This window comes from Hylobates moloch, unplaced genomic scaffold (assembly GCF_009828535.3).
Source record: "Hylobates moloch isolate HMO894 unplaced genomic scaffold, HMol_V3 SCAFFOLD_5, whole genome shotgun sequence".
Lineage (NCBI taxonomy): Eukaryota > Metazoa > Chordata > Mammalia > Primates > Hylobatidae > Hylobates > Hylobates moloch.
Genome location: NW_026652280.1, coordinates 114,667,702 through 114,793,762, shown reverse-complemented (window position 1 = coordinate 114,793,762; position 126,061 = coordinate 114,667,702). Strand labels below are relative to the sequence as shown.

The following is a 126,061-nucleotide window of genomic DNA, read 5'->3' as shown; positions in this document are numbered from 1 at the left end:
CTGGGCAACAGAGCGAGACTCCGTCTCAAAAAAAAAAAAAAAGAAAGAAAATTCTGAATATGGAAAAAACATAGGAAACAGTCACCTAATTTTACCACACTAACAAAATTATGATTGGTATATATGTGCATTTTCTTTTTCCCTGTGCTTGTGTGTGTATGTATTAGGCATATATATCTACACATATCATACTAGTTTTTTTTTTTTTTTTTTTTCCGAGACAGAGTTTCACTCTTGTTGCCCAGGCTGGAGTGCAACGGCACGATCTCGGATCACCACAACCTCCACCTCCCGGGTTCAAGCGATTCTCCTGCCCCAGCCCTCTGAGTAGCTGGGATTACAGGCATGCGCCACCATGCCTAATTTTGTATTTTTATAGAGACAGGGTTTCTCCATGTTGGTCAGGCTGGTCTCGAACTCCCGACCTCCGGTGATCTGCCTGCCTTGGCCTTCCAAAGAGCTGGAATTATAGGCATGAGCCACCACATCAGGCCTAGTTTGTGTTTTTTCACTTATTATTATGCCGTTTTTGTATCAAAGGGACTTCATAACCATATCCATCTAACTACTTATTGAGGCCAGGTGCAGTGGTTCATGTCTGCAATCCCAACACTTTGGGAGGCCCAGGCAGGAGGATTGCTTGAACTCATGAGTTGGAGACCAGCCTAAGCAACACAGTAAGATCCAGTCTCTATAAAAGTTATAGTTATGAGGTTAGGAGTTCGAGATCAGCCTGGCCAACATGGTGAAATCCTTTCTCTACTAAAAAAGTACAAAAATTAGCCGGGCGTGGTGGCATGTGCCTGTAATCCCAGGTACTCAGGAGGCTGAGAAAGGACAATTGCTTGAACCCGGGAGGCAGAGAGCCGAGACTGCGCCACTGTACTCCAGCCTGGGTGACAGAGCAAGACACCATCTCACACACACAAAAAAGTTATAGTTAGTCCCAGCTACTTGGGAGGCTGAAGTGGGTGGATTGCTTGACCCTGAGAGGTTGAGGCTGCAGTGAGCAGTGACTGATAGTGCCACCTCATTCCAGCCTGGGCAACAGAGTGAGACCCTGTCTCAAAAAAAACAAAACAAAACCAAAAAACAAACAAAAAAACCCACTGATACCCAACGTAAGAATTTTTCAAAGAAATTGATAATTTCAAGGACAGGCAAAAACTTTCTTAGACAAATTTCAAAGTCTGAAATTTTTAGGAAAAACGGGTTCCTCGTGCTTGATACATCTTACAATATTGCCTTCCCAAAATGTTATACCAATTTACTCAGTCACCAATCGGTAAAAATTTATCATTTAAACTGTCATGATGCAGTAGGGAAAATAGATATTTCATCAACCTTTCATTTGCATTTAAATACATTGCTAGGGATAAAGAACTTTAGACAAGATTATTTAGTAGTTTTATTTCTTCTGTTATAGAATCGTTAGTTATTGAGGGGAAAAGTTTATCTGCTACTAGTACGGCATCTTTTCCCTATGGAGGGAGTGTGGTATCAGAGCAGAAAGACTAAGGACTTTGATATTCAAATCCATCTTACGTGAAAAGCCGATATATATGAACCATTTGGTGAAGTGTTAGTTTAATCCCTTCATTTACCAAAAAAGACCAATACATTGGAAAGACTAAAAGGAGAAGCTGATCAAAAAGGAGGATTTAATTGTTTAGCTAATATTCTTAAGAGTCACTCCAAAACCATCCTCTGCAAGTAAGAGTCCACTTCAGGAATTCTCATAGCCTTTTTACCCCAAGCATGAATTTTTTAAATAGTCAAGTGCATACACTTATTAACCTTCTTGACAACCCTAGGGGTGGGTACTAATTATTATTAACACCTTTTATTAGAAAAAAATCGTGATGCTTAGGGAGGCTAAGTAATTTGTCTGATCCTCAATTTGAACCCAGGCAGCCTCCCTTGTTAACCAACCAGTAGGGTGTGATTCCTTTTGCTATACATCTCCTCTGGGCAAGTCAGAGTAAAAGCAAAAAGTAAATATACTGATGCTCTTCAGCTGAGGAGAAAGATACTCTACGCTCTACAGCTTCCAACTGCTTACATTTGAATGACTTTGCCACAGTGACCCAGACTGAATGGAGGAAAAAAGAGTGACTGAATCTAAAACCCTAAAGCTGGAACACATTTCAGGTAACGATGTATGTAAACTGCCACCCCTCCCCGCCCAGATTCTTTTAAAGTCTGAAGCAACTTGGCTCAATTGCTCACATTTAGGCAAGCCAGGCAAACTTGAGTTGTCATCTCCCATTATGTACTGAAAGAATGGTCACAGTTACACAAGTCTATCATTAACCTCTTTCTTCATGTCTTCTAAGCAGTGCCTGACTTGATTATTAAAACAAACCATGATAGCAGGGCACGGTGGCTCATGCCTGTAATCCCAGCACTTTGGGAGGCTTTACTGTTAGCCTTTCCTCATCTTTCTAAGCAAAAGTGTGTGAGGGGATGGTGGTGAGGGGCATACCTGTACTGATGATTAGACTTATTATACTGTGAACCATTTCCTAGGAGGGTAAAACCCAGACATTTAGCTTTTTCATACAAACCTGCAACCAATATCCAGTTTATCAATCTGAGATTTAACACAATAAGCCATTTGTTCATACAGAAATATTAAATGGTTTTTAACCATTTTCTCTTTTTATTTTACCATCATCCTTTCCTTAATACAATACATAGTTTTGTACAAACTATGCATTCATGTTGGCTAGTTAAGACAGTTTATAGATTTGGGTATAACATGGTAATATGATATGATTTATGTTACCATGATCTTCTGCAATTGTTCAACCTATCAGTTTCTTGAATACTTTTCCTGCTTTGACTTAGGAGCCTGTTTCAGAGTGTGTACTCTTGAACAGTCCCATGCCTTTTCAGGCACTGCAACTACCTAAGAACTGTCTATATTCTCTCTGTGTTAAAGAGAAAAAGAAAAGATAAGCAGGTGCTTTATTCATCCATCTATTTTCCCAAAGCAGCCACTGAAACCATGTTAACTGAAATAAAACTTCAAATGAAGTCAATCTTCAAATGGAGTAAAGGACAACAGACTAGATCAGAAAGCCCAGTTGCTTCCAGTGTTGACCTGCATCACAGAGATGATAAGCTGATTGTTAATAAGGAGAGACTCAGAGTAGGCCTATGTTGAGCTTTAGTGTTGGCTCTGTTCCCAAAATTGATTCTGAATAAATCCCTTAAGCCTGTATCTTCAGCGGGAAAATGTCAGGGTTGTACGGGTAATAAAACATTTAGTTCCAGCCTTGAGCCAGTTATAGGCATACCTTAAAGATACTACAGGTACAGTTCAAGACCATGGCAATAAAGCAAGTCACACATCTTTTTTTAGTTTCTCATTGTATATGAGTTATGTTTACACTGTATCCAGTAGTCTTTTTTTTTTTTTTTTTGAGACAGAGTCTTGCTCTGTTGCCAAGCTGGAGTGCAGTGGCGTGATCTCAGCTCACTGAAACCTCCACCTCCCGGGTTCAAGCAATTCTCCTGCCTCAGCCTCCCGAGTAGCTGGGACTACAGGCGTCCACCACCACGCCCGGCTAATTTTTGTATTTTTAGTAGAGCTGAGGTTTCACCATGTTGGTCGGGCTGGTCTCGAACTCCAGACCTCAAGTGATCTGCCCACCTCAGCCTCCCAAAGTGTTGGGATTACAGGCCTGAGCCACTGTGCCCAGCATGTGGTACTAACTTTTGCTTCTGAATACAGCAACTTCAGAACCCTTCGGATAAGTGGTGGTTAATCTGCATCACAAAACCCTCACTCCACTAACAAGATTCAACTATTGAACAGGGATTAAACAGAGAGTGCTGTGTGGATATGACTTCAACAATAAAGATGAGGAAAAAGTTATTCATACTTGCTTTACTTTTATTTTTCATATTTCCTTTACTTACATTCCTTATTCCCTTACCAACAGTAATCCTCATTTTTATAGAAGGTAAGAGAGAAGAGGTACACAGAGGTTACAGACTTGGGTCCAAGGAAAATTAGAGTCCAAACTGAGGCCAAGCCTGCCAATCCTCTCAGCAGCAGTTTTCTCCTCTAACAGTCTTCCTCTATCTGCCATGATGCCCAGGCATACAAACGGAGTTTTTCATTGTTTCCTTCAGGTTAACTGCTCTGGATGCTCTCAGTTCAAATAAGATGGTTTTAAAATTCCCCTCCTCCTTGCCTTACAGCAAAGAAGAGGAAAGGAGAAATTCAAATGAAAATAAATCATATACACAAATATCAAGATTCATAAGCTGGAGAATTTAATCCAATCAATTTAGCAAGGCCCAAAATGAAACCCGGTAATGAAAATGAAGACACAGCAATATTTTCAAGAAAATAGACATTTGGAAGAAGAAATATTTTCTTAAAAAATGTTTATTTGGAAAAGTCAGCCTCTTACACAAGGTTTTGTATCTATACTTTTACTCTGTCAATTACAGTGGTATTTTAAATGCATTGAATATAATTCATTGAATGTCTATCTTTCTGCCTCCATTTAAGTGATATTAGGTTAAAAAAATATTTACAATTTTTCATTCTGGTCCACCTTCCCTCCTTATCCTTATACTGAATCCATTTCTCTACTTTTCAGGTAAGTGAAAGAGGTCACAAAATTTTTAGGTTTGTGTGGAGAGTAAAAATGCATCCAACAATTCTAAGCACAACAATTTTCTGTAAGGCCTTCTCTGAAAAAAGAGAAGGAATTACTTATTAAAACTAAGCACACTTAGCAACTTCTTTCCCAACCCTATCTTTATTCGTTTGCCTGGTGCCAAATTTTTCTGGCCCTTTTTAACTTGAAAACATTAAAAAAAAAAAAAAACGAAACACCAAACACACACATATCTCACACATAGCACTAAGCTAGAAGCAGATATAAATGGGACCACTGTGAATCAAAGGGGAAAAATTCCAGGAAAAAAAAATTCCAATAGCTTCACAGTTTAACTGAGGTTTTGGAAAAACTTAAGTGAATTCAGCTGATGTTTGAAATATCTGTCTACATTTAATTAGATGTGTTGTATTTGCCAAGGAGGCACAAATATGTAGTTTTGTAGATTTTAATACTAACTTTTCCAGTGAGAAAAATAATACCAGGTGATTTCAAAAAGGGCAGTGATCTATAAACACTCAAATGCATCTTTGAACAGGGGAGCAAAAATAGCTAATTTAATGAAAACAAACCTTAAGCACTATACTTGGCTTCTAATAAGCATCCCAAGAAAAGGTACCTGAGAGGGGTTGACAAGTACACTGTGTCTAGAACAGCCAAGATGTTGCCAAAGTTTTATGCTTTGAATTTCCTAAATATATAGCTAGCAGAAACATATGCCAGAAATCTACTGATGCTAGGAAAATATTTTTGTCAGCATTTTGTAAAATCTCTAACTTTCAACCAATATTTCTGTTCATAAATCTTCCAGTGAAAATGTCTGAAATATATTACATGTAACAATGAAGCAAGATTAATTTTAAATTTTAGATTTGCCTCAAACAAGTTAGTTGTTATTTTTCCTTTTTACACAACACTCGAAATAGATGAATTCAGCAAAAATGTTTTAAGAACTTAAGGCTCTCTAGAGTTCTAAAGACTAAAACTTAAGGCACATATTATAATCTTTATGACATTATTAAAAGCTAAGATTAAAACAAAACAAAACAAAACCTACTTCTTTCCCCCATCCTTTGCTACCAACCATTCCCTCCTCAAATTCAGGCTATTGGTAAGGAGTCAAACAAAAATCCCATCAATGAACAACTGGTATGATTTCCACACAAATGTCTACTATTTGCATTGAGCACCACTAGTAGATTACAGGCCAGTAGAATATTTTCAGATATCCTGGGTCATGAACTGCTCAATTTACCCTTCAGCCCCATGGATTCAGACTGGACTTTCCTCCTCCTTGGGCCCTCCTTCTGTGTCTTTCTGGTCCGGAGATTCTGCTGCTTTGGTAACTTCCTTTGGCTTCTCAGCAACATCTATACTGGTCTCTTCCTCTTTACTTTCCTTTTTCTGCTCACTTGCTTTCTGTTCTTTTGCCAAAAGTCGATAATTGATGCCCATGCCAATGAAGAGATAGATACCTGAAATAATTAGGACGATGCCACATGCCCAGTATGTGTATTTGTAGTCTCCATACATGTCATTGAGCCGACCTAAATATGTAAAACAACACAAACAGTTGTGTTTCTAAGAGTAAACAGTTTTTTTTTCCCCAAGCAAAGCTTAAGGATCCATTCAGAAAGACGTCAATCCAATCTTTAAAGAGTCCCAAAATGATGAATTAGTATAAGGAATTGCTGAAAATTAGCTGATCCTCTGTTTATAATGCCTCATGGATTTTAAGTGGCCTTTGCATATTCTGTTATTTTTAGTAACTTGAAAATAGTTAACTCATGGCAAACTGGAAATGGAAGAGATGTAGTGATCACCTAGAGTCAATTCTCTTAATACACTATAGAAATAAGTGTTGCTAAAAGAGGCTTGGGAGTCTTGTCCAAGGCCATAGTGCTGTCCCATTTACCCAGGCCAATGCTCTTTCTCTCTCAGCATTTCCCAAAGAGTATTCCTGTGAACACCTGTCCAGTGCTAAAAATTTAAAAGCAATATCTTACACCCATTCTAAATGCTTAATCTTTATAACAGGCAGATTCTATTATCATCCTCACTGGACAGATTTAAAAACTAAATTACAGAGATGTTAGCTAATTTGTCCATGGTCACAAAACTAATAAGTGAAATGACTTGGCTTTAAACCTAGAAAGTCTGATTTGGAAGTCTGCACCCTTAAGCATGTGCTACAAGGATACTGCTTTAATGTTTCAAAAGTCAAATGAATTGGTAAATGGCATATTATTTTCTCATAAAGGCTTTGTGAGGTCTGGTAGTAAAGAACCCTATTTAACTTGATGTTTCCAAATTTTATTTTGGTCATGTAACTTTCATTACTATAAAATTTATTAGCATCTCATTGAACTGGTATCTCTGGGAAAATTCTACTCTATGCTTAAACAGGACTTAATACAACCAATTTAAATATGATTCCATACGGCTTTCTAACTCAGGGCATCATTCATTCAACAATATTTATTGAGCCTTTATCATATACCAGGCACTGGCTCAGCTAAGCCCTGAGGATAAGGGTGAACAGAGGATTTAACATCCACAGTTCAGTGGACAAGAGATGTTAATCAAGTAACTACACAAACTGTGACAAGTACTACCAGGAGAGTTTGAAAGAAGTGGGGTCAAGAAAGCTTTCCTTAAAGTGTCAACTAAGCTGGGATTTGCAGGATAGGAATTATCTAGGAGAATGGAGATGGGAATTAGATGCAGGCAGAGAACTGTAGTGCAAAGGCACAATGGTAGGAGAGAGCATGGTGTGTGAGGGGAAAGAAGGGCCAGGTTTCTGGGGCACAGAGAGCAGGAGGACAGTGGTAGAAATGAGGCTGGAGGGACAGGTGGGGCCAGCCCATGCAGTGCCTTGCAAGCCACATTAGGGAATTTGCTTTTCACCCTGAAAGTAATGGGAAGCAACTGGAGAGTTTTAGGAAATCTTGAAGAGTTCTGAACTGGAGACTTCAAGGAGACTGAAGAAAAGCCAGAACTGATACAGGTAGACCAGTTGGGAGGTTACAGTCAGGAGCAGCCCAAACAGGAGACAGGAGCTTTGGATAAGGGTAGTATTTGTGATGAAGAAAAATGGGCAGATGAGAAAAAGATTTAGAGCATAAAAACTCATAGAACTTGGTAACTCACTGGGTATGAGATGGAAGAAGACAGTGATCTCAAAAGGCAGCTATGGATCTTCTGTTATATACTCACTCACTCTCCAAATCAAAATTCCTAAAGTATGAGTCACATCCAGAAGGAGGGTCAAATTATTTTTTCACTACGTGTTATCTATTGAGCTATTAATTTGAAAGATAAAGTATTCAATAACCTTCACAAATAGTTCCCAAGTTATAATTAATTTACTAGCTGTATGATCTTAGCCAAGTTATTTCACCTTTTGAAGCCTCTGTTCACTTACAAAATGGGGACTAAAACGGTCCTACCTCATATGGACTTGTGAGATACAACAGTAGATACAAAATGATAAGGACAGTCTCTGGTACACTGTGAGCTTACATGGTAGCTATTATTATACTACTGCTACTGAAATAAACCTTTTTTTTTTTTGCTTTTTGTGTGTTTTTAAAAAATTTATGGGCCAGGCGCGGTGGCTCATGCCTGCAATCCCAGCACTTTGGGAGGCCTAACCTGAGGTTAGGAGTTGGAGACCAGCCTGGCCAACATGGTGAAACTGTCTCTACTGAAAATACAAAAATTAGCTGGGCATGGTGGTGGGCGCCTGTAATCCCAGCTACTCGGGAGGCTGAGGCAGGAGAATCGCTTGAACCCAGGAGGCAGAGGTTGCAGTGAGCCGAGACTGTGCCATTGCACTCCAGCCTGGGCAACAAGACCAAGACTCTGTCTTAAAAAAAAAAAAAAAAAAGTCTGTGAAATATACTTCATTTTTAAAATGAAATAATCACTAGCGCTTTAAAGATTGGGTTGTTTTTCTACATGCTTTTCTACACTAAGCACATCAGTTTTGCGATCAGAAAAAAGCATATTTTAGGCCAGGCGCAGTGGCTCACACCTGTTACCCAGCACTTTGGGAGGCCGCGACAAGTGGATCATTTGAGGTCAGGAGTTAGAGACCAGCCTGGCCAACATGGCGAAACCCCGTCTCTATTAAAAACATAAAAATTGGCTGGGCATGGTGGCATGCACCTGTAATCCCAGCTACCGGGAGGCTGAGGCAGGGGAATCGCTTGAACCTGGGAGGCGGAGGTTGCAGTGAGCTGAGATGGTGCCAGTGCAGTCCAGCCTGGGTAACAGAGCAAGACTCCGCCTCAAAAAAAAGAAAAAGCACTGACATTTGTATCAATATTTGATCCCCCTTTTGCCTTGATGGTTCCATTTAATTAGATTCTATATTTGAGCAATTATGCTGTGCCAAGTATTGTCCCAGCATCAAGGGTACATAAGTGAGAAAGATTTGTTCTTACCCAAATAGCTCACTAACGTTTGCTTTCTATCAGCATTCCCATCTTATATGCTTATTTTGTAACAGACCCACATTAGTAGGGAGATATACTATACCTAAAAGTGGTGGCCCCAGGAGGACAGGACAGCATTCCACAATGGTCACCAATCCCACAGCGCTGGAGAACCTCTGGGGTCCAACAAGGTCCATCAATGTTTCAAACAATACGGAGCTGAGCCACCCAAAGGCAAATCCAAAGAATCCCGCATAGACACAGAATCCAACATAGGTAGTGGATAAAGGTGCTAGCATATGACACACTCCATTTGCAACAACAGAAGCCGCAAAGAAATACTGAATTCGAGGTCTTATTGGCTTTGTGTTGGCTACAAGTCCCATAGATGGTCTGGCTACCATGTCAACAAAAGCCAGAATGGAAAGAAGGAAGGCAGACTTCTCACTAGAATAATGCTGACTCTTCCCATAACTACTAAGAAACACCAAAGGTGCAAAGAGTCCAAAAAACATGATCACATTTCCAGAGAGGTATAGCAAAAAGCCTCTGTGGGTGAATAGGGTTAAGTCCAGGAACTGATTAATTGTTTGGAAGACTGATCGTTTCTCCTGTTTAGGGTGTCTTCCAATAAGATCTGTATTTGCATCATGCAGACCTTTTTTTACACCAGATTTTCCAGGTTTCTGAAGGGATGCTTTAGACTTATCTTTCCCTGCCTCGGTTGGCTTGGGCCCGATTGGTCGCATGAGGGCTCCAGCGACACAGCAGTTTAGTAGCAAGCCCCCAAGAATTAGAAAGCTTCCTCTCCATCCAAAGATACCGAAGAAAACCTGATTGAGGGGGGCCAGAGTACAGAGGAACACAGGGCTGCCTGCCATGGCCAGTCCGTTGGCCAATGGTCGCCTCTTGTAGAAATACTTGCCAATCATGGTCAGAGCTGGATTCAAGTTGAAGGCAAGCCCAAGACCTGTGAAGAGGAAAAATAAATAAATAAATAAATAAATAAATAAATAAATAAATAAATAAATAAATAATAGGTATAAATAATGGAAAGAATAGGATATAAATCCTCATTATTAGAGGACACGTTATGTAGTGGTTTAAAGTATGAGTTCTAAAACAGACATGGGTTCAAATCTCAGTATCAGTGCTTACTGGTTGCATAATCTCACACATGTATACCCTCCTATGACTGCTTACTAATATGAAAAACGGGCACAGGGCACTGTTGTGAGGAAGAAAAGATTTGTTAAGCACTTAGTACCCAGTGCCCAGCATGTAGTAAGCACTTAATACATGTCATTTTTATTATTGTTGTTTTTATTATTTGAAGGTGAATAACTGTCTATTTTGTCTAATCTAACAAAATCACCAGATTATTATAACCATATAAGATCGTCAAGTCGACAGTGGAGATAAAACAAATTTACACTAGAAAATGCATAAGGCCAGGTGCAGTGGCTCATGTCTATAATCCCAGTGCTTTGGGAAGCCAAGGCAGCAGGACTGATTAAGGCCAGGAGTTCAAGACCACCCTGGGAAACATAGCAAGAACTGTCTCTACAAAAAGTAATTCGAAAATTAGTTGGGTATGGTGGTGTGTGCCTGTAGTCCGAGCTACTTGGGCGGCTAAAGCTGGAGTATCACTTGAGCCTAGAAGTTTGAGGCTACAGTGAGCTATGATCACATAACTGCACTCCAGCCTGGGCTACAGAGAAAGAACCTGTCTCAAAAACAAAAACGAAAGAAATAACATATAGTACAAAATGATCCCTTCCACTATAGCACCAAAACTTAAAAACAGGCAATTCCTAAGGCTCCAATTGTGAAACTTTCCTGAGAGATCAGAGAATTTAAAATACATACAAAGTTTTGAGAAAGGCCGGGCGCGGTGGCTCACGCCTGTAATCCCAGCACTTTGGGAGGCTGAGGCGGGTGGATCACCGGGTCAGGAGATCGAGACCACGGTGAAACTCCGTCTCTACTAAAAACACAAAAAATTAGCCGGGCGAGGTGGCAGGCACCTGTAGTCCCAGCTACTCGGGAGGCTGAGGCAGGAGAATGGCGTGAACCTGGGAGGCGGAGCTTGCAGTGAGCCGAGATCGCACCACTGCACTCCAGCCTGGGCGACAGCGAGACTGTCTCAAAAAAAAAAAAAAGTTTTGGGAAAATAAAACAACATTGTTAAGATGTCAAGGCTCCTGAAATTAATGTACTAATTTTTTTTTTTTTTTTTTGAGACAGAGTCTTGATCTGTCGCCCAGGCTGGAGTGCAGTGGCGCGATCTTGGCTCACTGCAAGCTCCGCCTCCCAGGTTCACGCCATTCTCCTGCCTCAGCCTCTCCCAGTAGCTGGGACTACAGGCGTCCGCCACCACGCCCGGCTAATTTTTTGTATTTTTTAGTAGAGACGGGGTTTCACCGTGGTCTCGATCTCCTGACCTCGTGATCCGCCCGCCTCGGCCTCCCAAAGTGCTGGGATTACAAGTGTGAGCCACTGCGCCCAGCCTGAATGTACTAATTTAATGCAATCCAGTGAAAATGTCAGTGAATTTTGGCCGGGTGCGGTGGCTCACGCCTGTAATCCCAGCACTTTGGGAGGCTGAGGCGGGCGGATCACCTGAGGTTGGGAGTTCGAGACCAGCCTGACCAACATGGAGAAACCCTGTCTCTACTAAAAATACAAAATTAGCCGGGCATAGTGGCGCATGCCTGTAATCCCAGCTACTTGGGAGGCTGAGGCAGAAGAATTGCTTGAACCCAGGAGGTGGAGGTTGCGGTGAGCAGAACACGTGCCATTGCACTCTAGCCTGGGCAACAAGAGCAAAACTCCATCTCAAAAAAAAAAAAAAAAAAAAAAAGAAAGAAAGTAAATGTCAGTGAATTTTACTTTCAGATTAAGGTAAATGATTCTAAAGGATACTTAGAGAACAAATACAGAGCTACTAGGAAATTTTTGATGGTGCAGAGGAAAAAGTGGGACCAACCAGAACAAATTATTTAAATGGCTTTACAAAAGCTACAATCATTAGAGCAGTGTGGACCTGTTTCAGGAATCGGTGAAAATTCATCAGTGAAAGTGCAGAAACACTACAGAAAGTCCAGGAACAGAGTTGAAATGTGCTAGCAAAAGTAAATATTCAAAGAACTTCCTCCCTGACCTCATAGCAAACCATTCTTACATTTGTTAATAAGCTCTACGGTCTATGATCCCTTACATTTTCACAAATCTAGTTCCCTGTTGTTATGCAGGTCTCTACTTAAAGTTGATTCTTCAGTGAGCCCTTACCTTCATTGCTTGCCCAGTTCTTCCCTGTCACAACACTCAAAGGCTTTATATAGCATTTATCACTACCTGATATTTTTCTTATTAATATATTTATGAGTTGTACTGTTTGTCTCCGCCTATTAAAGAGCGTAACTGCCTGACTTGTTGCTCTATCTCTACAGCACCTAAAATGGTTCCTAACACACATACAGTTGTTGCTCAATAAATATTTCATAAATAAATTAATAAAAGAGCAAATGAACCAACTGATTAACCATGTGGGAACAAATAGTTATATTTCTTTTTTCTCATCTTATGTCAGATGTTTTCATCCATTCGGAATTTTTAAGTGTAGCTGGGCGTGGTGGCTCATGCCTGTAATTCCAGCATGTTGGGAGGCCGAGGCAGGTGGATCACCTGAGGTCAGGAGTTTGAGACCAGCCTGGCCAACATGGTGAAACCCCGTCTCTATTAAAAACACAAAAATTGGCCAGGTGCAGTGGCTCACGCCCATAATCCCCTGGCCAACACAGTGAAACCCCGTCTCTACTAAAAACACAAAAATTAGCTGGGTGTGGTAGCAGGCACCTGTAATCCCGGCTATTTGGGAGGCTGAGGCAGGAGAATCGCTTGAACCCAGGAGGTGCAGACTGCAGTGAGCCAAGATCACGCCATAGCAGTCTAGCCTGGCAGTGACAGTGAAACTGTGTCTCAAAAAAAAAAAAAAAAAAACAAAAAACAACAACAACAAAAACCAGATTTTTAAAATATAAAAACTAAAGTGCACTAAACAAAAGGGGACAAATATTTTCATAATCTTGCAGCAGAAAACAACTTTCTCAGGATGATATACAAGACGGAAACCATAAAATACTTTTTGAATACATAAAAAATTTATATGTTTAATAAGGGGAAAACATTGGAAAAGATTGAATTTTAAAAATACTTTTTAACAAAATTCAACATCAGAAGGCCGGGTGCGGTGACTCACGCCTGTAATCCCAGCACTTTGGGAGGCTGAGGCAGGCGGATCACAAGGTCAGGAGATCAAGACTATACTGGCTAACACAATGAAACCCCGTCTCTACTAAAAAAAAATACAAAAAATTAGCCAGGCGTGGTGGCGGGCACCTGCAGTTCCAGCTATTCAGGAGGCTGAGGCAGGAGAATATGTGAATCCAGGAGGCAGAGCTTGCAGTGAGCTGAGATTGTGCCACTGCACTCCAGCCTGGGAGACAGAGCGAGACTCTGTCTCAAAAAAAAAAAAAAAAAAAAAAAAAAAGAAAGGATTAAAACCAAGAGATACTGTTCTCACCTGTTAAATTGGCAATTATTTTTTTAAAAAAGACAATATCCCATTGTTGACAAAAGGGATAATCTTGGAATCTCTGATATATTGTGGTGGGACAATAAGTGAGTATAACTTTTTTGGAGGACAATTTAGCATACATATATTAAAACAAACACACAGCAGTTCCCTTTCTACAAATGTATACAAAGAATATATTCATGTTCACAAAAGACTTTCAACTTAATACTGACAAAAAAAACTGGTTACAAAATTATACATAATTTGATACTTTTTTGCTCTAAAAAAAGGTGTATCTGTGCATAGAAAAATACACGGAAGGATATACAGAGAAATGTTAATGATATTCTTTGGATTGTGAGGTTATGGGTAACTTTTATTCATTATGCTCATCAACAGTTCATTATCTTAATTTAGTGATTTTTAAAATGGAGGAATTATCAAGCACATCCTCTACCCCTCAGAAATGTTATGTGGACATTCTGTCAAATAGCCACTCTCGCACCAAGTTGCCGCACACATTGTATCTACCACTACTGTCTATTCTTAGGACAAGGAATGCAATCATTCTTTCAACTCATTTACTCATTCAACAAACAATAAATATCCATTATATAATGGCAATTTCTTTAAAAGTTTGCTTTTCTAGTACTTTTATCTGTAGTTCTTCAAAATGATAATCAAGTCATTTCTATAAGAAAAGAATTTCACTCCAGAGATCTGAAAGATGAATGCAGGTAAATACAAAATAGCCAGCAATAAACTAATGCTTCCAAATGAATCAGTAGTAACTCACCTCCAATGACTCCAATACAGAAGTATAGTTGCTGTACGGTGTTACAGAAAGAAGCTGCAATCAAGCCACAGCCTGACAAGCAGCCACCAATAATCATGACTATACGACTTCCATATTTATTCACCAGGATACTGCTGATAGGACCTAAAAGATAACCAAAAATGTAGTAATATAAAGGAAACTGCTCCCTCACAAGCATGAATGACAATGAATGACAAATCCTCCAAAATAAACAAGCAGCAATGATAAGAATATTGTTTTCTATAATTACTTCTGAGTCATATGTGTACTAAAATAAAGATGTTAGAAAACATAATTAATTGTGCACGTTCTAAATCTAAAAATACTGGATGAAATTTTACTAAAATACAAAAGACCCGAAGTTATCCTTAATCTTTCTCTTTTATGGCAGGGCAGGCTGAAAACACCTTGGTAATGGATGTTCACAAGGTTCTTGATGTATCTAGGATATGATTAACATATATGCAGAAAGTGGCTGGGCACAGTAGCTCACGCCTGTAATCCCAGCACTTTGGGAGGCTGGGGCAGGTGGATCACCCAAGGTCAGGAGTTCAAGACCAGCCTGGCCAACAAGGTGAAACCCTGTCTCGACTAAAAATAACAAAAATTAGCCAGGCATGGTGGCGCGTGCCTGTAATCCCAGCTACTCCGGAGGTTGAGGCAGGAGAATGGCTTGAACCTGGGAGGTGGAGGTTGCAGTGAGCCAAGATTGCGCCACTGCACTCCAGCCTGGGCAATAGAGTGAAACTCTGTCTCAAAAAACAAACAAAACAAAAACATGTTAGTAGAAAGTATGTTCTGTTTTAAATTTCAGACATGCACAGTGATAGGAGACATATAAATGCATCTAGATTTTAGAGTACTTGTATATTATCATAAATGTGGTTTGTGGTGGTGTTTTTTTTTTTTTGAGACAGAGTCTCACCCTGTCGCCCAGGCTGGAGTGCAGTGGCCCGATCTCACTTACTGCAATCTCCGCCTCCCGGGTTCATGCCATTATCTTGCCTCAGCCTCCTGAAAGACAGGGCAGGCACGGTGGCTCATGCCTGTAATTCCAGCACTTTGGGAGGCCAAGGTGGGTGGATCACCTGAGGTCAGGAGTTCGAGACCAGCCTGACCAACATGGAGAAACCTCATCAGTACTAAAAATACAAAATTAGCTGGGTGTGGTGGCGCATGCCTGTAATTCCAGCTACTCAGGAGGCTGAGGCAGGAGAATCGTTTGAATCCAGGAGGCGGAGGTTGCAGTGAGCCGAGATTGAGCCATTGCACTCCAGCCTGGGCAACAAGAGTGAAACTCCGTCTCAAAAACAAACAAACAGCAGTCCCTAAAGCCACACGGCCGCCGACTCCAGGAAGCTGGTGCTTCCAACCGCTGTGCGCCGCTCCCGGGCTGTCGCAGTCTCCCGTTGCCGCCGTCATGTCCCAGCCCTCCACGGTGTTGGGTGCCATGGAGATGGGGCACCACATGGACGCGCCCACCAGCGCCGCAGTCACCCACGCCTTCCTGGAGCGCGGCCACACAGAGATAGACACGGCCTTCGTGTACAGCGACGTCCAGTCCGAGACCATCCTGGGTGGCCTGGGGCTCGGGCTGGGCGGCAGCGACTCCAGAGTGAAAATTGATACCAAGGCCAATCCATTGTTTGGGAACTCCCTGAAACCTGACAGTCTCCGGTTCCAGCTGGAGATGTCACTGAAGTGGCTGCAGTGTCCCCGAGTGGACCTCTTCCACCTGCTCATGCCAGACCACAGCACCCCGGTGGAAGAGACACTGCGTGCCTGCCATCAGCTGCACCAGGAGGGAAAGTTCGTGGATCTTGGCCTCTCCAACTATGCCGCCTGGGAAGTGGCCAAGATCTGTACCCTCTGCAAGAGCAACGGCTGGATCCTGCCCACTGTGTACCAGGGCATGTACAACGCCACCACCCAGCAGGTGGAAACGGAGCTCTTCCTCTGCCTCAGGGACTTTGGACTGAGGTTCTATGCCTTCAACCCTCTGGCTAGTGGCCTGCTGACTGGCAAGTACAAGTATGAGGACAAGGATGGGAAACAGCCCATGGGCCGCTTCTTTGGGACTCAGTAGGCAGAGATCTACAGGAATCGCTTCTGTAAGAAGCACCACTGCGATGGCATTGCCCTGGTGGAGAAGACCCTGCAGGCCGTGTATAGCACCAGCGCCCCCAGGATAAGCCAGATGTTGTGGACGCCTTTAATCAAGCCTGGCATTTGGTTGCTCACGAATGTCCCAACTACTATGATAGGACCATCGTTTCTCAGGCTGCCCAAGGCTCTTCTGTAACCTCTTTTGTTTCTCACACTTTCTTTAATTTAGAACTGCCTCAGTAAATTCTTAGGGATGGAAGTATTTGGACAAAAACCTAACAGTAGAGTCATCACCAAATGAAGAATGAAACCTCCTAGGGTGTTGTGTGTTAGTCTGTTTGCATTGCTATAAAAGAACACCTGAGACTGGGTCATTTATAAAGAAAACAAACAAACAAAAACAACAACAACAAAAAAAGGGAAAAGACAAAAATGCATGATCATTTTTTCCAAGTTTAGGTGTTGCAATTAGGTAATCTTGATTAAAAAAGAAAAGTTCCAGTTACATCCAAATTCAGGTACTAAACCAAAAATATCTTTCAGGGGCCAAGTGTGGTGGTGCATGCCTGTAGTCCCAGCTACTCGGGAGGCTGAGGGGAAGAATTACTTGAACCTGGGAGGCAGCAGTTGCAGTGAGATGAGATTGTGCCTGGGCAACAGAGTGAGGTTCTGTCTCAAAAAACAAAAAACAAAAAAAACCCACCCAAATGTATCCTTCAGAATTACTTGGTTCCATGCCTATATTATTAAGTTTCATGGTAGTACAATTGTGAAAAAAATGCTTGCAGGATAAGATTAAATCAGATAACAGTCAACACAACTTGGGTGTAACAACTCAAGAGAATAGGAAATAGAGTATTATCCAAGAAAACCAGACTACATTTCCTCAGCTAACTACATGCATATAAAAATCAGCATTTCTTGTATGTGAGAAAAGGAACCAAATGAAAAGCATTATAAGGAACAAGAAAATATTTCATGCATTTCATGTATCAGTTTTTTGCGACCAGTCTCCCTCTGTCGCTGGAGTGCAGTGGTGCAATCACAGATCACTGCAGACCCAACCTCCTTGGCTCAAGTGATACTGCCGCCACTGCCTCCAAAAGTGCTGGGATTATAGGTGTAAGCCACCATGCCTGACCTATGTATCAGTTTTTGAAAAGAGGAATCAAATGTCAAGTGGCCTTTTTTTTTTTAAATTTGAGACAAGGTGTTGTTCTGTCACCCAGGCTGGAACGCAGTGGTACCATCAGGGTTCACTGCAGCCTTGACCTCCTGGGCTCATTCAATCTACCTGCCCAGCCTCCCGAGTAGCTGGGACTTCAGTGATCATGATACTGGTGCTTATTTATGATACATGCTTATTTATGCTTTCACATGACACAGACAGAAGGTGCTCTCTTTCCATCTCCATCCATATAGATATAGATGTTATGTATGTATATATATATAAGATAAGCATGTTAAGAAGGAATTAAAGCTTTTGATTATTCACGTGTTTCACAGGACCAAGTCTCTCTAAGGTGCTACATCAAGAACTGGCTGCCGTTGCCGGGCGCAGTGGCTCACGCCTGTAATCCCAACACTTTGAAAGGCTGAGGTGGGTGGATTACCTGAGGTCAGGTGAGTTCAAGATCAGCCTGGCCAACACTATCTCTACTAAAAATACAAAAACTAGCTGGGCGTAGTGGTACATGCCTGCAGTCCCAGCTACTCAGGAGGCTGAGGCAGGAGAATTGCTTGAACCCAGGAGGCAGAAGTTGCAGTGAGCAGAGATCACGCCACTGTAGTCATAAGACTTTGTACAGTCAGAATTACAAAGATAAATACCAGGCTAGGCATGGTGGCTCATGCCTGTAATCCCAGCACTTTGGGAGGCCAAGGTGGGCAGACTGTTTGAGCCCAGGAGTTCAAGACCAGCCTGGGCAACACTGCGACAACCCATCTCTACAAAAAATACAAAAATTAGCCAAGCGTGGTGGTGCAAGCCTGTAGTCCTAGCTACTTGGCAGGGTGAAGGGGGAGGATCAATCACCTGAGCCCAGGGAAGCTGAGGCTACAGTTAGTGGTGATTGTGCCACTGCACTCCAGCCTGAGTGACAGAGTGAGAAACCCTATCTCAAAACAAATAAAGAAATAAATAATAAAAAACTTAAAAAAAGAAAAAAGGATCACCTTGGGCCATAGAGTGAGACCTCATCTCTACTTAACAAAAATAAAAAATTAGCTGAGCATAGTGGTAGGGCCACCTGCTACTGTGGAAGCTGAGGCAGGAGGATAGTTTGAGCCTAGGTGGCTGAGGCTGCAGGGAGACATGATCATGCCACTGCACTCCTGGTCAATACAGTGAGACCCTGTGTCAAAAAAAAAAGAAAAAAAATCCCACAAAACAAAGATCAATATCACCACAATGTTGACTCTGAGGTAGAAGTTAATGCTGTAGAAGTTAAAGTTTTTGAAATATTTAAAATTCCAAACCACAAGTGTTAAGGTGACCCTTGTGGAACTGATAATATGTAAATTTATACTTTCATGTTTTAAAAAAAAGGAAAAACAAATAAACAAACCAAAAGTAGGCAGGTAAGATCTCCTCCCCGCAAAATATACTTTAACAACCATCACTGTATATCTCTGACCCAAAGCACTAAAAAAGAAAACAAAACCAACCATATCTCAAAACATATTAGTGTTCAGACTGTGGTCCAAGTGAACAAGTTAAAGGATTATCACAGTTGTAAAAGTGATGAAAACTATTAGGGGATATACTATTTAGAAACCAAACAAAACAACCCATTTAGTAAAAATTCTGCAACAAGGTTCATGATAGGCATTTTGTCTTTTAGTGCTATTTCAGGAAGGATGGGCCTAATTAGCTATCATTAAAAATAGAAAGGGGTACAGTTTATAGGCCTATTATAATACAAACTCAAAAAAATGTGCTAGTTATCTCACTAATTGAGTAGGGACAAAGAAGGAACTGTTTCCCCAAAGGAAAGTGTCATGTGAAATTAATAAAACTGACATCACTTACTTTTGATGCAAAACACAAGTGGCTCTCTAGCTCTTTGGTAGCACAGAATAGCAACATGTAAACTTCTGGTTTGTAGTCAACTTAAGAACACACTGAACACCTGGAGTACCTCTGGGTAATATTTATACCAATTTCTTCAAGCCATCATAGTCAAAACCTGATTAAAATCCTGGCAGAATGGAGTTCAAAGCCCACAAAATTATTGGCTCCCAGAAGCTAAAGCCCAAAGTCCATTTTGACTTCTCTGAACTTATTTTAAAAAAAACACTACAATTCAGCACTTAGGTTCTTTAATTTGATAGACAAAATAGGCCTATGTTCAAAATGTAAAAGGCACAAAAAGATAAACAGTGGAAACATAAGTCTTCCTACTCCTGTTCCCAGTCACCCAGTTTCTCTCTTTCCATGGCAGCCAGTTACCGGTTTCTTCCGTACGATTTAATTACAGGCTTAATGAAATTATGATTTCAACTGCTTATTCCTGTTTCATGATCATATATTATTGTCTCAAAAGGATTATAAACTTCTCAAAGGAAGGGATCAGTGTTTTCTGTCACTCACAACACCTAGCCCAGTGCTGAATATATTCATAGAACTTGACAGATATTGGTTGAATCTGGCACCACCTTAGCAGCTGAAGGCTAAGTTATTTATAGTTGAAACCTAGAATCATTACATTGGCTAGAAACAGTATTTTAGATGATGTTAAGTGAGCAACTTACTTCCTACATTTCCTTTACAATATGCCAAAAAAAAAAAAGAGAAATAAATGGTAAAATTTAAGTTTAGGGTGCAGCTGAAATGCTTTTAGGACTCATAACATCGCAAGTAATATGGAGGAGGTTTTTTCAGTTAATTCTAACATCATATAAAAATTTTACCTGAGACTTTGAACCATGCCATTCAGGCTAGTCTGATTTATTTTAATCCTCCCAACATCAATTTTTAAAAATCTAAACTTATGTTTACATTTCAAGAGTCTAGCAGGGATCAACAAAAAAAACCAGTTGTGCATACACCATTTTTATAACAGTCTTTTAAGCTCAATGATACATCAGTTGGAGCAAATCAAAGTCCCTCACAATTTTCTCATTTCTGTTTTGAAATACTATAGTATACTATAGCAAGAGTTGCTATTGTTATCAGGAATGAAAAATGTGACTCTAAACACCAAACTTTAAGAAATAACATTTCAAAACATCTCACTGAATAAGACTTTTTTTTTTTTTTTAAAGTTACCTAATACAGACACTCTGGCTGCTTCATGAAAATTAAAAGAGCAGGCCTTAATGGGTACTTACCTCCACCATACATGACAGCCAACATTATGGAGGATATCCACGACACTTCGCTGGTGGTAGCATGGAATATATCTTCAATCTCTTTGAAGAAGACAGTAATTGATTTGGGAAATGCATAAGAGAAGCCGATGGAAATGAAAGCTCCAATTACCACTGCCCAGCCCCAGCCTCCATCTGGGGGGGTGTATCCAACTGGACCTCCAACTGCTGGTGGCATTTTAAGTGTAGATAAATTCCAAAATGCAGGTCAAATCCAAATATCTGAAAGATATAAAATTAAAATAGCATGTCAATATAAGGCACACCTATAAAACTCTTTTGTGAAATAAGAAATATAGCCAGGCGTGGTGGATCATGTCTATTAGTAATCCCAGCTACTTGGGAGGTTGAGGCAGGAGGATCATTTGAGGCCAGGAGTTCAAGACAGACTGGGCAACACAGATCCTGTGTCTAAGAAAATTTTTAAAAAATTAGCTGGGTATGGTGGAGCATGCCTATAGTCCCAGCTACTTAGGAGGCTGAGGCAGGAGGATCACTTGTACCCAGGAGTTTGAGACCACCGTGGGCAACATAAGTAGACCCCAACTTTACAAAAAAATTAAAAAATTAGCTAGACATGGTGGTGAGTGTCTGTGGTCCCAGTTACTCAGGAGGCTGAGGTGGGAGGATCACTTGAACCTGGGAGGTAGTGGCTGCAGTGAGCTGTGATTGCGCCACTGCACTGCAACCTGGGTGAAAGAGCAAGACCCTGTCTCAATAAATACATAAATAAATTGGTAAACAAGAGACCTGATGAGATTCCAGGTTGGTCATTGCATCCATGTGCAGGGAGGATAGCATACCCTAATTCCACGGGAGAAGAGGCTCCTGTACTTGGGGACCCTTCCAGATTTCGCCCTATGTACTTCTTCATCTGGCTTTCATATGTATCCTTTAAAGTATCCTTTATAATAAACCGGCAAACATAAGTAAGTGTTTCCTTGAGTTCTGTGAGCCTTCCTAGCAAATTAATCAAACCCAAGGAGAGGGTAGTGGTAACCCGATTTATAGCTGGTGAGTCACAAGTACAGGTGACAACCTACTACTTACGTATGATTGGCGTGTGAAGTAAGGGCCCCAGTCTTGTGCAACTGAGCCCTTAACCTGCGATCTAACTCCAGGTAGTTGAAGTCAAAATTGAATTGAATTACGGGATACCCAGTTGGTGTCTCCTACAATTGCTTGGTGTATGTGGGGGAAAAAAACCCCCACACATCTGGTTACAGTAGTGTTTTGTGATGTGCTGAGTGTTGATTGTGTAAGAAGAAAAAAAAGTGTTTTTCTCCTTCAGAACTTTACACCTATCTCGAGTACATGAATTTTTTTTAATGTTACTTATCCAATAGACATTATCTTCTTTTAAAGACATTATCAGAAAAAGTTTTAGAGTCATAGTATTACCCATAATTTTTTGTAGCTTAAAGGAAAATACCTTCTCACCACTTAAGAAATCATAATTGAAATAAACCCTTTTCAATAAATCAGTTAACATCATAATTCCTTAAATTACTATAGATAACCAAAAGCCCCATTTGACTTATCTGCTTAACCTAAGATAACAGATAATACATAACCTACAAACACTTTAGTTGTTTTTTTTTTTTTTTTTTTGAGACAGAGTCTCACTCTGCCGCCTGGGCTGGAGTGCAATGGCGAGATCTTGGCTCACTAAAACCTCTGCCTCCCAGGCGGTTCTCCTGCCTCAGCCTCCTGAGTAGCTGGGACTACAGGCACACGCCATCACCTCTAACTGATTTTTGTATTTTTAGTAGAGACGGGGTTTGGCCATGTTGGCCAGGCTGGTCTCGAACTCCTGACCTCAGGTGATCCACCCAAAGTGCTGGGATTACAGGCGTGAGCCACCACGCCCAGCCCCAACACTATAGGTTTTAATATAGTCTTTATAAGTTTTTTACCTTTTCCAAAACATATTCTTCCATACTTTCTTTTCACATTCTCTTATTTATGGCTGACTTAACGTACTAGGAAGTGGGTGCCTGACTCACTAGATATGTAGCAATTTACAAAAAAATAAGACAATTCTGAACACTGAAAATTTTCACTTAACAGGCTGGGGAACTATCTCAGAAAAGTTTCCTTTATCTAATAGCTTTGATTCAAGGTATTTTTCCCCATTATATGACAAGAAACTCCTAAACAACAGCTAGCCAATACAGTTAAAATCAGAAATATATATATGATGTCAAAATATGGTAGTTTTAGGCCAGGCGCAGTGGCTCACGCCTGTAATCCCAGCACTTTGGGAGGCAGAGGTGGGTGGATCACCTGCGATCAGTTCTAGACCAACCTTACCAATATGGTGAAACCCCATTTCTACTAAAAATACAAAAATTAGCCAGGCATGGTGGCATGCGACTGTAATGCCAAGTACTAGTGAGGCTCAGACAGGAGAATCCTTGAACCCGGGAGGCGGAGGTTGCAGTGAGCCGAGATCACGCCATTGCACTCCAGTCTGGGCGACAGAGTAATACTCTGTCTCAAAAAAAAAAAAAAAAAAAAAGTACTTTTAAATCAAAGATAACCCCTTTGTCTTGAATTCACTTAGTACTAATGAATAATGAATAGCATGGTTAGAAAATGTAACCTTCTGTTACATTTTCTAATAAGATTTTAATCAGGGGCAGGTGGGAGTGAGAGTTTGGTGGTAGGTTACCTGTTTTCTCATGAAGGTCTCCTTTACTTTAAGCCAACTTCCACCCTATATTACAACTTATCCTGTATGTTAGCAGGTACATTTCAAAGTATGTCCACTCAGACAATATTACAGCAATGAATACAGGTCAGAGATGACAAGTTCACTCTTGACTACCATGTTCTTTAGTCTATGACACAAACGCTTCTTCATAATATTAGTACTCAACTCCAAAACACTGTTCCTTCCAACCCCTATGAACACTTCAAATACAATTCAAGACACTGGATGTTGCGGGAGTATGATGAAAATAGCTCCATACAGGAAGTTTCCTGAAAAGCAAGGATATACTCACCACTTATACACAACATTCTACTATAGGTTCTAGCCAGTGCATGCAGGCAAGAAAAAGAAACAAAAGGCATAAAGAATGGAAAAGAAGAAATAAAATAGGCCAGGTGCAGTGGCTCACACTTATAATCCCAACGCTTTGGAAGACCAATGTAGGAGAATCGTTTGAGGACAAAAATTCAAGGACAGCCTGGACAACATAGCGAGACCCTACCTCTACATACGTTGTTTAAAAATTGGGTGTGGTGGTGCACATCTGTAGTCCTAGCTACTTGGGAAGCTGAGGTGGGAGGATCACTTGAGCCCAGTTTGAGGTTACAGTGACCTATGATCATGCTGCTGCACTCCAGAGCAAGACCTTGTCTCGGCCGGGCATGGTGGCTCACACTTGTAATCCCAGCACTTTGGGAGGCTGAGGTGGGCGGATCACGAGGTAAGGAATCCAAAACCAGCCTGGTCAACATGGTGAAACCCCGTCTCTACTAAAGATACAAAAAATTAGCCAGGCATGGTGGTATGTGCCAGCTACTTGGGAGGCTGAGGCAGGAGAATCACTTGAACCCAGGAGGCAGAGGTTGCAGTGAGCTGAGATCGCACCACTGCACTCCAGCCTGGGTGACAGGGGGAGACTCCGTCTCAAAAAAAAAAAAAAAAGCCTGTCTCTAAAAAATAAATAATAAATAAATAAAGTTGTCTTTATTCAGATGACAGATATGTATAAAGAAAACCCTAAGGAACATCAAATAAGTGAATTTGACTAGGTCTTAGGATACAACATCAATACACAGAAATCAATTGTATTTCTAAATACTAACAATGAACAATGCAAATATGAAAACATTTTTAAATGCTATTGTACATGGTAAACTATATAGAAATAAATCTCACAAAAGATGCATGAGATATGTACACTGAAAACTATAATACTGAGAAGTTAAAATAGATAACCTATCCTCTCGGACTGAAAGACTCAATATTTAAATCAAGCAAAGATTTCTGAAGGAACATGAAGAAACAACTATAAAAAAAGTTGGCCAGGCGCAGTGGCTCATGCCTGTAATCCCAGCACTTTGGGAGACTGAGGCGGGCGGATCACGAGGTCAGGAGTTTGAGATCAACCTGGCCGTCTCTACTAAAAATACAAAAATTAGCTGGGTGTGCTGGCACATGCCTGTAGTCCCAGCTACTCGGGAGGCTGAGGCAAGGGAATCGCTCGCTTGAACCTGGGAGGCGGAGGTTGCAGTGAGCTGAGATCACACCACTGCACTCCAGCATGGCCAACAGAGGGAGACTGCGTCTCAAAAAAAAAAAAAAATGCAAATTAAAATCACAATCTAATACATACCTACTAAAAATAAGACAGATAATTCCACGACTTTGTGGGGTTATGAAGCCAATGGAACTCTCATATTGCTGATGTTACAGTCCCTTGGAACACATTTTGGCAGTTCCTTATAAAGTTATAGATACATTTAACATATGAGCTAGCCTCAGGTATCACCCAGGATTTATATAAAAATTCTCTAGCAGCTTGATGCATAATAGCCAAAACCTGAAAACAACCCAATGCCCATCAACAAATGAATGGATAACCAATGGTACAGACATATAATAGAATACTACTCAGCAATAAAAAGGAACTACTGACGCATGCAATAACATGGATGAATTGTAAAAGCATTCTGTTAAGTAGGAAAAAAAGCTAGACAGAAGATCGTATTCTATATGGTCACATTTATATTAAATTCTAGAAAAGGCAAAATTCTAGCACAGGTTGAGCATTTCTCTAATCTGAAAATATGAAACCCAAAATCTGAAACTTTCTGAACACCAGCATGATGCTCAAAGAAAATGCTCATTGGAACATTTTGAATTTTGGATTTTTGGATTAGGGATGTTCAACTGCTTAAGTAACTGCAAATATTCCAAAATCTGAAAAAGTCTGAAATCCAAAACACATTTCATCCCAAGCATTTTAGATAAGGGATAGAAAAGAGATCAGTGGCCACCAGGGGTTGGGGAGAGGAGACTGACTGCAAAGCGGTATGAGATAACTTTTAGGGTAATGGAAATACTTTATTATCATGATGGTGACAGTTACTCATCAAAGTATACATTCAAGTTAGTAAATTTTATTATGTCAATTATACCTCAATAAAGCTGATCAAAACTCCAAAAAAGTCCAAGGACAGTGACAAGGGGAATAAAATTTGTTCTGTGGCACAGGGAGACAATACAGAGGCAAAAGGAGAGGGCAGGCAAACTTCGTCTTGGTTATCTAGATGGTTAAAAGAAAGAGGAAGAAGACAAAGATGAGGATAAAGAAAAGGAGACAAGAGGAGGATAGAAGATTCTTCTGAGAATTCACAACTCAGGCCAGTGTGAGCTCATGCTTGGCAGGGGATTATCTGTAGAAAATCTTTGTTGTTCTTCCAGAGATACATTATATTTGATTTTGCTAGCAAAGATTTCCCACAAACAAAAGCCTGCCAAACATAATCTCACAATAGTGAACACATCAAGAACCAATTAACCGTGAGTAAATGCAATGCCAATCCAACACAGTCGGATTAGATGCTCAGGAACTATAGGCATAGGAATATGAATATTTAAATGACTAAAGACATAAAACAAGGCATTTAAAACATTAGAGAAAATTGTGTCTTTCTCTAAAATTATGTCTTTCTCTAAAAAAGGTCCATAGAAGAAGATTAATTGATTTGAAATAGAACTAGAAATGGAAAGTAAAGTGGCCGGGCATGGTGGCTCGTGCCTGTAATCCCAGCACTTTGGGAGGCCGAGGAGGGTGGATCACCTGAGGTCAGGAGTTCGAGACCAGCCTGGCCAACATGGTGAAACCCCATCTCTACTAAAAATACAAAAATTAGCCAGGCGTGGTGGCACATGCCTGTAATTCCAGTTACTTGGGAGGCTGAGGCAGGAGAATCACTTGAACCTGGGAGGCAGAGGTTGCAGTGAGCTGAGATTGCACCACTGCACTCCAGCCTGGTGACAGAGCAAGACTCCGTTTCAAAAAAAAAAAAAAAGTAAAGTCAATGAAATTAATAACAGGTTAACTAGAAGATTGGACGTAGCTACATACAGAGTCAGTAAACCTTAAGAATATGTTTGAAGAGATTAGTCAGAATTCAGGGGAGAGTGTCATTCTGAAGCTATGAACGAAAGGTTTTAGAATGGGAGGATCTGACATTTATCTAATGGGACTTTGGAAAAAGAGAATAGAGAATGGAGAAGAGGCAACTGTCTGGGTAAATGACTAAGGGTTAATGACTAAGGATATTATAGACTTGATGAACAATATAAATCCTCAGTTTGAGAAAACAAGATAAAGAGAAAAATCTTAGAAGACAACTATTTAGAAAATACAGATGACTCAGCTAACAAATATTCATACTGACAAAACAGTCTTCCTGACAATTTTGAAAAATTCTCACCTATTATGTCTTCAAATATTGCTTCTCCCCCATTCTCTCTTTTCACTTTTCTGAGACTCCAACTGGATATGGTTTGGACCTTCCCATGCTATCTACTCTCTTACTCTCCTTTCCATGCTGTCATATTATCACTCATTCCTTTGTTTCTCTGAACTTCATTCTGGATAGTTTCTTCTGTACTTTAGCTGTGTTTGGCACTAAAGATTAAGGTGATGTAACTTATGGGAAATAGCTGGCCAGTCTTCATTTTCAAACCAATCAAGTAAAAGAGATTTCCATTAAACAAAAGCACACTTCTTCATTTTAATTGAAATAAATCTGTTGATATACATCTCTGTGATACATATCTCATTTTTATAATTCTAACTTAGAAAATAGAGAAGGCAGCTGGGGGCAGTGGCTCATGCCTGTAATCCCAACACTTTGGGAGGCTGAGGCGGGTGGATCACTTGAGGTCAGGAGTTCGAGATCTGCCTGGTCAAAATGGTGAAACCCCATTTCTACTAAAAATACAAAAATTAGCTGGGCATGGCGGCAGGCGCCTGTAATCCCAGCTACTTGGGAGGCTGAGGCAGGAGAATTGCTTGACTCTGGGAGACAGAGGTTGCTCAGTCTGGGCAACACAGCAAGACTCTGACTCAAAAAAAAAAAGGAGAAGGCAGGAGTTGGTTGTCCAGACGAAATAATTTTTCAATATTCTCCAATATTTCTGACCTAACCCCTTTTTGGATTTCTATCATGGGACTCTCTCTAGGACTATGCATTCTGGAATTTTCCCTTCCTTTGAGATTTTTATTGCTTAGGACAGTGAACCACCACAAGAAATGGGATGAATAAGAGATGAACCTCTCTTTTATAGTGGGAGTAAAAGTCTTTCAGATAATTCAAGTTGGAAAAGAAAAAGTAGAGATCAGGCATCATTCTCAAGAGGTAATTTTTAGCTAAGGTTATCTCTCAACCTGAGGATGTGCAGAATAATTCCCTCAAAAATATAACCCAGTTTAAAAATTGAAGGTCTTTGTCCTAGGACATTTCATCTACCTAGGATTTGGGTGAGATAAAAATATTTACAAGTTAAGGTTTCCTAAAATTTCTACTGGAATGAATATGATTAAAAGCTATTTAACAGGTCAGCTCTGCTAACAGAAACAGCCTGAATTCTAAAATCATGTTAAATAAAACTGCTGCAGGCATTGATTTTATGAGTTTTTTCTTCTTCTAAGTATGAAAAAAGAGAACACTTAAAAAATTTCAAAGAACCACTAAAAAGATTAATTCATCTCAGAATATTTACACACATAGAACACCCACACACAGACAGTAGGGCTGTTTAACACATCAAGCTCTGACTAGAACAGCTAATACGTGCTGGACGTGATTAAACTTTCAGTTTAGCTGCCAGCTATGATTTGTCCCAATTAAGGCAGTTACAATTTTTAGTCACTAAAGCTTGCCTCATCAAGTTAATACCTTATTCCATAGTGCCAAAATTAGATTTAAAGCCTCAAGAAACTTTAGAAAAATTTAAAAGGAAATAAGAAGTATAAGAAATAAGAGAATGCAAAATCATTATGAAAAACAGAACACTTCAAAAAACCACACACAGATTCAACACAATTCTGCCACCGCCTGACAAATGGCTATCCCTGTTAACTTAAAAATACTGATGGTACATAACTGAAAAAAAAAAGTCAGTTAATATTATCTAAGCATATTATTTCCTTTTAAACTGGCAAATCTTAGCTATAAACAGAAGGGCTCATTCAAAAAGTAAATTATGAGAGCAGTCCCCCTTGCAGAGTACTCAGAGTTCCCTTGAGAAAACAGAGCACATGCATTCTTTGTATGCTAAAGCCCAGAGGCTAAAAGGGACTAAAGTTTAAGATTTTAATCCTTACAATGTGCACAGTAGCTTTCCTATCAGCTTAGCTATTGCTGCCCAAGAGTGATGGGGAGACTAAAAAACAAAGTGATAGGGTAATAAGAAAAATTCTTCATCAATTCATCTTGTAAAGGATGATAGAAAACAATAACCCTAACTTTTCTTGGCAATGACGGTGATAAGAATCACCTTCTAGATTTTCTGATTTTTTTTTTCTCGTAACTCTCATGAATTGTGGTAGTAAACTAATCTGGAAAGCTGAAGCTGTGCTCCATACCTGCCATGTCCTTGCCCCACTCCCAAAGAGAAGAGCTACAAAAGCCTTGAAAATAGTATTCATGATGTTCTGTACACTTTCCTCATCAACATTTAAAACAAAGCCACTGTCTTTTCCTAAAATGACAACGACCAGTTTGTGAATTTAAAAGAAGCAGAAAGTATATAAAACCAGTAACCTTAAAAATAATCCGTTAATAAGTGTAAACTAGTTTTAGGTTTCAAACACATGGAAACATTCAAATCCAGAAAGGCTGATTTCCTGAAGCTATTGCTGCTAAAGTAGATAACGGGTTGCTCGCTGTAACTAGCCCTAATCCAGCTTCATGGTTTACAGAACCACCTGTCCCAAGTTAACTCCCAAGATTCAAAGTCTAGGAAACCTCACTTTCGTTTCTTTTCCACTTTGAAACCGAATACATTGAGGAAACCAAAACAATGAAAAAATCAAGCAGAAAGCGCCAGTCAAAGAAGGAATATACCTACTGGATCTGGCTAGCCAAACACTCAGCAATTATGAAATGCACAATTTTGATCAAACTGCATATAAAGAATCTTAAAAAATATAAACCTGTCTCTGCAAACTTCCAACTCTCTTTACCTACCCTGCCATTCTGGGAAAATCTTATCCACATTACAAGAAGTTAAATATATTATGCTTATAAGAGAAATTAACAACTTGCTAACTAGAATGCTTAAAGAAGGATTTTAGGCCTATCTTTCAGAATTCTGTTTATGATAATTGATTTTAGACCTTGCTTTTAATTCATATTTATAATCCCTAAAAAAATCAATATTTTAGTTAATAATTTCCAGTTTAAAATTATTTACATAGACCACTCTACCAATAAATAGAAAGCATTTCTTTTTTTCTTTCTTTTTTTTTTTTTTGAGATGGAGTCTCGCCCTGTTGCCCAGGCTGGAGTGCAATGGCGCGATCTCGGCTCACTGCAACCTCCGCCATCTGGGTTCAAACGATTCTCCTGCCTCAGCCTCCTCAGTAGCTGGGATTACAGGCACACGCCACCATGCCCAGTTTTTTTTTTAACTTTTAGTAGAGACAGCGTTTTACCATGTTGGCCAGGCTGGTCTCAAACTCCTGACCTCGTGATCCACTCGCCTCAGCCTCCCAAAGTGCTGGGATTACAGGTATGAGCTACCGTGCCCGGCCAACATATTTCTTTTTTAAGATAGCAGATCTCCAAAGAACAAGAGTTGGCAAGGATGTGGAGAAAAGGAAACCCATGTACACTGTTGGAGGGAATATAAACTGGTGTAGCTGTTATGGAAAACAATATGAAGATTCTTCAAAAAATTAAAAATACAATTACCATTTGATATAGCAGTCATACTTCTGGGTATGTATCCAAAGGAACTGAAATCTGGATCTCAAAGAGATTACCTGCACACTCCCATGTTCTTTGCAGCATTTTTCACAACAGCCAAGACATGGAAGCAACCTAAATGTCCATCTACGGAGGAACAGATTAAGAAAATGTGGAAAATACATATAATTGCTCTTGTCGCCCAGGCTGGAGTGCGATGGTACGATCTCGGCTCACCGCAACCTCCACCTCCTGGGTTCAAGCGATTCTCCTGCCTCAGCCTCCCAAGTAGCTGGGATTACAAGCATGCACCACCACACCTGGCTAATTTTTGTATTTTTAGTAGAGACAGGGTTTCTCCATGTTGGTCAGGCTGGTCTCAAACTCCGGACCTCAGGTGATCCGCCTGCCTTGGCCTCCCAAAGTGCTGGGATTACAGGCGTGAGCCACTGTGCCTGGCCCACATCTTCTTGTAGTCCTAAATACCATGCGTATTCTTGGAGAGCATTCTCCAAACCAGAAATTTGTCCAAAGTTTTTCCTAACAAGAAAGCTCACAATGCACACTTGTCAGGAGTCTACAGGACCATAAAACATTTGAAAGCTAACATTTGTAACTGTTCTCATCTCTACTGTGATCTACAAAAGCCCTGTTTTGTTTCAAGTAAACATAGCATGTGCTAAATTTGTGATATGTGATGAAATGGAGAGTGTTTGTAAGATCTCAGGGCCCTTTCACCATCTAAAGTAAGACAGAAGTAGGTTGAGAGGAGGGTTTCTCCAGCATAAACAATATCCCTTAATTTCCAGCCTTTCTGACACCTCTCTCTGTCCACTGCAGTTCCAGTATGACGCACCCCCCGCTTTTTTTTTTGAGATGGAGTTTTGCTCTGGTTGCCCAGGCTAGAGTACAATGGCGCGATCTTGGCTCACTGCAACCTCCACCTTCTGGGTTCAAGCAATTTTCCTGCCTCAGCCTCCCAAGTAGCTGGGATTACAGGCGCGTGCCACCATGCCCGGCTAATTTTTGTATTTTTAGTACAGATAGGGTTTTACCACAATGGCCAGGCTGGTCTCAAACTCCTGACCTCAGGTGATCCGCCTACCTCAGCCTCCCAAAATGCTGGGATTACCGGCGTGAGCCACTGTGCCAAGCCAGTATGACACTTTTCTACCTTGTAAATGACTTTTGGTGAAGAGTCTTTGCTAAATATTAGTCCAACTGAGTCAGCTGAGCAAAGCTTCAATGCTGAAATTTTTTGAAAAGGCATAAACAAAGTTCAAGTAACATGAAGGCATGTGGACATAAAGAACCAGCCTAGGCCGGGAGCGGTGGCTCACACCTGTAATCCCAGCACTTTGGGAGGCCGAGGTGGGCGGATCACGAGGTCAGGAGATTGAGACCATCCTGGCTTAACACAGTGAAAGCCTGTCTCTACTAAAAATACAAAAAATTAGCCGGGCGTGGTGGTGGGCGCCGGTAGTCCCAGCTACTCGGGAGGCTGAGGCAGGAGAATGGCTTGAACCTAGGAGGTGGAGCTTTCAGTGAGCCGAGATTGCGCCACTGCACTCCAGCCTGGGCGACAGAGCGAGACTCCGTCTCAAAAAAAAAAGAAAAAAAAAAAGAACCAGCCTTAAGAAATTTCCAGAGAATGGGATTTAACTACCAAATAACATGTATTATAAATATTTCTGGCTTGTTAGGTGAAATGGGTTTAAGTTTTCCTAGACAGCTTCCTGGCAATCAATGTTTCTGCTAACCAGCATTAAGAGCTACTTTTGCTATATCATGAACAAAGCCAGTCAAGCTATTTCAATGAAAAATAAATAAATGGAAAATGTTGGCTTTCTATTTGCAACTTCAACTAAATTTCATTAAGATACAATATGCCCGAGTAAGAATCAATCTTCATTTGTATTTCCATTTTACTGGGCATATGTTGATATATAATTCCAATATATAATTCCAATTAATTTGACTTGACTTTAATACTCTACAATACCCTATGATGCTACTATTGTGACCCCAATCCTAATCCTCTTGTACAGTAGTTGTTTTAGATGAGGAGGATTAAAGTAGTATAGAGAACTGATGAGCTGAACATATTTGTAAATGGGCAAACTAACATGCAAACTTAAAGGTAATGAACATATATATACATATATGCACACACTTGTGTGTGTATATTTACTTATTTAATCCTCTTTTCACAATCTCAGTCAATGTTATGTTAAATAATCTGAATCTAGTAGCAAACACTCTTAATTCTCTTTGTAAGAAAATCACTTACATCATTTGTTCAACCAAATAAGTATGATTTTATTTAGGGAGAATGAGGCTATTATATAAGAAAGGTGTGGGGGGTATAAAATGGATCACTTACTTTTGGGATAACTACCCACATCAGTACAACTTTTTTCAAAAGATAGTGACCCATTCATTTTAAATTGAAAACAGGAATTTTCCAGTGTCTACTAAAAACACCACAGATTAGCCGGGCATGGTGGTGTGCGCCCAGAGTCCCAGCTACTCAGGAGAATCTCTTGAACCTGGAAGGCGGAGGCTGCAGTGAGCGGAAAGGAAGAATGGGGTATACTTTGTTAGGTAACAAAGAAAGATTTGTAGAAGGGCAACATTTTAGGATAATAGCCAAAGAAGATCGAATATCAATGTCCTAAATTATCAAACTTCATCGTATTGTTTTTGCAATTAAAATTGCAAACCAGCTGGGGGCAGTGGCTCACGCCTGTAATCCCAGCACTTTGGGAGGTCGAGGTGGATGGATCACCTGAGGTCAGGAGTTTGAGACCAGCCTGGCCAACACGGTGAAACCTCGTCTCTACTAAAAATACAAAAATTAGCCGGGCATGGTGGCGGGTGCCTGTAATCCCAGCTTCTCAGGAGGCTGAGGCAGGAGAATCACTTGCACCCAGGAGGCGGAGGTTGTGGTGAGCCGAGATCACACCACTGCACTCTAGCCTGGGCGACAGTGTGAGACTCCATCTCAAAAAAAAAAAAAAAAAAAAAAGGATTGCAAACTAAGACTTTAAAAATTACACATCATACAACTGTATCATCATTTTTAAAAAGTATATCAGGATATACACCAAACTTTTTGGCCATTCATTCAACAAATCTGAGTGCCTGGAGTAAAGGCAGTAGAAGAGAAAAAGAGACAGACATAATCCCTGCCCTCATGGAGCTTAGATTCTGGGAAAGAAAGAAAGTAAATAGGTAAACAAATTAATTAAATAAATATGTTCTAATAAGCATACTTAAAATGTCATATTGCTGGAGGTTGAGAAGGGGAGATAATATGCTCTTTCCATATAACTATGTTGACTGACTTGTTCCAATGAACATGTATTACCTGATAGCAAAGAAAATATGGCCAGGTATGGTGGCTCACACCTGTAATCCCAGCACTTTGGGAGGCAGAGGCGGGAGGATTACCTGAGAACAGGAGTTCAAGACCAGCCTTGGCCATATGGCGAAACCCTCTCTCTACAAAAAATACAAAAAATTAGACAGCAGTGGTGGCACACACTTGTGGTCCCAGCTACATGGGAAGCTAAGGTGAGGATCACCTGAGCCCAGGAGGTAGAAACTGCATGAGCCAAGATCACACCACTGGACCCCAGCCTGGGCAACAGAGTGAAACCCTGTCTCAAAAAACGAAAAACAAAGCCCCACAAAGTAGCAGTTTTAAAAGATGACAAGTTATACATGTGTGTCATAGAAAAATTAAAAGATATGTGTGAATAGAAAATAAAATTGACAGGCCGGGCGCGGTGGCTCACGCTTGTAATCCCAGCACTTTGGGAGGCTGAGGCGGGCGGATCACGAGGTCAGGAGATTGAGATCACGGTGAAACCCGGTCTCTACTAAAAAATACAAAAAATTAGCCGGGCATGGTGGCGGGCGCCTGTAGTCCCAGCTACTCGGAGAGGCTGAGGCAGGAGAATGGCGTGAACACAGGAGGCGGAGCTTGCAGTGAGCCGAGATTGCGCCACTGCACTCCAGTGGCGACAGAGCGAGACTCCGTCTCAAAAAAAAAAAAAGAAAAGAAAAGAAAAGAAAAATTTACCTGCCATTATACCATCCTCATTTAAAGTTATTTATATTTTGATGTAAATCCTGACTTCCTTTTATGATATTCGTGCATATGAATAAACATAAATATGGAATATGTATATATGTATGTATACGCTGCTTAATAGACATTTTCCATTAATATCGGAAACTTCCTCTTTTTTGATGGAGTCTCACTCTATCGCTGAGGTTGGAGTGCAGTGGTGCAGTCTTGGCTCACTGCAACCCCTGCATCCCAGGTTCAAGCCATTCTCATACCTAAGCCCCGCGAGTAGCTGGGATTACAGGTGTGCGCCACCACACCTGGCTACTTTTTGTATTTTTAGTAGACATGGGGCTTCACCGTGTTGGCTAGGCTGGTCTCAAACTCCTGACCTCAAATGATCTGCCCGTCTCGGCCTCCCAATGTGCTGGGATTACAGGCCTGAGCCACTGCACCCAGCCTCTTTTTTTTTTTTTTTTTGAGACGGAGTCTTGCTCTGTCACCCAGGCTGGAGTGCAGTGGCGCGATCTCGGCTCATTGAAACCTCTGCCTCCCAAGTTCAAGCGAATCTCCTGCCTTAGCCTCCTAAATAGCTCAGATTACAGGTGCCTGCCACCATGCCTGCCTAATTTTTGTATTTTTAGTAAGGATAGGGTTTCGCTCTGTTGGTCACGGTGGTCTCAAACTCCTGACCTCAGGCCACCCGCCTCAGCATCACAAAGTGCTGGGTTTATAGGCATGAGCCACTGTGCCTGGCCGGAAACATTTTTTGATGTGTCTAGTTCCACAATGCTGTTTTTGAAGAGTGGCATTCTGATCTATGGATGTATTATACTTTAAAACATTACCTACTGTTGGCCAGGCATGGTGGCTCACGCCTGTAATCCCAGCAATTTGGGAGGCCGAGGCAGGTGGATCACCTGAGGTCAGGTGCTTGAGACCAGCCTGGCCAATGTGGTGAAACCCAGTCTCTACTAAAAATACGAAAATTAGCTGGGCATGGTGGCAGGTGCCTGTAATCCCAGCTACTTGGGAGGCTGAGGCAGGAGAATCACTTGAACCCGGGAATCGGAGGTTGCAGTGAGCTGAGATCGCGCCATTGCACTCCAGCCTGGGTGACAGAGTGAGACTCTGCCTCAAAAAAAAAAAAGAAAAAAAAAACATTACCTACTGTTGTCCAGGTGTGGTGGCTCACACCTGTAATCCCAGCACTTTGAGAGGCCGAGGCAGACAGATCACCTGAGGTTGGGAGTTCAGGACCAGCCTGACCAACATGGAGAAACCCTGTCTCTACTAAAAATACAAAATTAGCCAGGCATGGTGGCGTACGCCTGTAATCTCAGCCACTAGGGAGGCTGAGGCAGGAGAATCGCTTGAACCCAGAGGCGGAGACTGAGGTGAGCCAAGATTGTGCCATTGGACTCCAGCCTGGGCAACAAGAGCACAACTCTGTCTCAAAAACAAAACAAAACAAAAAAACCTTTTGTTGCACATTTAGGTTGCTACATTCGTTTTTCCTTTTATAGTATTTTCCACACTAGAAATTTAGGATATAATTTTAGACAAAGAATTTCTGGCCGGCCTTCCTTCCTTCCTTCCCTCCTTCCCTCCTTGCTTCCTTCCTTCTTTCTTTCTTTCCTTCTTTCATTTTCTTTTCTTCCCTCTGTGGCCCAGGCTGGAGTACACTCGGCTCGCTGCAGACTCCCTGCGTCCGGCTCCCGTGATTCTCCTGCCCCGGCCTGCGGGCTGCCTGCGATTGCTGGCGGGCGCCACCACCCCTCCCTGGTTTTTCTCCTTTGGCTGGAGGCGCCCTTTCGCCATGTCCGCCAGGCTGGTCTCCAGCTCCTGACCTCCGGTGGTCTGCCCGCCTCAGCCTCCAGAGGTGCTGGGACTGCAGACGGAGGCTCGCTCACTCGGTGCTCGGTGTTGCCCGGGCTGCAATGCGGTGGTGTGGTCTTGGCTCGCTGCAGCCTCCGCCTCCCAGCCGCCTGCCTTGGCCTCCCAGGGTGCTGGGATTGCAGCCTCTGCCCGGCCGCCGCCCCGTCTGGGAGGTGGGGAGCATCTCTGCCTGGCCGCCCATCGTCTGGGTTATGAGGAGCGCCTCTGCCTGGCCGCCCCGTCTGGGAGGTGAGGAGCGCCTCTGCCCAGCCGCCACCCCGTCTAGGAAGTGAGGAGCGCCTCTGCCTGGCCGCCCATCGTCTGGGATGTGAGGAAAGCCTCTGCCGGGCCGCCCATCGTCTGGGATGTGAGGAGCGCCTCTGCCCGGCCGCCCATCGCCTGGGAAGTGAGGAGCGCCTCTGCCCGGCCGCCCCGTCTGGGAAGTGAGGAGCGCCTCTGCCCGGCCGCCCCGTCTGGGAAGTGAGGAGCGCCTCTGCCCGGCCGCCCCGTCTGGGAAGTGAGGCGCACCTCTGCGCGGCCGCCCCGTCTGGGAAGTGAGGCGTCTGGATGTGAGGGCCTTGCCGGCCCCCCGAGTGAGATCTGCCGGCGCCGCCTCTGCCCGGCCACCCATGGTCTGGGAAGTGAGGAGCGCCTCTGCCCGGCCGCCCCGTCTGGGAAGCGAGGAGCGCCTCTGCCCGGCCGCCCCGTCTGGGAAGCGAGAAGCGCCTCTGCCCGGCCGCTCCGTCTGGGAAGTGAGGAGTGCCTCTGCCTGGCCGCCACGTCTGGGATGTGGAGAGCGCCTCTGCCCAGCCGCCCCGTCTGGGAGGTCTACCACAGAGGCCAGAAGCAATGTGGGGGCTGGACGTGGTGGCTCACGCCTGTAGTCCCAGTACTCTGGGAGGCCGAGGCGGGTTGATCACTTGAGGCTAGGAGTTCAAGACCAGCCTGGCCAACATAGTGAAACATATGAAAAATACAACTGACAAACCAACCAACCAACCCAGGGACAACAAAATAGGTCTACCCTGGAGTCATACTCTAATTTTTTCTATTTTCCTCCCTTTCTGATCCTTTATCCCACTTTCTTTTTCTTCCTCTTCCTTCTCCTTCTTTGTCAAATAGTGGATTGAGTTATTATCAGTGATCCATACAAAGTCCCTCTCTCATTTATTTTCTTTAATTCCTACCCCTCATTTCTATTCCCCGTCTTCCCATGTGCAACCTTCCTAATATGTTTGATATGCATCTTTTTGTTTGTATGTACTTTTAGAAAATGTTTATTGTTTTGTGTGCAAAAAATAAAAATAAAAAAATAGAAAAAGCAAAAAAAAAAAGAATTTCTGCAAATTCTATTTTTTATTCATATTGCCAACTTGCTGTTAGGATTCTACCAATTTCTTCTCCCTACCACAGTGTAACAAAGGGTTATTTTTTCACTCTTTCACTGCATTTTGTGGCAAAAGTATTTTCAACTAACAACCATGGCCACAGCAATATTAAAAAACTAAGAGTAGGTTGGGCACAGTGGCTCACACCTGTAATCCCAGCACTTTGGGAGGCCAAGGCAGGCAGATCCACTTGAGTTCAAAAAAAAAAAAAAATCCCTATATCTCAACCAAATATTAGCATTAGATGAAATTCAAGTAATCTAATTTTCCAGTTCTTGAGAAGTAGAGAAAAATATGAAACCAGAAAAAAAACCTCTCAGTGATGTAATGCTTTCTGGACCTAGTGCTCTCTACAGTCAAAGAAGCAGAAAAGTTTTTGTTTTGTTTTGTTTTGTTTGTTTTTCTTGAGAGAGAGTCTCGCTGTGTCGCCCAGGCTGTAGTGCAGTGGCATCATCTCGGCTCACTGCAACCTCCGCCCCCTGGGCTCAAGCAATTCTCCTGCCTCAGCCTCCCAAGTAGCTGCGATTAGATCACAGGCATACACCACCACACCCAGCTATTTTTGTATTTTTAGTAGAAAGGGGTTTCGCCATGTTGGTCAGACTGATCTTGAACTCCTGACCTCAGGTGATCCACCCAACTCAGCCTCCCAAAGTGCTGGGATTATAGGCGTGAGCCACCGCGCCCGGCTGTTTTGTTTTTTAAAGAAAAAAAAAATCAGAGTACAACTTTTGGCACAAAGAACTTACCAATCTTGTTTTCTGAGCTATTATTACACCAGCAAATTTCGCCTTTTTTAATGCTTCATTTTTGCCTTCTTCTCACAGAGTGAAAAACTGGCTACTACCTAAGTTGAGAGTCCTATGTCCCTTTCACATATTAATTTATTTCTTGGTTGGCGAGGAGTTTCCAAATATAGACCCATTTCACATTTTATAAAACGACATGAGATGTCATGGAGAAAAGAAAGTTGGGGGCTATGTCCATCAATAGTAGGTTTTGCTTGGCAGAATTCTAAATTATATTCGGGAATAAATAATGGTATGTGTTCTATTTTCTACAGCAACCCAAAATATATTCAACAAATCGATATCTAAGTGGGCCATTTAAAATTATTAACACATAACCCACCCTGTTCCAGAATTTGAAGAAGAAACGAACTGGCTAGATTAAAGTTACAAATCCTGAGTTGTCAGGATTATATCATTTACATTACTTTGAATGTAAATGAGTATTTGAATATATTAATAATAGATAGTATTTCTATTATAATCTACTTCACTTCCAGTATCAGATGCCAAATAGGGAGACTAAGTGGATTATAATTCATTAAGAAAAAGATAAACAGCAGAGAAAGCTTTTCCTTTTCTTGCAAAGAGCTAAATTGAACTATTTACTCACAGAAATAATTAACATTTTACTGTTTTACATTAACAAAATCTTTGAGGACTAGAGACAACAGAGTAATATAACATTTCATTTTAAAGGTTTAGTCTCATTCTAAACGTTTTTAAACCATATTTTAAATATGTATTTACAACTCTAATCTCTTCTAATAACTTTCTAATAACTTCTTGTATATAACAGTAACTGTTTAAAAATTCCTTGAGTAAGTCTGAACTTCATTATGATGCTATCTTTGACTTCCCCCATTATCTCCAATAAAGATCTGAGTTTTGTTTTCTGGTTTGCCTCACCAGTAACAGACAAATCTCACAAAAGAGTGTTAAAATTGAGTACTGTTTGGCACTAAAACATTATTCACCATTCTCTCCATGGAAATCTTTAGTAAAAGGAGAAAAATCTGCTGGGCGCGGTGGCTCACGCTTGTAATCCCAGCACTTTGGGAGGCCGAGGTGGGCGGATCACCTGAGGTTAGGAGTTCGAGACCAGCTTGGCCAACATGGTGAAACCCCATCTCTACTAAAAATACAAAAAATTAGCCAGGCATGGTGGCATGCGCCTATAATCCCAGCTACTTGGGAGGCTACGGCAAGAGAATTGCTTGAACCCAGGAGGCGGAGGTTGCAAGTGAGCCAACATCACGCCACTGTATTCCAGCTTGGGCAATGAGAGTGAAACTCCGTCTCAGGGAAAAAAAAACAAAGAGAGAGAGAGAAAAATTCATGTGATCTGAAGAGAAACCAGAGTATACTATTCTCAAAAGTTTACTTGCAAAGCTTTTTGGGAAGATATTTGCAGACATTAAAGATGTATCAAAGTCAGCATTATTACCTCAAAACAGCACCATTAAATAGCCTTTTTAATTGCTAACAATAAAAATCTTAGACTATGCTGCCATTAAGATAATTGTCAGTTATTTTATTAGAAAGATACAATATTTTTTTTTTTTTGAGACGGAGTCTAGCCTAAAATATACAATTTTTTTTTTTTTTTTGAGACAGTCTTGCTCAGTTGCCCAGGCTGGAGTGCAGTGGCACGATCTGGGCTCACAGCAACCTCCGTCTCCCAGGTTCAAGCAGTTATCCTGCCTCAGCCTCCGAAGTAGCTAGGATTACAGGCACCCGCCATCATGCCCGGTTAATTTTTTGTATTTTTAGTAGTAAAATATTTGTATTTTTAGTAGTAGAGACGGGGTTTCACCGTGTTAGCCAGGATGGTCTCGATCTCCTGACCTTGTGATCTGCCTGCCTCGGACTCCGAAAGTGCTGGGATTACAGGCGTGAGCCACCACTTCCGGCCCATGAGTGTTTTATTTTCCTGGAAACTACAGTAATTTTTAAACCACTGTCCTTCCTTCTACTCCATCAAGTTTTCTAGGTAAAAGGGTAAATACTAACAACAACATCATACAACACAATAGACTGAAGTAAGGATGTGCATTTCTAATTTCCAGGGCAGGTATTTCAAACATTAGGTTCAACCTCTTTAAAGATTATTCCAATTGAGCAAAATAAAGGCCTGCACTAATAGTGAGCTGTTGAAGACAAGGTATGAAGCAATTTTAAGTACATTTGAGGATGTGAACACACCCAAAACAGAAGAAGAAAATTCCCCAAGTCTGTGAAGACACCCAATGTTCCATTTAACTTATGGCACTTAAGATAGAACTCCTTTGGAAACAAACATATACTTCTTGAATACAAAGGAAAATTATTTTTATTTTTATTTTTTGAGATGGAGTTTCGCTCTTGTTGCCAAGGCTGGAGTGCAATGGCGCAATCTCAGCTCACTGCAACCTCCGCCTCTCAGGTTCAAGCGATTCTCCTGCCTCAGCCTCCCGAGTAGCTGGGATTACAGGCATGCATCACCATGCCCGGCTAATTTCGTATTTTTAGTAGAGATAGTTTCTCCATGTTGGTCAAGCTGGTCTCAAACTCCTGACCTCAAGTGATCCACTCGCCTCAGTCTCCCAAAGTGCTGGGATTACAGGCGTGAGCCACCACGCCTGGCCTCAAAGGAAAATTATTATGCCTTCATTTGTGAAAGTCATTTTATTCTCTCTTAGCATATATACATTTGTTCCCGTTCATTTGTGAGGTCAGAATTTATGATGATTAGTAAATAAAACCAAGTCAATAACCAAGGAATGGCATCATGATTCTGTAGAATCCTGTGATATCAGCATCTGTGTGCTGTGTTGTTTCATAGGTTCTGGCTAACTTCATTCTAACCTTGGAACAGAAGTAAAGAAGTTAGGAGCAGGGGTCCTTAGACTCTTTTGGTGCCAGGGATTCCTCGGCCATTTGGTAAAACTTATGGAACCCTTGTCAGAATGTTTTCTTTTTTAAATATAATTTTATTTTATTTTTTTTCTTAAACAAATAGAGACAGGGTTTCGCCATGCTGCCCAGTCTGCTCTTGAACTCCTGGGCTCAAGTGATCCACCCACCTCAGCCTCCCAAAGTGCTGGGATTACAGGCGTGAGCCACGTGCCCAGACAGAATAATGTTTTTAAATGCATAAAATAAAATGCAAAGATAGAACTCTCAAAATACTTTACTTGGAATTAACAATGTGCTTTTAAAAAATAAAATAAGATCCAGCAGTGGGTCTAATAATCACAGTAATTTTGAGGTAGTGATAAGCTTAAACAATTTCAAGATAGCTATAACAGCTGCATTATGGTATGAAGTACATGATTTCTACTGGTGACAAAGTCACAGGTACTGCTAATACAACCATGGTTTGTTGCCTACATTCATATTTGAATGAAATTCCAAGTTTTAGTTATAGGTTAATGAAAAGATGTAATATTTTTCCCCCAAACAAGTTCACAGACCCCTCAAATTCAATAGACCTTAGGGGATCAATATGCAGACCCCAGGATAAAAACCTCTCATACGGGAACAGAAGAGCAGGTCAATAAAGTAAAAACATTAAGTTTTGGTTCCCAAAACTCAATAAGACAAATTACAAAGGCCCTGTTACTCTCCAAAATAGTCTAACACACCACAACAGTGTACAGACTTGAATTCATTCAATAATCTTCAAAAGGTTTGTGTAGGAAGAGCAAAATCAGAGGGAAGACATATTTTTCAACTAATAATCAAATATATAACTTATAATATCAGTAGATTTTGAGGAAATTCTCCTATACAAAGGCTAAGTCATTGTAATTAAGTCAGATTCAACAATATCATGAGTTGTGATCAGCAACATGATAGTGTAGATAACCAACAGAGTTGGATCTTACTCTGCAGGTCAAATGGTCAGTGACACCCTTCAATGGCTCAGCCCATGCAGCTGCCTCACTGGTGTGGTGGATGTGAACCCTTCTTATCATTATGTGTACTGTGATCCCAGAAGATTGTTATTGCTGGACAGGTGGGGTAGCTTACACCTGTAATCCCAGCACTTTGGGATGCCAAGGCAGGAGGATGGCTTGGGGCCAGGAGTTTGAGGCCAGCCTGGGCAACATAGTGAGACCCTATCACTAAAAAAATGTTTAAATAAATTAGCTGAGCATTATGGCCCATGCCTGTAGTCCTAGCTACTCAAGAGGCTGAGGTGGCTCTGCTTGAGTCCAGGAGTTAGAGGCTGCAGTGAACCATGATGGTTTCACTGTACTCCAGCCTGGGCGACAGAGTGAATTTATAAATTTATAAATGTATAATTTATAGATTTATAAAATTATAATTTATAAATTTAGAATTTATAAATTCTATACATTCTATCTTTAAAAAAAAGATTGTCATTGCATTTTAATCTCTTCTCAGGACACTAGGAACCAAACATGCCACCTAAACTAGTCCTTCCATTCATTGTAAAAATCTCCTATAACACTCCCTTCCTGCAAAGAGAAAAATATATAAACTAGGTTGCAGTATTACAAATGAAAAGTGGGGGGTTGGACAAGAAATAACAAAAGGAATAAGGGATTGGCACCAACTGCATGTGGTAGGGCAGGGGGGCCTACTAGGAGAAATATTAAGATGATTCAGAGGTTTTAAGCTTGGCTACCTTCAATAATGGTAGAATCGGAAGAAAAAAACTAGGTTTGGAGATAATGAGCTTTAAGTGACATATTAAGTTCAAAATGCCCAAGAAGCAACTGGAAAAGCAGATCATCAATAAGAGTGTTCAACCCCTATCCTTGAGGAACTTACAATCTGGAATCCTTTTATAGCTAAAGATTTAGATTTAGTAGTGATTCTACTAGGTATTCCCTAAAAGCTGTGGGAACAGCAAAGTCCTCCAAGAAAGAGCACGAAAGACCAAAAGAAACGCCATAAATTTAAGGACAAAAATTTTAAATATTCTAAATACTAAAAGCTATTTGAAATGTTAACATCAAGTGCTAAAAACACTTTTACGGCCGGGCGCGGTGGCTCACGCCTATAATCCCAGCACTTTGGGAAGCTGAGGCGGGCGGATCACAAGGTCAGGAGTTTGAGACCAGCCTGGCCAATACGGTGAAACCCTGTCTCTACTAAAAATACAAAAATTAGCCGGGAGTGGTGGCGGATGCCTGTAGTCCCAGCTACTTGGGGGGCTGAGGCAGGAGAATCGCTTGAACCCGGGAGCGGAGGTTGTAGTGAGCCAAGATCGAGATCGGGCCACTGTACTCCAGCCTGGGAGACAGAGCGATATTCTGTCTCAAAAAAAAAAAAAAAAAAAAAAAACCACTTTTACAACTTAAAATGGTGGCCTTTTAAGAGGATATACCTCGATACATTTAAATTCATTTCCAGAAAAAGATAGTGTCTCAATAACACACCATATTGTATTAAAACATAAATTTTAATTTAACTTGTCCTTCCTATTCAAATTGTACCTCTCTTTATAGAGGTATTCTAGTTAAATTAAAAATAAATGGTAGAATTAAAGGCATAATTATTTCCACTTGCAAACCACTAGTGAAATAATGAAAACAGGCTATTAATGTAGTACAAAGAGGGATAACCAAATATATGCCTCCTGAAGGAAGTACACACCAATATCTAGGAATTATACTGGTCCTCTCCCCCCAAACTCCCACTCGGAAATCAAACCTGAACTAAATTTGTTCAGTCTTCAATCTAGCTCCCAATTTACAAGAAATACAAAGGATAGAGGGACATATTAAACTAGGACATGTTAAATCTATACCTGAGGGACATATTCATCAACATCCAGGATGAGAGAAACTGGAGGAAAAATGGCCTGGTTCCTTCAACAAATATTAGGTTGGTGCAAACATAATTGTGGTTTTTAAGTTACCATTAAAAGTAATGGCAAAAACCACAATGACACTTGCACCAACCTTACAAGGAAAATACATTACGAGGAAAATAATTAAGATGAGGGAACCTATAGATTAAAAAGTTTAAGAGATATCCCAAACAAATGTAATATGTTACCTTGTTTGGACCCCAAATCAAACCAACCAATTATTGAAAAACAACTGAGGAATATTTGAATACTGACTGGATATTTGGTGATGTTAATTTTTAAAGGTAGGGTAATGGCATTGTGGTTATGACTTTCTCGAGAGTTATCTTTCAGATATCTATATTGAAATAAAACAAATGAAATCATTTGTAGAATTTGCTTCACAGTAATCCAGTAGGGTCTGGGGAAAGTAGATAGGGGAAGAGATAAATCGTGTCGCTCAACTCCTTGTGTTTTGAAATTTTCCATACTTAACTGTTCAAAAGGGAAAAAAGAAAAACACCATTCTCAGGGGTTGCCAACAAAAACTGAAAACAACAGTTTGAATTTTGTCTCCAAGCCCTACAAGCTGAGCAGCCCTGGTCTAGTCACGCAACTTCTTAGTGTCCCTATCGGTTAAACGGAGACAAACAAATACCACCTAATAAACTCGTATTTGTTCAAGCCAGAAACCTGGTCTCCCACATCTGGTCTCCACCAAATCCTGTCTGTTTCTCTACCAAATCCTGTCTTGTCCATCACCGTGGTCTCACACCACTCCAACAGCCTCCTTTCAGCCTGTTCTCCATATTGCATCCAAAGTGATGTTCCTAAAACGCAAAATCCAATCAGGTTATCCCCAGCCCCACTGAAAATCCCTTTTTTTTTTTTTTGAAACAGAGTCTTGCTCTGTGGCTTGAGCTGAGCTGAAGTGCAGTCGTGTGATCTCAGTTTTCATTGCAGCCTCCACCTCCTGGGTTCAAGTGGTTATCCTGTATCAGCCTCCGAAGTAGCTGGGATTACAGAAGCACACCACCACGCCTGGCTAATTTTTTGTATTTTTAATAGAGACAGGGTTTCACCATGTTGGCCAGGCTGGTCTTGAACTCCTGACCTCAAGTGATCCACCAGCCTCGGCCTCCCAAAGTGTTGGGATTACAGGCGTGAGCCACCGTGCCCAGCTTGAAAATCCTTAAAGTGCTTTCAATCAGCTTCAAGACAAGAGGACACCTTTAAAATTTTTTTACCCTCCTTTATTCCTTAAAAATCCCTTTAATTTTTTTACCCTCCTTGATTCCTTAAAATGGCTTACAAGGCCCTCCATTTTCTCATACTGTCTATCTCTTCAACTTCTATCTCTTCCCATTCTCTTTGACTTTTTTATGCTTTAGCTTTGGTAAAATTCTTTCAGCTCTTGCATTACACCCTGTACTCTTGAGTGTAGCTTCAGTGTTCATGTCTGGAATGTTCTTTCCACCCATCATCACTGCCTTGCCTGGCTAGCTCTTTCATCCTTCAAGTCTCAGGTTAAACAGTATTTCCTCAGAGAGGTCTACCCAAATTGCTTCTATACTAAGTTGGGTGTCTTCTCACACCTACGCAATACAGTATTTGTTCCTACAGGAACCTGTACTTACCCTATTATAACAGTACCTACTTGTTTGTAAAGAGTATTTGCTGTGGCAATTATATATTTATCTGTTTTCCAGCTAGACTATAACTCTAGGAGGGCAAGTGGTAAAATTTGTTCACTGCTGAATCCTAAGTCTCTCATGGTGCCTGGTAGCCAATAACAAATTGCTGAACATATAAAATTCACAACAATCTGGACTGTTTTCCTCATACCCAAGTTCCATCTTCCTAGTCCTCAACTGCAACAAAAACAAGACAGCTATGTAGGCATTTACACAGAGATCTTAATCTTGCATAGGAGTGAGCATTATAAAGTGAATTGAAAACACGATGGGAATGCAGAACATAAGGAGTTGAGAAATCTATTTTCAGGCTGAGATAATTTGTATCCAAATTTACAATCTAAAGAAAACTCAGGAGGGCCAATCTAACAAAAATGAGTCCAATGACACACATAGTTCCCACCAAACCATAATAAGTTTTCAGACCTAAGATGTTAGATCACTTAATCCCTTCAGCCTCAGTTTCCTTATGTGTAAAACAAGGGATCCTGATCAGCTGGTCATTAGGATCCTTTCCAGGGCTAATATATGCCCTAATATTTAAAGACTAAAAGATGTAAACTAGTGAAACACTAATCATTTGCTTTCATCCTATAGTGATATGATTTTTTTCCTTTTTAATCTGTTTAAGGACATTACAGTCTATCCCGTTAAGCTTACAACTAAACCTTCAAATCTATTCAGCTATAAAAATCTTACAAAATGCTCCTCAGATCATTAACTTGCATATTTAACAAGGGTAACTGCAATCTGATGAAACAACAGCATCTACCTAAACCCAAAATGAATTACTGAAATATATTTAACTTCTGTGTAAATAATAAATCTTACTACGTGTTTTAAGTGCTAAATATCTTGAATTGTTGGTCATTTCTATGGCAATCGGAAGGCAAAGTCGTGCCCCAGGGTGTAAGACTTGAATTTATGGGTACTGTTTAACACCTAACTAAAAAACTGAAAGATACATAGTCTTTGCATCACCTCACTGGGCTGGTGGTTGAGATAAAAAAATTGTTGAAACCACAGTAATTTTTGAAAAAAAAATTCAAAACAAGTTATAGTAAGTTACAGTAAATAAAGTAGCGTGTAAACATTTTACTGTTATCAGTAGCAGCCCAGTTTCTAATCAGCCACTGGAAACCCAAGGAAAGACTAAAGTAGTAACAAGTTTGTCTCCTGGTTTAGATTAATTACAAACTAGTTTTGGCAACTGCTTGTTCTATCAAATATGTCATGACAAAGTAATAAAATGTTAAAAAGCATGCTGGAAAAAAAAAAAAAAAAGACGTACTTGGAACAAAAAACTTGCATCGGATCAAGTGTAACGCTATCCTCCAGATTTCTCTCAACAGGGCCGCCTTAAGTCCAGGAGTAGAAGAGCGCTGCGGCGGACGCTGGCAGCCACAGGTTGAATGACAAAGAGCCCCCGTCAGCACCACTCCCAGGAGTCTGCGGGCTGCCCCGTCCCCTCCGCAAAGTCTACTCGAACCCTGCAGTCACGCCTTGGCTGTAGAGAATGCAGCTCTCCGCATCACTCTCGCAAGTCACCAGGTGGGGCAAGGATCGGCGGGCCAAGAAGGTTGGGGCGGACAATGTCACGAATCATAAATAACTCCTGCCCGGAGTCCCTTCCCTTGGGGCAGAAGCGGCCAGGAGAGTCTGGAGGTACCACATGCAGCAGCCTCATGTTATCCCTTTTCCAGATCAAAGCATCTCTCGAGAAGCCCACTGAAGACTTGCTTAGAGGGGAAGGGACTTCCCCAACGTCACCGCGCACCACGACCCAACTCCTCGGTCAGGCCAGGGACCGGCATCTGACCACGGGGCCCGCGGCTCGGCTGAGAGAGGCGCTGTCCCCAGCGCCTCAAGGTCTCCTTCACCAGCACTGCGGTCCGAGGCCACGCGGCTGCCTGTGACCACGATGCCCTCTGCTGGGCCGCCTCCCTCTGCCGGAGACAAAGTCTCCCAACCCCAGAGGTCCCCTCCGACCCCACCAAGGCAGCGAGGGCAACGTGGGGTCCGCGCCGCGTGCCGCCGGCTGTTACCCAACTAACCGTTATATGCGCGGATCGCAGCGCCGAGCGTGTGCGTGACGTGGTGGCGCGAGCTGGAGTTCCACGGGGCCCAGTGTCCGGCTCCCGTCCTTCGCTCGCTGCCTCGTTTGGTTGTTCCAGCACCCACGCAGCCAGCCAGTCACGTCGCAGCTCACCACTTTGTCTGGCCGGGCCGGCAAGGCTGCTTTATAACCCGCCGGGGCCGGAGCATGCGCACAGGGGGCGGAGTCGTCTCTCCCGGCCGCCGCCCCCTCGCCGCCACACACACATCCGAACTGCAGCCCGCGCCTCCACACGGTTTCAGCCGCGCGCGCCCCCTAGCTCGCCCGCGCGCGCCGGCGCCCCCTCCCCGCCACGTGACCGGCGTCCCAGTCCGACCCGCGCGCTGCGCGCCTGCTGAGCGGCGCAGAGCTACCGCGCCCTGCCAGACTCGCCCCTTGGTCCATGTCTGACGAGCTCTAGGCAACCTGCCCTCGTTCGGGACACAAACATCGGTCTCACCCCTCAGTTTCTGCCAGAGAAAAAGGAAAAGTCACCAAGAGGCCTGACCCTGACGGGTGGGGGGGAGATGCGCGTACGGAGTAGCGGGAAGCGACTGAGGAACTGGGACTGGGCAGCATTTGAATGGATGCGGGTGCCGCTGGCACCCGGGAAGACGCCCGGGGGCCGGCGCTGGGGAGCCGGGCATGGGCTGGGATGTGTTTGAATTCCAATCCGGGCCTGACACCAGTTCAGTGACCTCGGAAAGTTCCCCAACCTTCCGGGCCTGTTTCCTCCCTCAAGTGGCGACAGTAATAGAACCGACCTCGTAGGCTCATCCGGAGGTCCTGATGGGAGAACCCATGCAACTTGCCACCACAGAGCCAGGCCCGCGGCGGCTGGCGCCTGGTGTGTATTAAAGACGAGTCGGGAAAGAAGAGCAGGTAAGAGGGTGGGGAGACTGGCCCAGTGGGTTGGGGTGTGCACCTCGGCCACGTGGAAAAGCGAGAATGCAGGGGCCGGACGCTTATGGACGATGCGTATGTGGGGCCGGATAGAAGTGTGGCAGGCGGCGCTGGGGCTGATGCGCCTCACCCGGATTATCCTCTGTAATCCTCACAGCCCTGTGAAGTGGGCACTGCCATGAACATTTTGTAAATAAGGGACCCGAGGCTCAGAGAGGTGAAGTAACTTTCCAGACGGCCCAGCTCGTCAGCGGCCGGCATTTGAAGTCACACTCCAGAGCCTGTTTTTAACATAATAGCCGCTGTGACCGCATAACCAACGTGTGTGTGTGTTGAAGTGATCAAATAACCATGGAGTGTCTTTGATGTCCAGGACTTTTGAGAAATACCGAAAAAGTATGAGGCAAGGCCCCTGCCTTCAAAGAGCTTGCAAGTTTTTGGGGGAGACTTAGGCACAAATTAACCAACATCTGTTGAGCACTTGCTGCTTGCCAGGACCCTGCCCTTCCCCTCGTGTCTTCCTCCCTTCGAGGACTCACCCCCTCACTTACCCTCCCCCTCAATTCTCACAGCAACCCTGGGAGGTAGGCCTTATGGTTTCTGTTTTGCAAATGAAGAACCTGAGATTGAAGAAGAGTAGAGATTGGAGGATCAGGTCCTGAGAGGTCCCATGTGCTTTCCAATAACAGTTCAGTATATTAGAAGACAGTATGGCATCCACGGCCAAGTACTACTAGTGAGTAATATAGTAATTGCTTTTTACATTTGATAAACACGGAGAAAGGGAAGGCATTTCGGGTCATTGGGGCAGCTAGGACTTATAAGAGCAGTGTTAGGGTGGCAGCAGCATTCAGGTAGATGGTAAGGAGAATTAAGTTAGAGAGACAGGATCCTGAGTCTGGTTCAGAAGTAAATTTATAAGGGCCTGTTCTATGGAATGTAGTGAGAAGTGGTTAAATAAGATGAATCCCAGGAAACCTCAAAAGAAGGCTTATAGAGCCTCATAGGGTGGTAGATTCACACTATAGACCTGAGAGCCAGATCTGTTGAGTTCCAAATTTGATTCTTGCACTTACCAGCTCTGTGTCCTCAGGCAAGTCATTTTACCTTTCCAAGCCTCACTCCCAACTCTGTAAAACAAGGATAATACCTACCTCAGGGTTATTATGATAATAAAACTAGTATTTATTTCAGGCGGGCATGGTGGCTCAAGCCTGTAATCCTAGCACTTTGGGAGGCCGAGATGGGCGGATCACTTGAGTCCAGGATTTTGAGACCAGCCTGGCCAACATGGTGAAACCCTGCCAATATTAAAAATACAAAAATTAGCCATGCCTAGTGCATAGTACCAGCTACTCAGGAAGTTGAGACAGGAGAATTGTTTGAACCCGTGAGGCAGAGATTGTAGTGAGCCAGGATCTCATCATTCACTCCAGCCTGGGCAACAGAGAGAGATTCCATCTCAAAAAAAAAAAAAAAAAAAAAAAGGTCCGGGTGCAGTGGCTCATGCCTTGTAATCCCAGCACTTTGGGATGCTGAGGCGGGCGGATCACGAGGTCAGGAGTTCGAGACCAGCCTGGCTAATATGGTGAAACACTATCTGTACTAAAAATACAAAAAATAGCCGGGTGTGGTAGCATGCGCCTGTAGTCCCAGCTACTTGGGAGGCTGAGGCAGAAGAATCACTTGAACCTGGGAGGTGGAGTTTGCAGTGAGCCGAGATGGTGCTACTGCACTCCAGCCTGTCCAGCCTAGGCAACAGAGTGAGACTCTGTCTGAAAAAAAAAAAAAAAAAAAAAAAAAAAAATTAGTATTTATTTGGCGGTGTCTAGCATATAGAAAACATTACAATGAAACCTAACCCTAAAGATTAACCCTAGAGGCCCTTCCCTTGAATAGACCCTAAGGAGGCTCTGAGAGGGGCCCTAACAGTATGTTCAACAGGATCATACTTTGTGTTGTATTGCAATTTTGTACTCCTGTCCTTGGAGATAGATAGTCATCAAAATTATAGACACCTCAGGCCCTACAAAACCTGGATCTGCTTTAATAGATTTTAGTGTTGTGAAGACTTTGGAATCAGAAGACCTGGTCCCGGCCGGGCACGGTGGTTCACGCCTGTAATCTCAGCACTGTGGGAGGCTGAGGTGGGTGGATCACCTGAGGTCAGGAGTACGTGGCCAAACCCTGTCTCTACTAAAAAATGCAAAATAAAAAATAAAAATAAAAAAAATAGGCCTAGGCCGGGCATGGTGGCTCACGCCTGTAATCCCAGAACTTTGGGAGGCTGAGGCAGGCAGATCACCCGAGGTCGGGAGTTTGAGACCAGCCTGAGCAACATGGAGAAACCCTGTCTCTACTGAAAATACAAAATTAGGCCGGGCGCAGTGGCTCACGCTTGTAATCCCAGCACTTTGGGAGGCCAAGGCGGGTGCATCACGAGGTCAGGAGATCGAGACCACGGTGAAACCCCGTCTCTACTAAAAATACAAAAAAAATTAGCCGGGCGTGGTGGCGGGCGCCTGTAGTCCCAGCTACTCGGAGAGGCTGAGGCAGGAGAATGGCGTGAACCCGGGAGGCGGAGCTTGCAGTGAGCCGAGATTGCGCCACTGCACTCCAGCCTGGGCGACAGAGCGAGACTCCGTCTCAAAAAAAAGAAAATACAAAATTAGCCGGGCGTGGTGGCGCATGCCTGTAATCCTGGGAGGTGGAGGTTGTGGTGAGCTGAAATCACGCCATTGCACTCCAGCCTGGTCAACAAGAGCGAAACTCCATCTCAATAAATAAATAAATAGGCCAGGCGCAGTGGCTCATGCCTGTAATCCCAGCACTTTGCAAGGCTGTGGCAGGCGTATCACGGGGTCAGGATTTCGAGACCAGCCTGACCAACATGGTGAAACCCCGTCTCTACTGAAAATACAAAAATTAGCCTGGCGTGGTGGTGCGCACCTGTAATCCCAGCTACTCAGGAGGCTGAGGTAGGAGAATTGCTTGAACCCAGGAGGCAGAGGTTGCAGTAAGCCGAGATCGTGCCACTGCACTCCAGCCTGGGCGACAGAGCACAAAAAGAAAAAAAAAAAGATCTGGTCCCATAACTGCTATCTGTGTTATTCTGGGCAATTAATTCACTGAACTTCCTTGGGCTTTCGTTTCCTTGCCAAATAAATTAAAAATAATACCTACTAGCCTAAACTGTTGTGTTAATCAAATGAGATAGTATCTGCAGAAGTAATTGGTAAAACTTGAAAAGTGTTCTGTAAGTATTTATGAATTAATGTCATAATTTGTCTAAAGTACATAAAAGGGAAAAATTAAAAGCAACTCCAAGGCTCTTACCTGGAAAAATAGAAACAGGGTGGGTGGGTGAGCTGGTGAAAATAATAAAATAATACAGGTAAAATCCTTGGTCTTCTGCCAGGATTTTTTCCTGATTTGAGGCACATGACATTGAAGAAATGAACTAGGGAGCATAGCATGAGAAATCAGAGTGGAGAGGAAATTGGAGATCATCTAAGGCACTCCTGACTTTTTACAGAAATGGAAATTAAGGCCCAGGGACGCTAAAAGACTTGTCTGAGGCCTCCCATCTAATGATTGGCATGATCAGAAACTCCAGTTTCTTTAAGTATAAAGAACAAGTACAACCTTTAAGATAAAATATTTTGTCACGGGGGTCTTTCAGAATCATTACATCAGAACCCAGAGAAGGCCTGGCACTCTCTACTGGCTTTTAGCTTTATCACAAAATTCTTAGGATTCACCTTTCTGTTTTAAAGGTTGATGGACTGGATGCTGCTATGGTAATCTGCCTCAGGAAAATGCCGGACGGTTGTTTGCAAGCTGGTTAAGTGAGCAAATCTTGGGAAGATTTCAAGGTAAGAGTTGTAACTTTGGAAGTTAGTGATGCAATAAGAAATGCAAATGCAAACTTCCAAAGTTATGATATAGGTACTCTTTAAGCTGAGTAAGTTGCTCTATTGCATTATCTGAAAAAAGAAAGATGAAATTACAGTGTGTTCTCCGGAATTCACCTGCTTAACTTGCAGTCTTTCAGTTACTTCACCATTTCTGTGATGTAGTAAATAGGAAGGTGCTATTTTGCCCATTTTAGTAACAATAAACAGTACAGGAAAGGATTCTTTTTTTAATTGACACATTGTAATTGTACATATTCTAGGTTACAGTTTTGGTGTTTCCATACATACAAATGTTGTATACTGATCAAATCAGGGTACTTAGCATATCTCTCACCTCATGCTATTTTGTAATATACAATACCTTATTGTTGACAGCAACCCTACTGTGCAATAAAACACCAGAACTTATTCTTCCAATCTAATTGTCACTTTGTACCTGTTGACCAACCTCTCCCTATCCTCCTTTCCCATCTCCCCTTTCTAGTCTCAGATAACGACTGTTCTTTCTGCTTCTAGGATATAAACTCTTTCTTTAAAAAAAAGTAGATTCCACAGATCATACAGTATTTGTCTTTCTGTGTCTGGCTTTTTTCACTTAACATAATGTCCTCCAGGTTTAACCGTATTTTCCCAAATGGCAAGATTTCATACTTTTTTACAGCTGTATAATCTGTTATCCATATGTAGCACATTTTCTCTTTTTTTCTTTTTCTTTTTTTTATTTTTTATTTTTTATTTTTTGAGACTGAGTCTCACTCTGTCCCCCAGGCTGGAGTGCGGTGGTGCAATCTCAGCTCACTGCAACCTCCACCTCCCAAGTTCAAGCGATTCTTCTGCCTCAGCCTCCCAAGTAGCTGGGATTACAGGCACCTGCCACCACGTCTGGCTAATTTTTGTATTTTTAGTAGAGACGGGGTTTCACCATATTACTCAGACTGGTCTTGAACTCCTGACCTCAAGTGACCCACCCACCTCGGTCTCCCAAAGTACTAGGATTACAGGCATGAGCCACTGTGCCCGGCCTCACATTTTCTTTATTCATTCATTCACTGTTAGATGTTTGGGTTGATTCCATATCTTGGTTATTGTAAATAGTGCTGCAGTAAACATAGGAGGGCAGATACCACTTCAATGTAACTGATTTCATTTCCTTTGAATGTATAGCCACTAGTGGGACTCGTGGCTCATACAGTAGTTCTATTTTTAATTTTTTGAGGAAAAAATTTTCAACAAAGGTGCCAAGAACACATATTGGGGAAAAGATAGTCTCTTAAATAAACGGTGCTGGGAAAATTGGAAAGTCACATGCAGAAGAGTAAGACTAGACCCTGTCTCCACCATATACACAAATCAACTCAAAATGGATTAAAGACTGTCTTCTATAGCTGCTGTACTAATTTGTAATTCCACCGAAAATGTGTGAGTGTTGTCTTTTCTCCACATCCTTGCCAACACTTGTTTTTTTTGTTTGTTTGTTTTGTTTTGTTTTGTTTTTTAAGACAGAGACAGAGTCTCACTGTGTCACTCAGGCTGGAGTGCAGTGGTGCAATCTCGGCTCATTGCAACCTCTGCTTCCTGGGTTCAAGCAATTCTCCTGCCTCAGCCTCCTGAGTAGCTGGGACTATAGGCATGTGCCACCATACTTGGCTAATTTTTGTATTTTTAGTAGAGGCGGGCTTTCACTATGTTGGCCAGGCTGGCCTTGAATTCCTGACCTCAAGTGACCCACCTGCCTCGGCCTCCCAAAGTGCTGGGATTACAGGCATGAGCCACCGCGCAGCCTGTCTGTTTGTTAATAGCCATTCTAACTAGAGTGAGATGATATCTCATTGTGATTTTGATTTGCATTTGCCGGATGATTAGTGATGTTGAGCATTTTTTCATGTACCTGTTGGCCATTTGTATGTCTTCTTTTGAGAAATGCCTATTAAGGTCTTTTGCCCACTTTTAAATCAAGATAATTTGTTTTTCATTGTTGAATTAAGTTATTTATATATTCTTCAGATATTAACTCCTTGTGAGATGTATAGTTTGCTTATATTTTCTTCCATTCTTTAGATTGTCTCTTCATTTTGTTACTTGTTTCCCTTTTATGTACAGTACAAAAGCTTTTCAGTTTGATGTAATCCCATTGGTCTATTTTTTGCTTTTGTTGTCTGTGCTTTGAGTTCTCTTTTTAAAAACCCTCGCCCAACCTGGTGTTGTAAAGCATTTCCCTTATGTTTTCTTTTAGTAATTTCATAGTTTCAAGTTTTATATTTAAGTCTTTAATCCATTTTGCGTTGATTTGCGTATATGGTGGAGATAAGATCTAGTCTTAGTCTTCTGCATGTGACTTTCCAATTTTTCCAGCACCATTTATTGAAGAAACTGTCTTTTTCCCAATGCATGTTCTTGGCACCTTTGTTGAAAAACAGTTGGCCATAGATAAATGAATTTATTTCTGGGTTCTTTATTCTGTTTCACTGGTCTCTGTGTTTGTGTTTATGCCAATACCTTGCTGTTTTGGTTACTACGGTCTTGTAGTACATTTTGCAATCAAGTACTGTGATGCCTCAGCTTTGTTATTTTTGCTCAGGATTGATTTGCCTATTTGAGTCTTTTGTGGCTCCATATGAGTTTAATGATTGTCTTTTTTTTTTTTTTTTTTTTTTTGAGACAGAGTTTTGGTCTTGTTGCCCAGGCTGGAGTACAATGGCGCAATCTCGGCTCACCGCAGTCTCTGCCTCCCAGGTTCAAGCGATTCTCCTGCCTCACCCTCCCTAGCAGCTGGGATTACAGGCATGCGCCACCACGCCTGGCTAATTTTGTATTTTTAGTAGAGACGGGGTTTCTCCGTGTTGGTCAGGCTGGTCTCAAACTCCTGATCTCAGGTGATCCGCCCTCCTCTGCCTCCCAAAGTGCTGGGATTGCAGAGTGAGCCACTGCGCCAGGCTGTCTTTTTTATTTCTGTGAAATATATTATAGGTATTTGATAGAGATTATATTTAGTTTGTAGATGACTTTGGGTAGTATGGGTGTTTTAACAATACTAATTCTCCCATAAACATGAAACGTCTTTCTATTCATTTGTGTCTTCTTCAATTTCTTTCATCAAGGTTTTATAGTTTTCAGTTTAGAGATCTTTAACCTCCTTGGTTAAGTTTATTCTTAAGCATCTATTTTTTTTTTTTTTTTTTTTTTTTTGAGACGGAGTTTCACTCTTGTTGCCCAGGCTGGAGTGCAACGGCACGATCTCGGCTCACCACAACCTCCACCTCCTAGGTTGAAGCAATTCTCCTGCCTCAGCCTCCCTAGTAGCTGGGATTATAGGCATGTGCCACCACGCCTGGCTAATTTTTTATTTTTAGTAGAGACGGTGTTTCTCCATGTTGGTCAGGCTGGTCTCGAACTCCCGACCTCAGGCGATCCGCCCGCCTCGGCCTCCCAAAGTGCTGGGATTACAGGCGTGAGCCACCGCGCCCGGCCTTAAGCATCTATTTTTGTGTAGCTATTGTAAATGGAATTATCTTCCTGATTTCTTTTAGGAAAGGATTCTTTTTAAACACAATATTTTGTCATTAAGAACACTGCCCCCCCCATAATATATAATAATTTAATAGGGAATATGGAAAATGTCATTTGCTTTTGAACCATGTTTGAAAAAAGTTTTGCTAAGCAAATACCTGGAGTAAAGAAGATAATGCCAATCCTAAAGACATTCTTTCTTTAAAGTTGAGAGCCCTCTCATTCAGAGTATCATCATCTAATTTCAGGTTATATGTCAGGTGTAGTCCTCCTGCTTTCAAAGGCCTATGTCTGGATCTAGGATGAATTTTGCCATTCTTTAAAGAAAGATTAACTCGGTATTCATGAGGTGCACTCTAAACTCCTCCCTGACCTCCCCCATTTCTCTTCAGCTCTCCTTGCTCTGTTTTGACCAACACTTATCTTACCAGCCTGCACCAGTATCCTAATCAGTTACTTCTCTGGCACTCTAGTGACATGACATGACGCAGTCAAAATAGTTTGCTAGAAAACAAAATGTTTGCAATAAAAAAAAAGTCTTCAACATGACAAATAAGTCAAAAATTATTGTTTCCAACTGCTGGTTTTTTTGTATGTTTAGTTATTCTGGTGGCCAGGGATTTGCTTTACTGCTTCTTTGGGCCTTTGAGAATTTTTTTATGCACACACAGACACACACACACACACATACATATATATATATGTTTCCTAAGGAATCATATTGTACGTACTGTTTTTTTCCACTGAGACAGAATCTCACTCTGTCTCCCGGGCTGGAGTGCAGTGGCGTGATCTCGGCTCACTGCAACCTCCGCCTCCCGGATTCAGGCAATTCTCCTGCCTCAGCCTCCCAAGTAGCTAGGCTTACAGGGGCGCGCCACCATGCCCGACTGATTTTTGTATTTTTAGTAGAGACGGGGTTTCACCATGTTGGCCAGGCTGGTCTCAAACTCCTGACCTCAGATCCACCCGCCTCGGCCTCCCAAATTGCTGGGATTATAGGTGTAAGCCACCACACCTGGCCGATGTTTACTACTTTTTAAATATTTGCAGGCTGGGTGTGGCGGCTCACGCCTTTAATCCCAGAACTTTGGGAGGCTGAAGCAGGTGGATCACGAGATCGGGAGTTCGAGACCAGCCTGGCCAACATGGTGAAACCCCGTCTCTACTAAAAATACAAAAATTAGCCGGGCATGGTGGCGGTTGCCTGTAATCCCAGCTACTAGGGAGGCTGAGGCAGAGAATTGCTTGAACCTGGGAGGCAGAGGTTGCAGTGAGCCGAGATGGCGCCACTGCATTCCAGCCTGGGTGACAGTGAGCCTTTGTCTCAAAAAATATATATATATATTTGCAATGGCTTGATAATATGAAACATTTACATTGCTTCTTAATAATCATCTAAGAATTAATTTAGATTAAAAAGCATAAAAGTTTGAAACATACGTAAAATATTATGATAATCTGACAGTACTGCTTTAAAACTTTAAAGGTGGCAAAACAATACATATGGAAAACAGACAGCTGAGAATATTCCTTTTTGACCTATTTATCTTCAAATTCAATTTGTTTTCCTTTTTTTTGAGATGGAGTCTTGCTCTGTTACCCAGGCTGGCGTGCAGTGGCACGATCTAGGCTCACTGCAAGCTCTGCCTCCCGGGTTCACGCCATTCTCCTGCCTCAGCCTCCCGAGTAGCTGGGACTACAGGCACCCACTACCACGTATAGACGGAGTTTCACCATGTTAGCTAGGATGGTCTCGATCTCCTGACCTCGTGATCCTCCTGCCTTGGCCTCCCAAAGTGCTGGGATTACAGGCGTGAGCCACCGTGCCCGGCCAAATTAAATTTGTTTTCAACCAGATTACCTGAGGCTCAATCTATGTCATTCTAATTCCCACTCTGGTCTGATATGGCTTGACTCCTGCTCCTTGTTTTTGCTAGCCCAGGGGGATAGTTTTGACCTGTGCTCTTTGTAACCTACATCATCGCTATTTAGGATCTTTTCTGGGAAGCATTCTTTCTAGAGATGGTCCCATGTATTTGCCAGACCTGTTTTCTTCCTTGACCCCTAGCTACTAAAAGTCCTAACCCTGAGTAGCTTCCCCACCTCTCTCTTTTCCTCCCTCCCTTCCCTCCTTTCTTCCTCCGTCTCTAGTAAAGTATTTTAGGCAAATGGGATGGGGAGTTCAATAATAACAATAATAAACTGATGATAGCCAAGATTTCTGGGATACTTACCATATGCCAAGCATTGCTCTAAGCACTTTAGATGTAGTAACATTCATTAATTCCTCACAAAAATGCTATAAACTAGGAACTGTTACAATCCCCATTTTACAGACATATACAGATACGGAGAGGTTAAGTAGCTTCCCCAAGGTGACATAATCAGTATTGTCTCGAGTCATCAGAAAGTAGTCATCATGGCTAGGCATGTTGGCTCACACCTGTAATCCCAGCACTTTGGGAGGCCGAGGAGGATGGATCACGAGGTCAGGAGTTTGAGACCAGCCTGGCCAACATAGTGAAACCCTGTCTCTACTAAAAATACAAAAATTAGCCAGATGTGGTGGCAAGCACCTGTAGTCCCAGATACTTGGGAGGCTGAGGCAGGAGAATGGCTTGAACCTGGGAGGCGAAGGTTTACAGTGAGCTGAGATCGTACCATCCCACTCTGGCCTTGGCAACAGAGCAAGACTCTGCCTGAAAAAAAAAAAAAAAAGAAAGTAGTCATCATTTAGTTTTCACCAAAAATACACAAGTAGAAATTGTCATTTGTAGCTATTAATACCATAGGAGACTTAATCCATAGAATTTAAGGCCATCTTGACTTAGAAAAAGCCTGTTTTGGGTTCCTTTTATGTTAGTAGAGCGAAACAACCATTATGAAAGCATGTGCCATGAAAGGTGCCTTTGAAACCAGAGATTCACCACAGAGAACTACCCCCTGCTTATCTGAATTTGGGGTAGTTATCAGTCTCTAGTCGGCTAAGTTGGGGACAAAGATGATGGGACATGGTTTTGTTAGCAGCTTATTTATTTATTTATTTTTTGAGATGGAGTTTCACTCTTTCACCCAGGCTGGAGTGAAGTGGCACGATCTCAGCTCACTGCAACCTCCGCCCCCTGGGTTCAAGCAATTCTCCTGCGTCAGCCTCCAAAGTAGCTGGGATTACAGGCGCATGCCACCACACCAGGCTGATTTTTGTATGTTTAGTAGAGACAAGCGTTCACCATGTTGGCTAGGCTAGTCTCGAACTTCTGACCTCAGGTGATCCACCCACCTCAGCCTCCCAAAGTGCTGGAATTACAGGTCTAAGTCACCACGCCCAGCCAACTAACAGCTTAATTTTAAGGTCACCTATTTCTAGGAAGTTCTGGGTGTCCTGGTCCCCATATTCCGTGCTATAAGATCATTCAGTGTGAGAACCTGGACTTTATAGCCCTCAACCAAAGCAGCAGCAGATAGTTGGAATTACTGGACAGCTGCACATCAAGCCTACTGTGATTCAGCCGAGGGGTGCATGTGGTGAAGCAGGCCTCTAACATCACAGTGACTGGCTTTGTGTATCCATCTGCCTGGGGATCCAGACCTGGGTGTTCTACCTGGACCTTCATACTGCTACACTGGTGAGCAAGATGAGGCTTAAATAAAGCATACAATTCAACTTGTGGTGACCTCTGAGAACCCCAAATCCGCCATGAATCCCTGCACCACACAATACCAGTGACACCTGTGCCAAGGTGAGGTCCAGTAGCTACCAAACCTACTTCTGAGCTGCATATTAGAGTGAAGCCTTCCTCCCTACCTTCCCTCTGTCTTACCTTTTGCACAAATCATGGGCTCAGATGTTATACCTATTATTGCACTCTGATAAGATTTTTTTTTTTTTTGCAGTCATGGAATAAGGCCATACCCTGTGGGTAGAGTATAAAGGTTTCCCTCTATATAGTAGGTGTTCTCATTATCAGTCATTCAAAGAAAAAGAGAATCCTCACCAGAAAAACTTGGAACATGGAACAGATGGAAGGTGGCACTTCTGGATATGCCTTTTTACATCTGAACTTGGAAGAGTTAAGAATTGTTAGGCCGGGCGCGGTGGCTCAAGCCTGTAATCCCAGCACTTTGGGAGGCCGAGGCGGGCGGATCACGAGGTCAGGAGATCGAGACCATCCTGGCTAACACGGTGAAACCCCGTCTCTACTAAAAATACAAAAAAATTAGCCGGGCATGTTGGCGGGCGCCTGTAGTCCCAGCTACTCGGGAGGCTGAGGCAGGAGAATGGCGTGAACCCGGGAGGCGGAGCTTGCAGTGAGCCGAGATGCGCCACTGCACTCCAGCCTGGGGGACAGAGCAAGACTCCGTCTCAAAAAAAAAAAAAAAAAAAAAAGAATTGTTGAAGGCCCTTCTCACTGATCAGGGGAAATAGCTTCTGTCACAGAACTGCCTACTCCAGGAGAACCAAAAATGAAAGTAAACACCCATATTTTGTAAGTCTGTTCCTGAACTTCCATCAATCAAGTTTAATCTAAATCAAGGATTCAAACTGAGAAGCATTTAAGGACCAAGAAAAAGTTAATTAGCCCAGTATAAGTCAACAAGAAATGGTAAGCAGTGTGGGGGAAAAGGAGTGCCACACCCTTCTAGGCATCGAAATTCAAGCATTTACAATGTACTGCATGAAGCACTACCCTATACAGCACTAATAACAGCCCAAACTTGCTTGACATTTCTACATAATACATTATTCATTAATTCAGAAGAAAAATAGAATTATTAAAACCCCTAACTTTATTTTTAATTAATATAAAGGAGGAACCAACAACAACAAAAAATTGTGTGGGAGTTAGAAAATAAGGACTAGGTGCCTGGGTGCGGTGGCTCACACCTGTAATTCCAGCTACTTGGGAGGCTGAGGCAGGAGAATCACTTGAACCCAGGAGGCGGAGGTTGTGGTGAGCCCAGATCGTGCCATTGCACTCCAGCCTGGGCAACAAGAGTGAAATTCCCCATCTCAAAAAGAAAGAAATAGGTAGAGCCGGGCGTGGTGGCTCACGCCTGTAATCCCAGGAGGCTGAGTTCGGTGGATCACTTGAGATCAAGAGTTTGAGACTAGCCTGGCCAACATGGTGAAACCCCATCTCTGCTAAAAAAAAAAAAAAAAAATACAAAAATTAGTCGAGCATGGTGGCAGGCACCTGTAATCGCAGCTACTTGGGAGGCTGAGGCAGGTGAATCTCTTGAACCGCAGAGGCAGAGGTTGCAGTGAGTTGAGATCGCGTCACTGCAGTCCAATGACAGAGTAAGACTCCGTCTCAAAAAAAAAAAAAAAAGGTAGAAAGCAGAATGCTTCCTCCCGGTGCCAAGGGTGATTTATGAAAGATCCCCAGCCGGGCGCGGTGGCTCGCGCCTGTAATCCCAGCACTATGGGAGGCTGAGGTGGGTGGATCACGAGGTCAGCAGTTTGAGACCAGCCTGATCAGCATGGTGAAACCCCATCTCTACTAAAAATACAAAAAAATTAGCTGGGCATGGTAGCATGCGCCTGTATTCCCAGCTACTCAGGAGGCTGAGGCAGGAGAATTGCTTGAACCCGGCAGGTGAAGGTTGCAGTGAGCCAAGGTCACACCACTGCACTCCAGCCTGTGCAACAGAGTGAGACTCCATCTCAAAAAAAAAAAAAAAGAAAGATCCCCAAGGAAAAGTTGAATATCAGAATGAGGGTCATTTTGGCAGTCCCATCCCTGTATGGAGACACTCCTTTCGTTGTTACTTTTGGCAGATGAGGATTTGAGTTTAAGAGACCTGGTGGATTTCCGTTACAACTTCATAATTTCCCCCTATCCAAGACCCATGGTTCCATTTTTGTCACCATGGCCACAGTGACTGAAATGGCTCACTTCATCCTTTGCACTAAACAGTCTTCAGCCCCACACTGCACCGCTAAATGGACAAGTTCTTTTTTCTCTAGTGTCTTAAATTCATGGCATCAGTCTGAGGCCTTTAGTTTTATACGGCTTTGGGAGAGTCCTCTTTAAAGTCTTAGAGATATACATATACTTCTTACTGTTTACCACCTCTAATTTAATAGCAAGAAAGAAACTGGAAATCTTGTAGGAATACTCTCTGTTCCTTTTTTTTTTTTTTTTTGAGACAAAGTTTCACTCTTGTCACCAGGCTGGAGTGCAATGGCACAATCTTGGGATCTTGGTTCACCGCAACCTCTGCCTCCCAGGTTCAAGTGATTCTCCTGCCTCAGCCTCCCCAGTAGCTAGGATTATAGGTGCCTGCCAACACGCCTGGCTAATTTTTGTATTTTTAGTAGAGACGAGGTTTCACCATGTTGGCCAGGCTGGTCTTGAATACCTGACCTCAGGTTATCTGCCCGCCTCGGCCTCCCAAAGTGCTGGGATTATAAGTGTGAGCCACTGTGCCTGGCCAAGGAATACTCTTTGTTGTATGCTACCTACTGGGACAGCTAGTCTACTCAGTTACCCCAAAACCAAAAGGATAGTAACTCAACAAGCTCAGAATACACCATTCTGCTTGCAGCCATTGTTTTCACCACTACCCCATTTCCCCCTGCACACATAGCTCATTACCTTGTCACATGTACACTTACTATAGTCACAGCAGGAGCTAGAATCTGGAGATGTTACATGCCACACAAGAGGTCAGTGAGAAGCACAAAACCATACATTGCAAATGGGTAACATATCAGTGTGGCCATCCAAGCAGAGGATTTGGTACGGCCTTCATCTCATGTTCCCCTTAGGCTCAGATGGGCTAGATAATGGGGTTTTGCTCCTGTTTCCAATTCAAAGATAGTCAACCTGGGAGCTTTCTAACTCTATCATATGTATTTCATTTGTTTTACTAGTTACTCATTTGATCAACCCAGGGAAGACCATATCAAGAATGAAACACAGCCCAAGTATGCTTTAACCATAACGTGGGAGTGCATAATTCGGGCTACCAAGACCATTTAACAGAATCCAGTGGAATGAGGGAAGTATGGACTACAGGAGTTAGTGGGGTAATTCTCAGTCACTGGAACCATGCTTCTAAACAAAGGCCTTCACCAAGAACCTAGGGCAATCTTATTCCATCTGCCAGAACTTATAGGGATATCACTAAATTATGCTTAGTCAAAATTGGGTAGTTTGTAGTTTATAAATACTATAAAACTGATATTTAAATCTAGGTCTACTTAATTCCTAGCTTTTGTTCTTAAGTGCTGGATTATTTTGATTCATTTATTTTGTTTAAAATCTTGACGTTATAGGAAAGGATGGGGATGAGGAGGACGATGAGGCAGGAAAATGCACAACTGTTTCATAGTCCCAACGCTGAACCTTTCTACAGGCTGTTTCTTCTTTATATAAAGCACTTCTTGGCTAGGCGTGGTGGCTCACACCTATAATCCCAGCTCTTTGGGAGGCTGAGGTGGGCAGGTCACTTGAGGTCAGGAGTTTGAGACAAGCATGGCCAACATGGTGAAACCCAATCTCTACTAAAAATACAAAAAAACTAGCCAGGTTTGGTAGTGCGCCTGTAGTCCCAGCTACTTGGGGGGCTGAGGCAGGAGAATCGTTTGAACCAGGGAGGCAGAGGTTGCAGTGAGCCGAGATCGTGCCACTGCACTGTAGCCTGGGTGACAGAGCGAGACTCCATCTCAAAAACAGTAAATAAATAAAAATATAAAAAGCACTACTTCCTTCCACTTGGTACAGTGTACAGAATAACATGGAGATGGAAGAAAGGCAGGTAGATTAAGGGGGAGCAGTTTTAGTAATTCTATTATATGATTCAGACTTCTTTTTAATTCAGCTTTCCTGCTAATTAATGTAAATTAGTAAGATTTCTGCTGGGCGCAGTGGCTCATGCCTGTAATCCCAGCACTTTGGGAGGCTGAGGCGGGTGGATCACGAGGTCAAGAGATCGAGACCATGCTGGCTAACATGGTGAAACCCCATCTCTACTAAAAATACAAAAAAAATTCGCCGGGTGTGGTGGCAGGCGCCTGTAGTCCCAGCTACTCAGGAGGCTGAGGCAGGAGAATGGCATGAACCTGGGAGGCGGAGCTTGCAGTGAGCTGAGATCGTGCCACTGCACTCCAGCCTGAGCGACATAGCAAGACCCCGTCTCAAAAAAAAAATTTAATAAGGTTTCATAATTATTATATTTACCAACCAGGTTCTTTCTACATAATTATTGTTTACCTTCTAATAAATTACTTAGAAAGGCCACCTACAAATCCAAATTATATACAAAATGTTTCATTTCCTATTTCCTTCCCAGGGATGCATAATTATTTTGGAAAAATCATTGGCAGCTGGGCACAGTGGCTCATGCCTGTAATCCCAGCACTCTGGGAGGCCAAGGCAGGCGGATCCACCTGAGGTCAGGAGTTCAAAACCAGCCTGGCCAACATAGTAAAACCCCATCCTTACTAAAAATACAAAACTTAGCTGGACGTTGTGGTGCACGCCTATAGTCCCAGCTACTCAGGAGGCTGAGGCAGGAGAATCGCTTGAACCCAGGAGGCAGAGATCGCAGTGAGCTGAGATGGTGCCACTGCACTCCAGCCTGGGTGACAGAGCAAGACTGTCTCTTAGGAAAAAAAAAAAAAAATCATTGGCTTGTAAGTTAAAATCTTTATCTTGCTCTACCTTCTCTGGAATAGCTACATCTCTCGTGTTTTTTTAAGATTACATATTCACAAGCTTTACCAATTCATGGAAAGGATTCCTCTAGGATATTGGTGGATCTCTTGAAGCACTAAGAACCTCAAGCAAAAATGTATGCAATCTTTGTACTTTAAAATTAAAGTATTCCAACCAGGAGCAGTGGCTCATGCCTGTAGTCCCAGCGCTTTGGGAGGCCAAGGCAGGATGATTGCTTGAGCCCTGGAGTTTGAGACTAGCCTGGCCAACATAGCCAGACCACATTTCTTAAAAAAAAAAAAAAAAATTAGCTGCATGTGGTGGCACACACACTTGTAGTATCAGCTTTGGGAGGCCCAGATGGGAAGATTGCTTGATCTCAGGAGGTTGAGGCTGCAATGAGCTATGATCATGCCACTGCACTCCAGCCTGGGTGATAGAATAAGACCCTGTCTCAAAAAAAATTTTTTTAATAGATAAACATTCAGGCATTCCAAACTCCCAATGTGTTGTCTACTATTAAGAATGCATGCTGGCTGAGGCAGGAGTTCAAGACCAGCCCGGCCAACATGATGAAACCCCATCTCTACTAAAATACAAAAATTAGCTGGGCCAGGTGGTGGGTGCCTATAATCCCAGCTAGTCAGGGGGCTGAGGCAGGAGAATGTCTTGAACCCAGGAGGCAGAGATTGCAGTGAGCCGAGATCTCGCCACAACAGAGTAAGACCTCGCCGGGCAACAGAGTAAGACTCTGTCTCCAAAAAAAAAAAGAATCTGTGGAATTTAACATTTCTTTAAACTTAAAAAATAAGAAAAAATAAATTAAAAAAAATTAGAAGAACGCATGCTGGGGTCTGCTCAGTGATTCACAAGGCAGGAAATCTCTTCAGCCAAGGAGTTTGAGACCAACCTGGGCAAAGTGGCAAGACCCTGTCTCTACAAAAAAATTAAAAATTAGCAGGGCATGGTGGCACACTTCTGTAGTCCTAGCTACTTGGGAGGCTGAGGCAGGAGAGTCATTTGGGCTTATGTGTTTGAGGTTACACTGAGCTTGGATCACACCACTGCACTCCAGACTGGGTAACAGAGCAATACCTTATCTCAAGAAAACAAACAAAAAAGAATTCAGGGCTGGGGGCGGTAGCTCACACCTGTAACCCCAGCACCTTGGGAGGCCAAGGCAGGCAGATGACTTGAGGTTAGGAGTTTAAGACCAGCCTGGCCAACATAGTGAAATCCTGTCTCTACTAAAAATACAAAAATTAGCTGGGTGTGGTGGCAGGTGCCTTTAATCCCAGCTACTTCGGTGGCTGAGGAAGGAGAATTGCTTGAGCCCAGGAGGTGGAGGTTGCAGTGAGCCAAGATCGTGACACTACTCCAGCTTGGACGACAGAGCGAGACTCTGTCTGAAAAAAAAAGTTCAGTTGGGAGGATCCCTTGAGGACAGGAGTTCAAGACCAGCCTGGGCAATGTAGCAACACCTTGTCTCTTAAAAAAAAAAAAAAAAATGCAAAAGCCATAGAACCTTTTCCTAGGAGAGAATGCTAGGAGGAAGGAGGGAAACAGTATATTTTAAGGTAAATAAGAAAGGCCTAATGCCCCGTGGATAGATTTTTCTATCTACATATTGGAGATAAGTTTAAATTTTGTGTTAGTGTTTGGGTATTACTTCCTGCCAACGTGAAAAGTTAACCTTTCTAAGACAATCTCTGCTAAGAATTTGGACTTTTTCAAGATTTTTGCCTACTCCTATCAAAGAGATTACAAAACAATTTTAACTCACTAAAGAACATTTTTCACCTCTTGATTGTCCAGTACAGGTGTAGTACAGTTCTTTTTTATCTATCCTCCTTTTGTTTTTATAGACTGGAAGGTATCCAGAAATAAGGCATTCAGAAATGGAGGCACACATAGATGAAGGCAAAGGCCATTCCTATGAAGGCAGGTCTGTAGGCAGCTGGTTATTTGTTTTTCTCAGCCTCTCTTGGCATTCTACCTTCATCTGGAAAAAAATTTAAAAAGGAGGATACTTTATAGGCCCTGTCTCAAGTATCTGACTTCCCTGGGAAACTTGATTCTCACATTCAAAATATATGGGGAGTTTGGTTCAGTTAATTTTATCACACCAGAATTGTTGAAAAGCAATAAATTATTACTGTATAATTGGTGCCTGTTTGTTATCTTAGGTATTGTCATTTCTGTTTTTAACTTGTTTGGAAAACCATAGACTATAAACTTTTCTCAACGTTCGATGCAGAGCTCCAACCGAACTAGCAAAGAACATTTCCTCAAAGAAACGGAGTACTTTTTTCTGTAACAATTTAACTTTCTGTCTTTCATTCTTCAAAATGTATCACTATAAATATCCTACAAAAAGAGCTATTTCTTCTCTCAGTATCATACAGATTGATTTGTATAGATGTATATGTATGGCTGTTAAATTATTTGTTGGTATAAAATGGTGAGTGTCAGTATAATAATGATGATAATAAATAGCAGCTAACATTTAAAGCACATACTCTGTTCCAGGCACTGTTGTAAGCATTTTACATCGAGTTGCTCAATCTAAAACCACTTTTATCTGGTTGTCTTTATTTATCTAGCGAAACTCTTAAGAATCTATGCTGCAATAAATTCCACAACTCAGCCTTCACCTTCCCAACAAAAATAACTAGAATTCCAGTGTTTTCTCTTTATCAGTTTGTCTCCAGGAAGCCATCAAGATTTTAGAACCATGCTAGTCCCCAAGACTTGATCTGAATATACAATAGGTAGCTGCATTGTCTATCTTAGGACATAGACCAGTAAACAAAACCAAAGGTAACTTTGCACTTAGTATAAGCCCTTGATGTTAGCTTCACTGAAGTAGGAGAGGCAGTAAAAATGTTGACTTGAAGTCTGCTCTACCTTTCACCATCTTTCAGAAAAATATTGATCAGGACTAGCCTCCTCAGCAAATGTAGGCATGTATAAAAATATGCTTCTTCATCCTTTATGATGTAATAAAGACTAATGGCTTAAACTTAGAAAGCTAACAAAGTGACAATAGTTTTTTTCTCCCAATTCAGACCTATTTCTGTTCTTAAAAAGACATTTAAGCCAGGCGCAGTGGCTCACGCCTGTAATACCAGCACTTTAGGAGGCCGAGGTGGGCGAATCACAAGGTCAGGAGTTCGAGATCAGCCTGGGCAACATGGTGAAACCCCATCTACAGTGAGCCGAGATTGCGCCACTGTACTCCAACCTGGGTGACAGAGTGAGACTCCATCTCAAAGAAAAAAAGACATTAAGTCTCATACAGTTATGAAATTTCACAATTCCAGAAAGCTTTAGTAATCAAAATATAGATTTAAGACACTTACTCAGTCATTTCACTTAATTCATCCATCTATTCATTTATTCATTCATTCCATCTTTATTGAATACCTACTATGTGCAGTGCAGTTACTCCAATCTTATCCAACATTGGACTACTAATTAGTAAGATTTTTGTAATTCTGTTTTTAAATTATTCCTTTACATGGGACAAAATTCAAAAGGTATAATATACAATGAAAAGGAAATCTTGCACCCCAGTTCCCCAGCCATTCACCTCACCTCCTCAAACAAAAAAACAAGAAAAAGAACAATTAGGCTGGGCGTGGTGGCTCACACCTGTAATCCCAGTACTTTGGGAAGTCAAGTGGGCAGATCACAAGGTCAGGAGTTTGAGGCCAGCCTGATCAACATGGTAAAACCCCATCTCTACTAAAAATACAAAAATTAGCTGGGCATGGTGGTGGGCGCCTGTAATCCCAGCTACTCAGGAGGCTGAGGCCGGAGAATCGCTTGAACCCAGGAGACAGAGGTTGCAATGAGCTGAGATTGGATCACTGCACTCCAGCCCAGGCAACAGAGTAAGACTCTGTCTCAAAAAAATATATATATATTAAAAAAGAGTTATAATAAATACAGGCTTAGAAAAGAATAAAGTCTCAGAACAAGGTAAAAGGGTAATAAATTATGTGAAGATGTGCATTGTTATTTAACACATGGCTAACATGTTACAAGTTGTTCTTCTGAATGGTCACCTATCAACAATAAGGTGCTTAGCCAGTAAGTCAGAGCCCAGCAAGGGGGTTCTGTAGGTTTCCAGTTTTTCTGGATTGGTTTTTCTTCTAAGGGCTAAAAAGTTCTAATGAAGGTAGCCACTTCCAAAGTATTTACGTTTTACTTACCTAGCTAGTAAGCCAGTGTTATCTGATGAGTCCAATTCTAGGGTTATGCAAGTGAATGTAAATACTTTTTTCTGCCACCACAGTTTTGATATTCAAATCCTAGTAATTTTACATTTAAAAGTATAATATTGGCCAGGCGCAGTTGCTTATGCCTGTAAACCCAGCACTTTATGAGACCGAGGCAGGCGAATCACTTGAGGTCAGGAGTTCAAGACCAGCCTGGCCAACATGGTGAAACACCATCTCTACTAAAAATACACACAAAAAAATTAGCCACACGTGGTGGCAGGCACCTGTAATCTCAGCTATTTGGGAGGCTGAGGCAGAAGAATTGCTTGAACCCGGGAGGTGGAGGTTGCCTTGAGCCGAGATTGTGCCACTGCACTCCAGCCTGGGCAACAGAGTGAGACTCCGTCTCAAAAAAAAAAGGAATACTGTCAATGTGCTAATGTCCTTCCAATTTGTGCAATATTAACCTACCGCAATGTTTAAGGTTTGTTAATGTTTCAATGCATAAAATTAACTAAGTATTAATCTTTTATTAAAAATATTTTATTGGCTGGGCGTGGTGGCTCATGCCTGTAATTCCAGCACTTTGAGAGGCCGAGGCGGGCAGATCACCTGAGGTCAGCAGTTCAAGACCAGCCTGACCAACGTGGAGAAACCCCGTCTCTACTAAAAATACAAAATTAGCCGGGCGTGGTGGTGCACGCCTGTAATCCCAGCTACTCAGGAGGCTGAGGCAGGGGAATCACTTGAACCCAGGAGGCAGAGGTTGTAGTGAATCGAGATCATGCCATTGCACTCCAGCCTGGACAATAAGAGCGAGACTCCATCTCAAAAAAAAAAAAAAAAAGAGCCGTGCCTGATGGCTCATGCCTGTCATCCAAGCACTTTGGGAGGCCTAGGTGGGCGGATCACGAGGTCCAGAGATGGAGACCATCCTGGCCAACATGGTGAAACCTTGTCTCTACTAAAAATACAAAAATTGGGCCAGGCGTGGTGGCTCACGCCTGTAATCCCAGCACTTTGGGAGGCCGACGCGGGCAGATCACGAGGTCAGGAGTTCGAGACCAGCCTGACCAACATAGTGAAAACCTGTCTCTACTAAAAATACAAAAATTAGCTGGGCGCGGGGGTGCGCGCCTGTAATCCCAGCTACTCAGGAGGCTGAGGCAGAAGAATCACCTGAACCTGGGTGGTAGAGGTAGCAGTGAGTCGAGATCACACCACTGCACTCCAGCCTGGGCGACAGAGTAAGACTCCATCTCAAAACAAAACAAACAAAAACAAAAATTAGCTGGGTGTGGTGGCACGCACCTGTAGTCCCAGCTACTCAGGAGGCTGAGGCAGGAGAATAGCTTGAACTGGGGAAGTGGAGGTTGCAGTGAGCTTAGATCATGCCACTGCACTCTGGCCTGAGCAACAGAGCAAGATTCCATCTCAAAAAAAAAAAAAAATTGTGAAATTATTGATGGAAAAGGCGTGTTATAGTTTGGTTGTTTATCCTCCCAAACCTCATGTTGAAATTTGACCCTCTATGTAAAGGCAGGGCCTAATGGGAGGTGTTTAGGTCATAGGGGTGGATCTCTCATGAATGGCTTGGTGCTGTCCTTGTGATACTGAGTAGATTCTTACTCTATTAGTTCCTTCAGAGCTGGCTTGTTAAAAAGAGCCTGGCACCTCCTCCCTGCTCTCTCTGTGTGATCTCTGCACACACAGGCTGCTCTACACTTTTCACTGTGAAGCAGCCTGAGGCCTTCACCAGAAGCAGATGTTGGTAATATGCTTCTTGTACAACCTGCAGAATTGTAAGCCAAATAAACCTATTTTCCTTTTTTTCTTTTCTTTTCTTTTTTTTTTTTTTTGAGACAGAGTCTCTCTCTGTCGCCAGGCTGGAGTGCAGTGGCGCCATCTCAGCTCACTGCAACCTCCGTCTCCCAGGTTCAAGCAATTCTCCTGCCTCAGCCTCCCAAAGTGCTGGGATTACTGGCATAAGCCACCACACCCAGCCAATAAACCTCCTTTCTTTATAAGCTATACAACTTCAGGTATTTCTTTATAGCAACACAAACAGACAAAGACAAGGTGCTCAAGAAGAGAGCCCTAAAATGATTTACTGGTAGGTGTTAGATTCGAGAAGCAAAACAAAATCATAAAACTATTCATGTACAGGCCAGAAGAAAATTGTCAATGAAAGGACATTAGTTAAAGTTTTGGTTTGGGACCATAATTATGGTGATTTTGCTTTTCTTTTTTTTGAGATGGAGTCTCACTCTGTCACCCAGGCTGGAGCGCAGTGGCATGATCTTAGCTCACTGCAACATCTGCCTCCTGGGTTGCAGCAATTCTCCTGCCTCGGCCTCCCAAGTAGCTGAGACTACAGGTGTGCGTCATCACGCCTGGCTAATTTTTTTGTATTTTTAGTAGAGGTGGGGTTTCACCATGTTGGGCAGGCTGGTCTCAAACTCCTGACCTCAAGTGATCCGCCCGCCTCAGCCTCCCAAAGTGCTGGGATTACAGGCGTGAGTGACTGTGCCTGGTGATTTTGCTTTTCTTTTTTCTTTCTTTCTTGTTTTTTTTTTAGAAGGAGTTTCACTCTTGTTGCCCAGGCTGGAGTGCAATGGAGCGAACTTGCCTCACCGCAACCTCCGCCTCCCGGGTTCAAGTGATTCTCTTGCCTCAGCCTCCCGAGTAGCTGGGATTACAGGCAAGTGTCACCATGCCTGGCTAATTTTGTGTTTTTATTAGAGACGGGGTTTCTCCATGTTGGTCAGGCTGGTCTCAAACTCCTGACCTCAGGTGATCCACCTGGCTTGGCCTCCCAAAGTGCTGGGATTATAGGCATGAGCCACTGTGTCTGGCCTGATTTTGCTTTTCAAAAAGAACTTTGAATCTCCCTCAGTCTGCAGGGCACCTTGTGAAATGCATTTCATCAAAAATAATGAGGCATTTGAAGTGTCTCAAAAAGAAAAGTGGGGAAGAATTGGAAAAGCGGGCAAAGGAAAGGAATAGACATTTAATGACAACAAAAAGAAAATCCACATGATCAAAACAAAATACAAAGAAATGTTCAATAATATCAAACATGCATATTTGTTTGTTTGTTTGTTTTTTGAGATTGAATTTTGCTTTGTCGCCCAGGCTAGAATACAGTGGTGAGATATCGGCTCACTGCAACCTCCACCTGCTGGGTTCAAGCGATTCTCCTGCCTCAGACTCCCAAGTAGCTAGGATTACAGGCAACTGCCACCATGCCTAGCTAATTTTTTGTATTTTTAATAGAGACAGGGTTTCACCATGTTGGCCAGGCTGATCTTGAACTCACGACCTCAGGTGATCTACCCACCTTGGCCTCCCAAAGTGCTGGGATTACAGGCGTGAGCCACTGTGTCTGGCCTGAACATGCATATTGACAAGGGTTTCTCTAAATTATAAAACCCAGTACCTCATGGGTTTTTCACATGATATACTGGCAACGATTTCACTTTTTTTTTTTTGAGATGGAGTTTTGCTCTTGTTGCCCAGACTGGAGTGCAATGATGCCATCTCAGCTTACTGCAGTCTCCGCCTCCTGGGTTCAAGTGATTCTCCTGACTCAGCCTCCTGAGTAGTTGGGATTTACAGGCATGCGTCACCACACCCGGCTAATTTTGTATTTTTAGTGGAGGCGGGGTTTCTCCATATTGGTCAGGCTGGTCTCAAACTCCCGACCTCAGGTGATCTGCCCACCTCAGCCTCCCAAAGCAATTTCTTTAAATTATAAAACACATCATCTCAAGGTTTTCTGGAAACCAGCACTCATACATGGTTAGTCGGACTAATTTTAGCTATCAGAATTTATCCTTAGGAAATAATCAGATATTTTTGTATAAGTTTGTTTACTGCAGTGTTGTTTATAATAAAGAGTATAAATAACCTAGATGGCAAACAATATATAAGTTAATATGTAATATTTTCAAATAATGGATTACAAATATAGTTATGAAAAACAGTCATACCTTAAGTGAATATGGGGAAATGTTTACAATGTATTGTTAAATAAAGATTTCACCTGCGTACAGTGGCTCACGCTTATAATCCCAGCACTTTGGGAGGCTGAGGCAGGCAGATTGCTTGATCCCAGGAATTCAAGACCAGTCTGGGCAACATGGTGAAATCTTCTCTACAAAAATGCAAAAATTAGCCAGGCATGCTAGTGCATGCCTGTATTCCCAGCTACTCGGGATATAGGGAATCACCTGAGCTTGGGGAGGTCGAGGCTGCAGTGCGCCATGATTGCACCACTGCATTCCAGCATAGGCAACAGAGTAAGACCCTGTCTCAAAACAAAAAGAAAAACAGATTTCAAAACACTAAATAGAAAGTGATCACAATTTTGTTTTTTAAGGAAATATGCGTAAAATGAACACAAAAGCAATATTAGATTATAACAAAACCCTTTGGTGATGGGATTATAGGGTGTTATTTATTTCCTTCTTTGACTCTTCATTTGGATTTTTAAAACGTCAACATGGTGCCATGACTATCTGGAGAAAAAAAGGCAGACATCTATAGAGAGAGAGAGCTATTTTATTTTAAGCATCTGTGATGAGTGATGGAGCATTTCACACACAACAAGGATGAAAAGAGGGAGGGTTTGTCAGATGAAATCATAGAATATTCAACTGGAGGGTGGGTTAGAAATAATTTAATTCAACTTCCTTTGTTTTACATATGAAAAGATTCAAGTTTATCCAAGGCCACACAGGTAATGTTTAGAATCCAGAACAACAATTGGATTTTCTGCTTTCCAGGATCTTTAGCTCATCTTTCTTCCTTTCTACTTATGTATAATGCAGGAGCTGGCAAGTAGAGCTCTTTTAACTCTGAAAAAAGAGATAGAAAATGTTTAGGATAAAGAGAAAGAGAAAAGCTGTATCTTAAATAGCATGGTGACATGGCTTTTTTTTTTTTTGGAGACAGGGTCTCGCTCTGTCGCTCAGGCTGGAGTGAAGTAGCATGATCATACCCCACTGTAACCTCAAACTCCTAGGCTCAAGCAGTTCTCCCACTTCAACCTCCTGTGGAGCTAGGACTACAGGAAGATACCACCATGCCCAGCTAATTTTTTAAATTTTTTGTAGATAAGGGGACTCACTATGTTTCCCAGGCTGGTCTTGAACTCGTAACCTCAGTCAATCTTCTTGCCTCGGCCTCCTGAAACATTGGAATTACAGGCAGGAGCCACTCTGCCCACAGCCTCTTCCTATTTTTGAATTGGCATTTGCCAAAAAAAAAAAAAAAAAACCCACCATGCACCCACTTTATAGTTGTCTTCAGAATAGCACGTTTTAAATAAAACCTATAAATAAAACTTCGTAGTGCTGATTTAAATATCCCTTTCTTTCAAGCATCATCCTTTTTTCCCCAGTGTTAATTTCCCTGAAGGCCATAGTCTGATTACAAGAAGTAAAAATTGGGCCAGGCGTGGTGGCTCGTGCCTGTAAATCCCAGCAATTTGGGAGGCCGAGGCTGGTGGATCATGAGGTCAGGACATTGAGTTCAGCCTGACCAACATGATGAAATCCCATCCCTACTAAAAATACAAAAATTAGCCAGGCATGATGGTGCATGTCTGTAATCCCAGCTACTCAGGAGGTTGAGGCAGGAGAATTGCTTGAACCCAGGAGGAGGAAGTTGCAGTGAGCCGAGATCGCACCACTGCACTCCAGCCTGGGCAACAGAGCCAGACTCCGTCTCAAAAAAAAAAAAAAAAAAAAAAAGAAGAGGAAGTAAAAATTAAAATTAACTTCCCACAGGCCTGGCTAAAATATGGGTTATTGATGGCTGATGTTAGAAATGTTTGATGTAATTTTGATTAACAAACAAAACGTCATTGTCGAAAAATGGTATCCATCTTTGTGTTAGAAAGCTAACATCATGTACATTTTTGTTCATATATTTAGACATTAAACTAATCTTTTTTTTTGAGATGGAGTTTCACTCTGGTTGCCAAGGCTGGAGTGCAAAGGCGCGATCTTGGTCACTGCAACCTCCGCCTCCCAGGTTCAAGAGATTCTCCTGCCTCAGCCTCCCGAGTCCTGGGATTACAGGCACACACCACCATGCCTGGCTAATTTTTGGATTTATTTAGTAGAAACGGGGTTTCACCATGTTGGCCAGGCTGGTTCTCCAACTCCTGACCTTAAGTGACCCACCTGCCTCAGCCTCCCAAAGTGCTGGGATCACAGGTGTGAACCACCATGCTTGGCCCATTCAACCAGTTATTTATTGAGCTCCTACCATGAGACTGGTTCTGTGCTATCGCTGGATATAAAATGGAAATTGAAACAGATCTAAACCCTGACCTTGGAGTTCAGTCTAGTATATAATAGTCTCTACGAAATTATACATATAAGGCAGGAATCATGTCTTATTCATCAGTACAATGGGTATAGTAGGTTTTCTTTGAATATTTGTAGACTAAATGAATGAATTTTACCAGACGTTACCTTGCCATAAACTAAGAAATAGTTATTATTACTCCAGACATATATGTATTTATGGAAGTTTGAGAAATAATGTGGACTAAGAAGCCCTTATATAGCCTCACCCAACTTTAGCATGCTGCTTCCAAAGCCAACCCATCATTCAAATAATCCAAAATTCTGTCTAATATCTGGTTATGAACAGATTCCTGAGACAAAACAAAATGTGGCCACCCATTGATAAAGCAAACAGCCTTGGTGCTCAGACACTGCTGCCATTTAGTTCAGAACAGATTATTGTCATTATTATAATTTTGTTTATTAAAAAGAAAACTCTTGGCGGCCGGGCGCGGTGGCTCACGCCTGTAATCCCAGCACTTTGGGAGGCCGAGGTGGGCGGATCATGAGGTCAGGAGATCGAGACCATCCTGGCTAACACGGTGAAACCCCGTCTCTACTAAAAATACAAAAAAATAGCCGGACTTGGTGGTGGGTGCCTGTAGTCCCAGCTACTTGGGAGGCTGAGGCAGGAGAATGGCATGAACCCGGGAGGCGGAGCTTGCAGTGAGCGGAGATCGAACCATTGCTCGATCTCCAGCTTCGGCGACAGAGTGAGACTCCATCTCAAAAAAAACAAGATAAAGAAAAGAAGACTCTTTAGCTGGGCACGGTGGCTAATGCCTGTAATCCTAACACTTTGGGAGACCAAGGCTGGTCTCAAACTCCCGGCCTGGCCTCAAGTGATCTGCCTGCCTTGGCCTCCCAAAGTGCCAGGATTACAGGCACGAGACACTGCGGCTGGCCAGCATTTTATTAGGTAGATCAGATTTAGGGAGGGTGAAGTTTTTGCCTTTTCATATTGTGTTTACTCCCCCAGGTAAATTACTTGAAGATGGATCACTTGAAGTCAGGAGTTAAGAGACCAGCCTGGCCAACATGGCAAAAATTCATCTCTACTAAAAATACAAAAATTAGCTGGGCATCAACATACATGCCTGTAATCCCAGCTACTCAGGAGGCCGAGGCAAGAGAATCACTTGAACTGGTGAGGCAGTTACAGTGAGATCACACCACTGCACTCCAACCTGGGTGACAGAGCAAAATTCTGTCTCAAAAAAAAGAAAACTCTGACATTTATTTTCCAATGGTTTTCATTACCATTGAGATAATTCGAGAAGTATTGGGATAATTTGGGGAAGTAATCTGAGAGATTATATGACCCAGCACTTTTGGAAACAAGTAACAGATTTCAACACAAATACATAACAGAAATATCTAAAGTAATCCATTTTGAAATGAGGAACTGTATCAGGAACTTTTAAAGTTTTAGAGACTAGTCAGTATGCAACCGTATCTTTTCATTTGCTGACATCTCAGTGAAATCAGGATCTGTGCTACCAAATCAAAGAAGCAAAAGCCTATAAGGACTTTCCTCTATCTCCCCTGTAAATAATAGATTTTTTTTTTTTTTTTTTTTTTGAGACAGAGTTTTGTTCTTGTTGCCCAGGCTGGAGTGCAGTGGCACGATCTCAGCTCACTACAACCTCCGCCTCCCGGGTTCAAGCAATTCTCCCGAAGTGTTGGGATTATAGGCGTGAGCCACCACGCCCAGCGTCCTACTTTAATTTACCTGGAGGAGTAAACACAATATGAAAAGGCAAAAACTTGACCCTCCCTAAATCTGATCTACCTAATAAAATGCTGGCCAGCCGCAGTGTCTCGTGCCTGTAATCCTGGCACTTTGGGAGGCCAAGGCAGGCGGATCACTTGAGGCCAGGCCAGGAGTTTGAGACCAGCCTGGCCATCATGGCAAAACTCTGTCTTTGCTAAAAATACAAAAATTGGGAGGGATAGCATTAAGAGAAATACCTAATGTAAATGATGGGTTAATGGGTGCAACACACCAACATGGCACATGTATACATATGTAACAAACCTGCACGTTGTACACATATACCCTAGAACTTAAAGTATAATAATAATAAAAAAAAGAAATCTCACATATCAGAATATGTTGCATTCTTTAGAGATACTAAGATTTCCTTTAATGGATTTTTGAAGTCATATTTATAAAAAGTTATTATATTAATCAGGGAGGAGATGAGTACTTAAGGCACAAAAAGACGTTTTTTTCTCGGAGTCAGCAATACTTGTCCTTAAATTTCCCATTTGAGGGCAAAGCTGATTTAAAATCTGTCTCCTTTTTGTCTGTTGTTCTGTTCTCACCTGAACAGAACATTACAGCATTTACTACGGGGCCAAATGAAAGACAGAAGTCAGAGAGTTAACTCCTAGAAAATGGAATAAATTGTTCCTGAAGGTTAAAAAAAAAAAATACAAAAATTAACCAGGCATGCGGCCCACACCTGTAATCACAGCTACTCTTGGGAGGCTGAGGCAGGAGAATCACTTGAACTCAGGAGGTAGAGGTTGCAGAGATGGTGCCACTGTACTCCAGCCTGGGTGACAGAGTGAGACTCTGTCTCAAAAAAATAAAGGAAAATGAGGCCGGGCGCGGTGGCTCACGCTTGTAATCCCAGCACTTTGGGAGGCCGAGGTGGGCGGATCACGAGGTCAGGAGATCGAGACCACGGTGAAACCCCGTCTCTACTAAAAATACAAAAAATTAGCCGGGCGTGGTGGCGGGCGCCTGTAGTCCCAGCTACTCGGAGAGGCTGAGGCAGGAGAATGGCGTGAACCCGGGAGGCGGAGCTTGCAGTGAGCCGAGATTGCGCCACTGCACTCCAGCCTGGGCGACAGAGTGAGACTCTGTCTAAAAAAAAATAAAATAAAATAAAATAAATAAATAAATAAATAAATAAATAAATAAATAAAGGAAAATGAAAAATAAAGTGTTGCTAACCTAGGACCTCCAAAAGTTAGCCTCTATTGTGTCTTCCAAAGGTAAGGGAGTAGATTGTCCTCTGGGCTGATATAAATGGGGAAGACAGTACTGTATGTGACCTTGTGTTCTGACATGATTCTGGCATCTGTGCAGAATCTTTTTGGTAGCATGTGCTTTGTCACTTTCTAGCAAGCAGGGAGACTAGGCAGGCACCTAGGGCCTGAGAGTCAACCAGTCCACAAGTTTCCAAACCATGAGGGTAGGAGAACGGGGTCCCAATATTCTCAGCATTTGGGTAGTTACTACTCTGAGATGGGTTTTAAAGCCGGTTAATAAAAAGGCACCATGCCACTGGAAGAGATATGTGAGCTTGGATCTCAAAGGGTATGTACTCTGAAGCTGAAATCATAAACCAGAGCCTCTGATGTGTGTCTCATACACAATGAGGGAGGAAGGACTGCTGACAGAAATGTCACACGCAGCTGCTTTTAGCACTTGGCTCTCACTGATGAAGCTTCCCTCTCTGCCACTACACACCACCCTCTTCCTACATGAGAGACCTTTAGGGCTCTTTAGTTCTCATCCTGAAAGCTGTGGGACAGATTATAAATTGATATCTATTATATCAGTATAGCTCATGCTTGGTTGATGTGCCTGATGGGCTATAGGAGTGATTGACTCAGCTACTATTTTGGTGAGGAAAGAGAGTCTTCCTTAGAAAAAGAATTGTGTGCCTTGCCCTGAAAAGGTTAGGAATGTGGCCTATGGTCCTAATTAAGTGCCCTGTTAAACAGTGTCCCTTGAACAAGTCACTTTCTTCTTCTGCAATTTCTCCAGCTATATAATTAAGCATGTAATCCTGTGTGACTTCATAGTAGGGTTGTGAGGACAGGCTATTCCCACCATCTGGAGTTCTCTTCCTCTCACTTTTCCATTGCCAAATAAATCCTCCTTATCTTTTGGAGTTAAGTTGAAACATCAATTTCTTGAGATTGCTTCAGATCCTACTTTTCTACTGCCCAAAACCAGTAGTTCTCCAGTCTGTCACTTTATAGCGCCTGGCACTTCCCTTTTTGCAACCAATGTCACGCTTATTGTAATAGTTGTTCAATGTCTATCTTCCCGATTAGACTAGAAGTTCCATTAGCATAGAAATCCTATCTTTTGCACCTCGATTCTTAGCACAATCTTGAGCATTGTGCTTTGTACCTATTTGGATGATGAATGAAAGATGAATGATTACATCTCATAATCACTTTGAGATTCCTTTCTGAAAACTCCAATATTGAACTCTTTGTGCCTTTCTAAATATGCTGGTAAAACTGACAACAGGTTTTTCTATTAGAGTGAAAAGGACTGCTGTTTATTGAATGGTTCCCCCTGCCTCACTACTCCTTACCTTTTCCTATTATGACAATCTTAAATTTTTCTCTCCATGGCAAGCTGTTCCCAACTCCCTAAACAGTCATTTCTAGGAAGACTGCAGGCTGTTCATTTTGTTTTCTTTTTTGAGACAGTATCTCACTGTGTGGCCCAGGCTGGAGTGCAGTGGCGCAATCTCGGCTCACTGCAACCTCCGCCTCCTGGGTTCAAGCAATTCTTCTGCCTCAGCCTCCCGAGGAGCTGGGACTACAGGCGCACGCCACCACGCCCAGCTAATTTTTGTAATTTTAGTAGAGATGGGGGTGTCACCATGTTGGCCAGGCTGGTCTCGAACTCCTGACCTTGTAATCCGCCCGCCTTGGCCTCCCAAAGTGCTGGGATTACAAGTGTGAGCCACCACGCCCGGCCACAGGCTGTTTGTTTTTAAATGAAGCAAAAAATCCAAACTGGCTTTTAGAATTAACTGTTGTCTTTCCTCACATTTTAGTTAATTTAAAGAACTGTTAAGCTCCTGTAAAAAAGATGTTATGTAATCTGTAACTACATTTGAGAATGTTAGTCAACTTCAAATAAATTCTTACCAAAATACCTTTTTCTTGTTAACACTAATTGTTGCTGAAATATTAACCTGAACTTGCATATCATTCTATCTGGCAACTTTTCAGAATAGATTCATACCAGCTTCACATGCCATTTATTAATTCATCAGTTAATTGATTCAGTAATTATTAGCGAACACTAAATGTCAGGCACTTTTCTAGATGTTTGGGAATATCAGTAAATAAAACAGATTCTTGTCATCAAGGAAATATTTATAGAACTGCTGTTGTATAAACAGTACTCATCAAATATTCCACTGCTCCCCTGCTTTCCCAGCATCCCTTACAGTTAGGTTTGGATCATGTGACTACAGCAAGCTAATGGCCTATGAAGGAAATAACATGTATCATTTTTAGGCTGAGGAAGGTATCAGCTAATGTGCTCCCCAACCCTGTTATTACCTGTCACACAACCCCAGAGGTTAAATATTCCACATGGTTCAGCCACAAGATACAATTTGAGTCATTTTGGTTACTGAGTCTCATAGTCCGTTTGTGCTGCTATAACAACATACCTAAGACTAGATCATTTACAAATAATAGGAATTCATTTCTCACAGTTCTGGAGTCTGCAAAGTCCAATATCAAGGCACTAGTAGATAATGCCTTGTTGCTGCATTTTCAGAGGGGCTGAAATCTGTGTCCTTACATGGAGGAAGAGACAGAAGGGGCAAACCCACCCCCTCAAGTCCTCTTCTAAAGCACTGTGAGAGTGGAGCCCTCAGGGCCTACTCTCGGAAGGTCCTACCTCTTAAAGAGTGTTTCATTGTAGATTAAATTTCAATATGAGTTTTGGAGGAGACACAAACCGTAGAATTCCACCCCTGGCCCCCCAAAATATATGTCCTTCTTACTTACAAAATATAATCATTCCATCCCAATAACATCAAAAGTCTTAACTTGTTCCAGCATCAACTTTAGAGTCTGACTCTGAAGTCTCATCTAAATATCATCTTCATAAGATTTGGATGTGACCCAAGGTACAATTCTTCCTGAGGCAAATTCCTCTCCAGTTGTGAGCCTGTGAAATCAAGTTATGTGCTTCCAAAATACAATGGTGTACAAGCATAGGACAGACATTCCCATTCTAAAAGGGAGCAATAGGCAAGAAGAAATGGGTAACAGGTCTCAAGTAAGTCCAAAATCCAACAAGGCAAACATTAAATCCTGAAGCTTCAGAAAAACAATCTTTGACTCTATGTGCCACCTTCTGGACACCCTGGGGTGAGGGTTGGGCCCCCAAAGCCCTGGACAGCTGCATTCCTGTGGCATCACTAGGCATAGCCCATGCTGCAGCTCTCCGTGACTGATGCTGCACACCGGTGGCTCTCTAGGTTTTGGGTCTTGCCAGGGGTTGGGGGAGTAGAGCTGACCCTTCCCCATGGCCCCACTAGATACTGTCCTTGACAGGGCTCTCTACAGTGGCCTTAACCCACAACTCCATTCAACATTGCCTAGTGGAGGTTCTCTGCAGTATCCCTGGCAGCTCTCTGCCTGGGCCCTGAGGCTTTCAGAGAGAGCCTTTGAAATCTAGGTGGAGGTAGCAGTGCCTCCACAAGTGTTGCACTCTGCATGCCTGCCAAGCTGGCACCACAAGGATCCCACTGAAGTTTACCACTTGTGCCTCCTGGAGCAGCAGCCCAAGCCTCACCTGGGCCCACCTGAACCACACAGCTAGGGCAGCCAAGGAGTTCTGCACCTGAATGCAGGGAACAGACTTGAGGCAATATTGAGAGCCCCAAGGTCCCTCCTTTGAAGCCTTTCTTCCCTCCAGGCACTAGCACTCTGGGCCTGTGATGGGAGTAGCAGCCTCAAAGATCTCTGAAATACCTTCAGGGTCATTCTTCCATTGTCTTGAGAATAGCATCTGGCTTCTTCCTATCCCTATTAATCTTATCAAATAGCCACTTGGCCACATCCTTGGTATGCTTTCTGAAATATGCTTTTACAACCCTGCCAGTGTTTAAATTAAAATGGAGACTTGGCTGGAAAACTTCTTGAGCAGACAAAACCAGAGGCCTTAAAAATAACCTAAATCTCCATCCTGGCTAACACGGTGAAACCCCGTCTCTACTAAAAATACAAAAAAATTAGCCAGGCGTCATGGCGGGTGCCTGTAGTCCCAGCTACTCTGGAGGCTGAGGCAGGAGAATGGCGTGAACCTGGGAGGCGGAGCTTGCAGTGAGCCGAGATGGCACCACTGCACTCCAGCCTGGGCGACAGAGAGAGACTCCGTCTCAAAAAAATAAAAAATAAAAAATAACCTAAATCTTGCTTAAACTGCAAAAACTTAAGTTGAGTAATTTCTGATGGTTCATGCTAGACAAAACTAAAACTTAACCCCAGCCATGATAAGTACGATTATGTGATTAGGGGCTTGCCAACAAGTACCTAAAAAAAGGAATTTTGTAATTGGAAGCCAATCAAATAATTTATTTTGCTTCTCCACTTTCCCAATAAATACCTGACATTTCATCATTGGGACACTACATTTCTTTTAGTCTGGTGTTCCCCAACTCATCAATTGCATCTCACTCAAATAAACTCTTGTGCCTCAGATATTTCTTTAACACCAGGCTGAGAAGTTTCCAAATCTTCTGCTTCCCTTTTAATTCTATCTTTAATTCATTTCTCCCTTCTTACATTTTACTATAAGCAATCAAAAGAAGCCGTGCAGAACCTTCAACACTTTGCTTAGGTAATTCTGCCAAATATCCTAGTTCATCACTCACAAGTTCTGTCATTCATAAAACGTTAGGACACAGAAACAATTCAGTCAAGTTCTTTGCCACAAGAATGGCTTTTCCTCCAGTTTCTAATACCATTGTCCTCATTTCCATCTGAGAAAGTATTGTACTTTAGTAGAGATAGGGTTTCACCATATTGGCCAGGCTGGTCTCGAACTCCTGACCGTAGGTTATCCACCCATCTTGGCCTCCCAAAGGGCATGATGGTTCATGCCTGTAATCCTAGCATTTTGGGAGGCCGAGGCAGGTGGATCACCTGAGGTCATAAGCTCGAGCAGCCTGGCCAACATGGCAAAACCCTGTCTCTACTAAAAATACAAAAAATTAGCTGGGCATAATGGCACACACCTGTAATCCCAACTACTTGGAAGGCTGAGGCAGGAGAACTGCTTGAACCCGGGAGGCGGAGGTTGCAGTGAGCACCACTGTACTCCAGCCTAAGCAACAAAGCGAGACTATCTCAAAAAAACAAAAAACAAACAAACAAAAAAACCTGAGAATGGGTAATGTATAAATAATAGAAATGTATTTCTTACAGTTCTGGAGGCTGAGATTTCCAAAATGAAGGCAACAATAGGTCTGATATCTAGTCTAGTCTGTTCTAGTCTGATGTCTGTGCTTCCAATGGCTCCTCGTCCTCACATAGTGGAAGGGATGGAAGGGTAAAAAGAGAGAAATGTTGTGTAAAGCCTCCCTTGTAAAGCATTAATTCCATTCATGAGGGTGGAGCACTCATGACTTACCTCATAAAGGTCCCACCTTTTAATAGTTAATATAACTTTGGGCATTAAGTTCCTACATGAATTTTGGAGGGGACACAAACATTCAAACCATAGCACTGAGTGAAGGTGAGGAGTTGAGCAACACTGAACTTTCACTGCTTGCCAACCTGTGCTAGATATATGACATGTGTGAGATATAAATGTTTGTTGTTTAAACCACTGAGGATTTAGGGTCTGACTGCTGGGATAGTCAGTGTTATTGCCCTGGGTAATACAACTCCTATTATTTATTTAGTACCTTTTATGTACTTTGCTATGCAAAGTACTAGGCTGTGTGTAATAGTGATTTGTTACAATTCTGACAGTTGACTTCTCTCGCCAAAAAAGAGTCATGTTCAATATTCATTCTGAATTATATTATCATCAATCTCACCAAATATGCTCAATTTTTTAAAAACAGTGGTTCTCGGCCGGGTGTGGTGGCTCATGCCTGTAATCCTAGCACTTTGGGAGGCCAAGGGGGGTGGATCACATGAGGTCAGGAGTTCGAGACCAGCCTGCAAACATGGTGAAACCCCATGTCTACTAAAAATACAAAAATTAGCTGGGTGTGGTGGCGGCCACCTATAATCCCAGCTACTCAGGAAGCTGAAGCAGGAGAATCACTTGAACCCAGGAGGTGGAGGTTACAGTGAGCCGAGATCATGCCATTGTACTCCAGCCTGGGCGATAAAATCAAAACTCAGTCTCAAAAAAATAAATAAATAAAATAAAAACAGTGGCTCTCAGAAAGAAAGATAGAAACAAACAGTGGCTCTAAAATTGATACAAGTCTTGAAATTTTAGAGGGAAAAGAAGGATTTTAGGCTTATTCTAGAAGATTTAATTAGGATGAGACTTAATTAGGATGAGTCCTGATTCTATGGTTGAGTATTTAATCTGCCTTATTTTTCCCAGAGGTAAAATTGGAGATAATATTTTGCTACTAATGTCACAACGTTACTATAATGATCAAAATGAGTTGACTATATAAATTGTGAGGCATATATATACAAATATGACTATTCTCATTGAACCTGAACATTGATTTTTATCATATCACACTTGTGCTTTAATAAAAGGAAAATATGAAAACTACGTAGGTAAGGTAGTCCAAAATGTCTTCACATTCAGAGTCTGTCTCTGAATCACTTTTGACTCTGAATCTTCAATGTCTGTATTTTCTTCCTTTATTTATTTATTTTTTTTTGAGACAGAGTTTCGCTCTTGTTGCCCAGGCTGGAGTGCAATGACATGATCTCAGCTCACTGCAACCTCTGTCTCCTGGGTTCAGGCAATTCTCCTGCCTCAGCCTCCCGAGTAGCTGGGATTACAGGCATGCGCCACCAGGCCCGGCTAATTTTTTGTGTTTTTAGTAGAGACAGGGTTTCACCATGTTGGCCAGGCTGGTCTTGAACTCTTGACCTCAGGTGATCCACCTGTGTTGGCCTCCCAAAGTGCTGGGATTGCAGGCATTAGCCACCAAGCCTGGCCTATGTCTGTATTTTTCAATACAATATTACAAGTGTGGCCTCAAGAGCACTGGTGATGTAACATTCCTTAGGCAGGTCTTCAGGTCTTCACCTTTTTTGTTTGTTTGTTTTTGAGACAGAATCTCCCTCCATCACCAAGGCTGGAGTGCAGTGGCGTGATCTTGGCTCACTGCAACCTCCACCTCCCAGGTTCAAGCAATTCTCCTGCCTCAGCCTCCCAAGCAGCTGGGATTACAGGTGCCTGCCACCATGACCAGCTAATTTTTTTTTTTTTTTTGTATTTTTAGTAGAGATGAAGTTTCACCATGTTGGCCAGCCTAGTCTCGAACCCCTGACCTCAGGTGATCCACCTGCTTTGGCCCTTCCAAAGTGCCGGGATTACAGGCATGAGCCACTGTGCCTGGCCAGACTATTTTTATCTGAGTTTTTCTTCCAAGCCTCTGACATCCAGTCTGCAAGTTTTGATGCTAATGCTTTCTTGATCTTACAGGAAGGTGTCAATGGAAGGTTTTCAGGCAACACGTAGGATTCATATAACTTGCTTAAATGATACTTAAATGAACAAACTGAAAGGGCTATGAGTTTCAGTTTTCCAGTCATGCCACCAGGATTAACAATCAATCAAGTTTGGGCATGAATAGACAATGATGGCTGGGCGCAGTGGCTCATGCCTGTAATCCTAGCACTTTGGGCGGCTGAGGCAGGCGGATCACCTAAGGTCAGGAGTTCGAGACCAGCCTCAACATGGAGAAACCCCGTCTCTACTAAAAACACAAAATTAGCCGGGCATGGTGATGCATGCCTGTAATCCCAGCTACTTGAGCGGCTGAGGCAAGAGAATTGCTTGAACCTGAGAGGCTGAGGTTGTGGTGAGCCGAGATCACACCATTGCACTCCAGCCTGGGCAACAAGAGTGAAACTCCGTCTCAAAAAAAAAAAAAAAAAAAAAGACAATGACAACTATAACACAACTGCTGAGCAGAAGAAACAACTGTAAAACATCAGTTTTAAGACACATCTTGGCCAGGCGCAGTGGCTCACATCTGTAATCCCAGCACTTTGGGAGGTCAAGGCAGGTGGATCACGAGGTCAGGAGTTCAAGACAAGCCTGGCCAACATGGTGAAACCTCGTCTCTACTAAAAATACAAAAATTAGCCAGGCGTCATGGCGGGCACCTGTAATCCCAGCTACTCGGGAGGCTGAGGCAGGAGAATTGCTTGAACCTGGGAGGCAGAGGTTGCAGTGACCCTAGATCTCACCAGTGCACTCCAGCCTAGGCAACAGAGCAAGGCTCTCTCAAAAAAAAAAAAAAAAAAAAAGACACATCTTGATTTCAGAGATATTACAATATAACTATATATTTCTTGGGACAGATAAAATGCAGTATTGTTATTTTATTAATACAAATAAAGGTATATAATAATAAGGCCCTGATAACCTCAGCTACACAGGAACTCACAGATCATTCTTTCTTTTCCATCTCATTCTTAGCACGCTAATCCAACCTTTGCAATCTTAAATCTAGGACAAAGCAATAGAAGGATTTGGGGTATGGAGAAAAGAGAACTCATTTTGGTGTCTAAAGACCTGGATCTGACTTTCAGCCTTGCAATACTTTTAGGAGGTGAAGTCACTACTCTGGGGGAAATATCTGATTCAGAAGGTTTTGGGCGGGGGGGATCTAATGTATGCAAAAGCACTTTGTAAACCGTAAAATCTCTATACAAGAGGAAAAGAACTGGCTGCACTCCAGCCTGGGTGACAGAGTGAGAGTTCTGCTTCAAGAAAAAAAAAAAAGGAAGTGAACTAATATTTGTCGAGTACCAGGAACTGAGCTGGGTATTTGGGCATTATCTTATTTGATCTGATGTAAATGGTAAGGCATATCATGTCTGGATAGTCACCTTGCTAGCTAATCCATTCTGTGGTGGGTTGTTTTTTTTTTCTTCTTCCTGAAATAACCCTTTCATTGCCTTAAGCCTTAAAGCAGAAATCTTTTTTTTTTTTTTTTTTTGAGACGGAGTCTCGCTGTGTCACCCAGGCTGGAGTGCCGTGGCGTGATCTCGGCTCACTGCAAGCTCTGCCTCCCGGGTTCACGCCATTCTCCTGCCTCAGCCTCCCAAGTAGCTGGGACTACAGGCGCCCAGCATCACGCCTGGCTAATTTTTTTGTATTTTTAGTAGAGACGGGGTTTCATCGTGTTAACCAGAATGGTCTTGATCTCTTGACCTCATGATCCGCCCACCTCGGCCTCCCAAAGTGCTGGGATTACAGGCGTGAGCCACCCGCACCCGGCAGAAATCTTCTTTAGTTACTGTTCCTATCACAAACAAGTTGATGACTATGAGCTCATCACAAAGCTGCAGCCTCTCACTCATTGTTGCCTTGTAGCAAGACACATGATGAAATAAGAGACCCTTAGGCTACCAGTGTGCTGTGTAGAATCTTCCCTGTGATTCTTCTGCCAGAACTAGCCCCTGGGACCTTGGCAGAAAATTTTTACTTATACTATGATAAAAATTCCAAAAATGGGCTGGGCGCGGTGGCTCACGCCGGTAATCTCAGTACTTTGGGAGGCTGAGGCAGGCAGATCCACTGGAGGTTAGGAGTTCAAGACCAGCCTGGGCAACATGGCGAAACCCTGTCTCTACTAAAAATACAAAAATGAGCTGGGTGTGGTGGCAGGCGCTTGTAATCCCAGCTACTTCGGAGGCTGAGGCAGGAGAATCACTTGAATCTGGGAGGCAGAGGCTGCAGTGAGCCAAGATCGTGCTATTGCACTCCAGCCTGGGTGACAGAGTGAAACTCCGTCTCAAAAAAAAAAAAAAATTCCAAAAACAATCTAAGATGCATTGGACAATTTATACAGATTCAGGATTCAGGTGCACAAAAAGTTGACATCCAAAACCCCTGGCGATAGAAACCAGAGATCCCAGTGACAAGATAATTTTGGGGTCTATAACTATTCAGAGGCAGAAAAGTTACTGGCAAGAAATTTAGTCCTAGGGAAGTATAAGTCAGGAACTCTTTTCCCATCCCCAAAGTCCTGCTTACCTTTGAGACTTTTCTTTTGAGACAAGGTCTCACCGAGTTTATTTATTATTGATTGATTGGTAGAAACAGGGTCTCACCTTATTACCCATTTTGGTCTCCAACTCGTGGCCTTAAGCAGTCCTCCCACCTCACCTCCCAAAAGTGCTGGGATTACAGGCATGAGCTATCAAGCAGGGCTGAGACTGACTCTTTGAACTAAAGACCTAGTCTCATGATCTTCCAGCTGGAAGAACTGAGTCATTGAAATGAAGTGAATCTTAATCTATATGTTGGGGTTGTAGATCCTAGCTCAGAGACTAGACTGTATATGAGGCACATTATTGCACCAGGCAAGTGAAATGCTATCTTGACCTATTAATAGGTGGTGGTAAGGTGGAGTGGTGGGGGAGGTGTTAAAGCAATAAACTTTATTATGTTTCAAATGACCTCAGGATGGGGGGAAAATACCTACAAAAATTTGAGGAGTCCCAAGACCCATCTCATGGCTACCATCTTAGGACAGTAATGTAATGTTTAATTTCTAACTTAATGTAACATTCATATCATTCTCTGATTATTTTATGTACATCTACATTAACTTCTCACTAAGGTTTTAAGCTTGAGGACAGTAATCACATCTTACTTTAAAAAATATTCTGGGCCGGGCGCAGTGGCTCATGCCTGTAATCCCAGCTCTTTCGGAGGCTGAGGCGGGCTGATCACGAGGTCAGAAGATTGAGACTATCCTGGCTAACACGGTGAAACCCTGTCTCTACTAAAAATACAAAAAATTAGCTGGGGGTGGTGGTGGACTTCTGTAGTCCCAGATCCTCAGGAGGCTGAGGCAGGAGGATGGCATGAACCCGGGAGGTGGAGCTTACAGTGAGCCCAGATCGCGCCACTGCACTCCAGCCTGGGAGACAGAGCAAGACTCCATCTCAAAAAAGAAAAAAATTCTGCAGGCTGGGCACAGTGGCTCACACCTGCAATCCCAGCACTTTGGGAGGCCAAGGCAGGTGGATCACCTAAAGTCAGGGGTTCGAGACCAGCCTGGCTAACATGGTGAAACCCCCATCTCTACTAAAAGTACAAAAATTAGCTGGGTGTGGTGTCATGCACCTGTAATCCCAGCTACTTGGGAGGCTGAGGCAGGAGAATTGCTTGAACCCAGGAAGCAGAGGTTGCAGTGAGCCGAGATTATGCCACTGTACTCCAACCTGGGCAACAGAGTAAGACTCTGTCTCAAAAAAAAAAAAATCTGCATGTATAATACCTAGCATAATTCCTTGTAAAACCCAGAAAATTTTTTTTTTTATTTTTTATTTTTTGAAACAGAGTCTTTCTCTGTTGCCCAGGCTGGAGTGCAGTGGCATGATCTTGGCTCACTGCAACCTCTGCCTCCTGGCTTCAAGTGATTCTCCTGCCTTAGCCTCCTGAGTAACTGGGATTACAGGTGTGTGGCACCACGCCTGGCTAATTTTTGTATTTTTAGTAGAGATAGGGTTTCACCATGTTGGCCAGGCTGGTCTCAAACTCCTGACCTCGTGATCTGCCCGCCTCGGCCTCCCAAAGTGCTGGGATTACAGGCGTGAACCACTGCGCCCGGCCCAGAAAATTTATTAATATCACCTCTTCCTATTTGACTCTGGCAGAGATTATATCTCGCGTGATCTCTATAAAGGTGAGGACCCAGATTAATTTTTGCCATCAACACGTGTTTTTCCAAGAACCTAGCCGTTCCAGAAAATCTATTTTATTTGCAGAACTATTGCAAAATCTGACACTTCACTTCACTGGAATGCCCTTGTAATTGCCAAATGTTGTCTTGCCTCACGGAAATTCTTGGCCAGACCTATGGATTGCCAGACCTTGTAGCTGTTTACCCTTGAAGTCCAATTCTCCTAAAACATCAAATCCAGTGACATTTCTTAATGACCTAATAAGAGTCAGCACTGAGCTAGTTGCCACTGAGGGTATGAAGACATGATTGCTGCCCTTAAGTAGTTAAGAGTTTATATGAAGACAAACATGAATATTTCAATAGCATATACAGACTTAAGTGATAATTTAGATAGAAGAGAAACAAAGGCATGACACAGGAAAAAAAAAAAGCCTATAAAGACTCACTGGAGGGAGAGACATCGATTCTACCCCCTTGTTTTATTGTTGTTGTGGTTTTGAGACAGTCTCACTCTGTTGCTCAGGGTGGAGTGCAGTGGCGTGATCTCGGCTCACTGCAAACTCCACCTCCCAGGTTCAATCGATTCTCCTGCCTCAGCCTCCCAACTACCTGGGATTACAGGCATCCACCACCACGCCTGGGTAATTTTTGTGTTTTTATTAGAGATGGGTTTTCACCATGTTGGTCAGGCTGGTCTTGAACTCCTGACCTCAAGTGACCCGGCCACCTCATCCTCCCAAAGTACTGGGATTACAGGGGTGAGCCACTGCATCTGGCCATTTATCTCTTGACCTGAAATTACTCAATGGCACCATTGAGATTTCTGCCTTGAAAACGGTCCACCTCTTTTTTTTTTCTTTTTTGAGACAGTTTCGCCCTTGTTGCTCAGGCTAGAGTGCAATGATACAATCTCAACTCACTGCAACCTCCGCCTCCTGGATTCAAATGATTCTCCCGCCTCAGCCTCTTGAGTAGCTAGGACTATAGGCATGCGCCACCACGCCTAGCTAATTTTGTATTTTTAGTAGAGATGGGGTTTCTCCATATTGGTCAGGCTGGTCTCAAACTCCTGACCTCAGGTGATCCAGCCGCCTTGGGCTCCCAAAGTGCTGGAATTACAGGTGTGAGCCACCACGCCCAGCTCAGTCCACCACTCTTTACTGCTAATTTTATGTATTGGAACCTGTACTCTATCCATTTTGTTTTTAAATTTTCTAGACCTGGAAAGCATGGACTGGTACCAGGTCACAAAGGTACTATTTGTGTTGTCACAACTTATTCTCTTCCTCTAAGATGTTGGGACAGAATATGTGGGATTTCTACTCATCTTCATCTTTCTACCTGGAATATGATCTTCACGAGACAGACTTTTCTTCTGAGATGAAGAAACTTTGTCAAAAGCAGTCTAATTCAGTCTGGTCAACATGGTGAAACCCTGTCTCTACTAAAAAATAATATATGAAAAAATTAGCTGGGCGTGGTGGCATGCGCCTGTAATCCCAGCTACTGGGGAGGCTGAAGCAGGAGAATCACTTGAACCCGGGAGGCGGAGATTGCAGAGAGCTGAGATCACGCCACTGCACTCCAGCCTGGACAACAGAGTGAGACTGTCTCAAAAAAAAAAAAAAAGACAGTCCAATAGCCACTGTCTCCTATTTCTTCACCTCATAGTCCCTGCTCCCTTCTTAACCTTTCTGCTTTGGCGACTTTATCTTTTTCCCTATGAGAATGAATGTCACTCCACTCCAAGTCTTCAATCAATGTGTTCTAAAAGGAGAGAAAGCCTAAGAGTATGAGTCAACTTTATTCCTGGTACTGAACTTTGTTTGTTCTCATGTTAGTTGCCCTAAGGAACAGGGAAGAGAAGCAAAAGGGAAGTGATTAACAGGTCAACCTATTTGACTAATTTAAGAGATCAATTTAAAAGAAAATGATAACATACCAAACTCCTCTTATATGCACATAAGGCATTACTAAGTATTTATTTTATGGTGCTTGACATGTTACAATTGACTTTTTTTCTTCTTTTTTTTGAGACAGAGTCTTACTGTGTCACCCAGGCTGGAGTAGAGTGGCGCGATCTCAGCTCACTGCAGCTACCGCCTCCCGGGTTCAAGCGATTCTTGTACCTCAGCCTCCTGAGTAGTTAGGACTACAGGCGACCGCCACAACGCCCGGCTAATTTTTGTTGTATTTTTAGTAGAGATAGGGTTTCGCCATGTTGCCCAGGCTGGTCTTGAACTCCTGACCTCAAGTGATCTGCCCACCTCGGCCTCCCAAAGCATTGGGATTACAGGTGTGAGCCACCGTGCCTGGCCACAATTGCCTTTTTTAACCTTGATGTTGGCTTTTTTTTTTTTTTTTTTTTTGAGATGGAGTCTTACTCTGTTGCCTGGGCTGGAATGCAGTGGTGCAATCTTGGCTAACTGCAACCTCGCCTCCCGGGTTTAAATGATTCTCCTACCTCAGCCCTCCAGAGTAGCTGGGATTACAGGGGCCCGCCACCACACCTGACTAACTTTTTTTGTATTTTTAATAGAGACGGGGTTTCACCATGTTGCCCAGGCTGGTCTTGAACTCCTAGCCTCAAGTGATCTGCCTGCCTCAGCCTTCCAAAGTGCTGGGATTACAGGCACGAGCCACCGCGCTGGGCCAGATGTTGGTTTCTTAAGCAAAAACAGAATCAGGATATCCCAGGAAGTCAACAGACATCTACCTGGTGGCCTCCTAGGTGAAAATGCTCTCCTTCAACTTACCAGGTGTGAGCATTATAACTGTGACCTGTCCTTCTTTTTTTTTTTTTTTTTTTTGAGACAGAGTCTCGCTCTGTCACCCAGACTGGAGTGCAGTGGCGTGATCTCGACTCACTGCAAGCTCTGCCTCACGGGTTCACACCATTCTCCTGCCTCAGCCTCTTGAGTAACTGGGACTACAGGCACCTGCCACCAAGCCCGGCTCATTTTTTGTATTTTTAGTACAGATGGGGTTTCACCGTGTTAGCCAGGATGGTCTCGATCTCCTGACCTCGTAATCCACCCGCCTCGGCCTCCCAAAGTGCTGGAATTACAGGCGTGAGCCACCGTGCCCAGCCGTGACCTGTCCTTCTATCTGGACTTTATATTATAATGATTTATGTCTGCACCTATGTCTCCATTAGAATGTAACCTCCTGGAGAAGAGAATTCATTTTCTTGTTCATCTTTATTTCCATCTACATCATCAAGTGTTTCATGTACATGCCAATGTTCAAAAACATTTTTTTAATCAATCAAACTTTGCTAAAGTGGTAGCTTGTCACTATTGCTGGGATTTGTTGAAGTCTGCCACTCTGCATGCCAGCTAAGAATAATAACAACAATAGCAGTTAACCTGTGGAAACCGTGAACAGCAACTCCCCTGAGAGCCAATGACAACTAGAGATATGGCAAGGAGTCATGTTGGAAGAATGCTCAGCCAGACCCTTGCTGAAACAGACCCAGAAAACGGCTCTGTGGAATTACATCCAGAATGGAGCCTATGGAGAACACCCATATTCAACAACAGTGGCTGACTTTCAGCACGAAGCAGACAGCCTCTGAGAGACTTTGTTCTGTGTCTCACCCTCCTCTTATGCAGTGAGGAAAGGGAGACTCTCTAGGCCAGGCAGTAACCCTGAGAGGTTCCCTGACAGAGGATTGCTGAGAGACTGAGCAGATGCAATAGGAATGCCTCTGTTCTTCCCTCACTGCCTATTTTGGCCATCTCCCTGCTTTTAGACTTTGCAGTGGAGGGGCCAGAGGCTTGAGCCAAGCCAAAGATACAGGAGAAGGATCTGGAATCCACCTCAGTGGGTAGGGCCAATTAAGACAAGAGGAGTGTACACAGAGGGAAATGTTCAGAAAACAAACCTCTTGCAAGAATCTGGAGGTATAACAGGGCCAAGTCTTCATACTGAGTTGGTGGGGACTTCACTTTAATATGTGAATGTTGGAAAGAGGTGGAATATGGAAAGAAATCACAATACGTTGATCACCAGCTTCTACCAGAGGGATCTTGTCTCTTATTGCTGCTGTCAGTACTTTGGGGCCTCATGAGTAAGCTTGGCTGTCTAGAACCCTAGTTGGCCTTCAGTGAAGAAAATCAGTAACTGTAGTTTGACTGCCCTGATCTGCCCTACCCCTCTCTCCTAGCATCATCTAGAGAACACTCTAGGAAGAGGCTGTGGGTATAATTGACTGTACCCAGTGTTCTGTGTCCATGTACCAGGAGCTCTGGGTCTACCTGAGATTCTTTCCATGTGGCTGAAAAGAGCTGGAAAGAGTTAGCCTTGATAGGCAGGGGCTTCAGTTCTCATTATGTTTTCCCAATGTGGCAGCTCCATAATGCTGGAAAAACTCTGTTCCCCCAGGACTCTCTTCCTCTTCCCTGTACCGTGAAGATGCAGAAGGAGAGGAGTTTGTCCATACTATTCTTTCTCTGTGATCTGCTGTGCAAGGTGTCATGTAGCACATGCAGGCAGTGAGCATTCTTTCCTTCACTTTAAGCTCGGCAGTTACCCGGGGTTCAAAGGTTCTGAGGGCAACTGTCCTCCTTTAAGTCTTGGCTGCTCTACCTAGTAGAACTTCTACCTTTATCTTTCACAAGTTTTTATCATCAGGAAACTCCCAAGCATTCTGGAAGCTCTGCATGCGAGTAAGAACCACTGCTGTTGCTGTTGCTGTAGCTGCCTGAATCTATGGCAAAAAGCCAGGAAAAAAAAATTGCTTCACACCATGTGCACCGACTCCCCTGGAGCTGGCACTACCAGGGTGTCTGCAGAGCTATGTAAATCTTTCTCCAAGCAGTCTGTGTCTTTGGTAGCTACAGAAACAGTGTTTGTTATCCTTTAGTTTTCGGTAGACAGGCAAAAATCTGATGGCGACAGTCTCTGTTTCTGAAGTTGGAGAGCCAACCAGCAAAACCTTCAGAAAGAAGGCAGCTTCTACCAGAGGGATCTTTTCTCTTATTGCTGCTGTCAATACTTTGGAGCCTCAGTGAGAGGACTCCCTATGAAACCATGGAATTAAAGTTGCCCTTTCAGATTTTAACCTTAAGATCAATGCACAGTGGGTCAAAGTATAGTTATTCAGTCTTAGTAAAGAGGTAAAATGGCTCCCTGGTAGGCAAGATTATGCTATAATCTTAAAATAGGCTCACACCTGTAATCCCAGGACTTTGGGAGGCTGAGGTGGGCAGATCACCTGAGATTGGGAGTTCTAGACTAGCCCAGGTAACACAGTGAAACCCCGTCTCTACTAAAAATTCAAAATTAGCTGGGCATGGTGGTGCATGCCTGTTATTCCAGCTACTCGGGAGGCTGAGGCAGAAGAATCGCTTGAACCCGGGAGGCAGAGGTTGCGGTGAGCCAAGATCGTGCCATTGCACTCCAGCCTGGGCAACAACAGCAAAACTCCGTCTCAAAAAAAAAAAAAAAATAGTTTAGGAAGACAGAGTGTCTCAGAGGCAAATGCTGTTGGTGTTTAGCCAAGTGTTTGTAGGTAAGAGGTTTCACTAGCCTGTTCCATTCTGGAAGTGGCTGCTTTGGAGCTGAATGGGTTTGAATTTATCATGGCCTGTAAATATTTATTAAATAGGCCGGGCACGGTGGCTCATGCCTGTAATCCCAGGATTTTGGAAGCCAAGGTGGGCGGATCACTTGAGGTCAGGAGTTCAAGACAAGCCTGGCCAACACAGTGAAACCCCATCTCTACCAAAAGAAAAAAACACAAAAATTAGCTGGGTGTGGTGGTGTGCACCTGTAGTCCCATCTATTTGGGAGGCTGAGGCAGGAGAATTGCTTGAACCCTGGAGGTGGAGGCTGCAGTGAGCCAAGATTGCACCAGTGCACTCTAGCCTGGGTGACACAGTGAGACCCTGTCTCAAAAAAAAAAAGAAAAGTTTATTAAATAAAACAGATGCCCTTATTTACTCTGTAAGCAACCTACTCTTACCATCTGACTTCCCAAGTGCTGCTCACAGGACACGAATGTTTTGACCCTTGGCCATTATATTTTTCTATTTCTATTCAAAATTTTATGAATAAACTGGTATTCTCGTTTTGAATACCAGCCTCTGGAAGCTTGAGTCTGCTTTGGGAGATAAATCCATAATCTGTGTGTTAGCCGATTGGATTTCTAAGCCTATATGGCTGTGGACCAGAACCTCACCCTGGTGAATCACCAAGGTAAGACCATGCTGCAGAGGAACTTTTGGGGTCCATAAAAACTCCCTGACTGGTTGATTGTCTGTATCTTTCCTACTGAGACTTCTAAAGTTATCAGGCCTAGTGAAGATTATATCTGTGTTCAAGGAATAGCAGGATAAAATTATGTTCAGGATTTGGGTTTGGAGTTAGAGAGACTTAGTGTACATCCTTCCATTTTTACCTGAAACAAATTGTCCAATATTTCTGTGTCTTAATCTTCTCATCTGTGAATTGAAGATAACAAGGATGTCTCCTTCTTAGAATCATTAGAGAAAAAATGAAACAGCATGTTAAGTACTTCATGTAGTGCCTAACATAAATAGATGCTCAATAACCACTAATTTCTCCATGAATAGAAAAACTCAAACTGTTTTTTCCTCTTCTCTTACACAACAACCAACACAGAAGAGTTCTGTGACCAATTTGTGGGGGGTTTTCCCCACAAACCCAGCAGGCAAGTGATTCTGCAACAGACACCAGCTGAATGTGGATGTCCTGTAATTTAATTCAATTCTGACACTACCTGGAGATACCCTCAGATACCACAAGTTGAGGACTGCCTTTCAGATTTAAACCTCAGTTCCTAAGACTGCCCCCCAACTTCTGAGGCCAATTGCAAGTTACAGGTTGTTTTACCTCTGCTTCCGACTGATCAGCTATAAATCAGAGACTCCATGACCCCCTCCTTGAATTCGATTAATTTACTAGAACAGCTCACAGAACTCAGGGAAACATTTACTTATGCTTACTGGTTTATTATAAAGGATATTATAGTCTGGGCGCTGTGGCTGAAGCCTATAATCCCAGCACTTCGGGAGGCCGGGGCAGGTGGATCGCTGGAGGTCAGCAGTTCGAGACCAGCCTGGCCAACATGGTGAAACCCCATCTCTACTAAAAATACAAAAATTAGGCGTGGTGGCTCATGCCTGTAGTCCCAGCTACTTGGGAGACTGAGGCAGGAGAATCACTTGAACCCAGGAGGCAGAGGTTGCAGTGAGCTGAGATTGTGCCACTGTACTTCAGCCTGGGCGACAGAGTGAGACTCTTGTCTTAAAAAAAAAAAAAAGGATATTACGAAGGATACAGATGAAGAGATGCATAGGACGAGGTACAGGAAAGGACACGGAATTTGCATGCCCTCCGTAGGCTTGCCACCCTCTGGGAACCTTCATGTGTTCAGCTATCTAGAAGTTCTACAAACTCAGTTCTTTGGGGGTTTTATGGAAACTCCATTATGCAAGCATGATTGATTACACCTTTGGCCATGGTGAGCAACTTAACTTTCAGCCCCTCTTCCCTCCCTGGAAGCTGGGGGCTGGGGCTTAAAGTCCCACCCCTCTAATTATGCCTTGATCTTTCTGATGACCAGCCCCTCGCCACCAGTCATCTCACTAGCATACAAAACCCATCACTTTGGAAACTGTAAGGCTTTTTTAGAAGTTGTAGGTCAAGAAATGGGGTTGAAAACCAAATATATTTATTACAATATCACACTCCTTTTTTATAGCTCTCACTAGATGTCAGGTATTGTGCTAAGCACTGATAAACTTGCCCAAAGTCAAACACTTGGCAAGTGGTAGAACCAGGAGTTGAACCAGGCCAAAGCTTATGTATTTGACGAGTGGGCTAAACTGTCTCTGATGGGTTAACAAATACAGCGAAACTTGCAGTTCCAAAGTGTTTTGTGCCTTTTAAATGAATAGATTTGGAAGAATATATATTTATTCCTAAGTTTACTTGAAGCTTTTCTTTTGGAATTACCTGAGAAATCCTTGATATATTTTTTGAACATCCTTAACAAGAGCAAATTTTTGTTCTTTAAGATTTGATCTTCTTAATAACCAAAACTTGCTTAGTGACAAGCACAGTAAATAAGGTGGAAAGTCACAATAGATATTTTTGTCCATTTTTTGTTGCTATAACTGAATATCTGAGACTTGAGAATTCATGAAGGACAGAGGTTTATTTTTTACAGTCTGGAGGCTGAGCAATCCAAGAGCATGGTGCCAACATTCAGTGAGGCATCTTGGCATCATAGCATGGCGGAGGGCGTCAATCACATGGTGAGAGGGCAAGAGCATGCATGTCAGCTCAGGCCTCTCTTCCTCTTCTTTTTATTTTATTTTATTTTTTATCTTTTTGAGACAGTGTCTCACTCTGTCGCCCAGGCTGGAGTGCAGTGGCACGATCTTAGCTCATTGCAACCTCCACCTCCCGGGTTCAAGCAATTCTCCTGCCTCAGCCTCCCGAGTAGCTGGGATTACAGGCATGCACCACCACGCCCGGCTAATTTTGTTTGTTTTTTTTTTGTTGTTGAGACGGAGTCTCGCTCTGTGGCCAGCCTGGAGTGCAGTGGCACGATCTCAGCTCACCCGCAACCTCTGCCTCCTGGGTTCAAGTGATTCTCCTGCTTCAGCCTTCCGAGTAGCTGGGATTACAGGCATGCGCCACAGTGCCTGGCTAATTTTGTATTTTTAGTAGAGATGGGGTTTCTCCATGTTAGGCTGGTCTTGAACTCCTGATCTCAAGTGATCCGCCCGCCTCGGCCTCCCAAAGTGCTGGGATTACTGGCGTGAGCCACTGTGCCCGGCCATTTTTTGGTATTTTTAGTAGAGATGGGGTTTCACCATATTGGCCAGGCTGGTCTGGAACTCCTGACCTTATTCTTTTTTTTTTTTTTTTGAGACAAAGTCTTGCTCTGTCGCCCAGGCCGGAGTGCAGTGGCGCGATCTCGGCTCACTGCAAACTCCGCCTCCCGGGTTCACGCCATTTTCCTGCCTCAGCCTCCCGAGTAGCTGGGACCACAGGCACCCACCACCACGCCCGGCTAATTTTTTTGTATTTTTTAGTAGAGACGGGGTTTCACCATGTTAGCCAGGATGGATCTCCTGACCTCGCGATCCACCTGCCTCAGCCTCCCAAAGTGCTGGGATTACAGACGTGAGCCACCGCGCCCGGCCTGGAACTCCTGCCTTTATAATCCGCCTGCCTTGCCTCCCAAAGTGCTGAGATTACAGGCATGAGCCGCCACGCCTGGCCCTCTTTGTCTTCTTTTAAAGCCACCCACCAGTCATATCATGGAGGCCCCACCCTGATGACTTACCTATTATCTAATCCTGATTACATCCCAAAGGCCCCACTTCTAATCAACATATGCATTGGGGATTAAAGTTTGCAATACATAAAATTTGGGAGACACATTCAAATCATAGCAATAGGAAATACCATCTTTGGTGGAAAAACATGTGGCTTAGAAAGCAAGTCTATGGTTTTGATGGAAGTAGCAAAATACTTTATCATCACAAAGCAGTATCTATTGTTGCTGACTTTACTTTCCCATCACATTAGCCTTGTATTAGATGAAGTAAAGAAATATGAGTTTTTCTTAGTAAGTTAGGTTAACCAGAAATGCATTAAATTGTTGTAAGTAAAAATTAATTAATGGATTAATATAAACATAAAGAAAAGTTTCCAATTTGTCCTTTTAATAATTCTGTAACTGACATGAATGAAGTCCTAGAAAGTGTGTTCATCAAACCTAGGAATCAAAGTTGGGAATAAGTGATTTTAAAAAAACAGAGAGTTTGAAAACTAAGTTTAACAAAGTTAAATGTAAGATCCTGCTCTTCAAACTAAGAAAAAATAACTGCACAAGTACAAGATGAGGAATATAGCCTAACAGAAGTACATGAGAAAAATGCTTCTAAGTTTTAGTAGATGAGAACTTAATCGACATAAATGACTTCCAAGAAAAATATTAAGATATTAGGCTGAATTAAAGGAAGCATAGACTCTAGAACAAAAGAGGGGACGCATCCACTCTACTCTGCTGGTTATTTCTAGAAACTACAATTTAAGAGGAATATGGTCAAATAAAAATGTATTCAGAAGAGAGTAATCACAATTATAAAAGAATATGAGAAATGTTGAATAGGGAGAAGATGTGTTGTTTGAAGATTAAAAAAAAAATTACTGCTGGTAGGGATGGCATTGGCAGGGCACTGTGGCTTCACATGGTTAATCCCAGTACTTTGGGAGGCCAAGGTAGGAGGATCCCTTGAAACCAGCCTGAGCAACATAGCAAGACCTCGTCTCTACGTCTCTACATTTTTTTTTAAGTTTCTTTAAATTGGGGGACGTGATAGATTTCTTTTTTTTTTTTTGAGATGGAGTCTCGCTCTGTCACCCAGCCTGGAGTGCAGTGGCAGGATCTCTGCTCACTGCAACCTCCGCCTCCTGGGTTCAAGCAATTCTCTGCCTCAGCCTCCCGAGTAGCTGGGAGTACAGGCACCCGCCACCACGCCCAGCTAATTTTTGTATTTTTCGTAGAGACGGGGTTTCACCATCTTGGCCAGGCTGGTCTTGAACTCCTGACCTCGTAATCCACCCGCCTTGGTCTCCCAAAGTGTTGGGATTAATTATCTGGGCTAAATAGCTGCAGTCTTGACTCTCGAACAGAGGGATTTCCTGGTGTGTGGGACTTATTCCAGTTTTAGCACTGGGAATGTCCCAGCAAACTGAAAAGAGTTGATTACCTCTGAGCTGAGGGAATTTTAAATAAAATGGGTCCATTAAGACATGATTGAGACAAAAATAAAAGATATGCAGAGAGTCAAACCTTCTTTGTTTTTTGTTTATTTGTTTGTTTTTGAGACAGAGTCTTGCTCTGTTACCCAGGCGGGAGTGCAATGGCATAATCTCCGCTCACTGCAGTCTCTGCCTCCCAGGTTCAAGTGATTCTCCTGCCTCAGCCCCTGGAGTAGCTGGGATTACAGGCATGCTATCATGCCCAACTAATTTTTGTATTTTAGTAGGGACGGGGTTTCACCATGCTAGCCAGGATGGTCTGGATCTCCTGACCTCGTGATCCGCCCATCTCAGCCTCCCAAAGTGCTGAGATTACAGGTGTGAGCCACTGCACTCCGCCTGTCAAACCTTCTTTGAACCAACATATGAATAAATGAAGGCATTAACTTTTCTCTCCCATGTGAGTAAAATTTGTAGATATTTGAAGCTTACTCTTCAAATGCCAACAAATGTATACATACTAGATTTAAAATGTCCTGAGACACATTAAGTATAGTTCCCTATGCTGTTTATCAAAGAATATAAAAAATAGATTTGCCTTTTTCGTTTGTTTTTTGAGATGGAGTTTCGCTCTTGTTGCCCAGGCTGGAGTGCAATGGTGTGATTTCGGCTCATCGCAACCTCCGCCTCCTGGATTCAAGCGATTCTCCTGCCTCAGCCTCCTGAGTAGCTGGGATTACAGGCATGAGCCATCACTCCCGTCTAATTTTGTATTTTTAGTAGAGACAGGGTGGTTTCTACATATTGGTCAGGCTGGTCTCAAACTTCTGACCTCTGACCTCAGGCGATCCGCCTGCCTCAGCCTCCCAAAGTGCAGGGAGTATAGGCGTGAGCCGCCGCACCTGGCCTTTTTTTTTTGGGACAGAGTCCCCATTAAAGTCATTCTCTTAAATCCATAGTACTCCCCTAAGGTGTTCCCTTAGAGAGAGTAAATACTTCAGAAAAACAGATAAAGTCAAGAATACTGGCATCATTCACATGTCTATTTGAAAGCTGTGGATTTTTTAAAAATCTCGCCAGTCCAAAGTAAACCTATTTGAAAGTGACCACTGAGAGTTGGCCTCCTGTCTAAAGGTTTAGCTGTAAGTAAACAATCAAAAAAAAAAAAAAATTAAAGACCTTGTTTTTGTTTTTGATCACACTGTTCAAAGAAAGTCTTTTGTGGGTGAAAGTTCACTAGGCTGAAATAATAGAAACATTGGAGAGTGGAATATGACCTTTACCCTTAAAGCAGGGGGCCTTAGTTTATTTTTGCTAGCCTCCTTCATGGGAGAACGTGGACACTGCTTATCTCACTTCTCAGAATATTTTGCAAGTTGATATTTGATATGAGGAGAACCAACTGAAGAGAATATGTTAAGCAGTTGGGCATCTATCTAGGTCTAGGAAAACTGGGAAAAAATTTCAGGAGGGCTGGTCTTCACTTAGCAAATAACCTCCTAAATAATCTATAATGATTAAAAAGCAAAAGGAAGCTGGGTGCGGTGGCTCACGCCTGTAATCCCAGCATTTTGGGCAGCCGAGGCGGGTAGGTCACGAGGTCAGGAGATCGAGACCATCCTGGCTAACACAGTGAAACCCCATCTCTACTAAAAATACAAAAAATTAGCTGGGTGTGGTGGCACGTGCCTGTAATCCCAGCTATTTGGGAGGCTGAGGCAGGAGAATCACTTGAACCCAGAGGTGGAGGTTGCAATGAGCTGAGCTGAGATCATGCCACTGCACTCCAGCCTGGGCAGCAGAGCGAGACTCCGTCTCAAAAAAAAAGAAACCACCCAGAACTGAAAAAGAGAATATAGCTATTCTGACCCATTCCCTGATTTAAACCTTACTTTTGAAACTTTACTCAAGAGATAGCAACATAAACTTTTTTTTTTTTTTTTTTTTTTTTTGAGACGGAGTCTCGCTCTTTCACCCAGGCTGGAGTGCAGTGGCGCAATCTCGGCTCACTGCAAGCTCCACCTGCCGGGTTCACGCCATTCTCCTGCCTCAGCCTCTCCGAGTAGCTGGGACTACAGGCGCCCGCCACCACGCCCGGCTAATTTTTTTGTATTTTTAGTAGAGACGGGGTTTCACCATGGTCTCGATCTCCTGACCTCGTGATCCACCCGCCTCGGCCTCCCAAAGTGCTGGGATTACAAGCGTGAGTCACCGCGCCCGGCCTAGCAACATAAACTTAATCCTTCCTTAATGAGCCTCTAAATTAAGGGAGGTCAAAATTACAATTTCAAGAGTGTAAAGGTAATTATTAATACGTGCCCATGAGTTTGCCTGTGTGTTTTGGTTGGGGCAATGATATGTCCTAAATTATCTGGAAAGGTCCAGATTTCATATTTTATCTCATAAGTCCTTTATTCCACAGATCATGAAGTTCAAAAATTTTTCAATTGGAAACTATGATTATTTTAGTTATAGTCTCATACGCTCTATTAACAGTAATGATAAGCATGGCTGGGCGTGAAGGCTCACACCTGTAATCTCAGCACTTTGGGAGGCCGAGGAGGGTGGATCACCTGAGGTCAGGAGTTCGAGACCAGCCTGGCCAACATGGTGAAACCCCCGTCTCTACTAAAAATACAAAAATCAGCTGGGTGTGGTGTCATGCGCCTGTAATCCCAGCTACTTGGGAGGCTGAGGAAGGAGAACGGCTTGAACCCCGGAGGCAGAGGTTGTAGTGAGCTGACATCCTGCCACTGCACTCCAGCCTGGGTGACAGAGCAAGACTCCATCTCAAAAAATAATAATAATAATAATGATAAACAAAGCTGTTGTAGGCTAAGGAAAGGCTGTTGAAGAGCAAATAGTCATCTTCCATCCCCTTATAACAGTTTTTGAAATTATTTTTTATTATTATTATTTTTTGAGACGGAGTCTCGCTCTGTCGCCCAAGCTGGAGTGCAGTGGCGATCTCGGCTCACTGCAAGCTCTGCCTCCTGGGTTCACACCATTCTCCTGCCTCAGGCTCCCGAGTAGCTGGGACTACAGGCGCCCGCCACCACATCCGGCTAATTTTTTGTATTTTTAGTAGAGACGGGGTTACACTGTGTTAGCCAGGATGGTGTTGTTCTCCTAATGTCATGATACGCTCGTCTCGGCCTCCCAAAGTGCTGGGATTACAGGAGTGAGCCACCGCGCCCAGCCCCCTTATAACATTTTACCAATGTAGTAACAGTCATATCCCCTATGTGGTTTTAATGCACACTAAAAGAATAGGGGGCCGGGCACAGTGGCTCATGCCTGTAATCTCAACACTTTGGAAAGACAAGGCGGGCGGATCACGAGGTCAGGAGTTCCAGACCAGCCTGGGCAACATGGTGAAACCCCATTTCTACTAAAAATACAAGAATTAGCTGGGTGTGGTGGCGCACGCCTGTAATAGCAGCTACTTGGGAGGGTGAGGCAGGAGAATCGCTTGAACCTGGGAGGCGGAGGTTGCAGTGAGCCGAGATCGTGCCACTGCACTCCAGCTTGGTCGAGAGAGTGAGACTTTGTCTCAAAAAAAAAAGAAAAAAGAATACCACTTAGCATGACTACTGCTACAATTAGCCTCTCTCCTTACTGTAGTGTAGGTGGAGGGTTATTGGTTTATGTCCCTTCAGAGTTATCACCCTAGTAATTGGAAACTGCACACTGTTCCCGGGTGCTTCAAATGCTCTCCCCCAACCATCTGCTCCATCATGGGTCCCCACTCACTTAATTGCAGATCATTGCCCCAAACTCCTGGACACACTTTCTTTTTTTTTTTTTTTTTTTCTTTGAGATGGAGTCTCGCTCTGTCGCCCAGGCTGGAGTGCAGTGGCGCGATCTCGGCTCACTGCAAGCTCCGCCTCCCGGGTTCACGCCATTCTCCTGCCTCAGCCTCTCCGAGTAGCTGGGACTACAGGCGCCCGCCACCACACCCGGCTAATTTTTTGTATTTTTAGTAGAGACGGGGTTTCACCATGGTCTCGATCTCCTGACCTCGTGATCCGCCCGCCTCGGCCTCCCAAAGTGCTGGGATTACAAGCGTGAGCCACCGCGCCCGGCCCTGGACACACTTTCTTTGTAGGATATTATTCCCTGTGATGGGTGTAGCAAAAGAGTAAATGTGAGGCAAGGCACATTTTTCTTTAATTCTTTATCCCCTTATTCTCCACACCTTCACTACATAAGACAGTATAAGTCTATTAGACTTAGTGAATGGTTGAAGTAACGTAAGGAAATAATATTTTAGGAAGAGGGAAAAATTAAACATAACACAATCTGCTCTGGTTGTGCAATTATAGTGCATTTGATAGGTAGGAGCTCTATTTAAGCTGTCTTCCTAGAAGTCCCATCAATACTTTCACTTAATCTCATTCATTAGGAACTTAGACTCATGGCCACAGACTCACTGCTTTAAGAATAAAGTCTATATTCCACTCTCAAATTTCTCATGTCACTATGGTTTTAGCTTAATAAACTTTTACCACAAAGGCTCTACAAGGGAGGCGAGCAAAATGAGTCCCTTGCCCTGCAACTACCACCATAATAGGAAGTCAGGTGTTGGGAAACAAAATGAGATTAGTCATACTAATTGATCAAGTTATGGATTTTTTGTACATCCAAGTTTTAGTGTATCAATGGTGATCTTGCTAAATGACCTTTCTGATTGTCCCAGGAAAGCTAACAAGATATTACTTCCTTCCCAGGGGGGGTGCCTTGTGGAAAACCTAATTTATAATCTTTTTACCCTACCCACAGGTCTGACAGTCCTGCCATTTCCTAACTTCTGCTGTGTGGTCATCCACCTACCTTTGGGAACCTCCAGTCATTATCCACAGAGTTGGTCTCATCCTGGGAACTCTCTCTTGCCTCTCCCAGTGGTTCATTCTCCAAGTCTGAGTTATTTGGTCAAAAAAAACCCCAAATGCTTCAGACAACTCTCGCAAACTTGTCATAGCTTTTGGTGTTCCAGGCCACAGAAGAGCCCAGGTGGGTACATAGGCCCTCCAAGTGTTTGTTTCCTCACCACTGTGAGTGATAAATATGCTTCTTTATCCTTAAAATTGTCCAGCCAGTAACTGTTGGAACACGCTGACCTAGATCCACACATGCAAACACACCTTTCAAGGGCAAATGTTAATTCACAAAGACAATTGTAAAATCTAAACTAAAGTTCACAAATGAGAGCTGCCTTTGAAGTGAATTCAGCCCACAGACATCTTTGATTAGCACCCTGTGTTATTGTTGTTGCTGTTTTAAATTTTTTTTTTTTTTTTTTTTGAGACAGAGTTTTGCTCTTTTTGCCCAGGCTGGAGTGCAATGGTGTGATCTCGGCTCACCACAACCTCTGCCTCCTGGGTTCAAGCAATTCTCCTGCCTCAGCCTCCCGAGTAGCTGGGATTACAGGCATGTGGCACCACGCCTGGCTAATTTTGTATTTTTAGTGCAGATGGGGTTTCTCCATGTTGGTCAGGCTGGTCTCGAACTCCTGATCTCAGGTGATCCACCAACCTTGCCCTCCCAAAATGCTGGGATTACAGGCGTGAGCCACCACGCCCGGCCCTTAAAATTATTTTTAATGTCTTTAGAAGAGGCATGCAATTTCGGATGGGTGCAGCACTCACGACTGTAATCCCAGCACTTTGGGAGGCCGAGTTGGGTGGATCACCTGAGGTCAGGAGTTGGAGACCAGCCTGGCCAACATGGTGAAACCCCATCTCTACTAAAAATACAAAAATTAGCTGGCCATGGTGGCAGGTACCTGTAATCCCAGCTACTTGGGAGGCTGAGGCAGGAGAATTGCTTGAACCCACGAGGCGGAAGTTGCAGTGAGCCTAGATCGTGCCATCGCACTGAAGCTTGGGTGACAAGAGCAAGTCTCCATCTTAAAAAAAAAAAAAAAAAAAAAAAAAAAAAAGAGGCATGCAATTTCCATTCCCCACCCCTCCTCCCTATTATATCTAATTGCTTCACCCATATATAGTATAGCCTGTCCTCTGAAATAATTGGAGTTTAAGATCCCTAAATCTAAACCCGTAAGCAGGAAAATAGATATTTTCCTAACGCCCTATAATACATAAACATGTTTCCTTTCCTTCTGCTTTTATTTTTATTTTTATTTTTTTGAGATGAAGTCTCACTCTGTTGCCCAGGCTGGAGTACAGTGGTGCAATTTTGGCTCACTGCAACCTCCACCTCCCGACTTCAAGCGATTCTTCTGCCTCAGCTTCCCGAGTAGCTGGGACTACAGGCACCTGCCACCTAGTAGAGGTAGGGTTTCACCATGTTTGCCAGGCTGGTCTCAAACTCCCGACCTCAGGTGATCCACCCGCCTCGGCCTCCCAAAGTGCTGGGATTACAGGCATGAGCCACTGTGCCTGGCCTTTTTTTTTTTTTTTTTTTTTTTTTTTTTTTAGACGGAGCCTCGCTCTGTTGCCAAGCTGGAGTGCAGCAGCACGATCTTAGCTCACTGCAACCTCTGCCTCTGCCTCCCTGGTTCAAGTGATTCTCCTGCCTCAGGCTCCTGAGTAGCTGGGATTCTGGGATTACAGGTGCCTGCCACCATGCCCAGCTAATTTTTTTGTATTTTTGGTAGAGACGGTGTTTCACCATGTTGGCCAGGCTGGTCTCGAACTCCTGACCTCAGGTGATCCACCCTCCTCGGCCTTCGAAAGTGCTGGGACTACAGGCATGAGCCACGGCACCCGGCCAGAGGAAGAGGATATTTACATAGTCTCAGAGTATCTCCTAACAAAATATTTGTTAACTATTAAGGGAAAAATAAAGGCCGGGTGCAGTGGCTCATGCCTGTAATCCCAGCACTTTGGGAGGCTGAGGTAGGCAGATCACGAGGTCAGGAGTTCAAGACCAGCCTGGCCAATATGGTGAAACCCCCTCTGCTAAAAATACAAAAAATTTTAGCTGGTGTGATGGTGGGTGCCTGTAATCCCAGCTACTTGGGAGGCTGAGGCGGGAGAATTGCTTGAACCCGGGAGGCAGAGGTTGCAGTGAGCTAAGATCATGCCACTGCGCTCCTGCCTGGGTGACAGAGCAAGACTCTGTCTCAGAAAAAAAAAAAAAAAGGAAAAATAGTCCTTTTAAAGTGAAGAAACCTGGTAGACATCCCCTTAACCAAGTAATCAAAGTTAACTTCAACAGTAATGGCGCAAGTCAACTAATATTATGTAGGGATCACAACATCACTTCTGTGCTATTCCTGTTAAGAATGCATAACCTGAATGTAATCATGAAGAAACATCAGACAACCCAAGTTAGGGGACACTCTACAAAACAACTGGCCTGTAACTCCTCAAATATGTCAAGGTTGTGAAAGACGAAGTGTGGAAAATTCTATTCCAGGTTAAAGGAGACTAAAGACACTTGACAACTGAACACAATGTATGATATAGAATTTATTTTACCATAATGGACATTATTGGAACATTTGAGCAAATTCAAATGAGGTCTATAGGTTAGAAAATATTATTGAATCAATATTGATTTCTTAATTTTTACAATTGTGGTTATGAAAGAGAATATCCTTGTTTTTAGAAAATATACACTGGCGGGGCGTGGTGGCTCACTCCTGTAATCCCAGCACTTTGGGAGGCCCAGGCGGGCAGATCACGAGATCAGGAGTTTGAGACCAGCCTGGCCAACAAGGTGAAATCCTGTCTCTGCTAAAAATACAAAATTAGTTGGGCATGGTGGCATGCGCATGTAGTCCCAGCTACCCTGGGGCTGAGGCAGGAGAATAGCTGGAATCCAGGAGGCAGAGGTTGCAGTGAGTTGAGATCATGCCACTGCACTCCAGCCTGGGCGACAGAGCAAAATTCTGTCTCAAAAAACAAAAACAAAACAAAACAAAACAAAAGAAAATATACACTGAAGTTCTTAAGGGAAAGGGGCATCATGTCTGTAACTTATTATCAAACAGAAACAAGTTCAGAAAAAAATTACACACATACACATGCACAGAAATACAGTGAGAGAGAGAGAGCAAGTATGCAGTAGATATTAGCCTAGGTTGCTAGGAGAATTAAAGTTAACAAGCAATTAATTCATGACTAACATCAGAAACTTGGAGAATATGCCCCAATGCCCTTTTATCAAGTGCCCAGTGCCAGCTTATCATTTAAGATAGCACTCCACATGGCAGAAAGACTTAAATGCCAGTAAGTCACTCTGTATGTTTGGGACATCTATAGGACACTTTTTTTTTTTTTTTTAAACTCCTCTAGCAAAAAAATGTTTAAACTTTCATCTTCACATTGGGTGATTGCAGTCATAAATTTCACACAATGATCCTGCTTGTATCATAGAATAATCCATTTTCTGATGAACAGGTTGAATCCAAATAAATTCCAAACACGTGTACAATGTAGAGTTAAAACATTTCAGACTCAAAGCTCAAAGCTAATTAAGAACCGGCATGGGCCACAGTTTGAACCACCACCAACTTGTCTTTGCTCTGTTATTTGTTTGCTGTCTTTGTCTGTTATTCCATATCACTTGCTGGAAGGAAGCAGCCATACTGAAATACAAATTTTGCTTGTTTCTTTTTTAAAAAAGGAAACAAATAGATGGTTTATTCTAAGAATGTACAGGAACTTATATTCTAAACGTCCATAAATGCATATTCTAGGGACTCTTATCATCTCAGAACCCTACTACAGATTCTCTTTAATCTTTTTAAACATCCTGTTACATAAATTGCAGCTGTATCTATAGCAGGAAGAACAATAAGATAATAATTGGTCAAACATCAAAAGCACTTGGGTGGGTCTTCCACAAACCTTTAGTCTTCTCTCCCACCAACACCATGTTCTTAGATTTTTTTTTCCAACCACATTAATGTATTTTTTGTTTGTTTGTTTCTTCTTTTTCCTTTCCCCTGAGTAATTACTATGAATTTTTGCCAGGTCAAGAATTCTTCCCAGAAACAAACCCCAAGTATTAAAAAAATCAAACAAACAGTACCTGAAGATAAGATGTACTCTTTCCAGGCCCACCCCCTCCCTTTGATTTCTTTCTCCAGATTGAGTGGGTTTAATTGGAATTGCACGTCCTCAGCGTTTCACGAAGGACAGATTTTCTATCTGACCTATGACCTGCTGGGAATTCCCTATTAACTTTCATGGGATGAATTTGGAATTGTCCTTACCATTCAGTATTTACTAAGTAAGAAATCACACAAACTCTTATGCAGGCTGTGAATCTAATGTATGTATACATATAGCAAGCATTTCTTGATGATAAAATGTTAGAGTTATGGTCAGGCACAGTGGCTCACGCCTGTAATCCCAGCACTTTGGAAGGCCCAGGCGGGTGAATCACTTGAGGTCAGGAGTTCAAGACCAACCTGGCCAATATGGTGAAACCCCATCTCTACTAAAAATACAAAAATTAGCCAGGTGTGGTGGTGCACACCTGTAGTCACAGCTACTCAGGAGGCTGAAACAGGAGAATGGCTTGAACCTAGGAGGCGGAGGTTATGGTGAGCCGAGATTACACCACAGCACTACAGCCTGAGTGATAGGGCAAGATTCTGTCTAAAAAAAAAAAAAAAAAGTTAGAGTTAGGAAGAGTTTTAGAGGTCATTCAACTTGACGTCTTTTCCATAACTTTTTTTGTCAAATGGTTGCAAGCCAAAAACTCAGTTGTTATAACAAGGAGCTCCATATGGTGTTGGGCAGCTTAGTCTATTGCTGGACAGCTCTCATCGTAACCCTTGCTTCTTCCTGTGGTTCTCTGGAGCCTCACAGAATATATCTACCTCTCTTCCATATGACAACCCTTCACACACTGGTAGCTGCTAATTTGTGCCAATTAAGCTATCACCAGGTCTCATAATGATTTTTCAGATCACATTGGGTAACGCTTGAACATCCAAAAGTTAATGTTTAACTCTGGAAGGTAAGATTATGGTTATGTTTTTACTTTCTTGTTTATATGTAAATTCTAAGTTTCACAATAAATATTTACTTTAATGGTGAAAACATTTGGCCGGGCACGGTGGCTCACGCCTGTAATCCCAGCACTTTGGGAAGCCGAGGCGGGCAGATCACCAGGCCAGGCGTTCGAGGCCAGCCTGGCCAACAAGGCAAAACCCTGTTTCTACAAAAAATACGAAAATTACCCAAGCATGGTGGTGGGTGCCTGCAGTCCCAGCTACTCAGGAGGCTGAGGCAGGAGAATCTCTTAAACCTGGGAGGCAGAGGTTGCAGTGAGCCGAAATCATGCCACTACACTCCAGCCTGGGCAACAGAGCGAGACTCCATCTCAAAATAAGAAGAAGAAGAAGAAGAAGAAGATTTTTATTGAGTTTATTCTAGATGCCACTTCCTTTTAAAAAAGGAAACGAATAGATGGTTTTAATTACTCTATAATAACCCTGAGGGATCGGCACTGTAATTATCCCCATTGTACAGATGAGGAAACTGGGGCATAGAGGGATTAAGTAATTTTCCCAAGGCCGCACAGCTAAGTAAGTGGCTGATATAATACTGGAACCCAGGTTTGCCTGATTTTTAAGTATTCCTCTTTTTTTTTTTTTTCTTTGAGACAAGTTCTCACTTCGTCACCCAGGCTGGAGTGCAGTGGTGTGATCACTGCTCACTGCAGCCTAGATCCCCGGGGCTCAAATAGTCCTCCCACTTCAGCTTCCCAAGCAGATGGGACCACAGGCACGAGCCACCATACCCAGCTAATTTTTTTTTCTGTTAGAGATGGGCTCTCCCTATGTTGCCCAGGCTGCTATCAAACTCCTAGGCTCAAAGGATCCTCCCACTTCAGCCTCCCAAAGTGTTGGAGCCACCGTGCCTGGCCAGCCTCCCAAAGTGTTGGAGCCACTGTGCCTGGCCAGCCTCCCAAAGTGTTGGAGCCAGCTTCCTAAGGTGTGAGCCACTGTGCCTGGCTGACCATTCCTCTTATAAGAAAAACAATTTATTTATTTTGGCAGCAACAAGTAGGGCGTTATTTGTTTTGTTTTTAGTGTGGTGTCCAGAAATTAATATGCTAGATTTGATGTGAACAGCATAAAGCACACTGGGATTATTATGTCCTTTGATTTGGTGACAGTATAATATATCAATGCCCCTAAGACTGCATTTGATTTTTTACCTGTAATACAAGATTACCGGCTCATATAGAGATTACAAAAAATCCTCTGGTTCTTATTTTACTTTTTCTTTTTCCCTTGACTCTACCATCCCCCGTCCTCATCTACTACCCCATCAGCTGTCCCCTCCACCCCATAATCAATTTATCAATCTAGTTTTTAATATTTTTCTCTATGCACATATAATCACATATAGACAAATACAAATACACACATATTCAATGCAGATTTTTTTTTGTCGTTTAAAAGGTGACTACTTTTTTGCCTTTTACTCAAAACATTTTTGTGTGTAAATCCCTCTAAGTCAACTGGTAGAGTACAAATTCATTCCTTTTCATGGATGTGCCAAAATGTGAATGTACTATAATTTTTACAACCATCACTCTATTGATGGACATCCATAGTATTTACAATTTGTGTGTGTGTGTTGCCACTTAAAATGCTTCAACAAATGTCCTTGTACATGTGTCCTATAGTGTTTTTACTGCAATAGTTTTATTGAAACTAACGTTTTTTTTCAGAGGATAGATTCCCAGGACTGTAATTGCTGGGTCAAAGGGTATATATATTTTTATTTTTATTTTATTTTATTTTTTGAGACCAAGTCTCACTCTATCGCCGAGTCTGGAGTGCAGTTGCACAATCTTGGCTCACTGCAACCTCTGCCTCCCGGGTTCAAGTGATTCACCTGCCTCAGCCTCCTGAGTAGCTGGGATTACAGGCATGTGCTATCACGCCCGGCTAATTTTTGTATTTTTAGTAGAGACAGGGTTTCACCATGTTGGCCAGGCTGGTCTCAAACTCCTGACCTCAGGTGATCCGCCCTCCTCGGCCTCCCAAAGTTCTGAGATTACAGGCGTGAGCCGCCACGCCTGGCCAAAGGGTATATTTAAAATAATAGCTGTTGCCAGACTGCGTTCCAAAAAGGCTATAACACTTCATATTTCAGTAGCAGCACATGAAAATACCCCTTGCCCCCATCCCTGCAGCAATAGATGTTATAGTGTATTCAGTAGCCATTCTAATAAAAACTGTGAAAGAAAATCAAAAGAAACTACTTCAACATAATAAAAACTATTTACCCCAAATGAAAAGCAACTATGATACTAACTGGCAAAATGTTAAAATTCTTTTATTCAAAATCAGGAACTACACAGGAGTTTTTAGTTAAATAAATCTCCCAAGTCTATTTCACTCTTAACTTTAAAATTAATATATAGGCCGGGCGCGGTGGCTCACGCTTGTAATCCCCAGCACTTTGGGAGGCCGAGGCGGGCGGATCACGAGGTCAGGAGATCGAGACCACGGTGAAACCCCGTCTCTACCAAAAATACAAAAAAAATTAGCTGGGCGTGGTGGCGGGCGCCTGTAGTCCCAGCTACTCGGAGAGGCTGAGGCAGGAGAATGGCGTGAACCCGGGAGGCGGAGGTTGCAGTGAGCCAAGATCGCGCCACTGCACTCCAGCCTGGGCGACAGAGCAAGACTCCGTCTCAAAAAAAAAAAAAAAAATTAATATATAATAGGCCAGGGACCATGGCTTACGGCTGTAATCCCAGCACTTTGGGAGGCCCAGGCAGGCAGATCACCTGAGGTCAGGAGTTTGAGACCAGCCTGGCCAACATGGTGAAACCTCATCTCTACTAAAAATACAAAATTAGCCGGGCATGGTGGTGCATGCCTGTAATCACAGCTACTTGGGAGGCTGAGGCAAAAGAATCACTTGAACCTGGGAGGTGGAGGTTGCAGTGAGCTGAGATCACACCATGGCACTCCAGCCTGGGCAATAAGAGCAAAACTCCATCTCAAAAAACAAATAAATTAATTAACATAATACACATATAAAATGTGCACAAATCCTAAGTGCACACATCAATGATCAATGAATTTTTGCAAAGTAAATATATTTATATAACTACCACGTAGGTCAAGAAAGTTATTACCAGCATTTCAGAAGCCTAACTCAGGCCCCCTTCCTCCTTCCTATAGAGAGCCAGTCCTGACTTTTAACACCACTGAATAGTTTTGCCTGTATTGGAAACATACATACATGTGGCATCATGCAATCTATACTCTTTTGTGTGTGTTTGGTTTATTTCTTTCAACATTTTCTTTGTGAAGTTTCTGATAGCAATAGTTCACTCACTTTCATTGCTGTACAATAGTTTATTGCTTGAATAATATGCCACAATTCATTGTCCATTCTGTTGATGAATTTTCAGGTCCTCCTGAATCTGAAACCCATCATCCAATATTTTAGCCATCAATACTCCCAGCTTTGTGTCATCAGAAATTTGGATGATCACAACATTTCTGATACAAATCATTACTTTTAACTGTTTGACAGGAGCAGACAGACTTGTATCAGCCAACTAGAGATCTCCCTTCAGGTTAACCTTAATACTAATAAATATTATTTGGACAAAATTCAGTTAGCTAAAACTGTAGCTATCTGTAGTATCATTCAATGTACCTTTCTGCATTTCAGAGGCTGAGATAGGAGAATCACTTGAAGCCAGGAGTTTGAGACCAGCCTGGGCAACCTAGTGAGACCTCATCTCTACAAAAAATTTTAAAAATTAGCCAGGTGTTGTGGTACATGCCTGTAGTCTTAGCTACTTGGGAGGCTGTAGCAGGAGAATCACTTGAGCCCAGGAGTTTGAGGTTACAGTGAGCGATGATCACACCTCCACATTCCAGCCTGGGCAACAGAGCAAGATCGCATCTTTTAAAAAAAAACAAAAAACAGACCAGGCACAGTGGCTCATGCCTGTAATCCCAGCACTTTGGGAGGCCGAGGCGGGCAGATCACAAGTTCAGGAGTTTGAGACCAGCCTGGCCAATATGGTGAAACCCTGTCTCTACTAAAAATACAAAAAAAAATTAGCCGGTCGTGGTGGTGCATGGCTGTAATCCCAGCTACTCGGGAGAGTGAGGGAGGAAAATTGCTTGAACATAGGAGGCGGAGGTTGCAGTGAGCTGAGATCGTGCCACTGCACCCCAGCCTGGGTGACAGTGCGAGACTCCGTCTCAAAAAAAAAAAAAAAAAAAAAGCAAAAACAGGCCGGGCGCGGTGGCTCACGCCTGTAATCCCAGCACTTTGGGAGGCCGAGGCGGGAGGATCATGAGGTCAGGAGATCGAGACCACCCTGGCTAACACGGTGAAACCCTGTCTGTACTAAAAATACAAAAAATTAGACGGGCATGGTGGCGGGCGCCTGTAGTCCTAGCTACTCGGGAGGCTGAGGCAAGAGAATGGCGTGAACCCGGGAGGCGGAGATTGCAGTGAGCCGAGATCATGCCATTGCACTCCAGCCTGGGTGACAGAGCGAGACTTTGTCTCAAAAAAAAAAAAAAAAAAGCAAAAGAACCATAAATATTTGTGGAGGTCTACTGTGTTCTAGGTACTGAGTGGGGTTAGAGAAGTGGAAAAAACAGACCACACTGAGACTCTCATGAAATTTACATTCTAGTTGATGAGACAGATGTAAATAAAAATTCAGATCATTTTATGAGCAAAGTGAAATGGAGCAACACTAAACATAATAATGAAGAGAAAGGCACACAACTTCAGAAGGCACTAGCCATGTGAAGACTGGGAGTATACCATTCCAGGCAAGGGGAACAGCAAGCACAAAGTCCTTGAGGAAGGGATGGGCTTAAAGAAACAAGGAGGGCAGTGTACCTAGAGCAAACTGTGAACAAAGGCAAGTAGAGGAAAGGTAGACAGAAACTAGATTATGTAAGGTCTTGAAATTCTTTTATTTACTCACTTATTTTTTTAGAGATGAGGTCTCCCTGTGTCACCTGGGCTAGGGTACAGTGTCTATTCACAGGAGCAATCATAGCACACTGCAGCCTGGAACTCTGAAGCTCAAACAATCCTCACCCCTCAGCTTCCCAATAGCTGAGACTACAGACTCACACAACGCACCTGGCAAGGCCATTTATTCTAAATGCAGTGGTGAGATGGACAAGAGATGTACCATCCATATCCTCCTTTAAGGAAGGACTTGATGCCCAGATGTGAAGAGTGTAGTCACCAAACAGCCCTTTCAGGATCTGCCCCAGACACAGAGAGCCTCACTGCTTAAGGATATACCCTTCTTAGAGCAGACCACTTCTAAAGACTAAGTGACCAGGGTTATAAAGCCCCAGCTATTTTAACCTAACAATTCTGACAGATAATACTCGTTTCAGAGCTCCTTGATAGGTTGGCCAAGGCTATTTTTGGTCTGCATCGCTGATTTCTTCCTCAGTCCAACTCAGATTTCTCTTTCTTCCTTGTCACAGATGTTAAACCTTAATAACGTGTTGAATCCCAAACTCCACCTCTGCATCTGTGACAAACTTAACCTGTGACAAATGGGAAGCCATTGAAGGATTTTTTTTTTTTTGAGACAGAGTTTCACTGTTGTTGCTGGAGTGCAATGGCACGGTCTCGATCTTGACTCACCACAATCTCCGCCTCCCAGGTTCAAGTGATTCTCCTGCCTCAGCCTCCCTAGTAGCTGGGATTATAGGCATGTGCCACCATGCCCGGCTAATTTTGTATTTTTAGTAGAGACGGGTTTCTCCATGTTGGTCAGGCTGGTCTCAAACTCCTGACCTCAGGCGATCCTCCCGCCTTGGCCTCCCAAAGTGCTGGGATTACAGGCGTGAGCCACCTCGCCTGGCTGCCATTGAAGGATTTTTAAGCAAAGAATTCAAATGGCCTGATTTACATTTTAGATCACCCTAGCTGCTGTATAGAGGATGGACTGTGGGAAGTAAAAGTGAAAACAAGACCAGTAGCAGTAACCCAGGGCAGATGGTGGTGATTTGATCTAGGGAGGAGAAAGCGGGAAGTGGATGGATTTGGGATATAATTTGGTTGTAGAAGTGATAACTGCGCAGTGGCTCACGCCTGTAATCCCAGCACTTTGGGAGGCCGAGGCAGGTGGATCACGAGGTCAGGAGATCGAGACCATCCTGGCTAACATGGTGAAACCCCATCTCTACTAAAAATACGAAAAATTAGCCAGGGGTGATGGCGGGCGCCTGTAGTCCCAGCTAGAAGGCTAAACCAGGAGGTGCAGTGACCGAATTGACCATGATCCAGCCTGGTGACAGACAAACTCTGTTTAAAAAAAAAAAAAAAAGATCACGAGGTCAGGAGATCGAGACCATCCTGGCTAACACGGTGAAACCCCGTCTCTACTAAAAATACAAAAAATTAGCTGGGCGTGTTGGCGGGCACCTGTAGTCCGAGCTACTCGGGAGGCTGAGGCAGGAGAATGGCGTGAACCCAGGAGGCGGAGCTTGCAGTGAGCCGACATGGCGCCACTGCACTCCAGCCTGGGTGACAGAGCAAGACTCCGTCTCAAAAAAAAAAAAAAAAAAAAAAAAAAAAAAAAAAAAAAAAAAAAAAAAAAAAAAAGATAACTGGTTCATCCCAACCATTTTGATCAGTTACCTTGCAGAAAACAAATTTAGTGTGTTGAAGGAAACCAAAATATTTCTCGCTAAAATACTGGGGATTTTAGTTAAAGTTAAAAGCTTAAAACACATGGGCACACTGCCCTTCCTAACTCTGCCTTCATCCGCTCAGAAACAGCTCAGCAGTGCTAGAGGATCCAGGAGCAGACTTTACTCTTCCTATTAATTTACCTTCCCACATTTTCCTGCCTTTTGGAAGCCTAAAGATACTCTTCTTTGTTTCAGCACTACGTAAGATTCATGGCTCTGGCCGAGTGCGGTGGCTCACGCTTGTAATCCCAGCACTTTGGGAGGCCTAGGCAGGTGGATTGCTTGAGGCCAGAAGCTCGAAACCAGCCTGGCCAGCATGGCATTACCCTGTCTCTACTAAAAATACAAAAACCAGCCAGGCGTGGTGGCACACGCCTGTAACCCCAGCTACTCGGGAGGCTGAGGCACAAGAATCGCTTGAACCCAGGAGGCGAGGTTGCAGTGAGCCGAGATCATGCCACTGCACTCCAGCCTGGGCGACAGAGCAACACTCTGTCTCAAAAAAAAAAAAAAAAAAATTCGTGGTTCTTTGTTAAAATACTATTTAAACAAGGTCCCTAAGCCACTGCCTGGAGAGATAAATACTTTTGAACTGAGGCCTCTCCCACTTGATGGGTACAGCATGTTAATAAACTTGTTTTTCTTTTGTTAATCTGACGCTTGTTTTCAAGTGTCTCAACTAAGAACCTAAAAAGGGTAAAAAAAGAAATGATGTTTTCTCTCCAACAGTGTGTTTTTATTTCTTTCATCTACCTGTCCAGTAATCATTTTAAAAAAGAAAATAGCATTAGTTACTGCCTGTGTGATGTGGCCCCTGCTTATCTGCACTCTCCCTCCTGTTTACTGTTCCAGCCACCTCAGCTTTTTCTCTGTTCCTCTAGCATGGCAAGCTTATTCCTGCCTCATGACTCTTTCACATGGTGTTTTCAGATTTTCTCTGTAGCACTCCGCACGCATTGTCCACCTAAATTCTATTCATCCCTCAGGTAGCAGTTTACTGTGTCCTCACAGAGGATTTCTCTAGCACTGCCTCCTCTCCCAGTGAAGCTAGTTCCTGTAATTATGGGCTCACATAAATCCCTGGGTTTTCTTTTTTGGCACTTATCACAAGCTGTAATTATACCATACGTTTTATTATTTGTCTTCCTCACCAGCATTCCACAAGGGGCAGGAATGTGCCTGTTTTGTTTTCTGCTTCATCCCTTGTGTCTTGCACAGTAACTATAACCCAGAATTCGCGCAACAAGTATTTGCTGAATGAAGGAACTTGCCCGTAGTGGACCCATGTTAGTGCCTAGAGTCAATTTCTTTACATGCTTGTAAAACATCTTTTGATAATCCATGCCAAAATGTTCTACAGATCACTGAAAATTTTCCTACTAGTTTTCAGAATGTAATTTTTTTCCACATGGGGAACTTTTTTTTTTTTTTTTATGATGGAGCCTCCACGGCGTCTCTACTAAAAATACAAAAAATCTCTCACAGAGTCTTACTCTGTCTCCCAGGCTGGAGTGCAATGTCACGATCTTGGCTCACTGCAACCTCCACTTCCCAGGTTCAAGCGATTCTCCTGCCTCAGCCTCCCAAGTAGCTGAGTCTACAGGCACCTGCCACCAGGCCCGGCTAATTTTTTGTATTTTTAGTAGAGACGGGGTTTCACCATGTTGGCCAGGCTGGTCTTGAACTCCTGACCTTATGATCCGCCCACCTTGGCCTCCCAAAGTGCTGGGATTACAGGTGTAATCCGTTCCCAGCCTGAGAACATTTTTTAAAATAAAGTTTGATTATTGTATTGTATGGTGATATATATATATATATATATATATTTATTTTATATTTTTGAGATGGAGTCTCGCTTTTGTCGCTGCCCAGGCTGGAGTACAGTGGCACGATCCTGGCTCATTGCAACCTCCACCTTCTTGGTTCAAGGGATTCTTCTGCCTCAGCCTCCCAAGTAGCTATGATTTCAGGTGCCCGCCACCACTCCCAGCTAATTTTCGAATTTTTAGTAGAGATGGGGTTTCACCATGTTGGTCAGGCTGGTCTCAAATTCCTGACCTCAGGTGATCCACCTGGCTCGGCCTCCCAAAGTGCTAGGATTACAGGTGTGAGCCACCGCACCCAGCCTATATGGATGTAATTTTAAGGTAATACCAAATATTTATAACAACAACAAAACCCTACTCTATTCCACAGTCTTACTCTCTAGATATGCAACTACTTAAGCTAAGCAGGTTTGGTCAATCTCTATCTTTAAAAGAAGTCCTTTTTTTTTTTTTTTTTGAGAAGGAGTCTCGCTCTGCTGCCCAGGCTGGAGGGCAGTGGCGTGATCTCGGCTCACTGCAAGCTCAGCCTCCCGGATTCACGCCATTCTCCTGCCTCAGCCTCCTGAGTAGCTAGGACTACAGGCGCCCGCCACCAGGCCCGGCTAATATTTTGTATTTTCGGTAGAGACGGGGTTTCACCGTGTTAGCCAGGATGGTCTCGATCTCCTGACCTCATGATCCACCCTCCTTGGCCTCCCAAAGTGCTGGGATTACAGGCGTGAGCCACCGTGCCCAGCCCCTTTTTCATACTTAAAAAATCAAAGACATTTTACCCTCTGACCCTTTCCCCACTGTCAATAATTTCAATAGTATTTCCATTTGTGGTTTGCAACCATATTGGCAATTTCTTTTGGTATCTTTTAGTATTGAAGACTAGAAATTTTACTTTTAAAAAATTTATTTATTTCTTATCTTTTCTCTTTCTTTTTTTTTTTTTTTTTTGGTAGAGATGGTGCCTCTCCATGTTGGTCTGAAACTCCTGGTCTCCCAAAGTACTGGGATTATAGGCGTTAGCCACCACACCTAGCCGAAATTTTAATTTTGAGACAGAGTCTCGTCTGTCGCCAGGTGAGTGCAGTGGGTGATCTCGGTCTCTGCAAGTCCGCTCCTGCCTCAGCCTCTCCGAGTAGCTGGGACTACAGGCGCCCGCCACCACGCCCGACTAATTTTTTGTATTTTTAGTAAAGACGGGGTTTCACCGTGGTCTCGATCTCCTGACCTCGTGATCCGCCCGGCTCCGCCTCCCAAAGTGCTGGGATTACAAGCATGAGCCACCACGCCCAGCCTGAAATTTTAATTTTTTAAAAAAGTAGCAGAATATCTCTTATTATCTCACCTCAATGGTGTTCCATTTCTTTTCCTTTCTTTGTTTTTTGTGACAAGGTCTTGCCCTGTTGCCCAGGCTGGAGTGTAGTGGCACATTCGTAGCCTCAGCCTCCTAGGCTCAAAGGATACTCCTGCATCAGCCTCTAGAGACTACAGGAAAATGTTCCCATGTTGAGACAGGGTTTCACCATGTTGGCCAGGCTGGTCTCGAATTCCTGACCTCAAGTAATCCACCGGCCTTGGCCTCCCAAAGTGCTGGGATTACAAGTGTGAGCCACCATGCTCGGCCTGATTTCAGGATTTTAAATGTGATACGTTTCCCCACAAGCCCCACGTTTTCCAGAAGAGCTAGCTTGACACAAACTAAATTTTGCTCATGGGTGAAATGTAAAGAATTTATAATCAGCCGGGTGCAGTAGCTCACGCCTGTAATCCCGGCACTTTGGGAGGCTGAGGTGGGCGGATTATGAGGTCAGGAGATCGAGACCAGCCTGGCCAACATGGTGAAACCCTGTCTCTACTAAAAATACAAAAATTAGCTCGGTGTGGTGGCATGTGCCTGTAATCCCAGCTACTCAGGAGGCTGAGACAGGAGAACTGCTTGAACCAGGGAGGCGGAGGTTGCGGTGAGCCAAGATCATGCCATTGCACTCCAGCCTGGGCAACAAGAGTGAAACTCTGTCTCAAAAAAAAAAAAAAAAAGAATTTATAATCAAGCAGCTTCCTCCCCTCCCCAATGCCCTGCCACTGATCCCTCATGAACATTATTTAGGAAGACCCTTTGCCTCTACTTGTTTTTTAAAAAGTGAAATAACAGAAAGTGAAGTGGTTTTCTCAGGATGTTAGCAATTCTCCACTGTTAAGCAGGTCTTCTCTAGGTTTACAACAGAAATAGCTAAGGAGGCAGAGCTCACACCTACTTTGTCTATCTTTCTAATACTGAACAAAACCTTTACTCAACTTTGCTGCTTTCTAATGATTCTGTCCTATTTCTACTCTTTTTTGGCAAACTCCTCTAGCAAATTATCTGCACAGTTATCGTCACCTCTTAATGTCAAATAACAAATAATTTGGTTTTAGTCTCTACTGAAATATAATTAAGGGCCATTATCTACTCCTGAATAGCCACATTAAAATGCCTCTTCTCAGTCTTTACTGAGTTCCCTATTGAGTTTGTTATTGCAAACCACTCTATTAAGGAATGGTTTTTCTTCTCTTTATAATTAAAGAAAATTACATGAACAGTATAGCAACATTAATACAGCTCTAGATAAAAGACAGAAAAAGTCACCCACAATGTTACTACCTATCTGAAAGTAAACATTTTTTTAAAGTTTTTGTTGTTGTTTTGTTTTGTTTTGTTTTTGAGACAGAGTTTCGTCCTTGTTGCCCAGGCTGGAGTGCAGTGGCGCAATCTCTGCTCACCACAACCTCCATCTCCTGGGTTCAAGCGATTCTCCTGCCTCAGCCTCCTGAATACCTGGGATTACAGGCATGTGCCACCACGCCTGGCTAATTTTGTATTTTTAGTAGAGACAAGGTTTCTCCAACTTGGTCAGACTGGTCTCAAACTCCTGACCTCAGGTGATCCGCCCTCCTCGGCCTCCCAGAGTGCTAGGATTACAGGCATGAGCCACCGCGCCTGGCCAAAAAGTTATGTTTATAGGACACTAGTAGCTGGGTGCAGTGGCTCAGCCTGGCCAGCATGGTGAAACCCTGTCTCTACCTAAAATACAAAAACTTAGTCAGGCATGGTGGCATGCACCTGTAATCCCAGCTACTCGGAAAGCTGAGGCAGGAGAATTGCTTGAACCTGGGAGGCAGGGGTGGCAGTGAGCCGTGATCGCGCCATTGTACTCCAGCCTGGGCGACAGAGTGAGACTCCATCTGAAAAAAAAAAAAAAATTCTTCACATTTCACCCATGAGCAAAATCTAGTTTGTGTTAGCTAGCTCTTCTGGAAAATGTGGGGCTGGTGGGGAAATGTATTATATTTAAAATCCTGAAATCCTGCCAAGCGCAGTGGCTCACGCCCAGGTAGGTGGATCACCTGAGGTTAGGAGTTTGAGACCAGCCTGACCAACATAGTGAAACCCTTCCTCTATTAAAAATACAAAATTAGGCCGGGCGTGGTGGCTCACGCCTGTAATCCCAGCGCTTTGGGAAGCCAAAGCAGGCAGATCACCTGAGTTCAGGAGTTCGAAACCAGCCTGACCAGCACGAAGAAACCCCATCTGTACTAAAAATACAAAAATCAGCCGGGCATGGCGGCGCATGCCTGTCATCCTAGCTACTTGGGAAGCTGAGGCAGGAGAATTGCTTGAACCTGGGAGGCAGAGGTTGCGGTGAGCCGAGATCATGCCATTGCACTCTAGCCTGGGCAAGAGGGAAACTCCGTATCAAAACAAAAAGGCTGAGTATGGTGGCACATACCTGTAATCCCAGCTATTTGAGAGGCTGAGGCAGGAGAATCGCTTGAACCCAGGAGGCAGAGGTTGCAGGGAGCTGAGATCGCGCCTTTGCACTCCAGCCTGGGCAACAAGAATGAGACTCCATCTCAAAATAAAATAAATAAATAAAATAAAATCCTGAAATCAGTTAAGCCTTAGTGAGGGTCTCTTAGGGCCTCCCCAGATGGGCGTATGTTTTCAGGAAGAAAGTAGAGAGAACAAAAATGACAAGGGGGCCAGGCACAGGGGCTCATGTCTGTAATCCTAGCATTTTGGGAGGCCGAGACAGGTGGATCACCTAAGGTCAGGAGTTCAAGACCATCCTGGCCAACATGGTAAAACCCCGTCTCTACTAAAAATACAAAAATTAGCCGGGCATGGTGGCATGCACCTGTAATCTCAGCAACTTGGGAGGCTGAGGCACGAGAATTGCTTGAACCGTGGAGGTGGAGGTTGCAGTGAACCAAGATTGCACCATTGCACTCCAGCCTGGGCGACAGAGCGAGACTCCATCTCAAAAAAAAAGACAAAGGAAAATAATGATTAGGTTGATGAACAGAAAGGCCCTTAGGCAAAATTATGCTTTTCCTATGTAGCTCTGGAAGTAATGTCCTCCTCTTAGTTTAGCAGAAAAGATTACCTCTCGCTGGCAGAATTTCTTGCTAGGTAGAAAGGGAAGGTAGAAGCAAGCCAGTGAAGATGTATTTTTACAAAGCATTGGATCTTTCCACACTTCTCAGATCACACTATGTAAAGAGTACCCTCTTCAAATACGTAGAACACTATTTAGGCCAAATCAAGATTTCTGGATACTCTATAATGGTCAGGCTGGGTAAACGGTTAGGGAGGGAAGGAAAGGGACTTTTCACATCATATCTGTTATATCTTTTAAATTTTGTATTATGTTAATGTGTCATTTATTGAAACAGTAAGTTGTTACTTTAAAGACTCAATTAAGGCTGAGTAGTGAAATTTAAGATTTAGTTTTTTGGTCAGCATAGCCTCCAGTATTTCTTTCTTTTCTTACCCAACTTGTTCATCCGCTTTGTGATTTTGTACTGTGGAGTTTTAGTTTAGGGACCCCTCCCTGCAAGTGATACCCCGAACTGAAGTTATCAAATCTAATCTAAACAGATCAATTTATGCGTGACATTTCATTTTCTTCCATAAGCTCTGTTTCCCACCAGCAAACAAAACATCTTGTTAAAACAGAGACTGTCCACTTCAAGCCTCAGATGAGAATTACAGTCAGATTCCAGCCCTGCTATTTACTAGCTACGTGACCTTCTGCAGGGCATGTTACCGCTCTGGGATTGGGTTTCCTCATGTGGGGCTGTAGAAGGTGCACTCAATTTACTAGATAGAGGTCAAAGGATGTACTTCAACTTCTGGCTCTGCCACTTTGTTCCTGTGCGACCTTGGACACGCTGTTTGGCCTGTAAGCTTCCGTTTCTATAAAATAGGGATAATACTTCCTTCCAGGGAGGTTTTGAAAGTGGGATGAGGGATCTAAGATGCCTAGGACACATGAGTGCTTAAGCCATGTTAGTGTCTTCTCCTTTCTCTTCACCTGTTTCTTTCTGGGCTGTTTTTGTTTGTTTGCTTTTACTTTATAAAATAAGAACAGTGAACTACCTATTATGCAGATCTCCTGCTTTTCATAGTGCTTTATAAACTGTGAAGCAGAAAGCAGAATGTGTGGTTGGGCACCAGGAGGACAAAGGGCCCCAGGCTTTGAATTTCTCTGATCTCTCTAAATTGTGTTTGAATTCCAGAGAAGAGCTCTGTTTTTCTAGGTGAGAATTAGGCAAGCTTTTCCTGGAGCTCACCCCAGTCAGCACCCTGAGGGCTGAGGGCTGAGGGCTTCCCTTCCACAAGACCTCCCTGTCTTTGTGAGGCTCAGCATCACAAAGCCACCTGGGGAGTCATGGGTAGGTATTGTTCTTCAGAGACACCTGGATGCTGGCTCACTCCCTGAGGAGGAGGGAAAGCTGCTCTGGCCTTTGAAACATTGTATTGAAAACTCACACACAGAAGCTAAAACTGACAAGGATGATAAGCTGCTAATAATAATAATGATGATGAACTATGCCTGTTCTTCACATACTGTGCTCTCAGAGAGGTTAAAATGCCTTTAGGCCAGTACTTTGATTTTTTTTTTTTTTTTTTGAGATGAAGTTTCAAAAAAGCTCTGTCACCCAGGCTGAGTGCAATGGCATGAT

General features: G+C 42.9%; 1 protein-coding gene, 1 long non-coding RNA gene and 1 pseudogene across 4 annotated transcripts; 2 read left to right on the top strand and 1 right to left on the bottom strand.

The window, feature by feature from the left end:
- Nucleotides 1-4,384: 4,384 nt before the first annotated feature.
- SLC16A1 (solute carrier family 16 member 1) lies at nt 4,385-49,621 on the bottom strand. Of its 3 annotated transcripts, XM_032154968.2 has the most exons (6): nt 49,544-49,621; nt 48,578-49,088; nt 20,914-21,174; nt 14,455-14,598; nt 9,183-10,049; nt 4,385-6,187 (listed from the first exon to the last, which is right to left on the bottom strand). In XM_032154968.2, exons 3-6 carry the CDS (start codon nt 21,128-21,130, stop codon nt 5,913-5,915), a joined length of 1,503 nt encoding a protein of 500 aa, XP_032010859.1. In that variant the 5' UTR covers nt 21,131-21,174; nt 48,578-49,088; nt 49,544-49,621; the 3' UTR covers nt 4,385-5,912. The 3 variants fall into 3 exon arrangements, with proteins under 3 accessions (XP_032010859.1, XP_032010860.1, XP_058295433.1); XM_032154969.2 differs by lacking the exon at nt 49,544-49,621 and having other exon boundaries at nt 47,815-49,151; XM_058439450.1 differs by lacking the exons at nt 4,385-6,187; nt 49,544-49,621 and adding an exon at nt 6,201-6,620 and having other exon boundaries at nt 48,578-49,162.
- LOC116469589 (aflatoxin B1 aldehyde reductase member 3-like) lies at nt 15,796-16,840 on the top strand (annotated as a pseudogene).
- Nucleotides 49,280-106,561, top strand: LOC116469590 (uncharacterized). The gene is made up of 3 exons (XR_004248299.2): nt 49,280-49,500; nt 53,298-53,396; nt 106,373-106,561. It is a non-coding gene; the product is annotated as an uncharacterized LOC116469590 (long non-coding RNA).
- The last annotated feature ends 19,500 nt before the right edge of the window (nt 106,562-126,061 follow it).

Coding starts and splice junctions, on each gene's coding strand:
- SLC16A1 (XM_032154968.2), bottom strand. CDS start 21,130: ATGCCACCAGCAGTTGGAGGTCCAGTTGGATACACCCCCCCAGATGGA. Junction 10,050..14,454: donor CTGTATTGGAGTCATTGGAG/GTGAGTTACTAC, acceptor TCCTCTTCACAG/GTCTTGGGCTTGCCTTCAAC. Junction 6,188..9,182: donor CCTGGGGCCACCACTTTTAG/GTATAGTATATC, acceptor TTACATATTTAG/GTCGGCTCAATGACATGTAT.